General features: G+C 37.8%; 4 protein-coding genes across 4 annotated transcripts; 2 read left to right on the top strand and 2 right to left on the bottom strand.

Moving 5' to 3' along the window:
- Positions 1 to 14728: 14728 nt before the first annotated feature.
- Positions 14729 to 32487, bottom strand: mtnr1al (melatonin receptor type 1A like). The gene is made up of 3 exons (XM_066716323.1): positions 32416 to 32487; positions 24112 to 24241; positions 14729 to 15526 (listed from the first exon to the last, which is right to left on the bottom strand). Exons 1-3 carry the CDS (start codon positions 32485 to 32487, stop codon positions 14757 to 14759), a joined length of 972 nt encoding a protein of 323 aa, XP_066572420.1. The 3' UTR covers positions 14729 to 14756.
- An 805-nt stretch (positions 32488 to 33292) lies between these two features.
- Positions 33293 to 81027, bottom strand: fat2 (FAT atypical cadherin 2). The gene is made up of 24 exons (XM_066716620.1): positions 80818 to 81027; positions 71688 to 74969; positions 70706 to 71017; positions 67935 to 67993; positions 66608 to 66919; positions 66018 to 66228; positions 63079 to 63218; positions 62244 to 62522; positions 61771 to 61981; positions 56642 to 60694; positions 56002 to 56198; positions 55594 to 55747; positions 54459 to 54692; positions 52092 to 52493; positions 48492 to 48706; positions 47929 to 48066; positions 47562 to 47705; positions 45909 to 46106; positions 43990 to 44788; positions 43514 to 43668; positions 39210 to 39657; positions 38347 to 38500; positions 37198 to 37733; positions 33293 to 36954 (listed from the first exon to the last, which is right to left on the bottom strand). Exons 2-24 carry the CDS (start codon positions 74938 to 74940, stop codon positions 36485 to 36487), a joined length of 13074 nt encoding a protein of 4357 aa, XP_066572717.1. The 5' UTR covers positions 74941 to 74969; positions 80818 to 81027; the 3' UTR covers positions 33293 to 36484.
- A 26975-nt stretch (positions 81028 to 108002) lies between these two features.
- Positions 108003 to 114628, top strand: gm2a (ganglioside GM2 activator). Its single transcript, XM_066716619.1, has 4 exons — positions 108003 to 108316; positions 108612 to 108764; positions 111486 to 111668; positions 112798 to 114628. The coding sequence occupies exons 1-4, from the start codon at positions 108209 to 108211 to the stop codon at positions 112951 to 112953; spliced, it is 600 nt and encodes a 199-aa protein (XP_066572716.1). The 5' UTR covers positions 108003 to 108208; the 3' UTR covers positions 112954 to 114628.
- A 7573-nt stretch (positions 114629 to 122201) lies between these two features.
- On the top strand, positions 122202 to 125192 carry LOC136762976 (ganglioside GM2 activator-like). Its single transcript, XM_066716618.1, has 4 exons — positions 122202 to 122322; positions 122497 to 122649; positions 124291 to 124470; positions 124879 to 125192. Exons 1-4 carry the CDS (start codon positions 122230 to 122232, stop codon positions 125026 to 125028), a joined length of 576 nt encoding a protein of 191 aa, XP_066572715.1. The 5' UTR covers positions 122202 to 122229; the 3' UTR covers positions 125029 to 125192.
- Positions 125193 to 130793: the final 5601 nt, after the last annotated feature.

The following is a 130793-nucleotide window of genomic DNA, read 5'->3' as shown; positions in this document are numbered from 1 at the left end:
TGCTGAACTGCTACATTCTTGTTGCTGTAATTCATATTTTAATCAGTATTTTCATAGTTATTTAGCACTACACAATCACCACCTTAATTATTAGTAGTAGAATAGTACATAACCACCTCAAAGGTAAAATAACTAAATGAAACAAGCTAGAAAACAAACAATACCCGGATAAACATTTGAAACCTTCATTCATCACCTCTCAACTCTCCGTAGGTAGTCCGAGTGAAGCCAGGGTTAATAAACATTGAGCTCAATGAATTGGATTGGATTGGATAGGACTGAATAGCATCCCAATCCAAAGGAAAGCATTTGTTATGGAGAGGATAGTGTGATCACTTCCCCGTGGTGTAACATGAACCAGCCTCTTCTGGGTCACAGTTTTCATGAGAGAGGGAGTCCTTACTCATAGATCTGACCATGTCAAGCACATCACAGCAATTGTTTTATAGAGACATTGGGATGCTAAGGATACCTCTCTAAAAGTTCAGTAGATTTAATAAGGGAATGCACAGCTGGATCATTCTGGGTCAGGCCCCTGAAACAACTGAATTATGGTTTAAAGAGAAGGGGGCTTTACTGAGGCAGTGAGGTGTATGAGAACTTAATAACGCCAACAAGCTCACATGTTGTTGTAGGAATACAAAACTGCCAGTGAAGAACTGTAGTATTTGATCAGTACCAGTAAATACCATAAAGTCAAAGCAAGCAGATCCAATAATCCATTGTCAATATAATAAGGAATGACTGCAATATAGATCACCAACATCTGTGCTTTTAAGAACACCAAAATATATATAATATATAGAGACTGATGCTTCCATTCAACTTGAAAACCAGGTAACTGTTCAAGATAGACCTTGATGCATTGCTTGAAAATCCATTTCATTTTCAGGACTGAGAATGGAGAACAGTCAAAAGATAAGGATCCCATTGGTCTAATTTGACAGCGGATCATTCCATAAAACGTAGGTAAGGCATATGTTATTAAGAACATTTGCGAGATAATGGAGCGACTAAAGAAGCAACGATGTCTCCGCAGGCTGCTCTGCTTCACGTTGTTTTCTGGGGAGGGTTAAGGTTCCACCAGGAGAAATACGCATGTATACATAAACACTGCCAATTCTGAAATAGCAATGATTGGTTTAATTCCTGAAGTATTCCTCTTGAAAAACTAATTTACTCTAACAAGTTGTGAAATTGGTGGGTGTTTTTGATATTATAAGTATCCAATGGATGCATTTTTTTTTTTTAACAGCTTGAATTCAGCACGCATCTCCAATACATTTTTGTAAGGTTTTTGTACATTTTCCAGAACTGAAACCCCCAAGGTCTATGCAAAGAAGAGCAGTGGCACAAATCAATTTCTTTAGTACCGCAAGCACTCTGTATGTGGAACCAATTCAAGTAAAACTTGAATTATATCACCTTCCACACACTGCCACCTGCAAATGTCACTCTATTGACCATAGAGGAATTAAATCTTCAGCCTTCTATGGCGGAAACATCCAGACCCAGCTAAGAAGCCCTCTGGGATAAAATAATTGGGGTTTTTGAAGGAGGAGAGGAATATAGAACTGTTGCTGACAACAGTGTTACCTTCCTCAATTTCAAAGCACCTAAGAAATCAAGACTCTGCTGAAGACCTTTTTCATTATGTAGCAATGCAGCCGCTTGTGTTGCATTACAAAGACTCATAGCACTTTCATGTTGTTCAGCTGGAGCACTATTGAACGACTAACTTGCAAAGCAATGAACAAATTACTAATAGTAGGGAACACCATGAAAAACAAAGCAGCTCATTAAATATATTGCAGAATGGGCATTTTGTGCAAAGGATTTTTTATTATATAACTTTATTTTTGTACAAATTTAGTATCTTCAGCATATATTGCTTACATTGATCAAGGCAGACACCCGGCCTTCAAAAAAAAGCCCCCAGGGGCCACTGCAGAGTCACCAGGGTGCGTTAAATCTGTTCAATCTCATACTTCAGTTGGAAAGAATATGACTTACTCATGAGGATACCTAACTCCTACAAAGTTGTCACCTACTCGGGAAGATGAGACCGAGAGTTTATTTTATATTATGATTAATAATTTCTCAGAAAAGAAAGAGCGGGAATAGATGAGACTTAAGTCTATGTTGCCATAATTTATGTTAGAAACATATATGATTAAACCACAATGGGTTGTATGAAGTAAACGTACAAATAAATCAAACAGTCCAAAAGTAATTGTAGAAGTCAACCAGGCAGTCCCCTTTTCTTCTGATGTGTCAGGTATTTCTAAATATGATTTTTACAGTTGTTTGGGCTTGCCTGAGTTATCATGTGCAGTTGGGATGTGCTGACTGGTTGAGGTCTGAATCAAAATGATAGAATAAGGTCACACTAGTGAGAGGGATTAAACTAAGTTATACAAATAATTTTAAAAGCTAATAAATAACAAGGCTAGATGTTAATTTGATTCCCAGGTGTAACATATTGTTAGGAGGGAAAAAAATGTCTAAGTAAGTAAGTATACTACAGTGTTTTATCCAAAGGCATAATATGAAGGGACACAGTGATAGCTACATTCTGTATATACATAATATAAGACTTATTTTACACCATAGCTGAAGTATTGCAAATATATAGAGAAAAAATATGTAACAATTATTTAACAGGTGTTCTGGACATAATATAGAAATATTTCCCCAGATGTTAAGTAAAGTCTATATATAGTATGTAGTCAACTGAACAGCTTATATAATTCCAAAGTCGAGAAATGGACACAGCTGTCTTTATTTCTTATAGATTTGTTAAAAAATATATATTTTAAAAGCATTTCCCCTCCTTATTTATATTTATGTGGAAGGAAAACTAAGCTGCTATTTAGCTATAAACTTACATAGTATTTACTTGGTATTGGATACCATTCAATACTGTTGTGAAAGGGTACCGTTAAAAAAGAAGAGCAAAATGCTGACAATGTCAGAAAATTGTGTTTGACTGTCAGGATAGTAACCTTGAGGTTTTTCATTTCATTAGTGCTGATCTGAGCATTACACTGTCATCAAAAAAAACAAAGTAAATTTGTAAACTTGTGTTGAAAATATTCTGCAGCATTCAAAATATGACATTATGTCATGAAAATAAAACTACATTTAAAGAACAATTGTTTCTATATGTTAAATGTGCAAAACTCCACTATGGTCTACATGAGAAAGCATAAACATTTAACAAAACCTGAAAAGTATATGTACAATGAGAATGAACACTATTAAGAAACACAAATAAATTAAAACATGTGTGCGTTTTAAATGTGAAAATACACGTTTGCTTTAAAGCATTCAGAATCATATATATATGCATGCATTGGATGTTTATCGCAGTATTTGTTTAAAATCAGCATGTATATAAGCTCACTCCTATTAATTCTACACATTCCAGAAGATTGCATGTAATTTTCTCAAAAAGCATGCAGCGCACAAGTAGTGATGAAATAGCTCGTCTTCCAAAATGAACGAATGCCTCATATCTGTTTAATAACTAATTGCTTTTCTCAAATAAACCTGGTTCTGAATTTGGTTAATTAATTAAAGTAAAACATTAGAAAACCTATTTCCTTAACAGCAAAATTCAAGGAGTCAAACAGCCTTGAATGGGGTTAAAAGGCATTTTAGATTTTCTACAAACACTGCTACTATAAAACACATAACCCAAAGGTAGAATATTTGATTAAAGGAGCTTATTACTTTTTTCCTTACTTATTGAACTTTGCATTTCTTTGTCCTGTACAAATTAATGTTAATTATGTTAACCAAATTGCCTAAGAATTAAATGGAAACAAAGTAAAATATAATTGAAATGTAAAAAGATTGTGTTCCAGAAATAAAAAAATAAAAAAAACATAAGAAATCATTAAACTATGCTTAACATTAAGGCTTTTGCAATTTATAATTTCAACAATAGGAAGTCATTAGAATTAGTCCAAGAAAAAAAAAACAGTTAATGTTATCAGAGCATAATGATCTACTTATAAGGTATATCAGGCTTATGCTCGGTATGTTCAGGAATTGCTTGTCCTTGCAACAGGGATACATATGGGGTGCGGGAAATGCTTAATAAAATGTGAACAATAAATACACCTACTTTCAATTTCTAATTGAAATTTTTCAGTACTCAGGTTTTTATAATGTTACAGTCCTACACATCAATTTAATGCAACAATATGTGTTGGTAAACAGCCTAAACGGCACATTCCGCACCCTGTTTGGTAAGATGGAGGTCTCCGAGATTCATTTATCTTGGTTGTTGCAACATAATTTAACAAATGCATGATGAAAATAACCCTGGTGTTGCTAGTGTTGTGGGTGGAAAATGTGGCTCAATTAATATGACTGCTCAGAAGCTCAACCTAAGGAAGAAAGTGTTGCTAATTGTTGCCAACAGTGTTTGAGCAGAGCCACTCCAACATCCACAGGAGGTATCTTTCATTTCCCTGCAATGTCACAAGGTTTTAAAAGTTGCCCATGTAAATCTGCTATTACTGATGGCACGGCACTTTCACAAACAGGATTTAACAGGAATTGTAAGGACAGTTCAGACATATGCATGTGTATTGCTCTTTGCTCATACATATTCTCTAAAGAAATATATTTTATGTCTCAATAAAATGCATTTGAAAGAACACCCTGAAGATCTGTTTATTCATTTTTGCAGGCTTGGGGGGGGGGGGGGCGAAACACAGCTCTCATTATTTAAAATAAAATCTAGGGCATGATTGATGATGTATATATTGCACACTGACCTTACCTACTCTGTCAGCAAAGAAGAGGTGGTGGTGTCTTTTAAAATACGTAAGTAGGTAATCTTTTAACTGCCTGCAGGCAATGTTTTAGTAATCATCTGGATGTATGTGTGCTAATAGTAAAGTAGCCATTAATCAGTCATTTGTGCATTAAATTAATTTCTGTAGGATGAATCTGGAAAGCTGCCTTTCACTAATGTGTTCTCAGACATGACTGTACCAGTCTTCGTGTCTTCCCATACCTCCTGTTTTTGCAAAGGGAGGCTACTGCATCCTTTTCCAGAAGACATGTATTATGCCAAGCTAGCAACAGTGATCTGCAGGAGGAAGATGCTTCCGGAAGTGATCAAGAAGAGACTAAGATTTGCGTGAAGAAAGTCACTGCGGGTTCAGGACAGTGTCTGATGCGTGAAGAAACTCACTGCGGGTTCAGGACAGTGTCTGATGCGTGAAGAAACTCACTGCGGGTTCAGGACAGTGTCTGATGCGTGAAGAAACTCACTGCGGGTTCAGGACAGTGTCTGATGTTGAGAAACCAGCCGCCGTGTTTCCTCCGGCGTGTATAGCGCTGCGCTGACGTCATCACTGCGAGTCCCTCACCGCCTGATTGAGCTCACTGCGCCTGCGCTGCTGTGCGCCATGGCTTCATGTAGAGGCCGATGAGGGAGAGCTCGACACAGGACTCGCAGATAGAGCCCCAGTCCCTGTGGCCCCTGAGCCCCTCCATGAGGGCCCACATCGAGGCCCAGGCGGGGATCGGTGGCGGTCATTTCTCTACCACGTCGGCTGATTTTGGGCGATCGCTGTTTTTAGTCGGTTCCCCAGAAGCTGGACTTCAAATGGGTTTTCAAAAGTGGGTTCAACAAAATCTGATGAATTGTAAAAACGGGCGCTTGTATGACTAGGAGTGGATGGCCCGTGTGAGAGAAAAGAGACATGTGTGTAATATGAATAGCGGCAATATGAAGTGCCTCTAGTGATCATGGATACATGTGACAGCACAGTTCATTAATAACCAGAGAGATGAGATGTAATTGTACTGTTATAATAGCATTAGACTGAAAGCCCTTCCTGCTGTCGGGGCTGAGAGCCGAGCCGATGCTCTTCTAGGCGCCGCTGCGCTCACACTGAAGAGCGGCCAGACCCGCAGCGCCGCCGGCAGAGCTGGAGCAGGAGCTGAGCCGCGCTGTTCAAGGGCCAGGGGACATAAAGGCACTATAAAGTCTGATCGAATTATTTAACATAACGACATGAAGTAAATAATATGAATTCAATTGAAATGAAAAAGCTCAATTACAGAGCTGCGCACTAAGTTGCGCAGTAGCAAGTATGTACTACCTCGGGATCATCCCCAGGTGCGCACTTAGGAGCACAACTGGACCAGTTGATCCCCAGCTTTAGTCAGGATTAAGATCAAGCATTACTCAAGTCTCTGGTATCTAAGCCATAAATGAATCAGCGAAGGTGATATATGGGACATTTGTAATGCTGAACATTATGAAAATTATTTGTCATCATGTTTTAAACTTAAAAAAAAAACTGCACTTTTTACAACTTTATATTAAGGGCTTTGTAATAATGAAAATGGTCAAATAAAGCATATTATTTATGTATATGAGCATGAAAAAAAAATTATATATATATATATCATACCCACTGAATTAATGTAATTGTTTTTATATAGGCATATGTTTCTATTTTGGACTACTTGCATTGTCCCTTTAAGCCTTTCAGACAGAAATGGGTCATGCAATGGATGCATGAAACTGCATGAATGTATGAATTCAAATTAGGTTAGTTTTTAAGTTTAAGACGTGTAAAACATTCAAAAAGTGTTTACAGTATATCAAGCAGCACTTTTAAATTATGTATCATGTTATAGCAAATTAGACTCATCAGAAAACTTGGATTGTTTTCAGGGGAGTCTTGGAGATAAATAATCTAGCAGAGAAATTGGGGCTACTTTTAAATTCATACCAGTTTATAAATCATTTGAGAATGGTGCTTCTAAGTTTCTTCATGCATAACATGCATTTTTATGTTGACTTCAGCAACAATCCCCCCAAGAGTATAATGCAAGTAACTGGTGACATTAATGAAGTTCAAAAAGTGACTGGCATCTTCATAGGTATTTTTTAAGTTATTTATCTCAATACTACTTCATGAAGGAAACAGAAATTGAATGATAACAGGAAGGCTTGTGTCTCTCTTTATAATATATTATTGTTTCTTCTTCTTAATTATTTTTTAAGTAGATGCCCTTTTCCACCTGTATCAAAATGGCCACAAAATATGTCAATTTTAAAAACATATTTCTTACTCCTGATGGAATTCATCCTGCTGTTTGCAATTGGGCGCCAAGCTGTAACTGGCAGTTTTCATTGCATAATTGGCACAACTTTGAAAGCATCTGCTCGTAGTCCAAAAATACTAGCAAGATTTCTCAAAAAGATTCACTGTTGCTATCCATTATCATAAGATAGTTCCCTTTTGATGCAAAATTGCCATGTGTCTACACATTTAGACACATTTAGTAGGCCTGCTGCGCTGTCAAAAAATAAAACAATTTATTTCCTTCTATTTCTTTGCTTAATTTTAATGTTCAATAATTGCTCCAGGGCTTTCATATTCTGTCAGCACGTCTAGTTTGAATCCACTAAAAACATTTGTATTTCCCTTAAAAAAAAAAATGAAAAATGAAAATAAGGCACTTACGTTGCAAACAATAATTATTAAAACAAATGTGGAATCACACACGTGGTGTTATGGATTTTACTTACCAGCACAAAAGTAAGTGCAGTTACTGTCAATGTAGTTCCTTTCTATTGTTTCTATTACTGAAAATATGACTTAGTGAAATTAGGGATGAAGACCAGGAAACAGAAACAAGAATATTTAATTTTGTTAGAAGTCCTTTTAAGATGCTTCTAACATTGAATTAAGCCTTTTGAAGACCATTTAACTGTAACGATAACAATATATGTATCTAAATATCTAATCATCTAAGGTGCGTCTTGTCGTCACATTCATCTGCACGGTGTGTGTTATTTTATGCCTGGAGGAAGAACACAGTGTTGAAATAGTCAGAAGAAGGAGTATATTTTGGGGATTTCAGTTTGCACCAACATAGTTACACAACAAAACCATGCTTTGTGTAATGCAGGCTCATCAGCAGACATCCAAGGAGTTCTGTTTAGTTCAGTTATGTAAAGTGCATAATAATAAGCACTCTGCAGTGCTTCCTGGGGTTTTCCTGGGTATATTAAGGTTTTCTCTTGCAGAAATAAAAAACAAATATTTTCTGAAATTCTTAACTGATTAAAAGATTTTCCAGTCCACCCACCGTCTTCAGCAATGCATGTAACCCAAACTATCTTGTACAAATGAGAAATTGTCATGTTTGTGTTGTTTTTTTCTTTCAACCATGGTTCATGGCTTCTGTGTGAAGGCTGCAAAAAGATTGGCAACTGAAACTTTTATTTACTTTGAATACTGCCCCAGTGCAAGTGAAACAGTTTAAGGTGCAGAGGTGTTGAGGTAAAACTCTATTACAGGTATTCCAGATCACAATGGTTGATAGGATGCGCAGGAGTATGTCTGGAGAGGGAACACAATATATTTTGCCTTTTTTTTAGAAGGTTGAACCTCCAAACAGATGTTGATGTCAAAGTTAATGTGACTCCCTTTTCAAATTGATCTGTGTGCAAGTTTGCTTATTCAGTAACATTGTTAGAGTTACTCTTGGGGTATTTTAACTTTTTCCCAAATCACCAACTTAATTTTGGTACTTCAAGAATACAAAATCCATGAATCTCAATCCATTCATCTAAGAGATGGAAACATCAGTACAGAAGTGCAAGTTTGAAAGTGCCACACCCAGAAATGCCATTGAATAGTGACAATGGTCCACTCAGGCACATAGCCTCAACTTAAAGTCACTCCAGCATCCCATTCTGCTTTCACTTCAACTGGTTTTCTATCCATGTTATCTGCGGGTTTGGTTACATATTCAGCACTTGACAAGTGCAAGAAGCAAATATTTTATGTTGGCGTTCATCCTCATTTCAGAACTTTTTTTTACCCTCTGATCATCAAGGGCATCAGCTCGCTATTTGTGTTTCAAAATTGCCTTTGAGAGGCTCAGGGTTAAGGCAGGTTGTGTCAGCATTCATCTCGAGTTCAATATTATGTTTCTTCTGGCTTCAGCTTAACTATAACTTTAGGCAAGATTTAGCGCTTTTACACCAGGATCACAATGAACCTAGACTTTTTTGGCTACCTGCTACTCTTGGCATGTCTGAGAGACTTTCTCATGTCTAACTGATGCAGTTATTTCTTGAAGCTTCCCTCTCTTCCAAGGGCTTTAATAAATGCTTGTTTCTGTGACCCCAAAGTGCCGCATGTCACAGGTTTGCTCTCTAATATGCTGAAGCAGATCTCGCTCGGCTCTGCTTACGTGAATTGACAGTTGTGCCCCAGGCAGTTTAGGTCTGCTGTTCCTGTTGACGTGTCTAAGTCATCCATCCCTTTCAACATGACTTAAAAAACAAGCTTTTTTCACTGGTATCTGGAAGCTCGTGCTACTATATTTAGAAAGACTGGAAGTCAATGTTAAAGTTGAGCAAGTGGACAATCACTGATTTACAGTGAGGAATATTTAAATATTATAAATAATATTTAATTTTCTATCTCTCTTTTATGTGACATCATTTAAATACTTAAGTGGCTTTAAAATAAACTACAGCATTTCAGTCTGAAACTTTGATGTTTAATGTTATGGTTAATTTCTGGTTTAATATTCCATTTATCAGTTGAATATTTACATTTTCAAGAAAATGTATACATGAAAATGTACAATGTAAACATTAAACTGATACTGCATTGAAATATGTTACCGCATAGTAAACTGTGATGCTGGTAAATATATGCATTGTTTCATATATGTCTTAGTTTTAATGGATTTTATTGAAAGTGATTCAAACTAAATGTTAATTTCCTTTGGATTTATTGTATTGGTACAATCATGTGATGCATTTAAATCTATATTAAACTACTTGAAACGTCTGATTAAAATTAAACCCAACTTTAAAGCCAGAAGATGTGAGCTTCTAATTCCAATGTTGAAGAGGCCTTTTTCCAATACACTATTTCATTTAGCAATTTTGACAAGCATCAGTTTTCACTAGAAATAAATATGATCTATGGTCAGCAACATAATTAACAACTAATTATTATTATTATTATTATTATTATTATTATTATTATTATTATTATTATTATTAATAATAATAATAATAATAATAATAATAATAATAATAATAACAATATTATTATTATACTATGACACATTTAATATTTAATTTTTATTTGATTCTGCTTCTTTGTGTCTCTAAGTACAGTGAAGGCTTTCAGTTCTATCCATGCAGGAAGACATTAGCATGTTTATACATTTTTTAGAAACCCAGACATAACAATATAAGATTAAGGCTGAGAATTCAATAGAAGTTTGGAATTTGCAGCTTCCAAATATGACTGTTGATGGTATCTTACTGTTAAGAATTTTCAATTGGCTTTTATCAATGGCGGAATGGTGGATGGCATTAATTGAGTTTAATTAATCCAAGTTCAGAAATCAGTGTTAAGTGGTCTTTTATTTTTTTCCAGAGCTGTATAGGTATGTTTCAAAGCAACAATAAAGTTGGTAGCTACATACAAAAAAATACATTTAAGGAGGAAGTAGTACAGTTCCTAAAATTGTGTCATACCTCCCTGGATTGTGGAAGCACCGGATTTGAGTGGTGCTTTAGTATTAGCATCTTGCACATTGATAATAATCATAATTATAACAACAGTCAATTTTCCACACTGTGTAAAAAGAAAATGTACATAAAAAAACAATATCCTAATTAGGTCACAAAGACTAATCAATTTAGCTTTTAAATTATAGTACTATTGTTCAATGAACCAAAATGATATATCATATATATATATATATATATATATATATATATATATATATATATATATATATATATATATATATATGTAAAATCATGTGACACACCACAATTGCACAGAGGTGGACTCCATTCAATTAATTACGTGGCTTTTGGTTTCACCACAGCATAATCAGGTGTGTCTTAGCTAAGGGGGTGATTACTTATGCATTCAATTATTGTCTGTTTTGTATTAGTAATTAAAACAATTTGCAGATTGTATTTTTATAATTAAATTAAGGGTTCACTTAAGTAGTTGAGAGCTCAGTTGGAACAAGAACCAGCAGGGTAGGGGGGACCAGGGCTGAGAAAAAAATACAACTTTACTGTTATACACAGTGAACATTCTTTATTTTGACTTTTATCTGGGTGCAGGTTTCACACATGAAATGTTCTGGTTTGATTATCATATAATTTAATTTAAAACAATATGTTATCTGAAAATGAGAATACTACCCAAAGTGGAATGGGACATTGCACATTACCATGGGAATCTCATGAACGATGTTTCTAACAATGCAGCCAATAGGCTTTTGATAGATAGTTTTGTCCTGTTCCACATCTTCAAAAATAATGCAAGAAGACTTATTAATATATTTTTTTACCAGGTATTTTTGGAAAACCAACACTTATGAACTTGTCCATTATAAGTCAGATTCCCCTTGATGTCTACAAATAAATCACATTGGAGTCCATAGTCCCACAGCATAGTCAAACATATGTAAAGTATTACAATTGCACTGTACCTGTTAGAAAACTGCAGGGTTCTGGCTGGCTGGTGGACTGACCAATAAACATTGTGTTTATATTGTAAATACTATTCAGTGTAGAGTTTTAATTGTATTCTGAGCAGCTAATTTTGGATTGTTATCCTGAAGGGCTTTTACTGTTAGTGAAAGTGTGGAGAAGCTAGAATAATAAAGTTTCCCCTTTTCAGTGGCACTGGAACTGTTCAGTGGACAGAAACAAGAGCATATAATTGCACTTTTTTCTATATTTTTTGTACAAAAGGGGAATGTTAAGCACTTGCATGTTATTGTTGCAGCTACTTTTGATGCTTACATGTTGTTACAATATATTAAACATCTTAAACAGACAAATGTATAATATACCAATTAGGAGAAAGAGGTATAGCCCTTTTAATTTATTTTGTATTTCATGTAACTTGCTTTTTCATGAGGAGCTCTAAAGACATTACCGACGGAGGTGTACTTCCCACATAAAAGATAATTCCTGGGATGTTCTTTGGATTGCACTGCTATGAAGCAAATCAAAATTAATTTTGTAATCCAAACAAATGCATTTTGTGTACTGGATTAGTCTACATCCTGGAAAAAAATATTGCATGCAGCTTCTTGCAGTGAAGGATTTGTTGTAGAAACTATCATATTTAAGCATTTTCACACTTGACTTTCCAGATATATGTGTGTGTGATAGTCCAAAGATATTTGAATGGAGTGGAAGATATTTGAGTCAGAGTGGAACCTAGACATCGCTGATCACAAACTGATGACAATCACCCAAGAGATCAACGACTCCACAGAAGTGTAATGCACACATGTATCCACTTTATGTAAGTCATATTATGTACACAGATTGCATTGTAGGGCAGCCACTGGCAAGCCAATTATCACACATGTGATTGCACAGACTACTGTGATCAACAGTAGTTGGAAGTGGAAGTGAGTTGCAGAAGGAATGGTGCACTATTCCTCTTTCCATCTCTCTCTCAAAAGGTGGTGTAGCAGACAGTAAGGTGTCCCAAAGCCTTCTAAGACAGAAGGCTGGATTAAGGCCTCCCCAAGAGGTTTCCACTTGCTTTGATCTACCGTTTCTCTTTTCCATGTCATGTCTGCAAAGTTTATTATTTAATCTTCCCATCTTTTATGTGGTTGTCTCCTAGGACTCTTTTCATCTCTAGGTATCCATGTTCAAAGGAAGCTACTGAATGCCTACAAAGAGATTAATGCATATAATAATATATAGTTAGGTCCATAAATATTTGGACAGTGACACAATTGTCATCATTTTGGCTCTGTACACCACCACAAAGGATTTGAAAGGAAGCAAGATGTGCTTTAAGTCTCAAAAAACATCTAAAGAACCTTGTACAGTTCTGGAACAACATCCTATGGACAGATGAAACAAAGATCAACTTGTACCAGAATGATGGGAAGGGAAGAGTATGGAGAAGGGAAGGAACTGCTCATGAAGCATACCACCTCATCTGTGAAGCATGTTATGGCATGGGCATGTATGGCTGCCAAGGGAACTGATTCCTTGTATTTACTGATGATGTGACTACTGACAAAAGCAGCAGGATGAATTCTGAAGTGTTTAGGTCAATATTATCTGCTCAGATTCAGCCAAATGCTTAAAAACTCATTGGACGGCGCTTCACAGTGCAGATGGACAATGACCCGAAGCATACTGTAAAAGCAACCCAAGACTTTTTAAGGTGAAGAAGTGTAATGTTCTGCAATGGACAAGTCAATCACCTGACCTGAATCCAACTGAGCAGCATTTCACTTGCTGAAGGGAAAACTGAAGCCAAAATGCCCCAAGAACAAGCAGGAACTAAAGGCAGCTGCAGTGCAGGCCTGGCAGAGCATCACCAGGGAAGAAACCCAGCATCTGGTGATGTCTATGTGTGCCAGACTTCAGGCAGTCATTGACTGCAAAGGATTTGCAACCAAGTATTAAAACTCACAATTTAGTTCATGATTATGTTAGTTTGTCCAAATGCTTTTGAGAAAACTAAAATTGGGGGGAAAACATATATAAATGGGTGTAATTCCTATACTGTTTTGGATGTAACTACCCTCAAATTAAAGATGAAAGTCTAACTTAAAGCACATCTTTGTGGTGGCGTACAGAGCCAAAATGACAATTGTGTCACTGTCCAAATACTTATGGACCTAACTGTATCACTATCACATTACCATCAGCCTAAATTGATCCACTACTGGATGAAGGCCTCCCCAAGATGTTTCCACATAGGGAGAAAAGGCAAAATAACACCAAAAATTTAATTTTTGGAATTTTGGAATTTCTGCTCATTTAAAAAAAGACAATGCCAAGGCAGTGACTTGCCAAAACATGGACAGTACAGTGGGAATTTGTGAATACGGAAATTGCTATGTTCAATCCAATGCATTAGTGCTATAAACAGCTTAGAGTATGTATGACTTTACCCTTACAAATCTGAGGTGCTAAGCCTCAAATCGAAATGAACTATATCCCTATTACGTATTCTAGTCTGTCTTGCTGCATATGATATGATAACCAGGCAGTCTGCAAAAACGTGGCTAATGCATGTGTAATAGTGTGCTAGGATAAAGATTGTGAAGGGATTTAGCGTTCAAAAGAAAGTTAATCACATCAGAATCCTTGATTGCAGCTCTTGATTTCATTGACTTTGGGAGATCTCCCATTTTCTTGTAGGACCCTAAGGCCATGCTGCAGCCGATACCTCTGCTAAAGAGGAAATAAGAAAGAAAGAGAGGGAATGGGTTATATGTTGAGAATAAGTTTATATTGAGGTCCTGCAGTGTAAGACATTCATACCACTTCATTTGGTTTATTGTTTTATCTCTGAGGTTTCTTTGGAATAGGGGGTTGGTTACAACCTTAAACATCTTTCTTTGGAAGGAAAAGGAAATTTGATCATTCATTTGCAGTGCCAGCACAGCAGTGGATACTTGTTTAAAGCAGCACCAATGAGAATATTTTAGGGGTAATGTTTGTAATGTTGGGGGTACTGCATCTTTCTTTGCAAAAGCCATCTCTAACAGAATAATGTGTATGTAATGGAGTATGACATTAATACTGCATTCTTATTTACATTCATTGTATTTCATATTTGTATCAACATGCTCTTAAATGTGATTGGTTAATGTCTGTAGTTTACACTTAACACAATGTTAGTTTGTTTGTCACAGTGTCCAGGTTAGGCTCTTTGTTAAATGTTTCAACAAGGTAGTTTAAAAATGGCCACTACAATCCGTCTGTATTCCTTCCTGAAGTTGTGGTTTAGAACGCCATAAATCACAGCATTCAGACAACTGTTGAAATAGGCCATAAAGTAGCTAGCAGTGAACAACCACTCGGGAATGGCAAGGCCAAGTCTCGGGTTCACAGCGACTGCAAGCCCGATTAAATTGAGTGGAGCCCAGCACACAGCGAAAAGCACAAACACCACAAACATAGTGAGGAAGTTTCGGAAGTCATGGGGCTTCATTTTGGGCCGATTGTCTGGCTTCACTCTTCTCCGGACCTGAATGACCAGGATCCATATCCGGAGGTAGCAATAAGTCACGATGCTGATGGGAAGAATGAAGTGGACAACCACCACAGTGATGGTGTAGAGAGAGCTGACTGACTGAGCGAAAGTGCAGGAGTAGACCCGTGGGTCATACTGCAAGGACTCCACAAACCAGTTGGGGATGATGGCTAGAATGGTGAGGACCCAAACCAAGATGACATAGCAAATGGTGTTCTTGTTGGAGAAGAGCTTATCATATTTAAGGCTGTGGCAGATGTAGCAATAACGATTGATCGCAATGCCAGTGATGTTGAAGATGGATCCAATAACGCTGAGCCCCATTAGGAAGCCGCTGATCTGGCAGTGTATGTAGCCCAGACTCCAGCCGTCATGGAAAATAGCCATGAGAACCAGTGGGTAGGGATAGATGGCCACCAACAGGTCGGCTACAGCCAGACTGACCACAAAGGCATTTCCTGTGAAGAAAAAAAATAAAGAAATATATTTAAGATTATGTTGGATTATTTAGTAGAATAGTTTATGATTAACTAATGAACCGAGGGAATTCTGATCATTCTTAAAATGCAGCAAGAATGGGCCGACACCTTGATTTTACAGAACACTGGCAATCTGTGTTATTTACAGATTGTATTGGAATTGTATTATGCAGTGGATGTAGAGACATAGAATACAGACACAAAGACACATTTAAAGGCACACATATAATCAGGATATCCATCACAATCATGACATTTTCCCTTTACCTGCATACAGGGTATAGGATACAGTAACGTATCATGCTAGTTAAAGAAAGGCACTGCAGTTTACTAGATGTTTGAGAAAGAAAATAGAAAGAATACAATGGTTGTATATCCCTGTTGAAAATTCCTCATCCTCTACGTGTATGTGAAACTGGCAAACACTGCTTGAATGATCTGATTAAACCGCCATTTCCCATGAGTATCATCCATGTGACAGAGTGCAACCAGGTTCATTTACTGTAAAGTTTCTTGACCCTAAAATAAATAATTCCCTGGTGTATGTGTGCTTGTGTGAATGCCTGTTTCTTTACTTCTTCCTTAGATCGAATTAAACATACTCTTAAAGCATGTAACAATAAAGGACAAGAATCCTTTTTAATTATTATTCAAAATGGGGCAGTATTGCAGCTTAAAAGAATACAAAACACATTATTTTCTGCAACATAGTTATTTTAAAATACACAGTAAGCTCTGGTTTAAAGAATTCCCTAAACACATCTGATGGATAAGCAAGCAGCTGCTCTTTTATTCCAATACTTCTGAAATCATGTTCTTGGCAACTGTACTCAGAACATAAAACTAAGCAGCAAGAGGGAGCTAAAGGGTCAGTAGACATTATCCCAACAGTAGTAAATTGAAAATAATTCAGAAAGTGATTGACAGTGTGAAGACAACTGAAACTGAACTTTCATATTCCCCTAAAAAGTTTGTGTTGCTGTGAAATTTTTTCAAATCAATAAAAAAAAACACGCACATACATGTCCTAATAGATGACTGATTATGTATCTGTGTGCAGCTTTGCATCTAAACATCCATTACCTGAAAGCACAATTATCCTCTTTCAAAAATATTGCTGATTTGTGCCTCAAATGGACCACTGGACTTGAAGGTCTGAATTTATAATGTGATTGACAACCAGACAAGAACAGATAGCTTTTACCAACAGTCTCTGAAAATCTGTAGTGATCACTGACTTAGGTAATTTTAATAATTCAAGCAGAGTCTAAAGTGAGTGGATTTTAATTATAGTTCTTATATTCTCACTTGACTGCCTTTGACAGTTTTACCTGAGGGAATCACCTGGATAGTGTTGCAAGAACTTTGTTTTCATTATAGATGAATGTGGCTTGCATGTCCGAATGCCTTTTTTTTTCCTTCAAGGATTTTGTTGTTTCCGTTGGAGACATCTTGAGAAAGCATGTCTTTTGATATCATTGATATCATCCACATTTTCTGTACCAGTTTTGCATTTAGTGACCAGGTTTCATATCCATAAGTGAGCACTGGTAGTATGCATTGATCAAATACTTTTCTCTTCAGGCAAATAGATAGATTTCCTTTCAGCAGTGTGCTGCTTCTTCCAAATGCACTCCATCCCATTTATCCTATTCTTTTGGTTACTTCAATAATATCTCCTTCTAGCTGATTTGTTGTCCAAAGTAGACATAACTTTTGACGTTAAGTATGCAATGATCTAGTTACTTTTTTTCTACATTTTACTAAGTTGTTATACATTTTTCTCAAGTTCATTTTATATCCAGTTTTCTTGCTTGCATCTGAGAATTCTTGAATTTGAAGCTGCAAATCTTCAGGTATTTTTGCAAATTATAAGTTGTTCAACTAAGCTCAATGTAACTTGATTCCTTTTTCTTCCTACTTCAAAGTCTTTAACACTTCTGTAAGACGTTTAGAGAGATTGTGTCTCCTTGCAAATATTGATCTTGTTAGTGTCTTGGTGAAGTCAAATTGTTGATGTGTCATTGCTGTGGGTATATTTAAAAGAGTTATATAGGTTTGAAGGAAGGCTGGGTAAAAGGGGGAATTAAAAGTATTTAAAAGTGTTTCTATAAAAAGAGGAATTATCAATGAGAAATGCCTTATGGAGTTGTTTTTCCTAAAGTGTATGTGTGCCACGAGGTCTGCAGCTAAATAGGAACCGAAAGATTGTATACACCATAATTATATATATATGTGTGTCTGGCCTCGTGTATTGCCAACGTGAGTCAAGTCTGCCTAAACTGTCTATACCCCAGCAACAGAGGTGGAGCAGACCCTCTGAACATCTAAAACTGCCATCTGTGCCTCTTCAGAAGTGGACAGAAGTCCGTCGCGTCACAAGCATTTATGTATAACTATGCCTGACTGTGGAATGAAACTTTTGAGAAACTACACTAAGACTGACTCTGTGTGAGATTCTCCCAAGTCGACTTGTGTTTGAATAAACTTCTCTGATCAATGCACTCTACCTCTTCAGTCTGAGTTATTGAAGGGAATCTCCCGGCTGGGCTATTGCTGCCATTTCTTCAGGTTTAATCAAATGTTTTCTCGTAATCAATAAAGCCCAGGCACTGAGGAAGCTCATATTCTATATGAAGTATGTATGTGTGTGTGTCTATATGTAGATATAAGTACTGTATTGTACTGTTGTACTTGTTCAGTAAGGTATTGACATACTCTGGGGCAGCAATGAGCAAAACTATTAGATCAGCTAGACAGCAGTATCAAGTGTATCTCACTAGCTGTGTTTCCTGACCCGAGACACATGGCTTCATCAGTGATGTGCTGCTGTTGTGAGAAACATCTCTATCTGCAGTCAAATAAAAGCATAGCCTCTGTTGAGTGTCATTCAGTCTGGTGTTGAAAAAGTGGCTTTCTAGTGAACTTGCATCACATTAAATAATGGAAAACAAAAAAGGAAATTGCTCCAGAGGTGTTCTTTTGATTGGGTCCAGGTATCATTAGTTTAGTTTCCCATAAAGTCCACTGAATAAACACCACTGCGAAGGAGCAATATGTTTAATTTCTTTGGGTGAACCACAAGTGCATCATGTAGTCAAACAATAATGTACATCTTCCTCAGAGCAGGCTTTTTAATAAAAGCCCCAGTTCCATGCAATATCACCAACAACCCCCTGGCTCTTTTGCCCCCTAAAGCAAGCAGATGCAAGGGATTGCTATGCCTGGGAGAATGTAATTTTTGTATTAAAATTTAAACCACTTTCCATGCTTCTGCAAGAGTCCTGGAGATTAGTCAAAATGATCCTACCTTGACAGGGTTGAGTTCTAGGTTAATAGTAACAGAACATATAGTTCTTTCACGGTGGTTTAAGAGTGCAGTCTCTGGGATTAGCACGTTGGAGACAGATCGGAGCTAAGCTGAGATGTTCCTGTCATTCGCTGAACACCACAGGCACAAATGGCTGGTAGTGTGATAAAGTTATTTTAAATTGCTACGTTTTTAGACATTTGACAGATTGTGAAAAATCTCACAATGTCATTTACTGTAGATATTTCACTTGCAGAATTACATTTATTAAGAAGGAAAATCTAAGGGAAGAAAACAAAAGTTATGCTAAAATCAGACTTTCTGTCTGCTATTTTCAGATGTAGTTACTTAACATCCACAATTGTGGTTTGAGGGACAACTTCAGTTGTGTCCTGGTTGCAACTTTGTTGTTGAATCCCTATGTGGATTTGTGTCAACTCCTTCTTCGTGTTTACAAACTTTGTAGGTAAATATCACACCTATCAATGTTGTGTGGAGAAAGTGCGATTTAAATACACGTTGCTGTGATCCTTGGCGACTGGGCTGTAACTCTGTGCTTAGAGTTTTGCCAGAGATCATGCACATTGTGAGTCTCTCTTTCCATGTTCCTATATCCCAGCATGCAGTTCACTCACTTCCTTCCTCTCATTGCCCTTATGTAGGCTTTTTATTATTTTCATGTAAACCCTGGCTTTACTCGCTTACAGAGCCATATGCTACAGAAGTAATGTGCATTTGTTATGCCAATCCCTCATAAACACTGAGGATAATTATTTCAATAAAAGTTCCAGCTTATCTCCCTGATTGACACATGGAACAAGCTCATAGTGTCTATTGTTTAGTGGGATGCTTGGTAGACACACACTGAAGACAGATAAAATGGAGATCCCTTTCCAATTTAAAAATGTGCAGACATTTCCGATTTGTCCAATAAAAAGGAGACATGATTGTGGTTGACAGAATGTCATTCAGAGTAAGTTAATTAGTTCTGACAAGGCAAGGGTATAGGGCAGGGAGCAGTTCTCTGTTGATCTCAAACAAGAAAAAGGGCATTGTATGAGTGGCAGTACTTAGTGGCTTCAAATACACAGCCTGGGTAACCCCTTTATCTGCAGATATGACAGTCCATTCCAGTTTGAACCTCGCTGTCAGTTCTTAATCACTTACCAGCATATATTTCATAGAAAGAGGTCAATTTCTCCAAAGCAATGAACATTTTTTATTTTTTACGGTGTAATTCTTGGTGCATTTTTAAGTTAAGCTCAGCCATTTTTACCATTTATTTCTTTGCTTATCCACTGAAGAATTATTTCCAAAGGAGACAAGTCTCATTTCTTCTTTGTTTGGTCTTTGAAGCCCAGCTAAGTACCTTTCTAAGAGTTAATAGCATGAAAGGGCATATACACATATACAATTGTGGTTCCATTCTTCCAAAGGACAGAATCAGAACCAAATTAAACCACTGCATCTAATGATATCTTATTCTTATCTGAAAGCTAAATGTATTTATTTTTATTAACCCCCATTCATTCGCCTTAAGAGTTCAGACCTGTTCTGCCCTTGATTCTTTCAAGAGTGTATTGGTATCCATGGTAATCATGCTCTTCCTGGAACTGACCCGGTTATTTTGACTCAGCTGAGCAAAAGAAACACAATCTTGAGACCCCCAAAATAATATTTCAAACAAATTATTTATTTTCAAGTCTTTGTATAGTAGCCTATTATGACAAATTTGATTTAATTGATTAGGCATAATTAGTTCATATCTTTTTTAATTAATCTTTTTGCAGGTATTTCATATTTCCTTCAGAAACTTAATTGCAGAGTAATTCTTAATTCTCATTGAAACTCCAACAGAAATTTTAAAATTTTGTTTGTTTGGGTAATATTAGCCTCATAGTCATAATAATAATAATAAATAAATATCATAGTTTTTCAGCAGGAAATATATATGAAAAGGCATTTCCATTAAGTCTCTTCTATGCAGAATATTCAAAGTGGACTAATTGAGGAATTATACATATTTTGATCCAATATACAAAATGTAATACAACTGATATAAATATATAATAAGGTATTTGAACATTTACATTTGAAAAGTATACTTTTCCAAACTACTATGAATTGCTTTGTTGCAGAAATGCACGGATGACATTAACTCCTGTTTCAAAGTGTCTGACCATGTGTATTTTATATACACTATATTGCTGAAAGAAGCAATACATCTCAGTATCCAGGGGTTCCCAAACCTTTCCACATTACGGTCCAGCTATTTTGTGGTATTAGAGTATTGCTGACCGCCACAATATGGATTCTACAACCAATATACATTGAACTTGTATTGCATTTTAAACCTACACACACGCACTGAAAACTGTTCTCAAAGTTTTTTCCTTGAAGCAGTGTTACACTCACAATATTGTGTCATGGTGTGAGTTTAGGCCCCATCCATAAAATTACATCAATGCCGACAGATCTCACAATGAGGGCTCTTTGACCGCTGTTAGTCCACAAGACACAAGAGATTTATTGCTATGAGAACTTGGATCATTTGTGTCTTTAGTCAAGTCTGACATTATCTGGTTTAAATGGGAAATTGTTATAGAATATTAGTGGTAATGGTACTATTTCTGAAATACATGCTTTTCATAGCAACTGACCTCTGCTACACATATTGAACAGTGCTGTGAAGCTTGTCCAATCATTTCTTTGCAGTGTATAATACACATGTAATTGTTTGCAAGGTTGTGTATGTTTTGTTGCTGTGTTAAATTGAAATGGACTTTTCTAAGCAAATCCATAGAAAGATAAAAAATACACACTTTTTGGAGGTCAGATACAATTCAGTTTATTATTCATAATACTAAAGACTTGACGTTCACAAGACGTTGCTTTACTAAACAAATCAGTTATATTCACACTTGTGCAACTAGCTCTTCCTTCTGTATGGTAATTGCAAATGTAATTTTAATGTATACATGCTAGTCCACTCTTACAATACTCTCAACCTAATTCTCCATGAAAAGATGCTGATTTAAACATGTACTTCAGACAATACTATAGATAAAGCTCAAAGACCATTTCAAGAGGGGCTGGAGTGGAACCTGACCTTTTCATCTCCTGAGACTGCTGGTTGAACTCCAGTTTACAACTCAACCTTATTGAAGATTTCAGAAATGAATGAAGCTTGTCTGAGCATTCCATTACCATAACTATGATATAAAGGCCTGTACATATTTCCTTTAATGTTCAAATGCTAAGTGACATTAATAATGTTCAGTTAAAAACAAATCTTACATGTGAAAGATGCTACTGAAAGACATACTTTCTACATAATAAGCAATAAGTGCCAACAGAATTATCTAATTATAGACAACTAAAGAAGCAGTGTCTTGCACTTGCTCTTGCACTGCAGAAAATAAAATAAGATTGCTTTAACACTTTGTAAGCACTAAGGGAATGCATTCCCCCTTATAAAATGGGAAGTGTGGATTTTAGCCTTATATATTTTACCTCTTTTGTCAATGGTTGCAATTCAATCCGTTGTTGTTTTCATAAACTTTTTATATGTAATGCCATATAGAGAAAATTAAAGAGTGGGGCTTGGATGATACGAGTTCGCTAAATAGATGACGGTTACATCACAAACTGATGTAACAAACTGATTTTCTCAGGACATTGGGTCTATCCTCTTTTATGCCTGGATGCTTCCTGAGTAACCACTAAGCTGGAAGAGGATGGAAAGGTGGAGATGTTGTACACCTCCCTCCTGCCCAGGGGCAAGACTCCCCTGCCTCATGGTCATGCCCGCGTCTCAAGCTTGTATGGAGCAGCAGATCAGACTGACAGTAACAGGTGTGCATGATGCAATATGTATAGTAAACTTGCAGGGGAAAGATATGGTAGGGCATTGGATACTTTGAAGAACCAGAAGAGCTATTGCAAAACAATGTTGTGTATTAAAGTTGTGTGGTTTGTGTCTGTTTGTTTCAGTTTCTACAAATCATATGATTTACATTCGTACAAGGACATCACATTGGAGGTGATTCAACTGCTCTGCTTGCAATAACAAAAGAGAGAGAATGTTTAATTGCTGTAAGGTTGTCCATGCTCCATGCTACCTATACTACTGATGACGAGGCAGGTGTGATGACTGCATGACACATTTGACCTTCAATATGAAGGATAAATGTTGACCCTTACCTTTATTGTTTTTGCTGTAAATAAGTAACCTCTCATTCAAAGATATGCACATCCAAGGTAAAGACAAGTAAAGACTGTAAATTAACAAACATAAACTGAAGAGGTAAGGGACTTTATAACAACATACAATTGTAATTTCTCTAAAAGAAAAAAACATGATGTAGATGAAAAAATTATGATGTAGGGTAGGGACTCTATTAGTTAAAGAACATCCTCGAACATATTTATTTAAAATAAAAGAAAGAGTATTATTTATTTATTAGACTCATTTGTTACACTCAACCCCCAACTCAGGTGTAATTTTATAATATTAACTTCCCTTTCACCAAATTCTAAGAAATAGTCCTCTGCAATAGAGAAAATAGGTGTGAAAAGCACCAGCTTGCCTCAAGCAAGTAAAATACAGATATAGGAACATAAAAAAAAAAGTACTGTATTTGACCTACAGAAAGTTTCCTTTTCCAGTGATCACTGAACATCGCTGATCACTTCCTACTCTGCAGTGTATTGGGAGAAGTCAACTGGTTTGGGATATTGAAATTCTTCCAGATACGATGGAATTATCTTACAGCAAACAACCTTAGAATTCAAAAGAAATCAATGCAGAAAAGCATTAACACTTTTATATGAATTGCTATATACACTGACTCCTTACACATCAATCGAAATCTCATGTTGCTTTACATTTAACGTTAGTGAGAGCAAAATTAATAACTAACTTTATAGTACAGACTTGACTTCATGCAGGGTTCCTGGATAACCGAGGTATGCTGGACAATCACGACGAACTAATGGATTTAATATTGATTTATAACCACTTGCCTGGTGCCCTCAATACCACACAATGACAATGTTTAGATTTGGAATAAAATGAAGTGTCAATTTATACAACACTCACAAATATTGTTATTATTATTATTATTATTATTATTATTAACAACAACAGCAATAATGTCCAGCATCTACATCTGCCCGACGCGCGCCTTTAACTTGTTCTCCACAGGTTATTGTTTCAATTAACAAGAACATGTAATGAAATCATGATTTTTACCTGCTTTCCTGAGTTTCTTGTTTCTGAAGACGGAGATAACCACCAAAAGGTTGCCTAAGATATCAACAACTATAGTGGTGACAAGGACGGTGGCCAACAAAGTGACCACCCAGGGAAACCGGAGTCCATCCTCGCCCTCCCCGCCGGAGGAGAGGTTTGTCATAGGGCTGCTTCCCCCATCCATGCTCAGTTCATCATTGTGTGCCTGGGACAGACGAGTGTGGCCACATCCACAGACCACAAAACATCTACTGTACCATATTTCAGTGAGCCATCTGCTTGAAGACTGCACAATCGGTTACAGTAACTAATTGATCAGGCGTGTCCAACTCCCGCACTTTAACTTTGCTATCCAGCTGAGGCACGTTTCAAATCGCGAGTTGAACCTGGAGATGTATAAATAAAGACATCCGAAAAAACAAATCTGAGTTCGTGAAAAGCGTGTCCTATTCAACAGGTGTGATTTGACTCCCACACGAAAGGCTTCATTCGAAATGGCACCAATCTCAATGAAGGTGATGGTTACTTGCTCAATTTAAAATGGCATTTCTTCTTAAATATATTGATTCATGAAAGAAGCTCGGCTTGTGGTCGTCTACATATTTAACATGGGAAATTGGGTGTCTTCCTCATGTCTTTACATTTACTTTACATAACACTTCCTACTGCATGTGCTATCAGAAGTCATATAACTTCTCCTTTGGCTTCCATTCTTGCAGTCAAATCAAGTAAAAAATACATACATTACACTATTTGTAGATGTTATTTTTTATAAGGATTCGCCAAGCCGTCTATTATCCATTTTATTCTTCTGGTGCCTTTTCTTTCTCTTTCTTTTTTTAGGACTGTCAGGACTATTTGTCATGGTATGGTCCCCTTCCCTGTGCGCTTGCCGGAGAAACGGTGCGCTTGGTGCTGCGCGCTACCCAGGCACTAGTCTGATCCTTATCCGTCATCTCTTCATTCATCTTTCCCCTCTAATCCGTTCATTCATTGTTTTCATCATTTCGCTCAATGCTCTGGTTCTGGTTTGAATGGTGTCCAAGTTTTATGTACTTGAGAAAGCAGAAGTAGCATTTGGTGTGAAGTGGTCATCACAGTCCGTTTTGCTGTGCGTAATTGTGCCAATTAGTGACTCCGTTGCTTTCCTACTTTAAATGATCAAAATAGCCGTATTCTGGTTACTTGGTTTCATGATCTGTCTAGTGCTGATGTTTTCCCCTTCTTTTTTTCTATGTAGAGTGTTTCCCCCCCTTCTGTAATGCAACCATTTTCTCTGTCTCTCTCTCTCTCCCTCTCTCTCTCCTGAGTGAGTGTGTCAGACTATTGCACTTTCACACTAACTGGACCATCGTGTCTGTCATCTGGTCACCTGAATCCATCACTGAGGCTCATGTGCTGCCTGCTTCTCACCAGCCGTCGTTTATACTGTCCATGGAGCCATCAGGTTAACTCTTTCATTGCCACGAGTAGTTGTGTGTGTATATAAACCACGATGCGATAGTTTCCTGTGGACCTGCCAGGTGATCATCTTGAATGTGAAGGTTTCTCTTGCAATTCTTCCGATGCTTTTTATGATACAGGAATAAGCAGGATGTCTTGCCAAAACTAAAACGCAGGACATGGAAAGGATGTTTTCCACCCACACTACTCTATTCTCTGAGGTAATCGGGTTTAACGTTAGTGTGACATTGATCTAATTTGAGGGGATGATATTTGAATGCATAGTACAAACAAATGTACCTTTAACGGGGACGCAATACTGGACTTTAAACTTGTTTCTCTACACAAAGAAAATAAAAGGAGGCAAACGTGATATAAAGTTGACAGAGGTCATTGCATCCAATTTCAGACTCTTATCCTTGTTTATAGCTGTCTCCATCGCCGTTAATCTCCAATATCTCCTCTCAACGTATATCCCATCTCCTTTCCACCAGATTCTTCTAGCCACTATATAACGTTCATTGTCACTTTGTGGTCACTCTAAAATTACTACTACTATTTGATGTTAAATGTATTTGTATTGAATATAAATGTTTTACAGCTATCTAACTTATAAAGTCCTCCTTCACAAAATTAGGTTAAATGTTGCATGTGTAGTTCCATAATAATGCCATTATTATTTTCTGATTTATATGTGCAATTACATCAATGGTCTTGGAATCTTTTAAATTGAGAATTTCACTGTTGTCCACTTATCCCTCAAATTTGAATTAATCTGAGTATCTGCTCAATTGGATATACTTAACATTTGTGCCGGGTCTAAAACAATGCTGATGCTGTACAATAACTGTGTGTGTGTGTGTGTGTGTGTGTGTGTGTGTGTGTGTGTGCAATATGTTAGATTGATTTATTTTATTTATTGAATCAGTCAATATGTCCACAAACAAATAATGGATTTGTAAACAAGACTTTGAAATGCACACACATCTCCCAGTTTTTATCAGTCATGTAAATCCGTGATTTACTTACCTTTAGTTTTATCAGTTCCCAAAGGAGGATGAACTGTTCTTTGCCTGTCTTGATGTACATTTCCCATTTAGGTACAAATCGGGATTTGACTTCTGGCATTTCGCTGTCAATCTGTTAATCATACTTTTTCAAATGCAAGATTTACTGACATTATCAGTCTCAGCTTTGCTCCCTTCTGTCCATCAAGTTTCCCCCTCATCCTCCAGCATGGCATAAATATTTGAACTTTGATCTCATCCTTCTAAATAATGTGTTGGAGCTTCACATACCTAAACATTGACTTTCATATACACCAGAAAACACTTTTCAACAAGAAGGAGTGTGGAGTTGCAGACAGGTGTTCTCCTCAGACCTTATTGCATTTTTCTTCTTTAAAGTTTTTTTTTTTTAACTAAGTTATTTGAAGAACTTTGTTTTTGGTAGTTTTGGAGAATAAATGTTGCTGTAGTGTTGAGAAATTGGGAAATAGTTATGCCATAAACCACTCTGGGTTTGGATTAGAAATGGATGAAAGGGGGGAACTAAAACATTATTTTAGTATTACTAAATAGAGAGAGATACATGATTTGTAAAAATAGAACTGTAAAATAAAGCATGTTATCATTTTAATTTTCCAAGGAGAAATTAGTAGATAGATGGATAGATAAATAGATATAGATGTGTGTGTGTGTGTGTGTGTTAATTAAACAGACTTTGCTGGAGGGATCATTGTTCTTTCTTTAAAGTGTTGAGAGAAAAAGGTATCATGCACCCCATGAAAAGGATTCCTGTATTTATTTTTATGTGAAGGCTTCTTAGTGTAAGAGCACTGTAATTATTTTTATCAAAGGAAGAGTTTACAGATTAAACAAAGGGATCCCTGTAAGGACATATTGCCTTCAGTGCTTTGCTCAGGGTGTTGGACACATGGCTGTCATCACATGAGAATAACATCACTTTGGTTTACACCCTGAAAAAACACAGCTGAGGGCAGGGTTCTAATTTGTCTGATAAACTCAGTTCTTACCCATATTTCCTGACCTTGAGTTTTATATATATATCCTACCCCATAATTGTGAAGTGAACAAAATATTATAGAGATTTGTAGAAAATGTGTTAAAACTAAAAACTGAAAATGCATTGGCTGGATAAGTGTCCACCCCCAGTGTAATAGCAATCCTACATTATTATATATTTCTTAGCAGACACCATTATCACATAATTATCCATTGATACAGCTGTTTTTTTTTGTTTTTTTTTTCTGGAACAATATAGGTACAGTCCCTAGGGTACAACAGCAGCATCCTCCACCTGGGACTGAGTCCAGTGTCCTAACCCCTACTCCACACTGCTGAGAAAAGTAGAATGTAATATAGGAGCAGGTCCCTGCAATAATGAATGATGAAACTGAAACCCTTACATAAGAGTTAGGGTTATGATCACATTGATTTGCTAGAAAAATAAATGAAAACATACAAATCTTTTGGTTGTTAATTTTGACCTCTAGTAAAGAATATATATATATATATATATATGTCTTTGAAAATATTGCTTTAGAAAGCTTCACTTTCAGCCTGGTGTGATATCCCAAAACATGCCAGCAGACAACAAAATGAATTGTTTGTATCAGTTCTTAGAAATGGCAGTACACACAAGGAAAATCACATGCTGTAAAAATGACAAAGTTGGTATTGAAATTAGGTAATAGTTGTGGAAATGAATACACATTTAAATTAATATTGATATATCTCAAAAATAGGTTTGGAGATAATGTAGAGCATGTATTGGAAGTCTTTAGCAGTGGTATCAACCACAGAGCTGCACAGCTAGTCAATGCCAGTCTGTGTATGCAGTTCTTTTTACTTCAGTTTAATATATTAATATTGCACTAAAGAAAAAAAAAAACTATAAAAAGTTTACTGTTGCAGAATAAATGTTTTCATAATTGGCAGGGATTAGAAAATCAGCCATCTGTCAATGTATTTATTGTCAGACTGGGAAAATATATAAAAAATACTACTAAGAATAATCAAATAAAAAAAAATACTAATTAAATATTTTCCTGATAGTACTTTGGTAGTATGTCTTCAAGAGATTTCCTCAGGCTTTTCTGTGATTATCGTAGTTGTCTTGTCTTAGTTATTGTAAGGAAATTGGTAAAAAGGCACAGGATCTATATAATTGTATTCGAATAAAAGGGAGCTCATCTAAATCACCTGCAGGACATCCAAATCCTTCAGGCAACAGAAATAGATTTAAACAAAAATGTAATCCAGTCTTCATCTAAACATAGACTGCCCTGCTGTTGTCTGGGTTCTGTTTCTGAGACTCCCCGAGACAGATGCTGAAATATCCCTAACAAAGTGTAGCCTGTATATAATATGTAAATTGTACTGAATATATTTTATGTTACACGTTCCCCTTGTCTATCCTTTAGTAGCCAATGTAACAATGCCTAGAGGATTGATTTGTTTTCCTGAGCTAAGGATGGTTTTAATAATGTATCTTTAATTCATCAAAAATATCTTGAATGATGCAGATTGAGTAACAAGAACAAGGAGTCCACTGTGCATACATTTATGTCATATTATGAACAATTCCATGTAGTTTTTTGTGTTTTTGCTATTTTTTCTCTTTCCTAAGGCAAATTATTCATGTGACTTACAGTTAGGTCCATAAATATTTGGGCAGTGACACAATTGTCATAATTTTGGCTCTGTACGCCACCACAATGGATTGGAAAGGAAACAATCAAGATGTGCTTTAAGTGTAAACTATGGTAGTATTATCCAAATTGGGTGAACAGTATAGGAATTACACCCATTTTTATATGTGGTCCCCTCAATTTTATGTGCTCAAAAGTATTTGGACAAACTAACATAATCATTAATTAAATTGTGAGTTTCAATACTTCAATGACTGCCCATAGACATCACCAGATGATTTGGCCATTGCAGAACATTCCACTTCTTCACCTTAAAAAAGTCTTGGATTGCTTTTGCAGTATGCTTCGGGTCATTGACCATCTGCAATGTGAAGTGCCATCCAATGAGTTTTGAAGCATTTAGCTGAATCTGAGCAGATAATATAGACCTAAACACTTCAGAATTCATCCTGCTGCTTTTGTCAGCATCAATAAACCAATATTTATTGATTCTGACATCAATATTCTATTTTCCTCTTCTTTTGTCTCATCTGTCCATAGGATGTTGTTTACTCTGGTGAAGTCTTCTCTTGAGTATTGACTTTGACACAGATATGCTTACCTCCTGGAGGGTGTTCTTGATCTGGCCAACTGTTGTGAAGGGGTTTTTCTTCACCAGTGAAAGATTTCTTCTGTCATCCACCACAGGTGTTTTCTGTGGTCTTCCAGGCCTTTTGATGTTCCTGAGCTCACCAGTGCGTTCTTTTTAAGAATGTACCCAATAGTTGATTTGGCTACACCTAATGTTTTTGCTATCTCTCTGATTGCTTTGTTTTGATTTCTAAGCTAAAACTGAATGCAAAACGCCCCAAGAACAAGCAGGAACTAAAGACAGCTGCAGTGCAGGTCTGGCAGAGCATCACCAGGGAAGAAACCCAGCATCTGGTGATGTCTGTGGGTTCCAGACTTCAGGCAGTCATTGACTGAAAAGGATTTGCAACCAAGTATTGAAACTCACAACTTAATTCATGATTATGTTAGTTTGTCCAAATACTTTTGAGCCCCTAAAATGGGGGGACGACCTATAAAAATGGGTGTAATTCCTACACCGTTCACCCAATTTGGATGTAACTACCCTCAAATTAAAGATGAAAGTCTACACTTAAAGCACATCTTGATTGTTTCCTTTCATATCCATTGTGGTGACATACAGAGCCAAAATGATGACAATTGTGTCACTGCCCAAATATTTATGGACCTAACTGTATGAGCTGTTAAATGACCTAAATACACAACTCAGTCAGTGAGATTGTACTGAAAGTACATAGTAAGTAATCAACTCCAATAGTTCAATGGCTTACTGTCCATTTCAAGTACTATGCTGTATAGCATTTCAACATTGCTTATATTTAATTTCATTAACAGTTGAGTGCATTGAACCATTCATACTACACTGAACAAAAAAATGTTTTGACTGAATTAAGTAAATGAATTAAGATGTCTCAATTCAAAAATAACAACTTGTTGAAATTAATATCTTAAGTTAGTGGAACCTGTTTTTGTAATTGTTACAAAACTAATTATTTACTGTCCAATAACTTGCCATACACATGACAAAAATGAGAATTTCAAACCACTGTCATTGAAACATTGTTTTGGGAAAAGACCCATAAAGATGTCACCCACAGCAAACATGCCAATTAATACAGCAGCATAAACAGACTGGGAATGCCTTACTAAGTCATTTAGCCAGACAACATGCCAGGGGACATACGTGCACTGCCACTTCCTTTTCAAATAATTCAAGTCAGTTCTCCCCTTTCTCTCTTTCTCAAATGAACTAAACTGAAATTAAACTTTTTATCCATGAAATGAAAACTCTTTTGCCTTTCATGGAAGATATTAAATAGTTTTTGTTTATTGTAGACAAAACGGCGGCCCACTGCTGAAAACAAATGACACAATAGGACTGAGTTTTTGTCACTGGCAAAGTCAACGGAATAAAAAATCACCCCAGAATGGTTGCCTTCACTCGTTTTTAGCTTTGCCTTTTTGTATAATATTTTTGTACCAATTTATTAATTAAATACGTATTTAACTTAGCTCATGCTCCAAGCTTACTACCTAGCTATAGGTAACCAAGGATTGTTTGCACACATTACAAAAATGTCGAAATGTAATACAAATTCAAATATTTTACTGGCATCGTTCACTAGTTTAAAGTATTAATTGAATAACACGCAAACATGAATGGATGATTATTGAATATCTTACCTTGCACATGAAAACGAAAAGAGCAATGGCGCCTCGGATCTTTCCCCTCCTGATTTGTCCCCTTGTGTATTTTGACGTTGCGTGCATCACTGACGTCAGAGTGGTATGTAATGCGCATGCCCAAAGATATACTTAGGCCGTTATTGCTTATACTCAAGTATTGGGCTCTACATTAGGCATAATGATCACTGACAGCTCCTAAAATGATGCTCTTCCGGGTGTAAGATGGTCACACTCTAATTCCCCTAGAGATGCAAATTGAAAAGGGCTTGAACTCTGGTCTGGCATTCAATGGTCATACATTTGTTTAGCTTTCTGCATACATTTAAATTAATTGAAAGTGAAATGAAGGTGCACAGTTTAACAACAAATATTCTGTGAACAAGAATGCAATTGTTTTAATAATATTAACCACAAGGGAATTGGAGTTACACAAAGCCGTCTGTGGTAGCAAGAAAACAAACAAACGTGTTGCCAATAGAAAATGCAACTCATGAGCTGACCCTCCTGAAGAGATAGTGGGAAAAGCCACTGCAAAGAAAGGGAGCTTCAGTTCTGTTCACTGGATTGTGAGAAGTTTGGCTCAACATTATGGCTGAAAAGCATGAGATAAATCATAAGATAGATAAGACAGAGACAGAACTAGTTCTGTATCTCTGATCATGCCTATTAAAATGTTTTGGTTAAAATGTATTCTAACATTGTTTTAACCCAGTCAGATTAACCACTGTTTTAGTTTTGTGTATTAGGCAATACATTAACAAATAACTCAATAATAAAGGTACAATCTGTAGGTAAAGGTCAGTGCGTTTCATTCATGATTACACGATATATCAGTCTTAATAAAAAAACACTAGTCTTAGCCTTCAAATAGGGCACATATTCAGGTGACCTTTAAAGTCTCTGTGTTGCCCTCTGCTGGTGCAATGAGAAACGACAGATGTTTTCCAATCTATAGATAACATCTTGGTAGTGCTGCACATTATATTATTTGTATTTATTTGCATCCTTTGTATTATTTTGTTTGTTTAATTTAACTTTTATACTACAATGAAGTATAACACACATATGGATACAGATGTAAGGAATAGGCATTTATTGACAATTAATATACTTAAAATGAAGTGCCTGCTTTTTAGATTTAATCAATCAAAATCATTTTATAAAGTCACCAAAATGAAAATACACAATGTAAGATGGCCAGAACAGACTGACATCAGTTGACTTAAAGTGCAGAAAGCACACAAATGTGCTTCCTCATCTTACCCAAAAATGTATGTCCTCATCCTCTTTTAATTGCCTGCACCGCACTTGTTTCGAAGCTCTAATTGCTTGGGAAATCATGAAATCCCAAATATGGCTGCTTTAGTTTACTCTTTTTACACGGTGGTATTCTACAGCAGATCTTACTTTTCGTCTAGTCATGATGGATTCTAGGAAACCCCAGAACAGCGGAAGTGATGATACCCTACTTCTCGAACTTCCGGTTTTGTGAACAGAGCTCATTGCAGTTTGGTTTAGAACTGTTGTAGACGCGTACAGTAGTGACACAGTGGAAGAAAATACATTTACAAACACCCTTTGCTTTTGTTCGAAAGTTAGTATGAAAAAGTTCAAAACGCAAAAATAAATCCATGATCATGGAATCAGACTATTATATCAATTGATCGCAGTCTGGTCCTATAATCGTGATTATACAATCACAACACCTCTACTCCAGACACTAAGGCAAAACATCAAAAAGCTATAATATTTACAAGGTCAAGATTGAAAGTCACAAACTGGTTTTATTAAATAGTCTCAATTCTTTCATGTAGTAAAATAAAACATGATTTTATTATTATTTTTTTAACAAACAACAAAAAAGACAACACCAAAACAATTACAATTATCTGATACATCTTTTTTTTTTTCCTTTTCTTTTTTTGAGAGAGGAAACCTATACAAATACATTTTGGACAAGTTACATTCAGAACAACTCACTGCACAGTCACTAATTATATATATATATATATATATATATATATATATAATGATACCTGGTTCAGGAAATGTTCTCGTATGCTGTATAACAGGGAAAAACTGCAAACCACTGTCACCTGCATTTCCTGCTATATACCCTCATTAAGCTTATAAAAGGCCAGAACTGCTCAGAAAATCATTCAGCTGCCCCAACCCTGTGCATCTTCTAAGTATCAAGCAGAAAACTGCACAGTCTGTGTGTGTGTGTGTGTATTATATATATATATATATATTATATATATATATATATATATATATATATATATATATATATATATATATATATATATATAGCTCTGGAAAAAATTAAGAGGCCACTCCAAGTTCAGAAATCAATGTTAAGTGGTCTCTTAATTTTTTCCAGAGCTGTAAATACACACACACACACACTTTTAACAAGACTGAAGACTAAATTTATGTAACAGTGTTTAGCATCATCCCACTACACAATTTTCATTTTGCAGTAATCTAACCTGACATCTATCAACTGTAAACAGCAGTATGGAGTTGTTACTATTAACACTGAAGATTAAAGACTGGAAGAGAAAGGGTAAAGCAAAAGGTGGAGACGCAACAAAGTGCTGGATTTCTGATTTTCAAACCTTTGCATATCACACACTAGACCTGGCATGTCACTAAACATCTTTCATTCCATAAGTATTTTTCACCTTATTCAACTTTTAATCTATATTGTCAATTTTGCTGGCTCCGCTACTAACATTTAGATAATTTGATTAACGAGCGTAAAACACATTCCTGCCATAAATCACTGTAGATAATGACTGTAATGAAATGCCTTGTCTACTCCTTAATTAAATGTTTTCAAATATTATTAATCCCTACTATTTCTGCCACTGAAAATTTACGCAAAGTAAAAGTTAACTGAATTTTGAAAGAAAACACAGAAGTACAAAAAAAAAACTAACAAGCAAACAAACAAATACTTTTTGATTGTCATGAATGACTCTTGTTTTGTTAGAATTGAGAGGGCAATAGCACATCATTACAAAAAATACATTGCCTTTCACATTATATATAGAAAGAAAATACACTCTTTAAAAAAGACGTACACTATATTGACCAGAGACGGCTATTTTTTTTATCACTACTCTAAGTAATGTTATAAAGGTGTTGTTTTGTTTGTTTTTTCCATAGAGAGGTACCAGCCTCCCTCCTTGTATTTCTTTATTTTTCACATATGGATCTCTTCCCAGAATGACATCAACAATATTTAGAAATATACATGTTAACAACAACTAGCATTCATATTTGTTTTACAAATGTAAAAACATTTAGAAAAACAAATAAACAGTACATCATCTTTTTTAATTTGTACATCTCGTCTAATCTATGTACCATGCTAAATATTATTGTGAAATGAAGAAACATCTTCAGCATGCATGTGTAGTATGGTTTGCTGCAGTCACCTACTCATGACCGAATAATTTGCCTCATTTTCTAATGACTGTGGTGGAATGGTTTCAAGGTTTTCAAACAGTGTGGATACTATGTGTTGGTAATTCCAGAAACAAGACAGGATTACAGTATATAAGGGATATAAACTGCAGATTTTGTTGAGGACATTCATCGTATATGACTGGAGAGTAATGGTAAACCCTATCAAGTAAATCAATGGTGATATGTTGTTCTTTTTATATGACACTAATCAAAACTGAGTGGCACGCCTACTATATTTAGATTCTATATATCAAAATGCAGACTACCTTCAGGAAGTTTCTGAGTGGTATAAATGTAAAAAAAAAAAAGAGGAAATGCTTCGCAAAATTTAGTTAAAATGCTAGAGTGTTTTGAATATATACAAAGGATTTTAGTAAACATTGTGGCTATGGGTGTGAAGTAATATCTGTGTTCACAATGTACAAAACCAGAAATCCATTAAGTATATATCATTTTTTTCTATGAAAAACAAAGTAAAACTAAACAACCCCCCCCCCCAAAAAAATTAAATAAAAAAAATAACCATTAATCAGTCAAGCTATAGCTACCTGGGACAATTGGAACATTTCAGTGCGTCTTTTATTTATCCACAATTCACATCATCAGGATAGAAGACAGCAATACATCTATAGCCATTTGAGGCCACACAGAAATAAGTGCATTATATAACAAAACCTACACAGAAAAATAGGGAGAGCATACGGCTGATGTTTTTATTTTTGTTTTGTACCATAGATACCTGCTTACCAAATGCTCTAGGAATATGTTAATATATTTCACTGGTATATTAAAACATTATACTCTTCATATTAAATATTTGATTAAGCATTTGGATTGTATCTTTATCTTAATCTCTGCTACACCTTAAATATTAAAACAAAGGAAAGGGCACTTCTGAGAAGAAATGATGAATAAACACCTAAACGGTTTGAAACAGTCGGCAAGTACAAGTTTTCTTTCCTTTGTTTTTCCACGCCCTTGCTGTGAAATTCAAAGCATAAGTACATTTGTTTGAAAAAATCCTGACTTCTCTCTCACATACTCAGTATTTGTGGTGGGAAAGAGAAGAATTGAATGATCTGTACATGGCAAAGGTAGACATGGTGTACGTAAGGCGACATCTGGGGGAAGATTTTTCCCTTATGGTAACAACAAACAGGATATGCAAAGATTAGGCAGTGTATGTACACCTCGTATGCTAAGTTTCACCCCATTTCATCTTAGCAGTTCACTTGTAAAACTCATAAGACTCCTTGAGATACTGATCAAATCCTCCATTGCCAAGTAGATACCAGGAGCACTTGCACTAATTTATCTGCAGCAGCCAGTGCGTCACTCCTTGGCTAAGCATTTGCAGTAGACAACAATATGGGTCAGACTTCCCATTCTTGCAAAGTCATTTTGGTGTCTTTACAGTGTCTCAAGGCAAATATATATACTGTGGGTGTCAAGCAGCTGGGGGAAGGAGGCTTTTGCTTCCATACTACTTCTGCTTTCAGACAAAGTCCAATGAGATGCTGGCCGTTAAAACATGACCTCCTCACTGCTGCCATAGTCGCTCTCGACCATATCTGATCCCTCGTAGCTTCTGGGGGTGCGCACAGACTGCCCAGTCTGAGGCAAGGTGTTACAGTCTGCGTAGGAGGGCTGAGCCACGCTGAGACGCATGTTCAGTCTGCGGTAGCCACTTCCAGATACGCTGTCAAGACCCTGAGCGTGCTCAGTTGGGTAGTAGCTGATGGCAGTGTACTCGTTCGGGCACTGGGAGCTAGGAAGGGGTAGTCCATCAGGCCCTAGGAAGTCATCCAGGTTCTGGTTGCTGTAACACGGTGGCAGTGGAGCCCGGCGGTCATATCGCTCAAGGGGGAAAGGGAAGCCACCAAAGCGGCCATTGCGCCGGGGATCCCCCGCTGGCACGGGAGGGTAGGTATTCTCCACAATGTCAAACTCTCTGACAGACGGGGGGCAGTAGTACTCAGTGTCCCCAGGGTACACTGCAATTGAAAAATAATACATTATGATGATGAAAACTTTTGAACCAAGCTTCGTCATTTTTACCCATCCGTGTCCTACCTGCTTCCTGCTTTAAAGCTGTGATATTAAAGTTGATACTGATGGTTTACATATCTTACAGATTATATCGGTGTAACATGGCTTACATACAATACATTACATATTTAATTTTAGCACTGAGAAATTATAATAGTAACAGATTTAGATACATTGACAATGCTTACCATCGTAGTCCAGCTCCCAGTTGTTTTTCAGGATGGATTCATTATCAGAGCTGGAAGAAGGTGGTGGGGGAAGGTTTGGGGCCACACTGCAGACCACTGTCCCCCTCGGCTTCTGATTCTGGCCCCCGCCCAGTGGGGTGAATTCAGGCTGGCCACGTGTCTTCAGTTCCAGGAAGCTGTCTTGGTCCAGGTTATTTCTGGGCTCAGCCATTATGTTCATTTCAATGGGGGCCACATCCCGGGTGTCGCACGCCAGGCTCTTGGCGACGTTGGGCTGGTAGAAGCCATTGGAGTCATGGGTGCTCACAGGCTTGTGCTTTCTCCTCTGGAGGAAACGCTTGCGAGCAAAGACGAAAATTCCAACCAGCACGAGGACCCCCATGATGGCAGCACAGATCTCGATGATCTCCCGCACCCCAAAGTGGCTGGATATTTGGGGCAATGCTTCAATGCATTGATGGGATCCCTCAGATGCCATACATTCAAAACCCATCAGACAAGGGTTGGGTGAGCATACATCCACACTGTTCTCACACCTGCACAACACAGAAGGGGTGGGGTTAATGATGATTTTGATTACACTTGAAAATTGTTATGGTGTTTTTAATCATCTTGAGAATCAGGTTGTTTCAGCTGTAATTCATTTAAATTAAACCTTTAATCTAAATTTCACTTTAAATGAAATGGGGACAATACGCAAAAGTTTAGCTTAAGCGCATCAAGAACGCTTCATACATTTAGTTGTTTACCTATTTGGCATTTTTCTGCCTTCAATCATCTTCCTTTGTATTGGACCACTGGCTTGAATGCTTCTGAAGCACTTAATGCACTTACAAACCAATGTAAAATCAAGAAATGTCTGCCGTTGACTGCTTATAACCAATATGCGAATTTACCCAGTCAAAAACAACAGGCTTATTAAACAATATTAACCCCACTATATTCAATGACAATGGTATTGAAACTTTTATAGTTCATAAAAACACCCTCATCCTCAAGAAAAATGCATGAAGAAGTCAACTTATACACATAACTAGGGTTTTCTCCCATAAATGCCTTATAAAGGTTATGCATAGAGATGGAATGCTGTATAATTAGGAGTACAAGGGTAGATTTGTTTGCAGATGTGTGCTTTGCAGTGGGTCCCACCTGTTTCCAGTGTTTTGCTGTGGGCAGTTGCAGATGTAACCTTGAATCTTTGGTTCACACACACCCCCATGTAAGCAAGGCTGAGACAGACAGGGATTATTATCCACTTCACAACGGGAGCCTAAGTACTGAAGAGGGCAGCTACACAGGAACTCTGAAAGAGGGGAAACAAATTGAAACTTCAAAGTTGTCCTTTCAGTTTTCTCTGTACAAAGCTGTTTAGAAATGATGTCAGTTGTCGTCTTTTCCTAATTGATGTAGGCCCCATCCATATCACAAACCTGAAGCGATTTAACAGTTATTAACATTGTTGGGTTTTTCGCATGTCATTTTGCATTCCGGAACAAGTCCTGACAGCGTGCAGTGAAAATTAATTTGCTACTGGTGAACAGCAATTTTTATTTAACAAGAAACAAATTATATGTTAGAGCACTTAACTGCATAACTTGCTGAGGCAACAGAGAACTAGAAGAATAAACCATTTGTGTTTATGAACATATACTGAACAGATATTTCTTCAATTGACAGAACAGATGCTGACGGAACAAAACAGTTCACATACTTCAGTGAAATATCCCATTTAAAACAGCTAGCCCTGGATTAACTTGAATCTTCAACTCAGATGTTTTTGTGGATGTCTACTAGGTATAAATAAGCCTCTTGCTAACAGAAAATTACTATATTGAACTTACTGTTTTAAAACTACATTTATTTATTTTACTCACCCGTCCTTGTTTTGGCCTTATCCAAGAGCAAAAACAGGCAAAAAAACATCTATCATGAATATTAACTAGCAGAACATAAGTAAGAGTCATGCTGTCTGACCAATCGTATAATAAAAGTTCATAGAGAGGGTGACTGACCTCCTCTGGAATTCTCCTCACAGGTCCCTCCGTTCTGACATGGTTTGGTGGAGCAGCTTTCCGGCTGGGAGCAGCACTGGTATACACCGAAGACCTGTCTTTCCCCAGGTCCCTGTACGTCTCCGGTCCTCGTGGTCCTTATAGCTTCTCCGTTGAATTCTAGGGAGTCAAGACAGCCCTTGAACCCGGGCTGGAATACGTCCTCTGGGACTGTTTGCACCAGGCCTCCAAAGAGCAGAGTGCCCCGAGATTGCAGCAAGCGGCAGGGCTCGGCGAGGGTGATCGCGGCCGAGTGCAACTTGTCGAGAGTGAGCCGCAGCATGGTGCCGTTCACCTCCAGCACGATGTGATGCCACTGGCCATCTGAAACAGACTCATTCCTCACGGCCAGGATCCCAGGCAGCCCATTCCCACAGCTGTACTTAAACTTCAGTTTATCATTGACAATCTGTAACAGACCAGATCAAAAATAAAGGTTTAAATTTGTTGTTATATTTAGCTCACTGCTTGTTGAAAATATTATGTTATAACCTAATAGGTTCTTTCCTGGTCACAGATTCATACAGTATTCAGTATTTCAGACAATCCTCTGTAGAAGTAGCAACTGAAGTAATTGAGTGATTTTGGCCTTAACTGGGCTGAGGGAATTATAGCCTGGCCAGGAAGATGAGGCCCTCTGAACCCCCCAACATGGTGGATGGAGCAAAAAAGATCTGCTGCAAAAGGTGGAGACTGGGGAGGCAAGGGGATGCTGTTCTTGAGTTTGCGCAAACGGTAGCGTAGTTGCGGCACTATGGAAGCAAGCAACTGACACAGGGGAAAGGAACTTGTCACATGGTTTTTATGATAGTGTGTGCATGTGAGGGTGTATCTCATTGGTTGTGCTTGGCGCAGAGTGACATGTGATTGAGGGTTGTCTTCCTCCCAAACTTTAGTTTTAAACTCCATATAATGATTTGTTAACAATGGCAGTTATGATACAGTTTCAATAATTTAAGGTTTTAGTTTGTTTTGATGTGAAGGAAGACAAAAAGAAACTAGTGCAAACGAAGACAAGGGCTTAAAAATCGATACGTGTAAATATTGATTCAATGGTTTTGTGGGGTCTGCTTTATTAAATAGTTTGCTACTTTTCACTACACGACTGGCATGTGAACTGAATCATTTAAAATGATTACATTTTTAAAAGTATGTCAGGGTTAATATTCTTCTTCCTTTGACACGACTCCCTTTTCTTTTAAGATTTATATACAAACACAGACACGTAATCTTCTATTAAAATTCAACACTGACAATATATTCAGCCCAGAGGCATGTGTTGCCTTCAAATCAACTTCAATTAAAACAAAATTTCATTAAAATTTGAAAACTTCTTTACAGAAGTTTGTAATTTACTGGATTTTTCAGTTTTTGCTTGCTTTATTTATTAGTCATTTTGGCTGTGTGATGCAGATTTAGTTATAATATTACCTTACCATTATTGTTGTTTTAACTGTAATTCTGTCATATACTTGCTGCAAAATTATTTAAACCAAAGTGCCACAGTGTTAGTAATTAATTAACTATGGGTGTCTTTTATACAATATTTGTTACAAAAACTATACAAAATTGGAAAATAAATCAATCGGATGGATCAGGTATATCATTAGTGCAGGTGTCAGAATCCCTGGATCTGAATACATTTAATTACAACCTAGGAGGTTCGGAAAACTGCGACAATAATTTGTTGGTATTCTAACATTGATGAAAAAAAAATGAGGGCCAAGGAGTCTCAGGCATCAAAACACAAAACTGATCATGTCAAGAAAAAGTCTGACAGACAGATTAATACAAAATATAATTCAGGAAGCTCAAGGTTATGAATATATATCCTCACCTCTAATTACAACAATCTCTGGGAAGGAACCCATTTGAAAGCCTTTGGAGACCTTTTAAATCAGATAAACTGAAAATACAGCTACAAGATGTACTGAAGTGTTATTTTTGTTTGTCTGTTTTTACTGCTTTAATTCTTAGTTTGAATGGGCTTTGAATCAATTTTTCAAGTTGTACAGGAAGGTGATAGCACAGATTAAGATGAATGTCTGCCTTACAATTTGGTAATGTATTATTAATTTATGTATTTATTTGTATTTATCAGTAGACACCCCTAAAGCATTACAAAAGTGCAGTAATACAATGTGTAGAGAATATTAAATACATGTATTAGATATATATTAAAGTATATAAGAAGAGAATATACGTCTATAGATAAGCCAAGCTAAATGGATATGCCCAACAGTTATAGACAATGCAATGTTGTAACTTGTTTTGGATGCAGATATCCTTAAAGCAGCATTCTTTTAGATCGTGACTGGGAGCAGTCACCTGTATCAAGTACTTTGTTGAGATAGGTCTGATTTTAAGGTTGCATGAATCTCCATCTGATATGTAAGATATGACAAATATGTAAGCAATTCCTCAATTAAAAGGTTTCAATCCCATCTACACTTTTTGATGCGTCTTCTTCTGAATCTTTATTTCATTAATTTCTTTACATTTCAATCCAGGATTAATGAAAAGTGGTTTCTGAATGCATATAGTTCAATCTGAAGACAGAAACAAATATATATATATATATTCTGATATAATCACAACTCTGATATCCAACCATACATTTAAATGATGTACCTATGCAGTAAATGGTTTTCAAGTTTACAAAAACCTTGAAGGCCCCTGCGTTCTTAGTTGACAATTCTGCAAAGCCATTAACATCTCCTTGTGCCAGTTATGATTCAAGAGTATTGGCTGTACCACAGATATATTTAACCTCTTTCAAGATGGCATAGATTTAAAGTCAGATATAAACAACTGTAGATAAGTCCCAGAATAAATTATAATGGATTTTCAAAGCAATTATATATATTTGCTTGCTTTCACACAGCAGCTAAACTATTATGTTAATGCTATATGTTGGGATATCAATTCCATGTTTAAAGATATATATCTTTTATTATTGGATCTTGCTTAAATTGCAGGGGCTTTTGGTGATAAGTAACAGAAGAGTGTGTGTTATAACATAACAATCAAAGATTACAGAAGAGGTGTTCAAAAGTGAACAATGTACAACATAAAGCAATCACCAAGACTCAATTTAGTCTACTGAATGAAAACTATATAAGTCAAATCTATGATAAAAGCTGTACTTTTCCAAATCCATAAAAAACAATACTGTGAAATGTAGCTGTTGGTAACATTACAACCAATTGCATAGGTTTATATGCAGTTGCCTAGAAAACGACAATTTGTATGAATAGATCATACACATTGGGATAATAAATATATATATTTATACAAATATCAAATTAATACAATTCAGTGCACTGTGTTGTTAGAAATCTATGTCCTGAATTGTAACTCATGACTTATATAAAAATATATTTAATAAGAGTTTTTTTTTTTTTTTTTAAATCAGGTTTTGCAAGTTGAAAGCACGTCCTTCTACCTAAAGTGATGCTGGCAGTGGTGGAAATACGTTACTGTAGTGAACAATTTGATAAGATAAGCTAAGTTCTTAGCAGATAGTGGCTTTATGGGGCACCCTCACACAATATTTCTAGGCATTAGCACTGATGCAAAGATAACACTGGGTCTCAAGGAGCTATGCAGAATAATAAGGGCTTTTTGCAGAGAAAGTATCAGACTTGAACAAGTTGATTCAGGTAAGCGTTCAAGCTGCCAAAATCGTTTAGGTGGGAAACAAGAAATATTAGAGGGGGTGGCACACATTTGCAAATTAATGACACATGCAGCGAAGTGTCTAGGCTCCAGAATGTCTCTGGGCTCTTCACGTTAAGACATTCATAATTTCCTTTTTTAAATTTCCTTTGAATGAAATGCTGATACACAAATGTATACCGGTATATATAGAGAAAGTATTAGATTGTTCACGGAGCAAAAGGAAAGGGAGAAAGCAAAAATGAGCTGTCATTTTGTAGTTTGTCTGAAATGACAAGATATAAAAAATATATAAAAAAATCACCGACCAGAGGAATGAAATTCAAAATGTTGAAAGTCAAGAAAAAGCCCAGTGATAAACAACGGCACTGATGAAACAGGCTCCACTGGGAAGCCAGGCAATTCTGTTATTTAGGCATAGCAGTATATTCATATCAATATTAAAAAATGAAAACAGCAAGAAGAGCATAAAGTTTCAAGGGAAGAATACAAGTTTAAGAAATTTCTGAAAACCTCAGAAATAAAATAGAAAATCCCTCATGCTTTCATTCAGTAAAAATATTTCAATGATCACGAAAGGTGCTTACCTCCAGAGCTCCCGAGTCCGACCCATTGGCAGTCATCACCAGGCCCTGCTTCTGGTAGGTTTTAAAGCGAAGAGCCAGCTTCAGGCTGCCAGTGCCCGAGGCCTGCTGGTAGTGGTACTTGAGGTAGCTGTTCTCATTGAATCGAATCGCTGATTCTGAAACATGAGACATGGCAATGGTTTTAACGCTCATTAGAAGTGTGAATGTACCTATGAATAAATAAATCTAATTATAAATAAACATTTCTGTACATGATTAAATTATTATTAGTATGCAATTGTTGTTGGTGGATCTTTGTTAACACTGAACACTTTGAAAATATGACTTAAACATGACATTCATAGTCTTAGAGAATAATGCATGTAAAATCTATATACAATTGCATATATCCTGTTCACCTCTGTCTTTTCTCTTTCATTTCTGGTAGCACTCTAGTGGCACAAAAACGTATAACATAAATAGAGATTTTCCCGTACCATTACAGAAACACACCATCTCCCACGTGTGCTGAGGGGTTACGAAGCTCGTTCTTGCCGTTGTGTAGATGGAGCTGCTCTCCCCAGCCATACGAACAGTGGATTTACAGCCTCGCAGTGGGCATCCAGCTCCCATGCAAGAGCTTCGGTGGACCTGCACGATATTGATGCCCACCGAGTCCTCGATATCCGAGAGCATGGTCGAGATCCTTCTGCTGGACAAGGGGGACAAGCCGCTGTGCTTGTTTGAAACCAGCAGCACCTCCAGCGTGTGAGACGTGCGATCCTGCTGCAGACTGGCGATGTGGATGCCCTGCTTTGGGATGCCGAGCATGTTTCCAAGGAAGTGCTGCAGGTTGCGCCAGTGATCCTGGAGAAAGTCCTCTGGCGTGGCCCCCAAGAGCCTGAGTGTGATCCCCTGATCGAGGACCTGCTGCGTTGCCCCCCAGACGTGAACTTGAATGGCGGTCGGGGTCGTGAACGTTCCATCAGATATGGTGACATTCAACAGGTACTGTCCAGGTTCCAGGACGTCGGTGGCCACGACCTTCCCATCCGCGCTGTCGACGGAGAAACGAGAACTCACTGCGTGTTCCGACACCAGCTTGTAGGACAGAACGTCGTGAAGGTCTTGATCTATTGCGTGGATTTTCCCAATAATGCTGCCTGAGAACACCTTGTCTGTGGTGGTTATGAAGATCTCCAGGGGTACAACAGCGGGAGGGTACTTGCTCTTTTCCGTGACTACAATTTTTATGAAGCACATGGAGGAAAGTGAAGGGTACCCACTGTCTTTTACCTTGGGAGGAAAAAATAGACGCATTTTAAGGCCATGTTATTTTATCTACCCCCACTGCCAGCTAAATGTATTAAGTGGCATTACTCTCAAATTGCAGTCTCGATTTGTAAAAACAATTCTGTCCGAGATGGAAATTATGACAGAAATAATTTGATAGAAGGCGATTGTTTTGTTTAAATAAAAAGCAGGGTGCTAAAATTTGAAATAATAGTGCCAATTATGAGTTCTAACACCACATTAGGGTGTCACAATTTAAATTAATATTTACTTTACTCTGCAAAAAACAAAAGATGAAATTCACAGTGAGCAGAAAACATTTCAGTGTAAAGTAGTAACTGTAGTGGGCAATACAATATTGAAAGACATGCCAGTTTAGAACAGTGTTATGTTTCTTGTCAATTAAAATGTATTTTTGTTATTACTGATAAGGATTGCTCTTGGGAAACACACATCTCAGATGAAATTGAAAACTGCAGATTTGCTTTATTTCTATGCAACATTTTAAAGCAATTTTCTATTCTAATTTCTATTTCTAAACAATCTGCTTATTTATTCATTGCTTCTCTCTTCTCCAGCACTGCAACATAATGTAGGAAAAGTATAAGAGAAAGTAGCAAAATAATAGTTTGACGTGTTGCATTGGTTTACTTGGATTTCATGGGGAAATGTCATGTTCTGGCTGAAAATGTAAATTCTTAAAGCTAGATTAATTCTTATTTTGAATTGTGCAATTAATAATTCATACTACTTCCAGTGGTTAAATGGGAATTATAGATTATTTTTTATTTACAACATGCTAAAATATGCTAAAGGCATTGCAAAGTGAGAGATAGCATTTAATTAACCAATTACAGGAATACAGAGTTAAAAGGTAGACTATTATGCAATTATAATTTTAAGGGAAATTTCAGTTGGACCCTAGTGATTTAGGGAAAATCCCAAAAGTACAATTATACCCATATTATGCTTTTTATAACTATCAGGAAAGCAAATTATATGGCAGAAATCAATCACATGATTCACATGATATAGACTGGGGCATACATTCTCTACACTTTAATAGGTGTATTACCAGTCTGGCAGTACAAAAAAGCATGTTTTAATTTCTGCAGATTCTTACTTGAACTTGCAGGAGATACTGCTTCCCCAATATCTTCCTCAACACAAGTGCATTCGAGACCAGTCCTCCTTGGTCAATCTGAAAATGCTTGCCCTCATTCCCAGATACAATGTGGAAGGAGAACGGAGGTCCATTTTGAGGTGTGTCTCTGTCAGTCACCACTAGCTGTATAATGCTGCTGCCAACAGGATCACCTTCCTGTCAGGGAACAGTTAAGAAGATAAAACATGAATGGCTCACTCCCCTAACTGATAGACTTTTGCAAATAATTGCTATTTTTGTAGTTAACCTTTATCTTTGCATGCATATGTTGCAGAATGGCCGTCTTTCATTATTAGGTAGCATTTTGTTATTTACATCTAGCTTATTACTTACTTACTTATTACTAATGTTTTACCAGTTCAGTGTAGTGGCTTGATTGACATTTTGAGGTTTCTGCCTGCAAACCAAGTGAGTCAGGATAATACTATTCACCTGTGAATATCACCACACCCTTTCTACTGTATATTGCAGAAAACATACATCAAAATTAAGTCAAAACCTGAGCTACATATAAACTACTTTGTCTGAAACAAACAGAAAGCCTTATCCTCAGTCCACTCTATCTGATTTTCAGCTATTTGCCAACAGTTTATTTCAGAAGAAAACAATATTGAGGCCTCAGTGCAAGCCAAATGATCTCTCTTATTGTTAGGGAAAGAGATGTATGTCTGATAATGCCTGCGATCATTCTCCCATAATGAGAGTGGCCTGAGTAGTTTCATGAACTGCATGTGAATAAGATTGATTGTGTGTGTGTATGTGCATGTGTATTTAAATCTGGTTTCTCTGAAAGCAGTGAATACACATTCAGAGCATTAGCATGCTATCCATTAAGAAATCAAACAGATTTTTCTTAGCAGCAGTATTTCATTAACTATTTATGAACTCTTCTAAACCTGAAGCCAATTAACCTGAAGAACAGATTCATCACAAGAAGATGGACAAAATTATTAAACCAGAACAATACGACCCTTCAGTCGAAGAAGACCTGAACTATTGAACTTTTTATGCATCCCTGATATATACATACCGTTATGTTAATAAGAAGCTGATACATCCTTGTATGATTGAAGCTGCTCTCTCCAAATATTTAATCAGTTTTATGTCATTACTTTAGGTAATTATTTAGTTCACCATCTGGACTGAGAAAAGTGGAATAGGAGGTTGGAGACTAATTCAAGTGGGGCATTTGTCTGGACAGATAAGGCTGATTGTAACGAACAACCACCATCTTGTTAAAATGTCTTTCTACATCCAAGCTCGCCGAGGTCTCTGGTATGAATGATTCAGAAAGCCTTCCCAGTAAGCAATGTATTCCCCAGACAGCAAAAAGGTAACACTGCTGAGCTCGGAGGCTAAATGCCAAGCAAAACCTTAACATCCAGAGAAAACAGGTGTCCAATCCTTTCTTCTATCTGTATTTTGAGATCTGGGGTTAAAGAAGTCCGTCTCAGACTGCAAGCAGGATAACTATTTTTTTGTGATTTTGTGAGCACAATATTTGAATGGTAGAGTGCAGCAGCAGTTTGCCACTGAGGTAGATATGTGCATGACATTTGTAAATGAGGCATAAACCCTCATTCATTAGATCTGGAGAAAATGCTTCCATACCTGAACAACAAGGCTCTGATTGAGTTGGGAGAACACAGGCGGGTTGTCGTTGACATCAGAAACTTTAACTGTCACTTGGACAGCACTAGACAAAGGGGGGTCCCCACTATCGGCAGCCTGGACTGTCAATGAGTAGTGGGTGATCTGTGGGGGAGGGGGGAAGAAAAATCTTGTCATGCACAGAAAATGTACATAAGGTCCAAAAACGCTTTATCATGCTTCACAAGGGAACATGGATCCTGCACTTTTACTGGTTTGATTTTAACAGATTTAAAAGTTATAGCCTGAAAGCAGATATTTTCAAGGCCTCATTTTTTTTTAAATGTGATTTTCCTTGTCCCCAATGCACCGTTGTTTTTAACCTCACCTCCTCCCGATCTAAGCGCTGCCTGACCCGAATTTCCCCGCTGGCCCGATCAATCTCGAACTGCTGACGCGGATCGCCGCTCACGATGGAATAGTGGATTTGGTTGTTCAGTGGTCCATCAAGGTCGACAGCTGAAACCTTGAAGAATAGCACATAACTGATAGATGAGCAAGTACATTAAAGTTGTTGAATTCCCTAGAAGACTGGCTCCTCTTAATAACTAAAATGTCAAAATCAGTCTTTCTGTACCTCAATAAAACTTGAAAACAGCCTATCCTATATATTTTTTAGCTACACAGGGATGTTTTACTCAAAACAAATGTAAGATTACGAATCAAGGGATACATATAACCTAGTATGAGCTATTAGTGCACTTCTATAGCTAATGTTTCTAAACCACTATCCTTGGTAATAATGACAATCTTACATGCTTTTCTAGTTATTCATTTATTTATTTTTGTTTGTTTGTTTGTTTTATCATTTGTGTGCAGATTAGATCGGATTCCATCTGTAGAATTGCAGCAGATTCATCTGAGAAACTCCGATTACTTCCACAATCTCACCTCCATGATGGCCTCTCCAACCGCAGTGTCTTCAGGAACCTCAACGCTGTAGTCTCCGTGGCTGAAGACTGGTGGGTTGTCATTGATATCAGTGATATTAATTATTGCCATGGTGATATCATTTAGAGAGGAAGACTTTCCTCTCACACCTTCAACTGAGAGGTAATACTCGTGACACTGTTCAAAATCCAAGGAGCCATTCACATATAGAACACCTGCATTCATGAAAGACAAGAAAAAGTACATTACTCTCACTCACAATCGCACTGCAAAAACGGGTCGATGTACAAACTGTAGAAATGTATACACATTTTTCCAAAACTTTATTTATATATATTTTAAAGTTTTTGTTTTCAGAAACAGAAGTGGGAATTCTCATGTTAGTCTATAATTCAACAACAACTAAAATCCTCTTTTGCTTGCAGATCTTATCAATATTTATCCATTTCTCCTTGAACCTTGGCATGTCTGTGAAGTTGCCCCTTTAACATTGTTCTTATCTTGGATTGCAAAGCTAGTCAATCCACTGCACTGGCAATGATCTCCTGCCTCGGGTACTTATAGGGTTAGGGATATTCCGAGTCCTTACAAAGTTAGTTTAAGATACAAGGATGAATGACATCCATAGCTAGGATGTGCCAAAACACTCATCACTTGTTTATACAAACGAACTGTGTTTAACAAATGCAGCATATTATTTAGTGCCAGGATAGAGAGATTAAATTATGTAAATAATGCAAACAATAGTAGAATTGTTGTAGATGTATTCTTACATCATACATGCTCAATGTACAACTTGTCTATTTTCCTATAGCTTGAATGATGCTGAAATTACATTCTCAAATCTGTATATCCCAAAGTCTCAAATATTAATATCTGAAACATGAATAACTGCAGAACACATACTCAAAATGGTAATATGCACATCACATGTATGAAAGCCCACATCACAAACAGGGTGCACTCTCTCATAGAGGTGCAGCTTATCATGTTAAGTTGTATAGTATTTTAGTTAGCGGTATTTCTGCAAAACAGAGTTTCATGCCAGCACTGACACACAATCTGTCTGAAAACCAACATCGTGAAAATGTAGGTGTGTAGCATGTAGGTATTGTTTGCCATTTTCAGTAGGTGCTTTCCTCTGCTGCTGAAAACCCTGTGTACAAGAGTTTTGAGCAACTTTCTGGGCCAGCAGCCAGTCTCCTGTGTTCACTTCATTAAAATCAAACAAGGTAATGCGTAATAAACATAACCTACTGCATTCCTATACAACACTCTAGGCTATAATGGGTACAAAGTACAAGTAAAGGAGAGGATGCAAAAATAACAGGTTCATGTTTGTGTTTTTTACTGCCAGTAAATACAATTTTCCTTTTTAACATTAGTCTTTTCCTTTGCCATTGTCTTCAATAAGCCAAAACTTTTTACTCTCTCATCAAATCTGCCTGACATATAATACGCAGTCGTTGCCTTTTAATAAAGAAGGGTGCACTAGAAAGAACTTAAAATTGTCCCATCTCCAGGTGCTAAATGGATTTGTTTTTCCTGGGTTGATCTCATCTTACACCAAACAACTCACCCACTTGACCAAATGACTCTGGCAGCGACTTACTTTAATCCAGTAATTAACATCCATATATCAGGAAATCTAGACTGGAGGCTTATACTTGTTACAGTCCTATAACTCCTCATGAAAATAACCTCATTTGACTGATCATGCTTCGAATGGTCGTAATTAAGTATTTTCAAAGCTTCTGAATGGTTTATCCTCGATAAAGCCCAAATTAAGTTGTTATTATGTAATCTAAAGATTAACAATCTAGAGCCCAACATTTTATTGTTTGGTACCCAGAGCAGGATATCCCAACTTTATACTCGGTGAGGCCCAATTTAAACATTGTCAAATTTGTCTCTGACACCAATAATGCTTCTGAATGTCTTTTTAACATAAATACTGCATTACTATGCACTTTAATGTGGTTTATACTTTATATTTAAAATGTTTAAATATACAACTATAATTTTACATTTTATATTTACAAAACAAACAGGGGGGGTGAAACATTAAAACAAAAATCATCCTGACTTTGTGACCCCATTTCTTTATGCTGTGACCCCATGACCCAGGGTTGGGAACTACTGACCTACAGAATGATTGCAGATCAAAGCAAAGGACTCTCAGTATTGATTGAATACCCATGAAAAACAATTGCCCATGAAAACAGTTTGAAATCAACCAAAATGGTCAGGATCAAATGCCATATAAGCAAGTTATACTCTGTACGATCTCTACCTCAAAGTATGTATTTAATATCAGGTGCTACCTTTGGATACATAAAATTCAGAAGTTTACATAGTCAAAGCAATACAGGTAAGGCTTGAACTGATAACATGTTAAAGTGTGACACCTACTGGAAGAAGCAGAAATAGTTAAATTAGGTCTAAAATAACCTAAAACCTTTCACAAAGGTCTTAATCTATTTTATTTTTCTTTCCCTTTTCTGTCTTACATTTATTTTTTATCTTGCTTATATCTGCAATTTGACACCTATTACCAGTATTATGCTTGCTACTGCGAATCAAAACAAAAATATTGTGCAATATTCAACCGTTAACATGCTGATATTATGTATATGATATTATTCATCAGCTCTTTAATGACTGCAGAATTCTGCATCTCAAAGCTGGAATTAGTACAAATAAAAACCAAATGAAAGATCAAAACAGCAGTAAGGGCATCTGCTAATAAATAAATAAATAAATATAATATAATAATATTTTATTAATTTTAAAATGCATAATAGAGACATTGTTGCTATGTTATTAGCTCAACCTTCCTGAAAAGGGACATTTTCCCCGTCTCCTAAAGAAGACAAATGTGTTTTTGGTACGTGCTGCATAGTATAAACTCCAAAATGACTAGTCTCACAGAAAGTAACAATAAAAAATGCACAGAGGTGGCGGCTATGATAACAATGAATACATTTGTTCATTTATTCTAATAATACTTTCAAATTAATGCCCCTACATGTTTTCAGTGATTTTGAAATGTTTACATAATGGAGAGTCTAACAGTGCCTTGATTATTTCACACAATCCTAGCTAAAGCCTGCACTAATACATACTACAATGCAGCCCCTCACAAAATAGAGAAGGTATTGTTAGAGGGAAGAGCCTGTATTCAAAATAAAAACCAGCTACCGGATATAATATTTGCTTTCTTGGCACACAGAGACAAACATAGCAGGTGGCATGAGATTACTGCCTAATACCCGGTTCATTTGCAACAAAGTGTAAATCATGAAATTATCAAACGATGTTCAGCAAAATATACAACAAATACCACCACAGTTTCAAGTAAGTTTAGTTGTATAGTTAAAATCAATGATAGCTTTAGTAAATATGTTTGTGTCTGACTCTTGCCATATGATAGGGTCAAAATACTACCATGAACAATTTCTCAGAGAAGTTTAATATATAAAATATTTTCAGCAATGGACATATTTTAATATTATCTTAATAAAACTAGACAGGCAAGATCAAGTGTCTTAAATAAATACATACAATTCATAAAAGTGAATTTGCTGATATGCATCTTACCTGTTTTGGAATCAATAGAGAATTTGTTGTGCTCATTCCCTGAAATGATGCTATAAATAATCTCCACGGTCTGAGACCCATCTTTGGTCATGGCTGAGACACTGAGAACTTCCGAACCAAGAGCAGTGGATTCTGGGATTGCTGCAGCATACTCGCTGCTCAGGAAGACTGGCACATAATCGCTGAGGTCCACCACATTGACAGTGACCGAGGCGATGGAAAACAGGTGGTGAGGCAGTCCCCGGTCCGAGGCTTGGACATTTAGGTTAAACACAGACTTGGTTCTGACAGATGGTTCATCAGTCAGGGACTTCTCAAGACGAAGGATCCCAGAAAATTCATCCATTGAGAAGTAATGGCTGTCAGCGCCCAGCAAAGAGTATACCACTTCCGAATTAATACCTGGGAGATAAAAGGCAAGCAAGAAAGCCAAAAAAAGATAGATGAGAACTAATATTTTTACAATAAAAGGTCAATTAAAATCCAGTTACAGAGATGTTTGTGAACTCATCCAATGATAAATAAGTAATACCATCACAACAAGCTGAAGCAAGCATTTCCAATTCACAACAGGTCCTGGGGAGATTTAATTTCATGCTGTGATTAAAGAGTTAGGTTGGCAGTATGTATGATGTTGTAAAATATAGTGTTCAATTTAATTCATAATCTCTTTACATAAGAGGAATGCAACCTCTCAGGATGTTCAGTTCACGCATCTTTATGCCATTGCTGCTTAATCGAGTGTGATAGAGGGCAAGCCTAAATGTATATCTTGGAAACACATCAGATTAATTCCATGTACTGATACTTTAAAGATGAGACATCAGGTGCCACACCACCCCTTCACCACAGCTGGCAGAAAGGAGTACAATGTGGTTATCACTAGAACTAATTACAACCTGTAATCTGTCTAACAAAATGACAACAAGTTTTGAGTTGTCAAAAAGGATCCACAAACAATTTGCTTCATGCATAATGTATATAGTTGTAACAATTAGGAAGCATGATTAAAGAACATTTGTAACATTTTTGCAGTATTATCTAACGACTAAATTACTACATTATCTAATGTATGACAGCTTAGGATCATTCAGTTTAATGATTACTTGTGCAAAACCACTGCCCCTCCAATTAAAGCACAAGCAATACATTTTTTATGAATATGTCATATTCTGTTATCTGCATGGTCTTACAAATTACTACTCTTTTCTCCTTCCAAAAGAAGAAGAAAGTGGTGAATTTAGTACTTAATAGATAATATTTTCAGTTGAACGGTGGACTGAAAATAATTTGTTTAAGTTGTTTAACCTTTTCGTGGCAATTTTTAACCCAAAGAAAGTTCTCTACATAGGATATCAGTCTACAATATGTATAAAAAAAACTTTTTTTATTCAATTGTGTATATTAAAGGTTTGCTATTTAACGTGCTTTGAACACGTAATTCTCAACACTGCCAAAAGCATTGCCAAGAGCAATAAAATAAAGAAATGTAACTGTGTGAAAATAACTAAGGCCTTACATGTTAAAAGTTACAATGTGAAAGGAAACTACAGAATGTCAACCACACTGAGGTGCAATAGTGAAATGCAACATGTTGTAGCACATTTGTGGGTGCAGCTGTACTCCTCCTTAATAACTTAAAAAAAAAAAAGCAGCTCTTGTGCTTTGATGATTTAACACATGACGCCTACGCATGAACCATGAAACAGCAGCAAAAATATTGACCAGTTTCAGAAAACTGAAAATTCTCAGATTGAAAACAATGTCAGTCTGTCACTAGACCTTCCCAGCTGGTGAACTTTAGCTCAGCTGTAATGATACTAGAAAATATTCACTTTCCATGCGTGTGTATGACAAGATTGTATTGAATTTAAGGTTTTGGATTGAGAACTGCGTATTTCTGTTTAAACTATATCAAAGCAGAATACAGAGCAACTAAAACTCGACCAAAGGCAGAGGCCCACAAAAAGACATGCATAAGTATTCCCAGGACTTTTAACACCAGTATAAAGCTTCACAGGTACAGAAGGTAGTCTGGGCCAGATCATTGGTACTACAGATAACCATATTTCCATAAGGACCAGTTAAATTAAACAAATTAAACAGTCCCCATTTTTGTATAGTTTAGTACATTTTTGACACATGGTTTCCAGATGGAAAACGTTTCCCAGACTTTGCTTCCTCCAATGATTGGAATTAATTTGTAATTCTGTCATGATGTATTACTTATTTATATAATATTTATGATTTATCATGAAGAGCTTATTTCTTTTTTTTTTTTTTTCAGTGGAATACTTATTTTATACTTATTTTATGCCGACCATAATTCAAGTCAACTTCAACACGAAATAATACAAAAAGACTCACCTGTGTCAGGGTCTTTAGCATAGACAACAGCAATGGGGGTTTTCACAGTTGTGTTATCAAACACAGTTACTGCATAGTGATTGCTGGAGAATTTAGGGGCATTGTCATTCATGTCTTGGATCATCAGCATAATGTCCGCCTGACAAGACCGCCCACCCCCGTCAGTTGCTTTAACAACCAAATGATGCTCCATTTCCTGTTCACGGTCCAAGATTTCCAGTGTGAACAGTTCTCCTGTGACAAAAATACATGGATCTCATTAAACACTCAGTATGTTTAAATCAAAGTCTCTTCTGCACCTTTTAATTAAACCAAAAGATGAGATTTTACTTCTAAACACAAGAAAATCTCAAGCAAAAGGTACGAGCACATTAAATAGTTAAAACTACGTATCTATTTATTCAAATATATTGAGGAGGGAAGCATTATAGATTTTAATCATTTTCTACATTTAATTTGAATTCCCATGTATTTCTTGAAATCAGTGTTACAGTTTCTCTCCAGTTACCAGAATTATGCCAAACAAATGCATGTTTAAACATGTCATTGCTTAGTAAAGCTTATCGGTGGTTTAACTTATGCATGTTGGTATCTATTGTTGAATAAATAAAAAATAATTGCATGTGGGATTTAGAAATGTAACCCTCTGTATTTGACATGAATGCGTGTGGCCACATTCAGTCTTTGGAAAATTACAATAAGGTGGATTCGAAATGGAATCTGAAAACGCTTTTACTTTTGGTTTAATAATACAATTATTCTCAGTGCTGGCGTACATTACATTACCTTCCGTTAAAACCATGCATTTTTCAAAAGGAACCTTCCTGGTTGTGAAAGAAAAAGATCACACATCAACCACCTCCACAATAAATGGAGAAGAGCCATTAAAGCATTTAGAGATGTCAGAATTAGATATGATCTACATTAATAAAACATGATTGATGGGAGAGGAAATGCTGGCTAAAAAGGTCAAAACAAGCGGAGAACTCTGAACGAGAGTTTTGTTTTTTTGCATGACACAACCTTGCTCTTGTTATGGTTATCCATTGGCTCCATCATAAACTAGCAGGAAGACAGATGTTATCTTCCACTCCACTAAATGGGGAGTAGCTCAAAACAAATAAATGTTTCTCACCTGTTTTGGGGTCAAGATGGAACTTGTCTGCACTGGGACCGTGGAGTGTGAACGCAACTTGTCCATTGGTACCAAGATCTGGATCCTTCGCAGAAGCTTTTAGTATGAACAAACCTGACTGCGAATTTTCTGGTATAACTTCAGTATATAACAGCTGTAGTGCAGTAGAGCAAATAGGAACAAATAGAGTAGTTAGTTGGTTATGAATCTAATATAGAGGTTTCCAGATACTTAAAATGTCATATCTTAGCAAAGCAACATTGGGGTGGGGGTGAATAAACTATTAAATCATTATTAAATCTTACAAAAATCAGGTTTTCTTCTTGTTTATAAAAGAATGGGGAGACAATATAATTTGACCAGGTTGTCTAATTTCCTTTTATTCAGTAGGAGGACTGTAGGTTTTACCTGCTCACACTGAGGGCTGTTGTCATTGATGTCAAGGACATGCACCTCCACTGTGGAAGAGGCCTGAAACCTTCCATCAGTTGCAATGACCTTCAGAGTGTACTTTTCCTCCACTTCTCTGTCAACTGTGCCTTTAAGAGTGACCTTCCAGTCCGATTCCACTTGCTCAATAGAGAACTGTCCCAGTGGGTCTCCATCTAAATGCATACAGACATTTGTTCAATCATGAATCACTAGGATCTTTACATTCCCTTTTTTAAAGTTGTGGTTTTTAGGTAATTAACGGTAATTATATGTTAAATGTTTTCCCCTGACAGGATACAAATCTTTTGCTTAATTAGCAGGGTTTCAGAGGGAACAGCTTAGTTAGAGAAATGCATAATTAAAACACTGTGTACATAGTTGCATCATATCATAAGGCTTTGCTTAACATGGATATGTAGTACACAATAGATACTAAATAATTTTCAATCATTCAATTAGCTTTGAAGTTAGGTTTCAAAATTAAATGATAAATGACAGTCACTGAGAGCATTTAAACACTTAGGCATTGTGTTTTCAACAGATACTCCATATTTTAATCTTTTACTTTGCTTCTCGTGTGATTTAAGGAAAGGATAAATGTAGTGTAAAGACTCACCTGTAATATAACATGTAATCTGCCTGTTCTCCTCTGATATGTCTGCATCTATTGTGTTCACTGTGGCTATGACTTCACCAGGTGAACTATTTTCAACAATAGATCCTTGGTACATCTCTTCAGTGAACACTGGAGGGCTGTCATTCTCATCAGTAATCAGGACTTCCACCAGGACTGAAGAGGACAGCTTCACCTTCCCCCCATGATCTGTTGCAACAACATGGAACCTGTAGAGTGCCTTGCTCTCACAGTCTGCTTCTTTCAGGGTGGTGATCCATCCACTTTCGCTATCAATGGTGAACACATCACTAATGTTGTCCGACTCAGGCTCAACCCTGTAGGAAACCTCGCCGTTCCCTTCAGTATCTGGATCATTGGCTGTGACCTGAATGACTGTGGTTCCTGCAGGCAGATTTTCGGCAAGGAAAGCTCTGTAATGGTCAGTTTCAAATACGGGTTGGTTGTCATTTACATCCTGTACTTGGATTTTTACAGAAACTAATGAAGCAACATCAGTGCCATTGTGATTACAGTGGGCCATGACGTCAATTTGGTACCACTTGGTCTTTTCATGGTCAATATTCTTCTGTATCAGCAGAGTCCCGCTCTCTTGGTCCACAGCAAAGATTTGTTCCTTATTACTTTCCACTGTATTGCCTTCCACCAAGCTGTATATCACAGGGTCATCTGCATCTGCCTTTACAGTCCCAATTTCTGTACCGGTGGGCAGATCTTCTAATGCTGAGAAGGTGTATAAAGGCTCAGAAAACCTGGGCAGAGGCACTTCAGATGGAATAACCTTGAGTTGGACAGGCACACTGGAGTTATAATAAGGAGTCCCTCCATCCCGGGCTTTGACTTTGAAATTAAAGATCTTGTTTTCCAGACCAACAAGACTTTCCTTGATACTAAGAACTCCTGTGAAAGGATTAATTTCAATGATCTCCTCTGTGACCTCCTCAGCTTCATCAACAGTGTAAGTGACATCTGCATTCTTGCCTTCGTCAGCATCATAAGCCATGATTTGAATGACAGGTGAGCCTTTGTTTAAGCTTGACTGAATGGAGACTTGATATTCTGAGGCTTTGAACTGGGGAGCATTGTCATTCTCATCAGTCAGTATAATTTTAACAGTACAAAAGGCTACTTTACCTCCACCATCTTTTGCCATAACCTTGATAGCAATGACTCTTTGAGTTGGGTTCTCTCTATCAAGTGCCTGAGATGTCACTATTTGTCCATTGTTATCTATTGAAAATGTTTCATCTGCAAGTTTGTTAATAATTGTGTAGTCAACACTGCCGTAAGGACCATCATCTGGATCTATAGCAGCTAGTCGAATTACCTGTGTGCCTGCCTTTGCATTCTCAGCCAGCTCGGCTTCATAGATGTTTTTCTCAAAATGAGGGCTGTATTTATTGAGGTTCATCATATCAATGTTAACTGGGGCGGTTTTCTTAAAAACCCCATCTGACACAGCAACTGTGAGGTTATAAAAAGGATCTAAGCTTCTCTTGCAGACATTGGAAAAGGAGATAATACCTGAGGTTTTATTGATAGCAAAATTCCTGTCATCATTACCGGACAATATCATGTACTCTAGATGGTTGAGATCTATGCTATCGGGGTCTGAAGCCTGGACTTTGATTACAATATGACCACAAGTAGCCATTTCATTGAGGGTGGCATCATACTGTGGCTGGTTGAAAGTTGGAGGGTTATCGTTAACATCAGAAATGTTCACAATCACAGAAACGTCACTGCTCATGGGAGGTAATCCATTATCTACTGCCTTGATTTTTAAATGAAATTGTTGTTTGGTTTCAAAATCTAGTTCTTTAGTTGTCACAATAAGGCCACTTAGAGCATCGATATCGAAGAAATCAATATCATCCTTTCCAGTCTCTATTATTTGATATGTTATTTCTTTATTCCTTCCAGAATCCTTATCTGAGGCAGAAACCTGTAATACTGAAGAGCCAATGGATGAGCCCTCTGATACTTGCGCACTGTAAATCAACCGGTGGAATACTGGAGGGTTATCATTCATATCTTCAACATCTATTTCAACTATGGCTTCCGAGAAGGTCCCAGTCACTGAATCAGTGGCCCTCACTGTTAAAATGTGTTTAATTTGTGTCTCATAGTCCAAGATGTCTGTGACACTTAAGACACCAGTTTTAAAGTCGATGTGGAATGCTTTCGAGGAATTGTCTTCAACTAGATTGTAAATCAGGCGATACCCTTCGGGATTCCTAGCCTGTACATGCAAGACTGTAGTAAAGGGGGAAATGTTTTCTGGTATTTTCAAGGGATAGTGAAGACTCTGAAATATTGGGTTGGACCGGTTTTTCACTTGAATAAGAAGCTCTGCCTCAGAACTTAAACTTGGCTCACCTTCATCAGTAGCTATTATGGTAAGAACATACTTATTCATAGAATCAAAGTCCAGTGGTCGTTGAAGGGACACATCCCCAAGATATGGATCAATCCGGAAGAGAGCAAATTCATCTCCAAGTGAGAAACTGATAACACCACTTTCTCCAAGATCTTTGTCTGTTGCAGTCACCTGAAAGAGCACATCCCCTGGGTCTGCATCATCCTGCACCGTTATAGAATAAGGTAAGTTCAAGAACTCAGGTGCGTTATCATTGATGTCATCTACGTATACCTTCACGTGGGTGAAGGCTATCCTGGGGGGATTTCTGGCATCTCTTACTTCAATAGCCAAATCATACACATCCTGCTCCTCCCTGTCAAAGGGAATACCTGTTGATTCCAGAACCCCAGAGGTCTGGATGATGAAAAACATCTCATTTGGGTTAAGGATGGAGTAAAACAAAGGTTCATTCAGGTAGATCCCCGAGACCCTCACTACAGCTAAAGTTGTAACAGACGTACTGTTCTCTGAAACCATGGCTGCATAGAATGCCTGCTGGAATCTGAGACCACTTGCTGTAATATTGGTGAAGTTTACTTTAACCAGAGCTGTGTCTTTATACAACCCATCCGATGCTTTGATGAAGAGTTGGTAATTGTGATTGAGCTGGTCAGCATTGTTAATGGAAATGAGACCACTTGTGGGATGAATAGTGAAAGCACCATGGGAGTTGCCTTCATTAATACTGTAAGATACATCTGAATCTGCATCTTTCGCCATTACTTTAAGAACTTCCGTTCCTTGGAAAACAGGTAATATGACTGAGGATTCATACACTTGCTGCGTAAATTTTGGCGGACAGTCATTTATATCAAGCACACGTACAGTCACCTTTGCTGGTGTAGCTGCATATAATGAGGGCTCTCCCAAGTCATGGACTTGCACACTGAATACAAATTCTGGGGTCTCTTCAAAATCCACACCAGACACAATAGAGACAGTTCCCATACCAGGTTCTATTCTGAATACCTTCTGGGCTTCTGGCTCAAGGATTTGGTAGACCAAAAGAGCATTAGAGTCTTTGTCGGCATCAGTAGCATGAATAACTAAAGGTGTATTCTTCTCACCCATCACCATGCTGCTCAAGTGAGCAGACTCACTGATTTGCCCAATGAACTCTTTCTGAAGAAAAGTGGGTGAGTTGTCATTCTCATCTATCACGTACACAAAAACAACAGCATCAGAGAAAGCACCAGTCACGGTAGAAGCCCTAATTTGAAGCCCATAAGAAACAGTCTTCTCAAAATCCAGTGGCTTTTGGACAGATAGGACTCCGGTGAAGCAGTTTAAATGAAAAGTTCCAGTTGGATCTCCATCTTTAATTTTGTAGTGTACAGCTGAGGGGCTCAAGGCTGACACCGTGAGGAATGGTGATCCCACAGGAGCCGCTTCACTGACTTCTGTAAAATACTCACTGGAGCTGAATTTAGGTGGTGTTCTATCAGAAAGTTTGATATGAATATTTACAGTGCTGAGGTCACTGCGTTGTGGAAAGCCCTGGTCAGTTGCTTTCACCGTCAGGTGGTAATGCTCTTGTGTAAGATTATCTAATCGCTTGGCCACTGTTATACTTCCACTCTTTGGGTCAATACTGAAAGCGTCATCTGTGTTTCCTAAAAAAAAAAAAAAGTACAAATCAATGTTGCGAGTTATAGGACATAATCAGTTCTATAAAGAACTGAATGTGTATTTGTGAAGTTTTTTATCCAAAACAAACATCTGTAATTACTGTGTGTTTGTTGTTCTTGTAAAAATAAAATGTAAAAACACATACATATACATCTCTTCTAAAGAAGGAGTTGAATGCTCTAGCTCCCATGATGATACAGACTGATGTTTTTTGGAAGATTTTTAATGCCATCTGTTGAGTAACACTCTCTTTGATGAGATGGATATAATCCTAACTGACCTTCAGTTTTATTTTTGGTGGTGCAAAGAGGTAATCATAACTGCACACAGTGATAAAGGGAGATTTTAAATGAAGAATTTAAAATAAGGACATTTATTCCAAGTGCTCACTAACACAAAAATGTGATGGTGCTCAGATGGTGCAGGTTATTTGATCCAGTATTAATGATCTCTATTCAAGGCCATTTCAGCCTGTTGCAAAAATTGGAACAATTGTACATCATTAAGCCAAATACAGGGGCAAGTTCAGTAATCCTGTAGAACAACAGTTTGGAATAGAAAGTCTACAGATTTCCTTTGTTTATTCATTTATTTTATGTGAAAAACAATAAACTTAAGTATTTAAAGGATAGAAAATTTCTGTTTGTAGGTGTGTATATATTAAATAGAGAATTATGCAACAATCCATTTGTACTGACAAACAATACATTTACACGTAGAAATACGTGAGTTGCCACAGGGCAAACTGTGAAGCATTTAAATATAATCCCTTAATACAATATCACTGTCACAATAAGTATTTATCTGAGTATTGGTATAAAAACTGTCATACAAATTCCCATAGAAGTCTGTCTAGTCATTTCCACACATTTTAACAGCAGCCTTTGTATGCCTGTAGCTTTTCTTTGGGTAAAAATACAAAGAACGCCAATAATGATTAATTCCAGTAATTTGTGTCGGCAGCTCCCAACTTTCATCTTGTGAGTGTCGTTCTGTATATACGGAATAATATAGCTACATAATAAATATTAGTAGTAAGATATTTATAAGTTTTCCTTACCAGAGTAAAATGCGTAGCTGATTTCTGCATTACTCCCCTTATCTTTGTCCAGGGCCTTGACTTGTAATACCTCTGTTCCAGCAGCAGCCAGGTTCAATACATTTCCTTCATAACGTGAATTCATAAAGGCGGGCGCATGGTCGTTGCAATCTTCCACGTGAACAATGGCTTTAACAAAATTCCTTTTCACTGGGATCTCTTGATCTCGTACCTGAAAAACAGTAATGAAACATTTTTCATTTTACAATTCCAGCATTACAAATCAGCTTTGATAACAATCCAATGTGGAACCTTTGTGTGGCTCCTGCAGAACACTTGGAACTCCTGAAGATTGGAGGGGAATTCTGTAACTTTTGACTTGCCAAAATCTAATTTGATTTTATATCAAATAGGGAGCTTTTGCTGAAATTCAGATGTATTTGAATGATAAACTATGTAAAAAAAAAAAAAAATGTATTGAAGAGCTAACCTACCATTACTGTCAGCTTATGCACAGGTAGAGTCTCAAAGTCCAACTTTTCCATCATAACAAGTATTCCACTCTTGGGGTCCAAGTGAAAATAGTTGACACTGTCTGGATTCACACTGCTGTGGATGGTGTAGATGAGTCTGTTGTTGTTTCCATCTTCGTCATTTGCACTGAACTGCAAAATGTCTTTCCAAGGAGCTGTGTCTTCTGGAACTCTAACTTCATATAGGCTCTTTAAGAATGTAGGCCGGTGTTCATTGATGTCCAATACACGTATATAAGCCTAACAAGAAAAAGTACATCTAACTTGCACAGATCAAGATATTAACCTCAAAGATTTGTAATGATTATTCAAATATGTATAATAACTTCATTAGCCCACTCCACTGATTCCATCTGTCAGCATATTAAATAACTGAAAAAATAGATTTGGGAGTTTTATTCTGGTTGTCACATTATTGTAATGGATAATTAGAGCCAGTAACACCCCCCCCCCAAAAAAATGCACTCACTAAAAAAATACTTTATGAGACTTTAGCCTTCTGGGAAAATGCTTGGTAATTTAACATTCATAAGAATTACTGTCATGAAGTGGTAAAGCAGGTTATAAAGCAGAAGAGATGAGAGAAGAGATGAGACAGATGAATGAAGGAACGTTATTTTACCTGGCATTGTTACATGTGTAACAAGTAGTTAATTGTGTTATCCTGTAACATGCATTCCTTAGATAGATAGACAGATGGACAGATGGACAGATGGACAGATGGACAGATGGACAGATGGACAGATGGACAGATATAGGTAGAAAGAAAGATGCATGCATAACAAAGTGCATTTACCTGTGTTTTAATAGTTTGGGTTCCATCTGTGACTCTCACAGTCAGATTGTAGTTTGACCTTTTTCCCGCATCCAATGGCCTGGCAATTACAATGCTCCCACTGTTTTTCTCTATATCAAACTCCTGCTCACTGTCACCACCTACAAAACATGGAGTGTGTTTAAAACCATCACCCTCATGATGGATTTCCATGGATCTTACACTTCCTCTTGCCTCAGCCGCCACTGGCAGTGCAGCTGTCAACAGGAACTCCGCAGGCCCCGCGGTGTGTGGCTGGACTGAGACCCACAGGTATGTTCAGTGCATGTTTTGTGAAGGTTGAATAAGTGACATGAAATATTGTGACACTTAAATGAAAGCATTCACATGGCAAATTATCAAAATAGAGAGAAAGGGGGTACATTGAGGGTTTTGAAACGGTAAAGCACATTCTTCCAACTTCAAACCTGAAAAGCGTAATTACGATGATTTCAAGACTTTCTGGCTTTTATGTTTGGTTACTTCCAAGAGTTATCCATGTCTGGAAGCTGAATGCAAAACAAGCGATTCCCTTTGTCAATTGAGGCATATACTCCTTTTGAAGTAGTGTTCACTATGGGATTGTAAAGCCGCACTTCAATGCACTTTGTTTTAATGGAAATGTTACATAAAACTTTAAACAAACTCACCATCATAGCGTAAATCCTATAAATATTATACATGATTATATTACACAATAACTTTGCTAAAGCAGTTTGTAGAATACAAAACCTAAAACATATGTGTTCAGGATGCTTGAAATATATTTTTTCAAGACAATAGGGGTATCACTTTACATGAAACATTGCTTTACATTAAATGTATTGCTTTTACTTAGTACACAGAAATTACATTTGAGTGCCAGTTTCACAAGAGGAACCCCTATGAATGCTACCTGTGGGATTTGGTTGACTCAATGGCAACAAAAACCTCAACAAGGTGGTAAAACTTTAATGTGTTTAGCAATTCACAAGCTATGATCTTGAAAGAAAGTGATTGTCATAATTTAACCAACTAAATCTGGTCTCCCAACTGTCGAAAATAAGAATTGTCAACTGTCTTCACACAAAAGCCTGTAATACACATCAGACATTGATCAAGATTCAATGAGGCATCCTTCATTGCAGCCTGCCCTACATATGTTAATGAAATGCACAAGGTCATAGCTAAGGGACTCCCTGCTTGTAAATAAACCACAGGAAAACACAATCGTTTCAGGGGAAACATTTGGCTGCACAGTAACCAGAACAGACGCTGCTCCCTATAGGGGAAATGTCATGCTTGCTCCCCCAGATGGTGTTTATTAAGAAACCCAGCTCTTGAAGTCAGCAGTTTTGTTTTAAAGAACCCTTTTAAAAGACTGGTGAGAAGAGCAAAACTGGGACATTTTATAGAGGGCAAAAATCCACCCCCCCCCCACCCACACACACATTTTTCTATTATTTATTTCCCCCAAGAGATGGGAAAGACCTAGAAGACAACCACATAAAAGATGGGAAGATGAAAGAATTAACTTTGTAGGCTGGTGATGATTTTATATATTATATGTGTGTGTGTGTGTGTGTGTTGCATACATCCATTTCATACAAAGACAAAGGTAAATACTTTTTAAACTTTGGATTTTTAAAAGTCAGCTTCTGATCAATACAAACTGTGTCTCATGGCAAGGGATTTCATTAAAAATGTTTGTTTTTTGTTTTTTTAGGGAAAGTAAAGAGTTATAATACTCAAAGCATCTAACTTGACTGCTGCAACAGGACACAAATTATTTAACCAAACAACTGATTATTCTGCAGTTTCACAAAAATAACTTCTGCAAAAAATGTTTTAAGGTCAATTTCCATGTATAAACTCAAAATTCCTGATTGCATTGTCTTAAGAAAATCAGTGTTTCCATTCATCTGCAATTGTTAGAAATATCTATGTGAATGTAGCTTCAGGATGTGGTTAGAAAGGTAAAAAAAAATAAGTTTTACATTTTAAACTGAAAAGGTTACATTTTTTTGACCCAATTAAGAGTTTTAATACTGAAAAAAATTAGATATCCAAATATCTTGGCTACGTTGAATAACAAAATGGGAGTATTTTGTAATGTGGTAAACTTATTTTTCTATTATCGTCTTGTGGCCTTTTTTTCTATTTTTGTTAGTCAAATAAATAAAATTAATATTTGTTTATATTCTGACACTTTGAAGACACTATTAACACTGAGAGGAAGAACTAACAAACCTCAATATCTTTTCCTTGGTGATCTGGAATTTCTAATCCTAAACTTAACAAAGCGGATTGTGGAGTTGTCACAATCAGAGACAACTGAGTGCAAGTTTAGAGTGGGGGTCAGGTAGGCGCAGGCTGTAAAACTAACCCCCACCCTATTGTTTGATCTTTAAATAGCCACATAAAACACCACCTCAGTCTCAGGCATTAAGTGAACGATGGCACTTCATTCAACACAGAGCATTGTACACCAAGCTGTCTTATCACCAGGTGAAACATGTTGAGACTATCTTTTGCCAAAAGCCATGCCCTCTAGCCAAGATGATATCAGTATTGATCCAGCTCTGTCCCATGACCTATAAACCAAGCTACGTTTGGAAGGTGCAGATGGATTAGCATCTGTGAAATTATAATGCGCTTTTGGTTAAGTTTAGATTATAAGAAAACAAAAAAATATATATATATCTTCCTATGTGGCAGTAAATAATAAGTTGATAATAAGCAACAAATATGTATAGAGGAAGATGAGATAGTAACACATTGCTAGCATACCAGTGAAGCAGTATATTTGCTACTGGGATTCACTGGAAATATCATATACGTGCCCAGAATATTCCTATGAGAAGAGGAAACGAGCATTGGACCAATCATTTCCTTACAGATGATTATTTAATACACACAATTATAGTAGAGGAATTCCTTACCTACAATATCGAACCAAAGCAAGCTTTGTACGATATCTGTGCTGATTATGCCAACCATGTGAGATACAGGGTCTGTCTCCATGACTGCGAAGTTGAAGTGGGGCTCGTCAAAGGCCAATGTCTCCGAGGTCGGGGCGGGAGTGGGAATCCATTCGATATCAAGACGAGCTGTGGAGCTCCTTACAGGGCTTCCATTGTCTGTCGCTTGGATCTGTAGAAGTGAACGATAAAGATAAAATGTGCATGCACTAGATTTATTTTACTCACGACTGCTATAGCCAGAGTAACCTTTGCTTCGCATATAAACAACCTCACAAAAGGTGACTAGGACATAGAACATGATTCATAACTGGGGGAATATTGTGAATAAATATCTGGATAGACAAGATGGCCCTGAGATATGCAGTATTTATCCTTGGTGTGTAAAATGAAATAAGATTCTAATAGTAAACTATCTTTCTGCACAGCTACACCGAACCGGTTATGCTGGTAAAGGAAAAAGCTGTGAAGTAGTAAGGTTTACTACAATATATTTTTAATTCAGTGCAGAGCAAGTTTATCATACAGGACTGTAGTGAACATGACTATACCGTAAGGATGCTGTAATTTCCTGCTGCAAAATCGCTGCCTGAGGACACAACCCCGGTGGTGGGATTGATGTGGAATTTGTTTTCGCCATCTTCCTTCAGGCTGTAGGTGACCTCAGCGTTTGGCCCCTCGTCATCGTCGTGAGCAATCATCCTGTACACCTGCTCTGCTTGCTTCACACCCTGGCGCTCTGGCAGCCGCACATAAAACAGCTTGTGGCTGAAACGGGGGCCATTGTCGTTCTCATCCATCACTCGAATGACCACACTGGCAGTAGACCGCATAGGAGGCTTTCCGTTGTCAGAGATTGTAACCTGCAAAAGCACACAGCAAATCCAGCCTTTTAAAATCTCCTTGACATAGGACAGACTGCTGTAAAGTAAGTGTAAGGAAGTGGACAGACTTTTATTACATGCAATTCAATATAAACTACACACAAGATTAGGCATGTTGGTTGCTGTGCCCCCTCATTCTTTGAATATATATATTTTTTGCTATTATTCAAAGGCTTTTTCTTTTTCACCTTCTCATTCTTGTAAAATGAAAGCAACTGTGCAAATAGTTTATTTGATCTTCTAGGGTGTTTGGCTATATTTATATATGCATAAATATTTTACAGGAAAGCTCTGAATACGTTTAAGGTATTTTAAAATCTTTTATCTTTAATTAAAACACAGTTGTTTTCTTAAGCTATCACAAACTATCCTTCATTCATGTATTAAAGCCCTGAACTGTGCATAAATAGTGAATGATCTAATTCAACACGGTGACGGGACAATTATGAGATATTTCAATGTTGCTGTACCTGAAGCATTAAATATTAACAAACGTTACATTGAACTTCACAAGTGACAACAAAAATCCCAAACGTTCAATAACAATTCAATAAAACACAAAACACTATGCAAAAAAAAGATTAGATAGGAAAAGGTTATCCAAGTACATGTACCCATGATTTCCTCCAAGAGAATAATGGCATTTAATCTGTAAACTAATATCCCTGAAGTATCCTTTCACTACCTTTCCTACAGACCTCCATAAGCACTAGAGATCTGCACCATTTACATTTTTGATGGAGACTGTTTAAGGCTTGAGGGTAAGGTTTTACATTTATCCAATTAACCAATGTGTACAGAACAAAAATGCTCTATCAGAAAATCGGATCGAATTTTTTAGTAATTTGGTGTGTCTGTGATTATTATGCATGTGTTTTTAAGGAAGGCGTGATATTATGCAGGGCTGTTTGTACATGTAAATCGCAATTATGAGGCGAGACCTATTCATTTCCAGTTTCGGTGTAAAGGCAAAAAAAAGTGCTTATGCGCTCACCTCGAGGATGTGCTCAGCTTTCTGTTCCCGATCCAGCGGTACCAGTGTGCTGATCACACCTACATCAAATGAAAAACAGAAGAGAAAGAAACATGCAGGCTGATCAATATTGGGGTCCTGTGACTGGGCGGTGCGATCAGTCTTTCTACACTCAGAAACCCATCCATCTTCTCCTGCACTGTTATCGTAGAAATGTTTGTTTACTCTTTTCGGATGCCAATGAGTGTTTTTTACTTGGGAAGAATTACGGGATTTCTTGTAATAGCAGTTGAGAAACCCATGCTAACTTTACAATCAAAACAGGATTTCTCAACATCTTGGCTAAACATAAAATAAAACAAGTTAACCTTTTATTTACAAAGCATGGGGAAATGATCTGGTGTAAAGATTACACCTGATTGCCAAAGTGATTATATCTAAACTCTCAACCTCTCAGCTAAGGTGGCAGATCTAGACTTATTAGGATACTATTCTTTGCACGTGACCTTGACATTACATGAAAGTTAACTCAAGCATCACAGAAAATCACTGCATAAAAAACACGAATCAAGCTCCTGCCGATACATCTGGGTGCATTCAAGTTTTGCCGAGTAAAAGCAATATTGATCAGTGTAAAGGTAGTTTGTTGACGTTTAGTTTATGGATTTATTTCGGCAAGATCTGTGTTGTTGTAAATTGCAAGCATTAACAGAGAGGAAAAGAGGTGGCATTATGGCAATAAAATCCATAATTGTACAGAACAAAAGGGTGTAGAATATGACAAGACTATTCTGTTTTAATAATACTGAAAATAAATCACGGAGAATGTATGATCACTTGCATTTAACTGCAAGTAGGTGCTTGTGTTCACAGAAGAAGTGTTGTATGTTTTCATCTTTAACTTGGCAAGTCTGAGAACATTGCTTTTCAACCATCTTTGCAACTTATTTTCAACCATTAGATATATGTCGTTATCTGTTTTGTGTTTCACAGTAAGCAACTCACAATAGTCCCTGGAGGCCTTCTCACTCTTAGAGTGCTGGTCATAAAACCCATGTCAAAACAATTAGGCACCCCTGACAGGATTCTGACTAAACCACTTTTGAGTGCCTGAAAATTGGTCTCACCTGTGTGGGCTTCTCCACTTATCTTTAGAATATATTAAACCGGAAGCCAACTTTCCTACCTGCTTTTAAGTATTATATCAAGTCAATTTACTCAAATATACTGATCTCTAAACAGGGTTTTCAAATATGTTTTTTTTTTTTTTTTTTTAATTTATATACATATAAACACACATTCATATTTTATTTTAATTTGTTTTTATTAAGCACTTCATCCTTGTACAACGTTTGACACGTTTTGAAAGTGTTAATTTGAATTTCTAAACTCTTGTGGGATTATTCAGACAGGATAGTCAGTTACTATCCATTAGTGAATGTAAATTGTACACCATTCATTTATCTTTATTTTTATGCATTTATTAATTTTGTTTAGTTTTTTCTAAAAAGATTTAAGAAGAACTTTCACACATTATGAACATTCAATTCCACATTCTTGTTTGACCTTTTCAGACAAATTGTGTACAAGATGAAGTTTCGAGTTTTAGTCAGAGTTCTCGGTTCCTTCCCTAGCAGAATGAGTCATTGCAGGTCTTGCTGAGACACGAAGAGAAGCAAACCCTATTTTACCAGTCGGCCAAGAATCATTCCTCACAGAGCGACACGACATTGTGAAACTTGTGCCAGTGCTCCCCGGTACCAGAGAGGTTGTGCATTGTTTATACACATAGGTTTCTATTACTTGTTTGACAACTTTTTAAACTCCCCATATTGTTCTTATAAGCAAATGGTTTTGTTACCATTACATGGAATTATAATGGTGGTCCATTTAAACTTTCGAGTTACTGTTAGAGAAAAAGCTGCTCCTATATACTTGCAAACTCTGAAATGTATAAATGTCACTTTTGTTACATACAGTAATTATTAAGCATACTATTAATATCCTATAGACTTGAATGTTGCTGTGGAAAATGCAATGTTACTTTTTCTGCGTAGAATATTTCTCATTTTAAAATGAGAGTTAGTATTGGGTTTGACACTGCACTGTTTAGATCTACAAGGTGTGCACAAATTAATGCAATAAAATGAAAGGAAGTCCTGTGTACTACCTTCCATGTAGATCCCCACCCCTTACTTTAGCATTATTGTGCTGTTTGCTCTGAATAATCCTTAAGTGTCGGCTTGCGGGGTGGGGCTGTTAGAGTAACCCAAAGATTAGGAGTTTGGGATAACAAGTAGAGACTTGTGATACAGGTTAATGCTGTTACAAGTTGCTGGTGGTAAAAGACTCAACAGCTGCCCAAACCTAGATGGTTAGAGTTCAAAAGTGTCTTTGTACTAAAAAGGGATAATTTCTGGCTTTAGTTCTCGTATTTGCTTCCAAGTGATTTATAGGCCTGATATTCTGAGTTTTGTTTTGTTTTAATCTCCTTTTGTCTTGTAAGAATAGGAGTGCTACTGTATAACACTGAAAAGATTCATACTTTCAAGGTATACCTGTATGTGCAGACACACCTTCAGGACACCCTTACTTCTCCTTTGCACAAGAAATGTAATAATGGATATTATTATGATGCAAAGTCCTTATTTTTCAATGTGGACAGATAGAAGACATATGGGAAGTTTGGCCAGATCCAGCCCCAAAATATGTCTTGTGAGAATTATGGAGCATGCAGTTGCTGTGTTGTTCCCCCCATTTAAATCTCCCTAAAGTTTAAATACCAATCTTACCTGTCTTGGAGTTGATTGTGAAGAATGTGCGCTGCGTGTCCAGGATTTGGAAGGTGAGTTTTCCCTGAGAGACAGAGTCAGGATCACTGGCAACCACCTTCAGGATTGATTTGTTCTTGGGAGAATTCTCTAACACTGACCCAAAATAAACGGGCTGCGAGAGCTCTGGAGGGTTGTCATTAATGTCCATCACTTCAATAAAAACTTCAGTCTTTGAAACCAGGGGAACGGCACCCAAATCTGTAGCGTAAACAGTGAGCCAGTAGTGGGGGATAGACTCACAATCCAAGGCGTCAGCAGTTCTTATTATTCCTACAAATAATTAACATAAAGAACACATAATTAAATGTCAAAAATGTATATTTCCAGTTCTACTTTTGTCCTTTACTTTGAAAAGTAAATATTTTTTAGCTTTGACTATTATTTTCCAACATTATTTCTGAATAAACAATAGTTCAGCTAGAAGGAAACAAAAGAGATCAAACATACACATAATTTTTAGTACCTCAAAGTAATTTGAGGCCTTATTATAATTTAGACGTGGTACAAATCTATGCCAATATATGCCAAACATACACATTGATTTATACACTGCAGTGATGATGTATGCATTGTAAAGGGTCTGTATTAAAGAACTGAACCAATATTTTTTAAAACAAGTTGTGCGACAAAGGATTCTCTGACCCAGTACTAATAAGTGAAAAGTATACTCCTAGAAAGGAGATAAATGAATACAAACAAAATTGGCCACCTGGAGTTTTCCCAGCCCTGAGGTATTCACCCATAAACATCCAGTTGATATAACTTTCAGTCCAGTGCATCAGGTCATGAATTGATGGAATGTGCATCTCTAGGCTACTTTTAAACGCACAACCTTCTGACCCGATTATTACCTCTCTTACCAATAGATCATCTCAAATGTACTTTCTGTGTCAGGACATCTGCTGTCATTCCTTTTTAATGTATTTTCTGAATGGCTTACCGGTTTCCTCTTCAATGCTGAAGACTCCCAGACCAGTGCCATCTCTGATGTGGTATCTCACCACGCCATCTCTCCCAAGATCCTTGTCCACTGCAGTGAGTGAAATAACAGATGTGCCCACAGATGCATCTTCTGCCACAACTCCCTTATAAACGAATGATGAGAAGAATGGAGCATTCAAGTTTTCATTTACATCCAAAACCTCCACCTCAATGAAACAGGAGGAGGACAGGGACCGTGGCTGTCCATGGTCGACTGCCCGAACTGTAAGATTATAAAAATGCCTCTTTTCAAAGTCCAGCTCTTTCTCCAAAGACAGAGACCCTGTTGAGGTTTCCAAACGAAAAATTCCATTCTCATCATCCACCAGATTGTAACTGATCTGTCCTCCTGCTCCAGTATCTGGGTCATATGTTTCAACCCACAGAATCACTGTTCCCATGGGCACATCCTCGGGTACACGAACCTTGTAGATTTTTGGCACAAATGTGGGAGAGTTATCATTGACATCTTCTAAAATCACCACAAGACTGGTTATTGAAAACAGCTGGGGGTCTACTTTAGCCTGATCTCTGGCTTCAATTTTGAGTTCGTATCTTGGCCACGTTTCTCTATCCAAAGCCATGGTCACCTTCACCACACCAGTAATGCCATTGATTGCAAAGTTATCAGTTTCGGTCAGGAGGGAATATATTATCCGTCCACTGTCTTCCAGGTCTAAATCGATAGCTTTTACTTGAGCAATACTTTTTCCCAACCCTGTGTTCTCCGGTATTCTCACAATGTACCTAGACTGCTCAAACGTTGGTGGGTTGTCATTGACATCTAAGACACTAACAGCCAAGAACTTCCATGATGATGTCTGTGGAGTCCCTAAATCATAGACTGTTATATTTAGTATGTAGAATCCTGTGGTTTCCCTGTCTAATGGAGAAAGTAACTTAAGTTCTCCAGATGCCATGTCAATAGTAAAGCAACCATCTTCATTCCCGTCAGAAATGACATACGCCAACATGCCATTAAAACCACTGTCATCATCGGTAGCTTTGAAGTGCAGGATAGTCGTATTAATTGGAATATCTTCTCTAATATCAATGGAGCTTGGAAGACCCGCATCAAACTTTGGTGAGTGTTGATTAATGATATGGATGTCTGAAAAGGAGTCCTCCTCTTGGGCAGTCCTTTCAGGTTTGATTGATTGGATCAGTCTTTCCGTCAGCTTCTTGAAAACCCCAATGTCCTCACATTGCATGGTGTCCTGCTTCCCATTGTTAGTGACACTGATGTTAACAATTGCCGGCAGAGCATAATGCTTTCCATCTGTGGCAGTTATTTTAAGACTATATGAAGGCATACTACTAGCAAGGTAGATCACTGGGATCATTTTCTTCAGCGAGATCCTGCCAGTCACTGGATTGATGTCAAAAAGTTCAAGCTCATTGCCAGACTCTATCTCATATCTCACTTGATGCAGCTCATCCAGATCCACAGCAGACATAACACCAATGCTCTTTCCAACCTCAAGGTCTTGAGGGATACTTACATTGCATCCCACCTTTTCAAACAACGGGATGTTATCATTAATATTTGTCATTGTGAGTGTGACCGCGCATTCTGCCACGTGACTAAATGGAGTGCCACTGTCTGATGCCCAAACCCTAAGATGGTACCACCTCTGCATCATTTCATAATCAAGTTCTTCAGAGGTCAAGATGACACCTGTAAGTGGGTCAATTGTAAATGGTAGTGGACCATTATTGGCAATGGAGTACGTTATAAAGCCATTTTTCTCTGTATCACTATCCACAGCAGCAACAGTTAAAATGCTACTGCCGACAGGTATATTTTCAGGAACCGAACCTTTATAAAGAGGTTTAGTGAATTTTGGTGAATTATCATTTTCATCAATTATATCAATAATGACACGAGCTTCTGCCTCCCCTGGGGTAGTCATTACATCAAATTCATAATGAGACTTCTTTTCATAGTCCATATGTTCTGTGGTTACAATTAAGCCACTCTTGGTATTTATCTTAAACTTACTATGATCTTGGTTCTTTTTGATATTGTAGGTTATATTTTTGTGATTTGTGTTCACCCTCACTTTGACAACAGGACTTCTTGGTGGAGAAAACTCACTTAAAGTGACATGGTAGAGGGCTTTTTCAAATTTCAAGGGAGCAAGCTTTGGAGAAAGAATGTGTATTTCCTTCATCTGAGAAAGCAGAGGTGGGTTACTTTTATCTTTTGCCTGAAGGGAAAGATTAAAACCAAAGGGATACTGTTGCCAGTTCACTTTTTTCATGGACACTACCTGGAAGTCCTGACTTTTCAAATCAGAGGAGATTACTGTGAAGTACTTTTGAGGGTCTCCTGATAGAATGTTTAAAGAATCCACCTCTTGACCTGCAGCTTCCACCGCAACTGTTGCATATACCTGCTCGCCGTCTTCTGAAGGTGGCTGTACTGTTACTGATTTAATAAGAGGGGACTTTGGGGTGACCTCTTCTACATTGATGACTACCCTCGCCACATTCCCAAACCCTTTGACTCCAGCAATTTTCTTGGTTCTGTCCTCAGCTAGAACTCTCAGGTCGTAGTTGGAGGTGCGGCTTTGGGAGAGTTTCTGAGCAAGACTTATCATTCCTGTGGCAGGATCAATCACAAAGGGATGGGATCGGCCAGTGAAGGTGTAGTAGAACTCGGCATTGCTGCCCACATCAGCATCTGTTGCGCTAACCGTGACAATACTGGATCTCACAGGGGTGTCTTCCCCGATGGTAACACTGTAGGAAGCAGGGTAGAACAGGGGTTTCAGGTCATTCGCATCTAATATGCTGACCACAACCTTGGTCCTGGCTTCATAATTATAGGTGCTCTCTGTGCTCTGAATAGTCAACGTGTAGCTGTCTCGAACCTCCCTATTTAGGAGAGCAGCATTACTGCTACGAGTCCTTATCCTCAGGAAACAGAAATCGCCTACTGTGTACTCCTCGGTTTTGAAAAGGCCGTCATCGTCTCCAGACACAAGTTTGTATTTTATGTTCCAGAACGCATCTGTCACAACAATGCCCATTCGGACATTGCTCTCAACATAGGTCTTTGGGGCAGAGTTCTCGTAGATGGTGACATTATAAAGGTGATGGGTGAAGTGCAAGGGTGAATAGCCTTTCTCCAGATTCCCTTTACAACTCACTACCTGCAATAATATTGCAACGACAGCAAGCAATTTGCCTGCTGCCATGAAACCCATCTTCAGTGGTTCTTCATGGATCTTCAGCCCTGTATAAATGAAGATATAAAAGCATTTATTATGTAAGTAACATAATATATATATATATATATATTCTACTATCTATTAGGTCTAGTATTATTCTCTTTTATACTCTAAAACCACTTAATCAAGATATGAAACAGACATTTGCAGGTTATTGGAAACCTAAGCAAAGTATTGTGTCATATGCAAATTTCCCCTGCAGATTGTATTATGATTTCTGAAAAGATTCCTTATTAGCTGACAATAACAACATGGGAATAAGATTCAAAGAGTCAAAGTGTACAACATGTTGAATGAAAGCCAGTGCAACACTAATATACATCCCAACTTCATTCCCTCACATTTTGACAGGATTAGTTTAACAGAGATTCATTTATTCCTGTAAGTTAGAATAGCAGAGAGAAATAACAAACTGTAATAATGCAAGTAGGCAACAAAGGATCCCACACATTATGCCCGGATTTCGATCAATTCATATTAAATATCTGGCAAAATACTAACTACAATATGAACGGACATTGCTTTAAGCTTCTGCAAGTCAAAGCCAGTCTGAGTGTGTTTAAAAAAACGTACTGTTTTATCAGACGTAACATTATACTCTTGTCACACATTTTTTGTTCCATTATTTTAGCACTAGGGATATGTTCTGTGTACACTGCATTGTTTTTATAACCTTCACCTCTGAAACTAAAGAACACAGCCTACCCACGGCATGTATATCATAAACCCATGTTAAAGCTTTTTGCCTCTTGTACCAACACGTTTAGACAAAGGCAATTAATACATTAAGTCAGAAAGGCCTCAAAGCCATGATGTACAGGTGGTGCATATTCACTCACTTTCTTTCTTTTTTGCATTTATAACCACAGATTGTTGTTTATTTTTTTCAATGCTCTGCCTGGTTTTACTATAATAAAAAACAGATTAGGCCAATTGTGTCATTTACATATGCTTTTACACATCTGAAGGGAGTAAATTTGTATTCTTTACTGTTATATTGTGTCTGTTTATACTACAGGGTTACTTAAATACTTTTGATTTAACAATACAGTTAAATGGATTCCTGATTTTCTCATATGTTTTCAAGGTAGACAGACATGCAGGTGGGCAGATGGGCAGGTGGATAGATGCATACATTGAGAGAGATTTATATTTGAAGTTATCATCATGAAACTATTTTCTAAGATCAGGTCCTTCGAATCTTCAGGTGCAGTTCTCACTTGAGGGTACAATAATGACTTTTTAGTATTATAAAGTGAACAGTTTATAAATACCTTACAGGGGTCATTCTCATTAACTAATCCAATACTTCCAAGTATCTTAGTAGCCATCACCACGCGTTAGTCAAGCTATCCCTTTGGTACAACTCTTTGGTCACATATCACAGGTTATAACAAGAAGTGCACTGAAGAACATCCTATAATTTATACTAAAATACAGAAATGGGCAATTAAAAAAAAGACTTCTGGTTTTAAATGTAACTACTAACATTACTAATTTTAAAATAAGAATATACATGTATTGGTATAAATATGAGGTGTACATGTATAAGTCAATTTCTGAATCCTACACATTCCCCATGAAAGTACTAGTAACACACCCTGCTTGAAATGAAACCATCCACAATAATCCTGATCACTAATGTCTATTCTCCAAAGTGTTCAAAGCAGAGATTAAATGTAAAATGTGGCCGAAAAAAGACACATAAGCCGCACCTTTCGAGAATTGCAGTTTTTTTTTGCAGTGTGCAGTATTACACAAGTTACTATTAACTTTAAAACATGAATCATACAAAGAGGTAGCTTTTATCTTCACACACACACAAACCTCTGCTGGCCCCAGAGATTACGAGTTGAATGGTACATTGTACTTTCTGGCCTAGACTTGCAACCTGGAGCCCCCTTGGTGGCCTACAGCTGGCACTGGTGTGGCACCCACATTGGTATTGGTGGAATTGAAAGGAGGATCTTGGCTCATCCGTGCGTGGGTTTGGGCCTTGGCGCTAGCGAGACAATTCAGCGTGTGAGTTACCAGTCCCTGTCCTCTGACTGGCCTTGGCACACAAGCTGGCACACGTTGTGCTGGTCTGGCCAAACGTGTGTGGTGAACACCGGTGTGTGACCGAGTCTCCAGTTCAAGACGTTTTTTGATGTTGTTTATATTTTACTTCTGTTTCCCTAACAGGATTGAATGTTTTAATCATTTGCATATCTCAGTTAAATACACATAAAATAATAGACGTAATGTATTGCTTTACACATCCCTACGTCTTAGTATTAGTAAGCAGGAATTAGGTTTTTGACTTTTTCTTTTTTAATTTCGGTATTTTATACACTACTTATTTTATTATGTGCATTTATGGGTCAAATAGTAAATGATTTTCCCCAAGATAAATAGATGTTTAACAATTCACAGCAAATGACATGGGTCTGTGCTTTCAAGGCTACACAGGGCAGTGTGAAATTAGCTGGATTAGTATCTGTAAAGTAAGACCTTTTCAAGGGAACCAATGTTCACTTAACACCTGACAATAGCTTTAGAAGCCCCGGCTTCCAGAAGTCAATAGAGGGTGACATGTACACTTGCTTTTTCATTAGGAGGCTCTGTGTTAGTAATAATCTGTCAATGCTAGCCTCTTGCTCTGGGATTTGGGATTAGCAAGAAACAAATGATTTCAGTTTTCAGTTCTTTACAAAAAAGATAGGAATAGGGTTTTAATCCAAATTAGTATCTCATTATCTCCAGACCAATTCAGATACTGCTGTAAAAAAAGTTATGCAAGTTACTGATCTGCATTTAGAGGTCGAAATAATGGAAAGATACCACAGTTAGCTCTGAGCATGATTTAAGTGACAATAATACACATAACAGCTCCATCGAAACTCTCTTTTAAACTGACACGTAATTTACAACAACAACAACAAAAAGAGGTGATGGAAAATATTGGTATTTCTTTCATTTTTTTTTTGGGGGGGGGGTCATTAGTATTTATTGATTTGGCAGGTGCCTTCAGCTATATGGTATCACACTGAATAGCAAAATTGCATTAAAAACTGCTACAGGATGTATAATAATTTGAAACAGTTAAAACATTATATTTTATGTACAGATATGTACTGTATAATATGTTGAACCCCTCATATACATTTTATTTTTTACTTTTTATTAATGCAGGAGGGATTGAAGGTTACGAAGCTCCTGGCAACTCAGGAAGTCTAGTCTCCCATTTTCTGCTTCTACTTGAAAATGTCAAGGTATCTATTGAAATCTACGGTGGTTCAGACCTGCAAGTACATGTCCAGCCAGGCTGCAGAATGCCATTTCAGTTCAAATTACAAAATCACCTCTTACCTTTGCCTGTATTTTAATATTATTGCAGCATTCAGGGGGATTTAAAGAACTCAACATACTGTATGCTTATTTTAAAACTACGGCAGGAAAACATAGGGGCTTTAGGCACTGAACCCACAGAGCAAAACATGCCTGTATGTACTGCAAAATTGCAAGTGCTGTTGCAAATCCAAATTCCCCTCATAAATGGAAATATTGTGAGTAGCTCTGTGTCAGACAGTAGTTCTTTCTGTATTTGGGGTCAGATCAGCCTGTGTTCCTCCTGCTCCAGATTTACAGATTGTACATCTATTCTTTCAAAAGACGTTAACATGACAAAGCCAGCCTGGAGGTACTATCAATAAGGAAAAGTTTACTGGTTTAGCACTGCAGATGGGAATTTTTGAGTTTAGTTTTTCTTTGATGTTGATTATGCAAATCTGACCACAAAATATGTTTCTTTGAAAAGGTTTCTGCAAAGGGTAGGGAGCAATGGCTTCAGTTCCAGCATGTATGCTTTGAATCAAGAGACACCCATTCAAAAGGTAAATGTTTGAAGCAAGTTTTTCTGAAAACTGACAAAAATGTCATTCAACCCAAGCCTAGCTTGAATCATAAATTCACATCAGCTGTATATCACCATTGCAAAAATGCCTGTTGTGTGCAACAAGAATGCAAACAATAAACTGACAGCAAATTTATAATTTGCTTTGATTAATTTTGTAGTTGTTTTGGCACCTTGTTTTAAATGCAGGATACGCAAATAAGGTATATTTTGACTTTGTTCTTCTTAGTGTTTAATATTTTCTCAATATTTTATATTAATGGGGTTCCACAGATTTGTATTTTTCCTTTCTACCCAGCTGAATTAAATTTAGCTGATGTACTGAAACATATTAAGCGAGATACTCTTTTACAAACCCAGGCTCTGCAACTTGACGCGAGCACAATAAATTAAGAGATAATAGGAACTGTAAATTTCAACTTTATGATCAGTCAGTAATAAAGTTGCAAGTAGTTATATACAAAAGGCACATTTATCAGTTCCTTTTTTTTTTTTTTTTTTTTAAACAAAGATACTGGTTGGACATGGTCTTTCACTGACAGCATGCAGCTCGGTTGTTAAGAGAGATTGATTAACTTTTTTCAGTAATGCTTTAGATTGCCTGGCCTAATTTTATATTAAAATGTTCAACCAGTTCAATCAACTACTTCAAGTTCAATAAAACGTTAATGTATGATTCTATTTATTCCAAACATTGTCAAAGTGAAAAAACACCAATTTACAAAATGGCACAGCCATCAAATTGGGAATATCTGCTTATCTCGGCCTTGGAAATCCTTTTTGTTAACTCTTACGGAAGTTTAAAACTGCAAAAGCAGTAATGTATGTATGAGGTACGTAAACATAGGAGCACATTGCATTTATAATATAATGCTTAACTCTCGTTTTAGAGCAGATTTTGGAACCAAATAAGTTTAGAATAATACACCCCATGAATGGGTTTGTAAATCATAGTTGTAAAACTATTGAACAGATGAATGTGTTATACACATCTAAAAGTAAGCTTTGCATGTAAACTTTGTTAACTACTTAACTTTATTTTAATTAAATTTGTGTGAGCAAACATTTGTTTTAATGCTTTCCTGTCACATTGAAAGATTTGGTATGATTATACATTTTTTGTTTTAGTTCAGAACAAAATAAACTATTTCAAAAGTAATAAGGAATTGTAATGTAATTGTTAAACTGAATTCAGTTTTTTTTATGCTCGCATAGATAAGTGTATTTTTAATTAGATACTTAAGACTTATTAAGAAATAGAAGTTGTGTATAACAGGAACTGACAGTGACTTAGCGATTCATTAAAAGTCATCTTTGTGGAGATCTAGCACTTGTTCATTTAGCATTCGATTTGAGACTCCTTACACAATGTGTTGTCTACAAGTGTTACCTGTAAGGAACTTACCCTGTTCTTAAACTAAGTTTCTAATGCAAAATACACTATAGAATCTGTAAATTGTACACCAAATTATGTCATTAATGTTGTCATTGAACACTTTAATCTTATACTTTGGTAGCTAATAATCAAACAAAGACATTCTTACCTCAAAACTAAAGCATGTGCACACATGGCTGATAAATGTTATGCTCTACTTAGCTGTCAGGTTAATTTATTAATTATACCCGACATAATCGTGTCTCTGAGGAAATGTCTTAAAACAGGAATTTACACACACACATATATACATGTCTAAGCAAATAACTTACACAATGAACATTAAATCAAAATATGCCATCTTTCAAAAAGCTGCACACTTCTTTCTTTTTTTTTTCAGATCATGATACCCTCACACCAATGTTAGAATATGTTGGCAATACAATCACTGTTTATCCTAAATATTTAGGAATCGCAATCAGTGAGAAGTGAAGAAAACCAAACAAACAGCAAAAAAACAGCAAACAAACAAAAAGCAGTAGCCAAAAACCCAACACCAAACTGCTATTGCCAATGAACCTACCTTATCAGCGGACACACCAGAAAAGCTTGGTAAAACTCTTTATCCTCACAGCGCTCTCAGTAGTACATTCCAACCAGCGTGTACTGGCACCTTCTGTGGTTCCATACTTCACTGATATCCTGTGCTGAATGGCAGACTGGGACTAACTTCTCACAACTGACATAGGAGTGGTGAGTTTCTGCTCAAGGGAGTGCAGCAGACACCTCATACCCTCAGGAGATACATCCCCTCCCTGATCTTCCTGAAATTCTCCCCTCCTCCCTTCTCTCTGGAGGTGGAAAGCACTACCACAGACTGAAGGCTTCACATTTGGGCTGAGGCCAGAGAGGTGCTCTGTCAGGCAGTGTTGCAACAAGAATTGCAATTCACTTTTATTCGTTAAAGGAAAGGGAAAAGGCCAGGGAACCTGTGTGTGGTATGCGCTGTGCTCCACTGTTCCTGCAACAAAAGAAGACACTCAAAGCTCAGCATTCACAGGAGATTTCCTTCTAGTTTTGGGACCCAAATGTTCTGCTTTAAATAAATACTTAACAACTTTCAGACATTTAAAAAACAAAATGTGCAGAAATGTACTCATATGTATGCACACATACACAATATTATGTATTTACCCGATTACCTGGTCCATTTCTTAGCATCCTCTGTATTTATAACCCAAAAGCTGCAAATAAATGTTTCCAATGTTTCCTCTACAAAGAATACAAAACACATAATAAGTCTCTACAAATAGAATACTATATATACATTCATAAGTCTAATTAAATAAGCTATATGTAATGAATAACTTGGCAATAACTCATTATCTAACTTCCCATGTAATGCATGAGGTATTCAAAATCTTCAAACAAGAGTTTTACACTCTTGTTATTGCACAAACAAATATCTATAGAAATGTTCAAAACTCAAAGCATTTTATCTTGGGGATATGTACTCCATTAAGAAACTGAACCAAGAAAAAATAGTTAAATACAAATATCTAAATATTTTATAGTGTCACAATCATGAAATTGGTCATTTCTGAACTTAACAAGCTATATAGTGTGGTCAAAAGTGATCAAACTAATTTGGCAGTCAGGCTGTTTGAAACCCGTGAGAATTTCGAAATTCATGACTTTCATATCCAGTAACATTCGGTCACCCTAATATGTACAGACAATCATAAAACGCGCTTAAAATACCAAAATAACCCCTAATAACTAATGCAGCATGATATACAGATAATACGAGCCAATATTAATTGGTAACCATCAATTGACATAAATAACCTTTGCAAATAGCAGGAAACTCTACTAAGTTTGTTCCTTCCTTTTTTAGATCAATCGTGGCATCCCTGGCATTACATCTTTGCCATAGTTAGTATAGAAGAAGCACTGTGAGGAGAATCATAGTCAGCAAAATTATTAAAGATTCCATTGTGATCAAATGCAACGCACCGATTCAACTGAACCCACTATAGCGCAGTTTCAAGTGATTGTACAGCCAGCAGACTCTTACTGTACGTTTCTGAATATGACATGGAGGGGTAGAGGTTCACCATTGGCTTCTATGAGGCAGTTCGAAATTTAGAGATTTAGAAAACCTTCTAAACTGCACTGTATTTTTAAAATCTTCCACAATTCTTTCCCCATTCTCTAAAGACAACAAATTAAATTAATTCCTCTGTAATGAGAAATAAAAGTGATAGGACTGGCACCTGTCAGGAGATTGACCGGTTTTACTTTAAACCTTGGGTCAAAAAGACAATTTGATACAGCTTAGAGAACCTCAGAATGTCTCCGCCTGAAAGTAATTGACAAATGTATTAAATAGACATTAATGGAAACGATTCAAGACACCTGCAGTGGCGATAATCTACATCATTTAAGGAATCAAGATTGTGAAAGCATGGGTCACTGTGACTAATACAGGTTATGCATGCAATAATTAGATGCAGCAGTTCTCTTAGGATCTAGTCACCAAATGTCCATCTTGTAAAACATATACAAAGTGCTGCAAATGTTGACAGGTGGACGCTGTACAAAATAAAAAGGTTTCTGTTAATAAAAAAGGGTTGAACAACATATAAAACAATTGTGATACAAGTCAATAATGTTCCTATTAATTGTTCTGATAGTAGAGTTGAAAACATGATTACTAACATTCAGGAATGAACCGTAAATAAGGAAACTTTTGCTATGTTTTCTCAGGATGACAAGAGCAATCTATTCACACAGCCTGAAATGATGCAATAATATACAAATGATACAGAAGTCATAACATTTAAAGAAGGAATTCCATTCATTGATGGACAAAGGCAGGTCAAAACAGGTCAACCCTGTTCCTGGAGGGTCACAATCCTGCAGGTATTCCAGGTCTCTCTAAATCACCAATCAATAGATACCTTGACATTTTCAATTATTAAGGCCCACAATTGGCTCAATTAAACAGTTAACGATATATAAAAACAAAATCCTGGCCCTTCAGGACCAGAGTCAGCCACCCCTGGAATAAGGAATTATCACTGAGGGAAAACACTTGAAAAGCATTGTTGCAAAAAATGTAAAATTCAAAGATTGGTATTGAAACAAACTGCAAGTGAAGGTCTATCAGCAAAACATGACATTTTGACAAAGAGCTTGATTAGAGACTGATATTTGTCTGGTGATAGTTCTGTTTCTTCTTCAAGAATAACTACTTCCTCTCTCCCTCCTCAAACGGATTGGCTTGAAGCTTTAGCAAATGTCACAATTTGCTATTAATTTTCCACAATATAATCATTAGAAACATTTAGCAGCTTAAGAGTGTAATTTTCTTTTGGTCTCTGAAAGGATCACACCACATTTTAGTGGGCATGAGCATGAAAAGCGATTGTCTCTTTCCATTGGTATACCTATGGCAAAGCTGAAGTCATTTTGTTGGTTCTGCTGTGGGCTTAGTTATACTCTTGGGCTTAGTTATACTCTGGAGCCAATATTCAGAGGCGCCAGCTGTCCCCCATTAGGAAGAACTGACCCAGATTGTGACCTCCTGTCCCTCATCGGTGGTAATGGCTCAAGTCAATGGGAGAGAGGAATGTCCCTCATGTTTGGCCCTCAGTGCACTGTATGGGAAATGAACGCCTTGTACGCCTTGTACGTCTTTTATGTCTATCAGTTTTTCAGGGGCTGATCACTTCTGTTTGCAGATCACTGCTGAGACGAGTGACGTTTGTCTGAGACTTTCCTTGCAGTATAAACAAAATCAGAAAACCAGTTAGTGAATGACATACAAGTGTCCAGGCAGAAAGCAGAAGCAAATGCAAGGAAAGATCTAAGATTTAAAAACAATTCAAAGGGACCTGAACACAGTGACAGCAGATAACAATAATTGCCAAATGCAAACCAGTAAAGCTGACCTTTAAGTTTAAGTCCCAGGAATCACTAAGCTAAAGCAATGCAGTCATCAAGGTTACTGCTCCAATTAACATTATTTTGTTTTGTTTGTGCATATAGGTATATTTGCATGTATAGATGCCTCACTTTGTACAAGAGACGGGTTCCTGAACAATTTGTGCAAAATGGGGTCATAAATATAGTTAAGATACATTTCTAAAATGCCAAAACGAACAAGTTTAATACTCATAAGTGAGCTGTTAATCATTCATTTTGATACATTAACAGTAATACAAATAATAATAATAATAATTACTACTACTATTTGTATTATAATACACTCACCATATTTTATTTTTTAATATGCTAAAGTTTCTGGCTCCTGACTGAGGCTCCTTTACTTAATTTTACATTCTCCCTCAAAACTATCACTTCCAGCATGATTATTTATACTATAATTATTTTCTGTTCCTTTTTAAAGTATTTTTTTCTTCTTTCTTTTATTTTTAGAAAATATCAAGCTAAACAGATCTAGTGTTGCCAGCACTTTATTCAAGGGGAGGGGGGTTGGTGTGACTGTAAATTTTTGAAATTTTTTGTGAATTTGAATCATTTTGTTTTTAAATCACTTAACAGAACTGAAAAAAAAACTGCTGTCATCTATCTATCTATGCAAAATGAATCTTGTATTCCAGTTTTGCTAACATTTTATATTCAAATTATTTTTAAAATGTCATTTAAAAAACAATTTAATAAATTCACGCTGTAATGAATCTGTGCTTAGCGGGGTATACCTGTGTCTGTATTCTATACACACACACACACACACACACACACACACACACGCACACGGAAGCACACGCACACCGAGTATATCATCATCATGCTATATACATAGGCTATATATACATATATACAGCATTGACTAGTGGGTAGCAGAACATGTTAAAGCTGGTCAGTCAGGCAAGCCAGCAGAGGAGTCACCTACTTCACCCCAGTTAAGTATCGTTTTTTGCTAGTTTAAAGAGATGCATCGATTGTTTACATGATTACTCGTTTAGCGAAGAGTTATATATATTTTGCACCTGTATTGTAGTAACGGCAGCGACTGTTTGTTAGTGAATTAGCAACTTACGTAGCACACTAGACATGCACTTTCTGTAAATCAGAAGCGGTTACATTGTAGGCTGTTATTATTTAGCATCGTTGTGAGCTATTGATCAGTGCAACTGTGTGTGTCTGGCACAGTCTTGTCTGTATTCAGATTTAAAGCAGCCATTAATTGTGGTATTAGCAGTCCTGCCTGGGAGGGATTTCCATCCTGACAGCCTTGTGTCATTCAACGCAACACAGGTGTGTACCATCCTAATTAGCTACAGTTGTAGTATTTAACAGCCCCCTAGACCTCTGCACCAGCAGCCTCAGTGCCCTAATTCCAAAGGGCAGGGACTCTAGTGGGCGGCAGCAGCAGCAGCAGCAGCAGCAGCAGCAGCAGCAGCAGCAGCAGCAGCAGCAGCAGCAGCAGCAGCCAGTCATGACTATCTCTCCAAATCCTGTCCTGCTCTTTCCTTCCTCTCGACCTGCACCTGCACGCCTTTGCCTCCCTAATCCCTCTAACCTCATCTCCCTGCCTCTCCCCTCTCTGGAGGCCTGTGGAACTGCCACTCAGCTTCCAACAAGGCAGACATTATCTGCGCCTTCACCTCCCTCCACTCTCTGGATTTCCTCGCTCTCACCAAGACATGGATCTCCCCCAAGAATTCAACCACCCCTGCTGCCCTGTCCTCTCTGTTTGTCCAGGGCTCCTGCTCTCCCCTTCTCTCCTCTTTCATGACTAACAGCTTTGAATTCCATGCAATTCAATTCACCTCTCCCCCTCACCTCTTCCTTCTAGTTCTCTACCGCTCTCCAAGTCCTCCTTCCTGGAAGATCTCGACTTTATTCTCTCCTCCCTCCCCTCGCTGTCCTCACCTACCATCCCCTTGGGAGACTTCAACATCCACCTCTCCAACCCCTCCCACTCTGCTGGATTTCTTCCTCTCCTTCACTCCACTCGCTCTCTGTAACATCCCTGGACATCTCAGACCACCACTTAATCTCCTTCTCCCTTTCTCTCCCCTTCCTCCCCACCCACTCCCTCTGTCACCTTCTGCCATAATCTCTGCTCCATCTCCCCCTCCACCCTTGCTTCCACTGCTCTCACTCTCTTACCTTCCATTGACTGTTTTTCCCATCTTTCCGTCAACTGCGCTACCTCCTCTTTGTTCTCCTCCCTCACCTCCTCCCTTGATTCTCTGTCCTCTCCCGTCTCGTCCTGTCTGTCCCTCCCCTTCTCAGCCTTGGATCTATTCCATTCTCTGCTCAACCCGATCCAGTTTGCATGCTGCTGAACAGAAGTGGAAAAGGTCCAAACTCCCAGCTGCCCTCAAACTCTACCGCTCTCTACGGTCTACATTCTCCTCCTCACTCACCTCAGCCAAGAAATCTTACTTCCAATCACTCTTTGAATCCACTGTCAACAACTCCCGCAAACTCTACTCCACCTTCTTCTCCCTCTTCCCCCCCTCGTTTCTCACTGCAGATTATTTGGCTTCCTTCTCCTCCAAGATCACAGACATCCACAAGCTCTTCGACAGTCCCCCATCCTCTCCCATCACACCCAAGTCTCCCACCGATCAAGCTTCCTTTTCTTCATTCTCACCTCTCTTGGACTCTGAACTTTTCCCTCTCCTCCTAGGTCACAAACCCACGTGTGCCCAGGACCCTCTCCCTACTCGCCTCCTCCAAGCGACTGCTCCCGATCTACTCCCCTTCATCTCCTCCCTCCTCAACTTATCACTCCTCTCTGGCTGTTTCCCCTCTACATTTAAACAAGATGCTGTCATCCCACTGTTCAAGAAACCTACCTACCTACCAGAATTCCCTACTCCCCTTCCTCTCAAAGACTCTCAAGTAGGCAGTCCACCGTCAGCTCTCTGCATTTCTTTCCCATCACTCACTTCTTGATCCTCTGCAATCCGGGTTCCGCACAGCTAACTCCACTTTGACTGCTCTCCTGGCTGTCACCGACTCCCTCAGCCGTGCTCGAGCGGCCTCCCTCTCCTCAGTCCTCATCCTCCTTGATCTCTCCACAGCATTGGACACCATCGATCACTCCATCCTCCTCTCCTGCCTCGCTGATCTTGGAATCTCTGGGACTGCTCCCACTTTGTTCTCCTCCTACCAAGTGACATGGCGAGGCTCCTCATCCACCCCCCAACCTCCCCTCACAGGCGTACCCCAAGGCTCTGTCCTGTGCCCCCTCCTGTTCTGTCTCTACACTCGCTCCCTGGGACCCCTCATCACATCCCATTGGTTTCTCTTACCATTTTTATGAAGATGATGCCCAGATCTTCCCGTCTTTCCCCTCCTCTGACCCTCTCATCCCCTCGCATCTCTTCCTACTTGACTATCTCTGCCTGTATTCACTCGCACCACCTCAAGCTCTACCTCTCCAAATCGGATCTCCCGTTTTTTCCCCCACTCTTCCTCACCTTCTGCTGACCTCTCCATCTCAATCCCCTTGGAATCCACCACACTCTCTCCTTCTTCTTCCGCTAAGAACCTAGGAGTCACCCTCGACCCTGCGCTCTCCTTCTCCCAGCACATCACCACGCTGACACGCACCTGTAGATTCTTCCTGAGCAACATATGCCGAATCCGTCCCTTCCTCACCGACTACTCGACTCAGCTGCTCATCCAGTCCCTGGTCCTCTCCCGCCTGGACTACTGCAACTCCCTCCTGGCCGGCCTGCCGGCGACTACTACCCGCCCGCTCCAGCTCATCAGAACCAGGTACCCACCCGCTCATCTGATATTCTCTCTGCCCCGATTCGCACACGCTACTCCACTGCTGCGCTCCCACCACTGGCTCCCGATACCGGCACGCATTCAGTTCAAGACATTGACCCTCACCTACCGCTGTCTTGACCACACTGCACCAAGCTACCTTCAATCCTTCATCTCTCCATATGTCTCCTCCAGACCATTGCGGGCTTCCAGTGCCAGAAGACTAACTCTGCCTCCTCTCCACTCTCCTTCCTCCAGAGCCACGCCTTCTCATCCCTGGCCCCTAAGTGGTAGAACGACCTTCCCACTGTCAAAACAGAAGAGTCTCTGATGTCCTTCCGGTGATTACTCCAGACACTTTTTTTAGACTCTACTTGTAATTTAGTCTTTCATTCTCCTGTAAGATTGAACTTATACAACGTTTTGTCATACTCTTGCCTTTGCATTAATAGCACTTGCATTGTTTATTTTGATTTCCCCTATGCCCCCTCTCCCTTTGACTTAACATCTTGTCTGCACTTATCAGCTTTTACAATCTAGGATGTAAGACCTTTATATAGTGCTTACTGTATGTCCTATACACTTGTGTGAATTCTAAATTTGTAAAATGTATTATGCCTGAACTGCACTGGATTATTGCACTTTGTATTGCTCTGATGTTTTGTAAGTCACCCTGGACAAGGGCGTCTGTTAAGAAATAAATAATTAAAAAACATTATATATATGAATCACTAAGAACAGTGTATTTAATTTAATTTATAAGCCAAACAAAGTTTGAAGTGTGAACCATCAAATAATCTTCAAAGACAAACAAATCCACAGTCTCTAAGAGTTTTCAGCACCTGGCAAATCTTAAAACTATGTTTTAATTAAATTCAGATGTTTAACAGCTAATCTGACAAAGGAAAACTTGTTTTTAGAACTTTTGGAGGAATAAGAAAAAAAAGGAAATGATAATCTGTTGTGAGCTTGAACTGAATCAAGGGTGGAGATGAACATTTGTGATAATAAAATACAAAATAGCAATACAACTTCTGGCAGGGTTTTCACTTGGAGGAATGATGCGAGTTATACATTTTAATTCTCCTGGTTAACCTGAGAGGTTCAGCACCTCTATATAAAAAAATAAAATGTAAACAGCACTTTGTATGCCTCTGACAATTTGCAAGAGACCTTCAAAGAGAAAGCCTTTCAAAATCCTGACAATCAATTGATAATTACAGGTTACTCTGGCGTTTTGTCCCTTGAGGAAAAACATGTCCGCAGTCTTCTGTTCTGTGAAAACAAGCCAACCGTTATGAATCATATTAAAGGGATCACATTTTCAGTTGCCTGTTGACAGTTTAAATAAGCAAATGAAGTATAAATAAGTAAATGAGAAAGCGCTTCTCCATAACCTCTCTCCAGGTGTTACTGTGGGGTTTGTCACTGTTTATGTAAATAAAGCCCATCTAAACATATTTGTGTTCATATTTATTTATTATATTTACTATATAATTTTGTTGACCTAATTTTGTTCGGTGTTATAGCCTTGGGCCATTTTAACAGGCACAGATCCTAGAGATATTGAAACATTGCCTTAGGAGACCAGAAGAAATCGTTACAGACTGGTGTTCCAGAAGTTGCTTTGCAGCAGCATTAGTAAACGATGCATTTCAGTGGTCCTGGAGTTAAATTATTTTCATCATGATTTTCAGATATACATCTTTCCGTTTATGTAACAACTATTACCGATTTAAGTATTTTCTCATTTGATAACAAAATTACGTTTTGGGCTCCGATTCAAGATTTCGCTCCACTTGTAGGATCTCATTCCCTAACGTTTTCACAAAACCTGTGAAAGGCCTGATATCGTGAATGTGAAGCAGAAAAATCTGGATTATTTACCAAGTCTGAATGTAAATCAAAACTGAACCCCACTTGGAAAATAGCAAACTGCAAATAAGCGAGAAAGTTTAAAACTTTGACCCATCCAACAATGGCAAATTACAACTGCAATATTTGACAAAGGTATCTTGTTTGGCAAAGGATCCTTCAGTAATGCAAGCCTGCCATAAAATAGTATTTTTAATGAAGGCAAACCAGAGTTTCTATTTGAAAGAGGCCAATGTATGATAAGCTGACAGGTGTAAATCTAAGCAAATATTTTTGAAATCTTGCCAGATGTTTTTCCCTCCATTGTACAAGGTGATTAATGTATGTATATTATGTCTCCATGTTCACTGCGCAAACCAAAAGCACATCTTTAAGGGACTTAAAGGTATTGGTGCATATATTTGTTGCAATGATAACATTAAAAGTGATAGGCAGGAATTTCCCCAAAAGGTTTGGTTCCGGGCCATATTTTAGTTCAAATAGTGAAGCACGACACATCACTGTAGCTGCCACATGCTGCAGACCGGATGTAGTGACCACTTTACAAAACCTCCATTCAAAGCACTGATTGCAAAGGGCAGAGGCAGTTGTTTCTGTTGTTGTTTTGGGGATTTCCTTTTGCCATCCATAATCAAATATTTGAAGTCTAGGCAAAGGTCCATCTTACTCCACATCTTGAAGAGAGGCACTGTGAAACCTGAAGTCTGCATCCATCAGCAACTTTATTTTATGATGTTATTTTAGGGGCTTCAACAATATCCTTCAGGAGTCCTCACTGAGTAATTACTTCACGGCACCTAAAGCAGCCCTAACAACAGATCTTTAAGCTCATCATTACCCACATCAAACCTCGAATGTCTGCAAAAGGTGGCTGTTTACAATACACAGAGATTAGATTGGGTGGCACAAATACACAATCAAGTTCTCGAAAGCTACTTGATAGTATGTTTTTGAAGAATGCCATAGGAGACATCTGTTTGGCCCCAATGAAAAATCCAAATGAAAGATGAAAAAGTAAATCTTGATATAAAAAAAGTAAATTCTGATTTTCTGTTATACCTTCTATTCACTATAATGTGAATAATAATAATAATAATAATAATAATAATAATAATAATAATAATAATAATAATAATATTTTGTATTAGCTGTTGTTACTCTAGTGATAGTGTGTATATGTAGAAAATGTATGTTTGTTAAAATAATTATGTTGTATTAAGTATTAACCACATTCAGTTACTTTTGTGGAGAAATTGGTGGTTAGCTTTATCTACACCCATAACTGTCAGCAGGTCCTGTTTTGTTATTATTATTATTATTATTATTATTATTAGGTACACTGATTGCATATAAAAGCTATTTGAATTGTGTATTTTAAACAAGGCTTTGTTTGTTTGAGAGGTTTGTGTGGTTTCTGTGTCATTTAAGTGGTTGAATGCAGACACACATCTACATGCAAACACACAGTATATCCCTCTTAGTTTTAGCAGGAGTAAAATATAATCTGTTATTTAAAATCATGTTAAACCTTTCATTAGAGGTTTATACAGTATTGTTGTTGTAATTTTAAACTTCATCAGGCAGATCTGTAGCAATATAAACATTAAACATCACAGATGTAAATAGAAATATGGAAATAAGACAATATCTGTAATAAATATACTCACAGTAAATTCATATCCCCCTAACCTTGCAGAACAGGTTCTTCTGTGGAGTATAAATACATACATATGTAGAGGTTACATTAGCACCAGTAATTAAAATAAAGCCTTCCTGGCTCTAATACCTACATACAGTAAGCATATAGCAAACTAAACAATACAAGGATAAAGGAGACCTGGAAGATTGTACACCACCAAGAAGGGAAAGAATAAAAGCAACTGTCAATTATCACACAGGTTTCAAAATCAGTCTGGTATTGTGTGTAGACAAATAAGGTGTGCAAACAAAACTGATATATTACACAATAGTTTAACAAAGAACAATGGCATGAATTCATATACTGTTAGATGTAATTTAATGAATTCATCTCAGAATTCTGTAGTGCTGAGCATCACTCCATTTAGATACACATTCAGCAGGGAAGCCTATAATCCTCAGATTATCCATTCCTATGCCATCACTCAGCACAACATGTCTTTCTTAAGAAATATCCATTTTATTTTCCACTATGCGGGATTAGCATCCATTGGTTGAAAACCACCACTGCATCCTATCTCATTGCAACTGGTACATAAAATACAACGGTTATTCCTCACAAAAAACACACAAAGGAAGCTTTGTACATTGTTTAGCATGAATTAATATACTGTACTGGCTCAAAAGCTAGTTTATCTTCTCCAAAATAGTTTTAACTCTTGTGATGCTGGGCACAGGTTATGCATGAATCATAGACTTTCAGCAGCAGTAATCCAGGATAAAGGGGACTTTCTTCATGCAGAGACAGGAGCTGCAGATCATATCTGTGTACCTGCACTTGGACCACACCAAAAAAAAAAAAAAAAACTTTACAATGTCACTAGTTTGTACTAATACAAATAAATAACAAAACCTCCATCTGCAATCACTTCATATTAATATCATGTACATTTCTCTCAATGGAGCCAAACAGTTGAGCTGCAGTAGATGCCACTGAGGACAGCGCCTGCTTGTTACAAAAAGGAGAGTGAGGTGAAAGCAGATGGAGGAGTGGGGGGGGTTCTCAGCGCAGGAATTCAGCAGAACACAGGACACACCGGAAACTTAATCAAGCACCCAGCAGTCATGTTGCTATTTACATGCCGGGCATAAGGACACCTCTATTTGGCCCTACACTATGGATAATGGTGTACAAAGGTAAATTAAAATAGACATATAAGTCTAATATCCTTCCATGCAGTTCCAGACAGCAAACAAGTGACACTTAGAGCCCAGACCACAAGTCCACACAAAAGTGAAGAGGCCCATTTTGAAGAAACCATTGACATTGATTATTAAAACTCCTACTAAAAATGCTGCTTGTGTAAAAGTACGAGAAACATTTAACATTATGTTAAATGTAAAAACACATTTGGCTCTCATTAAGATAAAATATGAATGATCTGTGAGAATAGAATTCAGACAATATTTTATCGTTTGCTAACAAACTCAGTACTAGAAAGTCACAGGGTTGTACATAAAAGTCTCCTAATGATGAAAAAAAAATAAAGTCAGAGATTACTGATCTTGCATATTTTGCAGGCTTTACAGACAAATTCCAGGAAGGATGAGGATTCAAGAACTATGATAGGAACATTGCCAGATATTATGATACACACAAATAGTAAACATTTTTTTCCTTTTCAAGATTAACATATTGGCAGTCTTCATTTGTATATATCTTTTATAATAGTTTCGCAATGACAAAACAAGATATCAGATATGGCATGCACACCTACTAGAAAGTCTGTACAGATGCACAATAAAATGAATGCTATAGCATTTTTCTGTATAAGGGGGAAAAACAAAGTAAACATCTTTAGAGAATATTTTAGATCTGAAGGTTTTCTTCAAAATACAAGAATGACTGAATCTCAGTCTGTGAGATTGGTATTCATTCATATGGGAACTTACAAATCAGGGGAGGTTTTGTTTTTATTATTAACACTCATGTTTTACATTTGATCATAAATGTGTGTGTACACACAAACGCACACAAACTGTATAAATGATAGATAGATATAGATATCATAAACTGCAAAATATTAGACTACCATGTTAATAAGAAAATAGTCTCTCTTTCTCATAGTCACATGCTCTAGTATCTCTAATCTCTAGCAGAATTTGCCTAAAGTTGCAAAATTCCAGACGACGATTTAGCGGTTGTGTTAATTTCAAATGGCTTTAGTTATCAGTTCTGTGGCAAGGTCAGGGATATTGGTGAACAAGTGGTTCATGAATTACAACAGCACATCATTTAAAACAGTTGCCTCTTGTTAAGAGCCCAATTTGTTTGACATTCTTGGTTAACTGTTATCCTTCACATTTAAGACCAATCAATCAATTTTCTAAGGGTTAAATAAAATATATATATATATTTTGGAACATAAATCTTTGAAGAAAATATTTTTTAAATCATACAAAATTAAAGATGACTTTATATTTTTGCAGTAAAACAGAATCAATCGAAATCCTACATTTCTAAATGCTTTATTTTCCATTTAACTTAACAGGCACATTTATCTCCAACAAATTATATAAAACTAGCTGTAAATCTTTTTTGTGGGAGTCAGTGACTGAAAACTCTTGAAGCTGAACAACGGAAGCAGAGGAGCCAAATGTGTTTTTCCAAAGAGTAAGATAAGATAAAGCATGTGTGTTCCTTTCTGGATGAAATGTGGATTGTTTAGGGGCCACAAGAGCAAACATTTTCATTGATAATGCAGAAAAGAAAGTCTTTGTATTCAGCAATATGCCCAGCACAGCAAAGATAAGAAAGAATGCAGATTAAAACTTTGAATAATTCATCCTTGTCTGCTGTAGCACCAAGTGTCTATGAACTGAAAGTAGCCTTACACAGTCAATTGAGACCATAGAATATAGGTCAGACCCTGATCACCTTCAGGCGATGACTCCAAATACATCTATCAGACTACCTGTAATACGATGGCCAAATCTCCTAGGCTGCTCGGCACTCTTGCGGTGATTCACTTTCTTAAACTACGCTTACTTATGTATTGTTAGCACTTCTGTCATTGTACAGCAACTTAAATGCTCTCCTTAATTGTATTATGTCTGCACTTGTTAGCTCATTGTACTAGGATGCATACGTATTGTATTTTGTACCGATTGTATTACTGCACTTTGTAATGCTTTGAAATGTTTCTTGTAAACTGTAAATCGCCTTGGATAAGGGTGTCTGCTAAGAAATAGTAATAATAATATAGTAGTCTCCAAAAGTATTCATCCCAATGAGTACGATGACTTTTTTGTAGCCTTTTAATAGGTCCATCAACTTTAAATGAAGGATATTCGGCCACTCCTCTGCAGAAATAAATCTAATTTAAGTGATCGGTGCACTGCTTTGAGGCTATCGATTGATTTGGTAGCAACTGGATATAGACATACACTTTCCAATTATAGTATTGTGTGTTAATATGTAATATTCTATGTGATATGGAGAGCTGAATGGAAAACATTTCAGGGGGAATCCTTTCCCCGCCTTTCCGAAAATCCATTGCCGAGATTTCTATTGAATACTGATAATCAGTGTTACAATAATCACTGTTATAGAGAAGAGTCTATTTGTTTATTTTTTAATGGAGGGAACCATTCTGCTCTCTGTGTTAGGACATGTTTATATTCAGATGAGGAGTAGTTGTAGTTATACTTTGTCATTCGTCATGCAATACAATTTCCTACTTCTAAATGCTTAATCTTTTAAAGGACCTGACATCACATCTTCTTATAATTTTAACTAGATTACTTTTGTTTCTGATATATAGCCACCCTAGATAATAAAGGTCATGGTGACCTTTACACATGGCAGAGCAGTTATTTAATTAAGTATATTCCAGTCAGTTAACATTAATTATCTGGGTACCATGATGGCATAAAGTATAGTAGTCACACTATCTTATGATATGAGGATGTTGGAGTGCATAATTATTATTATTTTTTGACAACTGTTAATTGGGGTCAGTTGCTTTCTTTGACCCCTACAGAAGCCAGCCCTCACACCACAATGCATATATCACTTGAGAGCAAGTTTATACATGCAGCAGCATACCACACTAATTCACTTGGGCGAGTATGTGATATATGATTTTAAAAAACAGTTTTGCCCCTACAAGTTTCAATACCTATCTGCACAGATATTTCACACATGACTGAAAAACAATTATTGCACAATGAAAATGTGAGCACCACAATGCTTGGTATGCAAAGGAAATCATATGAAAGTGGATGTGAAGAATGGAATTTACAATGAAGAACAGCACTTTGCATGCTCAGCTTCCTTACCGCTGTCCCACAGAACATCTCTGGGATCAACCGGAACAGTGAACCAAGACGACACTGTAGAAAGCAACTGATAATAACAGAGCAGCTTACCTTCAGTTTGTAGCACAATACTTTATTGTTTGCTTATTTTTTATTTACAGATCTGTAAAAAAAAAAGAATTTAATCAGGACTTAAATCAGTTAATAGTAAAATAACAACTACAGTAATTTGCCATTAAATAAACAGCAGTTAAATTACATCTATTGCTGAACAAATTCCCAAATCTCTTTTGATTCAAAACAAATAATTACTTTATCTTCCTATGTAATTCATGTAAATTAATATACAGTGTTCTATAATGTTATGTAATCAAAGCCTTCTGCTTTCTAATTGTAGTTAAAACATTAAATAAGGAATTTACTATAATTGTTCTATAATCCACAGATTAGAATAATAATCACCATGTCCACAGAGAAAGGGATTAACCTGTTTCCAGGAATAGTTCCTTGTAAATAAATACCCATGATTAAGTGTTGATACAAGCAAAATTCCTTTGGAATTGATCACTTATGTTCGATATAAAATGGGCGATTCATGAGACCTTCCTGCTATGTGAGTCAGAGTCAGTGTCATGGGCAACACGGTTCAAAATCTCTTATACCCTAAAACCAAACCAGTTTAAGCCCTTGGTGTTCAGACAAAACTCTGTAATTTCCTGTTGTGCTGGTTTCTCATTTGTTTTCCTTAAAAAAGGTATTGTACAGAAAGCCATATCATTAAGAGCTAATGGGCTGAATACACTTAAAAACAGGTTATTATTCCAGTAGTTTCTTTCTTATTAGAACGAAGAGACAAAATAAACACAGAGAATTGATTAATTCGAAAATAATGTGAAGGGATATACGCTGATGCATTATATCAGATATAACATTACTTGGTCAATGTTTTTAATATGTTTTTATCCTGTATTAAACATATTTGTAGGTGCACATTCAGGACATTTGGTGCTATTGTGATTTATTGATTAGTGCGTTTGCTTTGAGGCCTTAGTGAATAATCAAGCTAAGTGTTTGTTTTCAGTCGTAGGCTCTGTCTGGTAAGAATGTGTTTTAAAACATTATGCCAATCCCTGTAATGAAGTTTATCACAGTGGTAGAATGACATCTCTGAGCTATGTCCTGCAGCAAAGGCTTTCATTAGAGAGTATCTAATCCCTCCTTCTTAACAAAAGAAGTGGATTTGCTGAAGTGCCTTCAGCTACTGACTGCATTTGAAAACAAAAAACAAACCCCGAAACATAAATACATCTTTTAAGCTGGAGACCAACATTCCATGCTTGGAAAAGACTGGGTTAACATTTCTCTTTTACATTTTGGTGAAGTACAAAGTCTTGACAAGGTAGTTTGAGCTGTGATCTTACCTAGACCATCAAAAGTTCACTATAAGACTTGTCTATGTGGAAATGTACTACAATATAACAGTGGTGGTTTCTGAAGAATTACGATGCGTGCATTGTAAACAGATACATGTACGAATTTGCCTTACACATATCATGTACAGTGAAGTGTAAAATCAGATTTGACATCTATGACCCAAAGGTTAAACACCTGAAATGGCAAAATCGTTAAACAGTATTTCTTTAAGACTTGATATGATTAAAGGCACAGGGCAATTATTATATTATTACATAATACAGCTATGAAAAAAATTAAGAGACCACTCCAAGTTCAGAAATCAATGTTAAATGGTCTCTTCATTTTTTCCAGAGCTGTATATGTTTCAGCTATACTGAGGGATTTTAACCAAGTTGACAGGTATAGGAATATAATATAATCTATTCTGATACAGATACACTATACTGGAATTATTCCCTTAGGTGAATTATCTTGAAAGAAAACGGAAATCCTGACTTCATTCCCGTGGACTACCTGGGATACATGGATAGACTGATTAAGGAATGGGCAGTAAGGACCAACTTCTTTCACTTTACTGAAAAAAATTGTTTGGGAACAGAAATGGCACAGTAAATCTCTGGGCATGTATCAAAAGGACTGCAGCAGCCATTAAAGACGAGGGAGGACATACACTCAATTAAATAATGTGAACAGCTGTCTTTCAATATTTATCTATTGTTCCTGCACAATTGGTAATACATTGTATGTGAATGACTTGGATCAGAATACACACATTAGGATGGCTTAACTAGGTTATACATTATCACGGAGAACAGCAGAACCTTTCCAGGCTTCCACGAAATGCTAAATGAATGTAGATGAATTCACCCAGTCAATTGCATTTTGTTTGCTTTTGTTTTGTAATGAAAAATGTGCTTCATTAACAACACACCATATACAATTTCATAAAACGTTTCTAAGCATTACATCAATGCTGTGAATTGCATTTGAAAGAAGAAGCTAATCAGTGCACAGCTCTAATGAAATTCAATGAGCATCCAAATTCTGATAGACACAGCCAACTGCATGTAATGCCAAAGGTAAGGAGGGGCATCACATTTTGCATCTACATTTACAATGACAGATTTGATTGTAAACAATGCAATGCCTCAAGCTATGGTAAGTAAACAAGCACTAAACATAAGCTTATACTTCTGCTGTAGAAGTAACTGAAAAGCTAAAAGAATTTCAATCTGAATTTAAGAATTATTTAAATATTTATTTGTCACTGCTTTCATTCATTATAGTGGACTGAATTGCCCGTTTCGACTGCAAACATCTTCAAATATCCACTTTCAATCTAATTTGTATTAGACAATAAAGCACGTTATATTTATACCCAATTCATCTCCAGGCTAACTGTCAACTGCCTGGTGATATTGGAGAGATTTCAATTTCCTACAAATAATGACATTTGTATTTGAATTTAAATATAACAAGGCTTTTACATAAAATCTGATTACACACAACACACAAACCTAATACTGACAAGAAAATAAAACATATCCACAAGGAATAAAAGTCTTCTGATGATATTTGGTGGAGGTGCAACATTCTGTGTGTTTTGTCCATGTTTTAGGATTTTTCCATGCCTCTGTTGAATTTCTGATTTACCAGTAATTATTCTATTTCTTTTGATATTGTAAAACTTACATCCTACTTCAATGGTACTCGGGTGGACATGAAGAAAATCTTAAAAATCAGTTAAACTCAACAATCATAGAAGGAAACAGATTTAACCCCAAAAAATAAAAAACAAGAAAAACAGTAAAGGGTATTCTGGCATCTCTTCTTTAGCAATGAGGACAGAAATACATGTGACATTTTAACAAAACCAAAATCACTGCTCTTCCATCCTTCTTTCTGGAGGCTATACTGATTGATTGAGTATTTTCTAAAGTGCTGAATGCCTGTGCTTAAAGTATGTATAAGTTACAGCATGCAGACAGACCGACAGACAAGTAGACAAATTAGTGGCTGGTATTCGGTCTCCCCAGGGCGGTAAACTTTGCTACTCCTTCGGATGTCACCGCGCTACTGCCAGCTGGTTACAACAACGTGACAATGCTGTGCGACAGAATCATGCCGAGATCCCATATTGATACAAGTGACACCTAACAGCAGAGAATGTGCAATGTGTCTTATCAATTACACCGATTTCAAGAAGGGTATCATCATAGAACTGACACACAAGAGTAGCAATCAATGTTCACTGGTGTGAAAGCATAGGAAGAAAGGAAAGCATAACAGGACAACAGAAGGGTAACAGCTACCCTCACAAGACAATTGTTCCCTTTCACATTGACATGAATTAAGGTTTAAAAAATGTTGAATGTTTAAAAAAATAAAAATAGATTTAAATCTGAGAGAGCCAATCAACAACTGGCTTATGTAATATTACTGCATGAAAGGTACAATCTATCGATACCGAAAATTACATACATATAACAAGTAACTATTTATTTTGATTATCCGCCTCTCATAGCTTTCCTTGGAAGGTGGTTTGATTTATGCATTTTTTATTGTTCCCCAAGTTTAGCAAAGACATCTCGGGTGAACAGTTAAGCAGTTCTCCTTATAGTTTGGCTATTATTTTACATGTAATTCGGTCCTTTAACTGATTGATTACTGGAAAATTTTACTATTTTGCAATACAAAGCAGGTATGTGTGTACATTACAACTGGATATCCGTATTTTAGAATACATGCGTTTCAAAAAAAAAAAAAAAAAAAGATAAACAATGACAACTTGCCAGAAAGAACATCCAAGACTTCTAAAGCTGATATCTGTCGCCAGATATTATCTCAGCTTTTTAAATTTGAACTGCTGGCAGTGTCTTCATTGCAATCAACTGTGATGCGTGACACCAACAAAGCATGCTTGGACAGGGAAGAGTATGCCTGTACTTTATTAAAACATGTATTATCAAAGCAATGGGAAATAGCATGTTCATCTCCCCCTTTCTACACATAATTTAAATGCTTCGCCTACAAAATACTACCTAACTGAAATAAATACCTAATAGTTTTTAAAAAGTCGTATTTTTTTTGCTGTAAACATAACAGTTTCTAAATGTTTGCAAAAAGGCAAAGTACAAAAGAAGTATATCTGACCAACATTTCCATTTAGAAAGGGCTATCATGTCCAACAATGTATTTATCGGTGTAAATCTTGCAAAGCTTTTTTATGACCCTGGACATTGGTTACTACATTTTTCACACCAAATGCAATCTCATCTAATGGTTACAAAAGTATTTCTGCAAAGGAGGAAATGTATCGTGTGACTGGCTGTGTGGGTTTAGCACTACCAACAGTTAGGCAGCTTTATGGGAATGTTGAGTGTATTCTACGGTTTCAAAATAAAATGTCTTATTCCTAGAAAAACAATTAAAGGAATATACACATTTTACTTTACCACTAATAGTATTGTATCATTATTTGTATGAATAGGGCAATACAATTTTATATATATATAAAAAAGTCACATTTTGAAATGATTTTGACTCCTGTTCTTTCCGCTAATTCAATGTACTTTGTGACAAAAAAAAAAAAAAATTATATATATTACACACACATACATGCAATAAATCTTCATTATTCCATGTACCACACCCAGCCTTCATTTTAATTTTGCCTTTCCATCAGACCCAGTGCATTAATCCACTCTGAGGTGTGGTTAATCCACTCTTTGCAAGCTACTTCGGCTTTATTCAAAATATAACTGTTTGAATCTGATGCCTTTTTGTCATTATTGCTGCAAAGGATGTTGAAATAGAAGGGATCAGGACACTGCTGACAACTAAAAGACAAAAAGCTGCAGAAGATAGACGTCAGGACATTTAATTCTCCAAATTGCATGAATGAGTGCTAGACGACACCCAACGTTTTCATTGTTCTAACTTTAATTGTCAAAGGCACAGCGGTTTAGGTTTAGTATGGATATGTTGACATGCAAAGGAGGGGACTGGACTGGAGCGTATATTGTAAAGCCCTGAATGAGACACACTGAAATACCTGAAAAAGAAGAAGCAAGCATGCAAAGGGCTTCAAGCTAAACATGCCATAATAAGTCAAGCTTAAAAGAGGTCACACATCAGAAAGAGACAATAAAGCATCTGTACTGAAGAAAAATTAAAGGAAAGCTTTTAGAAACAAAGGTCATAAAATACAAATACAAAAATAAAAAGGGGAAAAACACTGTAACAGGGAAATGAAAGGCTAAAGTATTTTAAAAATACATACACATAAATATATACATATACATTATGTAAATGACTACATTCTTTAACCATCCTGTACGTCATCCACAGGACCACTGTCACCAGGAAACAATTCAAATCAATCAACTGACTTGTTTACCACTACCATGCTCCGTTTTGCCTTGTTGCAATTATACGTACACTTCTGTAGAGTTACACCTTTTCATGATTTCACCTTGGTACACCACAAAGAAACTTCATGGGGAAGTAAGATACGTAGTGTTCTAGTGAATTCCCCTCATTCCAGTCCAATTGGTGATTTTGATTGCATGCATATAGCGACACATACAGATCTTTTAAAATGCAGGTTTACCGTCATGGTTCAACAAATGCAGTATAGCAGCAACGATGTTACCTAATGGCACACAGCCAGACAAGGTTAGGCAATGCACTTGGCAGGACATTATGCCGTTGAAACACTGCATTTCAACTTCTGCTGGCGATGAACCCCAGCACTACACTGTACACATACTGTGATCTGTATCATAACCCACATTATACTGGATAAGCTGCAACTCAAATATTTATTTGGCAGGTCATGTAGTGTTGGTATTCAGTAAAAAAGCAAGACATTAAAACATTAAAAGTCGGCATCACCTAAACAAAAACTTGTGTTAATGCACTTAAAAATAACAATGCTTTCCATTTCTCTAATAATCAGTGATGCTTATATTGACTGAAAACATGCTTGGGGAAAAAGAAGATCGCTGATATGTCACCGAAGTACTTTAGGTCACAATGATGTATCCCATCTTCTCCTCACAGAACACCTTTCTTCATTTTCTCAGCTCCCTTTCTCAGAGACAACTGAAGCAAATGCGGAAATGGCAAGCCCTGTCTTGTCAAGCCTTTTGTTGCTCCAGGGCAGAGTGTGCACTTTTTTTTTTTTTTTCATAAAAGTGAAAAATAAGTGCCAGTGGTGCACTATGGTGCAATTTGAACAAAAGAGACAAGGAACATCTGCTTTGTTCCCTTTTGTAGAATGATACCATAGGAGGTCAAACTAACAACCCTAAATGTAGCCCCTTGAACAATGTAAAAACTATGAACCACAGAAAATGAACTGCATTGCTGTGATCAGCGAAACAGTGCAGTGGAGAGGTTGTACCACCAGTATTTCAAGTTTAGTTCTGCGATAATGACCAAGTTTTTTGATGTAATTTGAATGAATTTTATTACAAAGACTCTGTCAAATTCTATTATATGTTGATAATTTTGGAAAGACCTATGGATGTCTATGTCTCAAACATTTGTCTGATCTTTACATTTGAAGGGATAAGAAAGTGGTGTCATACATCCTCAGAAAAAAAAAAAATGTATATATGAAAAATGACCTAGACGAAGACCACATAAAATATGTGTATATTAAATAATAAACCTTGAAGGTGTAGCGTGGAAAAGGGAAGCTGTAGATCAGAGAAAGTGGAAACATCTTGGGGAGGCCTTCATCCAGCAGTTGATCAATACACTGATAGAGAGATAGATCTTCCACAAACATAAATATGTAAATAACAAATACTATTTAATTAATTTAATTAAGTATCATATATAATTAAGAGCAATTAAATGTGATTAGGCATTTCTTGTTTGCAAATTTGCATAAGGTGAAGAGAGAACTAAAATTATACCTTTTCTGCTAAATGTCTGTTTAGGAGTACAGGCCCATTAACAGGGCTTGTACCCACATGTTGTGTTGTTGATCATATAGACAAGCATTTATAATGCTGGTGTGCTAAGAACAAATATTCCTGCATAATATAACTATACTCCGGGGCTTACTGAATCTCTGTAGAGATTACATCCACAAATTAAATCCCTTCCTAACCATGTGTGTAAAATGTATGCATCTTCAATTGCTCCCATCTTAATTCACATTTCTCTGTGATATGCAATGAGTCATGTCCCTACAAAAAAATATTTTGAAAAGACAAAACTAAATTTAAGATGTTTAAAGGGAAGAAAATAACTTCCCTGAACACATTGCCTTCTCTCTATGCCAGTAGTACACAGCAATCCCCTGAATGCCAATGTCTCCAATCTCATAGTCTTCTTAACATGTTTTCCTTCCCCGCCCCTACAAAAGACGTGTTGAGTTAAAGACCTTTCACAATCCTGGAACGTCTTTGATGGCTGGACCTTATCCCAGCTTGTTTCACAAAGCAAACCGAGCACAAGATCCCCCCCTGGAGGGGATGCTGGTATATCACAGACTAACTCCCATTGTACAGGTAACTAGACTGAAGCAGAGGAAATAGTTTATAGCTTAAAGTATTGGTTAACTAGAAGTTATGTCCACTACAGTCTGGCACACTTCAAGGAAAGTTGCATTTGAGCTATGCAGATACTAAAATGTCACCCATTACATATCTACACATATCCCAACACATCATACAATCACCTATAAAAAACATACACCGCTTGTAATAAGGAATGGGAAAAGGCACAAAGGTTTTTTGGAAAAACACTGTGTGTGTAATGCTAGGATTGAGAAACTTCACCAAAATGTTGATAAGCCACCAAATGCAATATCTTCAAGAGGGTGACTTCAAAGAGATGTTTTGAAGCACTTGGCGCTTAAGCTTGTATCCCACTTACCGTACTGCCCCGTGTAATTTCCTCCTCATCAGCTTAAGAAAGGTTTTCCAAAGTAGTTTTTGTTGGGATGGATGGTTGTCATGGCAAGTCACTGTCTAAAGAGAAACAAACATTCACCCTGAACAGAATGGCCTATTATAAGGGGCTTAAACATTGGTACAACAGGATTTGTACAAAACAGAGTAATTAAACTTCCCAAATTATGCAGTGAATTTACACAGGTTAGATTAACTACATTAGTAGCCTACATGTACCTCATGCAGGTTACACTGATCTTACCATTGGGTCATTAAAGGATTTGTGGGGACTACCCAAGGAGACTAGGTTGTCAAGAGTATTAAGATGCAAGAGGTCTAAGAGGTTTCTTGTAAAAAGCACTAGCTCTGCCACAACCTCCACACATCCTACATTGACAATGTTACTGAAGCTCACTGAAATAAGATGTATAACCTATACAGTGAGGGAAAAAAGTATTTGATCCCCTGCTGATTTTGTACATTTGCCCACTGACAAAGAAATTATCAGTCTATAAATTTTAATGGTAGGTGTATTTTAGCAGTGAGAGACAGAATAACAACAACAAAAAATCCAGAAAAATGCATTTCAAAAAAGTTATAAATTGATTTGCATGTTATTGAGGGAAATACGTATTTGATCCCTTCGACTTAGTACTTGGTGGCAAAACCCTTGTTGGCAATCACAGAGGTCAGACGTTTCTTGTAGTTGGCCACCAGGTTTGCACACATCTCAGGAGGGATTTTGTCCCACTCCTCTTTGCAGATCCACTCCAAGTCATTAAGGTTTCGAGGCTGACGTTTGGCAACTCGAACCTTCAGCTCCCTCCACAGATTTTCTATGGGATTAAGGTCTGGAGACTGGCTAGGCCACTCCAGGACCTTAATGTGCTTCTTCTTGAGCCACTCCTTTGTTGCCTTGGCTGTGTGTTTTGGGTTATTGTCATGCTGGAATACCCATGCACGACCCATTTTCAATGCCCTGGCTGAGGGAAGGAGGTTCTCACCCAAGATTTGACGGTACATGGCCCCATCCATCGTTCCTTTGATGCGGTGCAGTTGTCCTGTCCCCTTAGCAGAAAAACACCCCCAAAGCATAATGTTTCCACCTCCATGTTTGACGGTGGGGATGGTGTTCTTGGGGTCATTCCTCCTCCTCCAAACACGGGGAGTTGAATTGATGCCAAAGAGCTTGATTTTGGTCTCATCTGACCACAACACTTTCACCCAGTTCTCCTCTGAATCATTCAGATGTTGGCAAACTTCAGACGGGCCTGTACATGTGCTTTCTTGAGCAGGGGGACCTTGTGGGCGCTGCAGGATTTCAGTCCTTCACGGCGTAGTGTGTTACCAATTGTTTTCTTGGTGACTATGGTCCCAGCTGCCTTGAGATCATTAACAAGATCCTCCCATGTAGTTCTGGGCTGATTCCTCACCATTCTCACGATCATTGAAACTCCACGAGGTGAGATCTTGCATGGAGCCCCAGACCAAGGGAGACTGACAGTTATTTTGTGTTTCTTCCATTTGCGAATAATCGTTGTCACCTTCTCACCAAGCTGCTTGGCGATGGTCTTGTAGCCCATTCCAGCCTTGTGTAGGTCTACAGTCTTGTCCCTGACATCCTTGGACAGCTCTTTGGTCTTGGCCATGGTGGAGAGTTTGGAATCTGATTGATTGATTGCTTCTGTGGACAGGTGTCTTTTATACAGGTAACGAGCTGAGATTAGGAGCACTCCCTTTAAGAGAGTGCTCCTAATATCAGCTCGTTACCTGTATAAAAGACACCTGAGAGCCAGAAATCTTGCTTATTGATAGGGGATCAAATACTTATTTCCCTCATTAACATGCAAATCAATTTATAATTTTTTTTAAATGCGTTTTTCTGGATTTTTTTGTTGTTATTCTGCCTCTCACAGCTAAAATACACCTACCATTAAAATGATAGACTGATCATTTCTTTGTCAGTGGGCAAACGTACAAAATCAGCAGGGAATCAAATACTTTTTTCCCCTCACTGTATCTTGTTGTAAGTAACTCATACATAGTCACAGTCACAGTAAGATCTGCTAATGGGCTCCAGTTGTTGATGCATCTCACCCCATTGCAAGACATTCTAGGTCACTCAAGTGCCAACTATTTCATTAATAAACTTATTATTATAATTATCACTGTCAGGTGATAATTATATCAGGATATAATCACCATTCCTTCGAAAAAGAAGTACAGAAATAAACATTTGTTTCAGGAAGTTTGATAGATAGATAAAGGTTGACATTTAATAGCATACAAATACCATCATGTATTTACATTTCTCATTAGTTGTTTGCTGAAATCATTCCCTTAGCTACCTTTCATCCACTGCCGACAACACATAGGAGGCTTGGTTGGAACAAAACACTGTGTTCAAACTGTTCTCTGGTAATTAGTACTCATGATGTACGTTTTTGACATTTCTCTAAAGAGGAACAGATAAACACCAGGGAAGAGACAGACAGGAGAAAATGAACCAGTTTACACATTTCTATCAACAGTAAGCGAAACAGCATAAACAGATTCTGAATTACTACTGGTATATTCGGTAGGAGCAACTGCACCCACATTCATTATCGATAAACGTTCTACTGTAACACACAATACAACAATATCACTAAATAGCATTTTCTCATGTCTGAACCCATTAGGCCCTATTGCACAAAAGCTTGCTGTCAACACCTTAGACTTGCACCACTGCCTATAAAAGGACAATAAGAATAGTTAAAACATACCATAACAAAATGAAGTGTTGTAAAAAATAAGAAAGACATTAATTTGAATGCATTCATGTAATTAGTAGCATTATTTAAAAAAAAATAGGTGGGTCCCATTTCATTATCATTACTACTGCTACTAAAAACTGTCTTGGTAATCCTTCACATATGGGTTTCAATGAGTTACTTTAAAATTTAATATGAATGAAATGAGAGGATTAACTGTCACATTTTGAAAAAAAAACACTACATAAGGTGGAAGAGTTTAGACACATCAGTGATTAGGAAGAACATTTTCCAGGAGTAGAAATCTTATTTATTGACAGATATTATGAAAATGAATTTTAAAATTACGCCAATGTTTAAAGGAATGTAACAAAGGGCAGCTGAAGCTGTTCTGAAAAAAAATAAGGAAATTAAAAAGGTGGGAAACTCTAGAAGGTGGAAATAATAAACCAGTTTTACCAACTGTGACAGTAAATGAAAGATATCTAAGCTATATAGGAAGATAAGGTGACCAAAAAAAACATGCATTTGTTTTAATAGTGTATCCTAGATGACGTAGCAGCATTTTTTAGATGTTAAAACACTTCATCACACACGCATGCCACCGTGCGGCAGCTGGCCTTATTGGCACATTTCTGGAAAAGCCATACAAAAAGTGTAGACAGATTTTAATTTCTGTGGAGCAGTGAACATCAGGATTGAAATCCAAAACCACAGCTTAATGCCTTAATGCCAGCGTTTGAACTTTAAGGAAAGGAATTGCTTCGGTTATATATATACGCCTAAAGTACACCGAACTTGTAGTGTCTAATAATAATATAACTACATAATGCAGACATCCGAGGTAAAAAATAATAATAATAATAATAATAATATTAAAAAAAACATCACACCAGTGACGATTTTAACTGTTACGATAAGAAAAAAAAAAACATGTGGTTTTGAAGTTTGCAGCAATCCAGGTGTCTCGCTGTACTGGGGAAGACTGGCCACCAGCGCGCCCATAATAAACCACATTCCTATATAGTCCTCCATCCTTTAGAGGTCTCTCTAATAGTCAGTCATGCGTTTAAAAAGAGAGGGAGAGAAAGAAAGAAAGAGAGAGAAGAAATGAGCAACCCTTGCGTTTCACAACAAAGCCACTTCCTCTTCAAAAAAAATAAAAAAAATAACCACAACTGCAACAATAACAGCGAGTCCCAATGCCTGGCGCCGCCGCACTAAGAGATCTGCGCAGTTTTGCGTCGCTGTAGCGCAGCGCCTTCACTCCTGCGCCGCAACACTGTCCACAGTATCCACAATGAATACGGCGCCGGCCATTGCGATATCCCTGTGCGCGGTGTGCCTTTTCCTGCAACCGGGAGGATGTGAAATCGTCGTGAACAGATACGCTTCCAGATCTACTATGGTAAGACAGCCTGATCTTATTGAAAGTACATTGCGTGGTGAATCGCTTGGTTTCATGTGTTGGATTGAGATGTATAGGTTTTTTGTTTTGTTTTTCCCACCCCCCTAATTGGACGAGGTCTCGTAACGTTAATACGGTTAACCAAGTGACACACGACGTTTCCGCAACCTGTAAACAACGTCGCTGCGGCGTCACATTGTTACCTGCGACAGCATGGGAGTGGGATTGGTGTCATGTATGAAACGGATCACCTGCCAAGCACATGAGAGCAGATGTAACTATCCACATGTTGTAGATCCTCGGCTTCTCCTGGGAGAACTGCGATGGAGCTGGACAGCCGGCCGTGCTGAAGAGTCTGGCTCTGTCCCCAGACCCTATAACCATCCCCGGGGACCTGAAAGCCAGTGCAGCCGGCTCTACTACTGTGGCCTTCACATCGCCGCTGGCGGTGAGTATGTGGCAATTAAAACACACTTATGTCAATTAAGGTCTTGATTAGAAATGTGTTCTCAATACTACCAATCGGTGACCGACAGCACACCGACACATTATGATCACGGATCTCATATTGTAAGGCAGCTCTACTTCATGCACCATAATAAAAGGAGCAGATACCAGCAGGTGCTGAAAATATAATGAATTTGCAAGAGCCATTGTGTGTTATTCTACAAACAACACAAAAAACACGCCTCTACTAGAATTACCGGTTCTAGAACGTCTCGGTTCGGAAAGGTCGTTTTGTCTGGAGCTCTCAGATCACACCCAGGCATTGTAGGGGTTTTGTGTGATTTATACATATGCACGTTTTGTATGATTGCTTTTACAATGTGTGCACACAACGTTATCTGGTGGGAGCAGGACTACTGGCACTCTTTTATTACAACACGCAGCAGTATTGGTGACTAATTGAGTGAGATTGATATTGTAAAGTGCATATGCAAAACACGTGCCTAATCTGTGATTCCTAATATTATTTTTGGTTTAGTTTTCCAGGAATTGTAAGAAAAGGAACTGTTTATGAGCTCAAGCGTGCTTTGTCACTGTGTAATGAAGAGATCTGATAAGTGTTCACCTTCACCCTTAACTTAAGTTATTGAGCACTGGAGAAAACAATCAATTCATTAAACCTCTAATAGCTGCAAAACATGTAAAGGCCTGAAAAGTGAATAGTGTATGTATGTATGTATTCATGCTGTTGCTAAGCAGCTATCAGTTTGAATGTACAGACAGTATGTACTTTTCGAAATCTAAAGTTTGACAGCCACTTCATAATACTGAATAAAAGCAATACTTTCTCTTCACCTCTGCGGCAGTGGATTAGAATAATGTCACTTGAAGGTGAGAAATGACAATTGAAAACAGCCTGCACTCGCAAAAGATTAATAATTGTTTTGTATAGGTTCATTGCAAATCATTAAATTGTAGTAAACCTTGAACCCCCCCCCCCCACACACACACACACACACACACACACAGTCACAACTGAACTGTCAATCAAATCATAAATTCATTTAAACATCCAAAACTAGAATGTCAGATGGCATACAAAAGTCATTGAGGAAGAATGCTGACATTTTATAACTTTCATAAATTAATTGTTTTTGTTGCAAGGTAACAAAGTCCTTATACAGAAATGCTTATGCTTTAGTGTAGTGTGTGCAAATTCCAAAGCGGTAAAAGTGGCATACAGTTGCAAGTGTCAAGTTAGACTAAATAAGTGTGTGTGTGTATGTATGTATGTATATATATATAGACATATGAGAGAGAAAGAGAAAAAAAGACAGACAGCCTTGTAAAACTCTTGAGATAATGGAAAACCTAATATCACCAACATTACAGTTCAACATTTCCTGTTAATTGAGGAACTTCTGTACTTCTGTGTTGCAACATTCTCTCAGCTGATTTTACACAGCACTAGGGTCGGATAAGGATTTCACAGTTCTATCTAGACCAGTATTTGTATTATTTAGATTTTTACAAAAGAACTAGTATAAGTACTGAAACTTTTAACTATCTTAAGGGTAATTGTCTTTTCATCCTGTGATATTCTCTGAAGGATCATGTGTTTGACACATCAAAGAACTTTTATTTTAGTGTTGCTGAAATAGTACATGGGTGGCTGTTTAGCAGGGCTCAGCCTGTGGTTTTGAAGTGAGATATACATCTAAACTCACATGAAGTTTTTTTTTTTTTTTTTTTCCTTAACCTCTGTTTAATGTCCCTATTCCAGAACATCAGATATGTGTCAATTTATTTTCTATCTGAATTAACCAAGCCTTCAAGGCTGTAGATAATCAATTGTCAAAATTCTTTTTACATGAAAAATAGTCCGATGACTTAATGAAATAGATTTTATGAAATTATTAAATATATTTGTAGGTTTTCATGACAAGTTACATCACATTTCTCTGTCCATCAAAACAGGACTGTTTCATTCATTATCTGCATTATTTCTTGCAGACATGACTTTTTTTATGTAGGCCTATGCTATTTTCTAATTTCAAACCAAATGTTGTTAAATGATTTGTGTTGTAGGTGGTTGTACATTGTATTGTCATGTCTTGACTAACACTTTTGCTATGGCTAACATTGTCAGGTTTCAGAAATTACACATTTATTTTTCACGTTATTGTGGGCACAGTGCTTTTTTCTGTGAAAGACTACTATAGTACAGACTATTTGCTTATCTGGTTCTCTAAGCAGAAAATCAAAATGGGAGAACTAAGCATCACATTGTGCCTTGAGGTTAAGTAACAAATATCAATGCAAGTTAGAGAAATGTATTTTTCCACCATGTGAACACTTAGGTCATGCCCACATCATGTTACATTCCTTATTTGGCATTTGGCTTGAAATTTGTGCTTAGGCAGAAGTTGAAAGTGTATTGACTAAACAAGAAGGTTACTACAGTGCATTATACTTGTTTTGAAGTACTTTTATTTACTAAGTTTAATATCTACAATTCCTTTTAACTTGTATTACATTTCTTTTGAATGGGTAGCACTGCTTACTGGAGTAAATGTGACAGGAATATGGTTTAAATAAGGGTATGTGTTGATTATAATAAAGGACAGCTTCAATGCAATTAAGTCACGCCAGTGTGTTGGAAAAAGCTTTTTCGGTCACATTTTGTTTTGTATTACCTTCTTGTGTTTTTTTTCACCCGCAGGTCAACCTGACCCTTGAAAAAGAGGTGGCTGGCTTCTGGGTAAAGGTGCCCTGTATGGATAACATTGGGAGCTGTGACTATGCAGATGCCTGCCTTCTTCTGGACACAGCGATTCCCCCTGGACAGGACTGCCCCGAGCCCCTGCACACCTATGGCATTCCCTGCCACTGTCCCTTCAAGGCTGTGAGTCCTGCAGACAGGGCACTGACATAACAATTATGCCACATTGCCTTATATATCCCCCTCTCCTTTTAATAGCATCCAGAAAGGTGTAGGTCTCATAGTATGCATTATTCATATAGTATGAAATGTTAGTTGGGATAGGTGTCTATCAAATTTGCAGACCTACATTTGGCAATATTTGACCATTCTACTTTATAAAACTGTTCAATCTCTTCAGAAGCTCTCCAGCTTCTGCATTTTAGTTTCGTAAGACCTCAGATCTTTTTGCCACATGGCTACAGAATCTCCTGAGTGTTTTTGTGCATACTTCAAATAGGATTCATGGTGCGCTTTATTGAGTACCATACAGGACAGATTTATGGAGTGCTTGGGACATTGTCACATGCACACTTTAACCAGTCTTGGTCAATAAACGTCTTGACCGTGCTGCAAAGGATATTCAAGGCATATGAATATGGGTATATTTTTTGAATACCCATCCACTGATTCGTGCCTTTCAACAACTTAGTCCCAGATTTCTAATGAAAGCTCCTTGGTGCTCATGCTTGAGTCTTTGCTTTGAAATGCATGACCCTGCAGAGGGATCCTACGGGAACTGCTGAATTTATCCTGAAATCATATGAACCACTACAGTTTAATACAGATGGAGGCCACTTAACTTGGTGTGTGATTTTGAAGGGGGTTGGTTACACCTGAGCTAATTTAGGATTGCTATTACAAGGAACACTTATCTAACCAAGCTATTTTACTTTTTATTTTCAATACATTTTTCTACAGTATTTTTCCACTTGGAAGTTGTGGCATAGAATGCATAGATAAATGAAAAAAACAACAACCTCATATTGCATTTTAATTAAGGCAACAAAAGAAGAACATTTTGAAAGGGGGTGTAGACTTTCTGGTAGTGTATACTGTTTATGAATTTCAGACATTAAATCATAATCAAAATAAATCTATAGGGAAGTGAACCCTTTTTTTTTTTTTTTTAAAGTCCATAGTTCCTGAATCTCAACCAGGAACTTCACTGGAACTGTTCTCAACCTGTAGTTTTGAGTTTTGAAATTAGACACAATGTTGCATAAGTTGGGATAGCATGTCTTGATATGACTAATTTGTTGTCTCTTCGCAGGGAGATTACACGTTGCCTGAGACAGATTTCTACTTGCCTAACGTGGACCTGCCCTACTGGCTGACAAACGGGAACTACAGAATTAAGGGAGTTCTTGGAATCAATGGGAAGGAACTCGGCTGCCTTAAAGTGACACTGTCTCTTCATTCTAACTAATGTTACAGGCAATGTGGTAGCAAAAACCATTCCTTGACATCCACCGACCAGAAAGATTTTTTTTTTTTTGTATCTTTAAATCACTAAACGATTAAAATGTTAGTTTAGATCAATCAAGCAAGTATTTTGCTCACTCAAGTGATCAAGAGCTCAACTGGAATACATTTTTTGAGGACTGCAGCCCAGAGGCCAAAAATTACATTCTGGTGCACTTGCAGTTAAATACTTAATTTTGTGTATTGAACGCTCATAATTAAGTGTTGGTCCTTACAATGCCGCTCTCTTGCAGATAAGTGGCCACCACAATATCTCATACCGCCAACAGAGTCTGCAGGTATGGAGGTTTGTGCAGTCGTAAACCTCTGTGTGAAGGGTCGTAGCAAACCCCACTTTTATACATCTGCCTCCCACTAATCAACTAATTGAGTTCTTATGTCTAGCGTGTGTGGTTTTGTCAGTAAATAGTCGCCTTGTTTTTGAAAATGCAAATGTACCCCCTGCAAACTAGATATTAGCTAGCACTTGTTCCTTGCCTAGATGGACCCACAATCTGAGACAATTTCAGCCATGAGTCAGCTTGTCTTTTACGTTCTGCACTCTGTGCTCCAGGACCAAATGCTGCTGATCGTGTTTGAACTGTACACTGGAGCCCCTGTTCTCTGGGCACCTGTGTACCCATAATGCACTGCTGTGATATGTGGTGGTGGCCACTTTTCTCCTTCATTCCATGACCTAATGATTTTCGACTTGGTGAAATACTTTAATGGTACATTGAGATGTTGCTTGGGATGCCGTTTTGGGTTTATTTTGTATTCACTTAGGCTATGTTTTAAAACTTTTTATTTTTTATTACTTGAATGTAGCAGCTTTTAATTAGTAAATTAATAATTTTTATATATTAACTTAGTTCTAAAATGACTATAGAAATGGGGTTAATGTTGGATTACAATGGTACCATACAGTTAAGTATTTTTGATTTGCTTATCGTTGAGCACTGAATGTATATACTGTAAATTGGTTGTACATGAGTTTTAAGTAAATGACCTACAGCATTCTGAGGATTGTTCAGTTTTAGCCTGACTTGCCTGTAAAGTAAACTGAGTTTCACAGTTCAAAATATTTTATTTTAAATATTGTTGTAATTTGTGAAAACAAAGAGTACATTAAAGTGTAACTTGCCAAATGTTTCACTTGAACTTGGTTTGCTGTACAATTTCCTTACTAGTCAGTACATACCCACTCACATTTTGAACATCATACTGCTGGATAATAAGTGTTTCCATTTCTTACAATCAAAATTATTTCATACTTTCCTTAAACAGGGTAGGAAATATGCTCAGGTTTTTAAATTGCACCTACAAATATACTTATAACTAATTTCCAACAATGTGTTCTACTTCAAGAACATTGTCCAACATTTTTTACATCTTTAATGTATCCCTTTGTGGGAAATAACAATTTTTAATTTGATTTTATTCACCCTAAATTCAGATCCTCTCTTAATTTGGAGGATTTATTTTGAAGTTTCCTTTTCTTTTGTGCTTTGTCTTCTGAGATTTATACAAATACACTAATGTAATCTGATTAAATCCAGTGGCACTGTTTGCCTTGTTTTATGAATAATGAATTTGACTGCTAATATGTAAAGCCTAATGCAATAAAACTTTGTCCCTGATTATTTTGTACATTGCATTATTTGATATAAATGTCCATTTATTTCATATCAACATGATTGTTACATACTGTTAGTCCAATAGCAAAGTAGCATAGTATACCCCCCTCCTACTTCTTGTTAATAAAACAAGACGATTTAGTATATTGAGTACTGTAAAAAGTGTTTGTCAGAAAGCCTATATTGGGTTGTATAAAAAGAGAATATGGGTAATCTAACATAGTGAATAATATCCCACAACCTGTGAAACATGTGAACCCTTAAGCCATTGCTAGTACTGGTTGATTAGCTTGATATACATCACAATCTACCTGTAAATAATATGCAGATGTAATTTGTGCTGATGTTAATATTTTAAAAATACAAAATTTTAACATCCCCTCACTATTCATATCCCACAGCAGTTCATAAGAATCTGGGATTCCCAACTGTGATTCTTTTATTTCACAAATAGTTTTATTTGAAATAAGATTGCGATCAACATTCTGGGTTCATGGATTTTACTCGTTCACCTGCTGGAACCGGCAGTCGGCAGTTCTAATCAGAATTTGTTACGTGCATGGGGAAAAAAACAGCAACAGAAAATATTAATCAAGTATAATGCTGTTTTTCCAAACTTTTCAAGGAAGTACAAAGCTTATGTATCCATTCTGTGACATACTCTCAAGGGGTTTGACATTTTACAAACAGTGTCTGATTGGTCATCGAAATAACTATGACAGTGATTTAATTGGCATTCCAAAATACGCCTATCCATCTCATCACTATTATTACAAGTATTACTCATAAATAATACTTATTATAATTATAATTAATTGGAAATAATGCAGGCAAATTAATAGTTACTTGATAGAAACCTCCAGGGTCATAGCACACAAAGCACAGAAGCACAAAATTATTTCTATTTTCTTTTGTCACGTGACAACTATCTCCTATTTCCCATAAAAAGGAAAATGTACAGTCCAAGCACCTTGTGAACCAAAGAGAGATTTCAGCCATGAGAACATGTTCCATCTGGCCCAGTCGCCAGATACATGGTGTTCATTAATTCTATTCTGTTAACTGCACTGTACCAGGGGAAGTGCCTGCCCCAAATGTCATGCCTACAGTGAATCGGTGGAATTCAATAGGAACCTCTTGGGGTTTCTGCTCCCTTTTTGTCCTATGGACAGAATGGGTCTGGGATGCTTCAGGGGAGTGAGGAGACTGGGTTATGATAGTCATAGATGCATTTAAAGTCACCAGAACAGAACAACCATGCCAGTTCCGGGGCAAGTAAGTATAAGCTTGGTCTCTGCACAACCTGTAATGGTCATAAGGAGTTGAAGCGCCAAGGGGTAGTCGTTTCGGAGGTTATTTTGCAGTTTCCAACAGTAATAGTATAACTTGTGTTAACATGGATATCATAGTGGTGATTCAACAGGCAGTGATTAAATCCTAAATATGGACCAGTAGAGTTGGAGCAGAAACAATCATTGGGAGTGTCTGTGAGTGTCATTATCTGGAGGTTGATGCTGATATCAGCTGCTTCTAGACTGCTTTCCTCAGTCAGCGATGGCTGAGCACCGAAGACATCCTCTTCCCAGGCTTCTATGGTCCTGCAGGCAGTGAGGAAGAGGATCCAGGTGAAAAGGAGAGCATCCCTCTGGTCTCCACCAGTGTCATTTTCCTTTGGCACTTCATGGCTGTGTGGGTGGTCAGGAGCACTTAGTAGGGCTCTGTCCACCTGGGCTGCAGGGAGAACTTTCCCTTGTGTGCTTTGACGTACACTTAGTCAGCTGGATGAAATGGGTGACAATCCTGCTGGCCTGGTTCAGTTTTTGCTACTGTACTGCATCAGCTTTCATACAGGGATAGGCTTCAACCCATTTTAGAAAACATATACATTATTACAAGTATATATTAATATATATATATATATATATATATATATATATATATATATACTATAGTTGGTGTGAACTGTTACTATGAAACCTGGGGCACACTAATTTAAAGAGACTGCTACCCTCCGCCCCCCAACAACCCAACAACATGCGCCAGATGGACAAGCCAGGGAAGGAGTGTCTGTGGGGCAACTGTGCCTTAGCAAATATTTGAGCTCTCTTATGGAAGGTGCAGTGGCCAGTTGCAATTTCCTGGAGCTTTTTTTTTTTTTTTTTTTTTATCCTGCCCTAGGTCATAAGGGTCAAATATCAGTTTCATCCAGATATGATTCACAATTTGCATATCAGATATATTTATAAGCTCTTATTAATATTATAGTAGTCATTATAGAAGCTCTTTAGACAATATAGTTTATAATTATTAGGTTAATAATTGCAGTTATTAATCAATTATTATTGTTTCAGTTTGTTTTAAAACAAACTCTCATAAACATACATTTGTAATTATTTTCATAGTTTTAGGAAAAATTTCCAATAGAATTTAAATAGTTATTTTTCCTTATTCATCTGTATCAACAACAGTGTTATTATTAATAATGTAACCATTACTATCTCTCTCTCTCACAGTCCTCTCAGGCTGCTCTCGAGCAGGGGGAGCTGAGGTCGCAGACAATGTCACTGCAAAATAAATTCAGATACCAGTTATGTTGGGCATGTTTTGTTGACCTGCAGTGTCTCAAACTACCCTTATTTATTATTATTTATCTATTAATTTCCCACAGTATCTTGAGGGCTTTCACTAATACTGAAGACTTATTTTTAATTTGTCTTTGGGGCATTTGGCTTAAACTAGATTGTATTTTATTTTTCTAATGAATGTTTTAAACTAGCTAGCTTTGGATTCTCATTTCTTAATTTGCATTCATCGTTCCATATCATAAACACATTCCAGTTTACTTTTCCTGGCTCTGTAGCTCTATTTTGCAAACTACACCCCCCCTCCTTTATTTGTATGTATGTATTTATTTATTTATTTATTACATTTTCTCCCAAGACAACCTGGCCTTGAAAAGAACACAGAGGGTAGTGTGCAAACGCAGACCTCAACTTTGCCAGGAGACAACCTGACTCCCTGCTTATCAGCAGTACTGGTTATCATTCAAGTATCACTTTTTCTCTCTCGTGTTTCTTAGTTTAGTTAAAAGTTACATTGATTGTTTACGTGGTTACTTGTTTAGCTAAGAATTATATATCTTGTATTGTATTGTAGTAAGAGCAGCGACTGTTTGTAAGTTAATTTAGCAACTTATGTAGCACACTCGACACACACTTTCTGTAAATCAGAAGCGTTACATTGTAGGCTGTGATTATTTAGCATTTATTTAGCATTACTACGCACTATTGTTCAGTATAACTGCGTGTGTCCGGTTCGGTCTTTGTCTGTATTCAGATATAAAGCGGCCATTAATTGTGCTATTAGCAGTCCTGCGTGGGAGGGAGGGCCATCCTCACAGCCTTGTGTCATTCAATGCAACAGAGGTGTGCACTGTCCTAATTAGTTACAGGTGAAGTATTTAACAGCCCCCTGGACCCCTGCGCCAGCAGTCAACGCCAGCAGCCTTCAGTGCCCCCCGTTCCGAAGGGCCCCATCTCCAAAGGGCAGGGACTCTAGCTGTGGGACTCACAAGGGCCCTATCTCCAAAGGGCAGGGACTCTAGCTGTGGGACTCACAAGGGCCCCATCTCCAAAGGGCAGGGACTCTAGCTGTGGGACTCCAGCAAGGAGAGGACTGCGAGGAGACGCCACACAAGCAACAGCAAGAAGCCATGACGATCTCTCCGATTCCTGTCCTGCTCTCTCCGTATTTCTCGGTGTGCACCTGCATGCCATTGCTTCCCTAATCCCTCTAACCTCATCTCCCTGCCTCTCCCCTCCTCCTCCCTCCCCTCCTCTCCCCTCTCTGGAGGCCTGTGGAACTGCCACTCAGTTTCCAACAAGGCCGACTTCACTCTCCACTCTCTGGATTTCCTCGCTCTCACCGAGACATGGATCTCCCCTGAGAACTCAACCACCCCTGCTGCCTTATCCTCTATATTTGTCCTGTCCCACTCCCCTCGTCTTACCAGGTGGGGAGGAGGAACAGGGCTCCTGCTCTCCCCTTCTCTCCTCTTCTCTGTCCCCCCCCCCTCTCCTCTATCACGACTAAAAGCTTTGAATTCCACGCAGTGGAACTCACCTCCCCTCTCACCTCCTTCTACTTCTCTACCGTCCCCCCGTTCCACTCACCTCCTTCCTGGATGAACTCAACTTTCTTCTCTCCTCCCTCCCCTCGCTTTCCTCTCCTACCATCCTCCTGGGAGACTTTAACATCTACCTCTCCAACCCCTCCCACTGTGCCGGATTTCTTCCTCTCCTTCACTCCTTTAAATTCTTACTCTCCCCATCTGCCCCCAATCACAGAGCAGGCCACCAGCTAGACTTCATCTTCTCTATAGGCTGCTCCCCTTCAACACTCTCCATGACACCCATGGACATCTCAGACCACCACTTAATCTCCTTCTCCCTATCCCTCCCCTCCCTCCCCACTCCCTCTGTCACCTTCTGCCGTAATCTCTGCTCTGTCTCCCCCTCCACTCTTGCTTCCACTGCTCTCACTCTCTTACCTTCCATTGACTGTTTTTCCCATCTATCTGTCAACTGTGCTACCTCCTCTTTGTTCTCCTCCCTCACCTCCTCCCTTGACTCTCTCTGTCCTCTCACGTCTCATCCTGCCCATCCCTCCCCTCCTCAGCCTTGGATCTCTGCTGTTGTCCGCTCAACCTGAACTAGTCTGCATGCCGCTGAACAGAAGTGGAAAAGGACCAAACTCCCAGCTGCCCTCGAAGTCTACCGCTCTCTACTGTCTACATTCTCCTCCTCTCTCACCTCAGCCAAGAAGTCTTACTTCCAATCACTCTTCGAATCCACTGTCAACAACCCCCGTAAACTCTACTCCACGTTCTCCTCCCTCTTTGCCCCCCCTCCCCCTCCTCTGTCTTCATATCTCACTTCTGATGACATTGCCTCCTTCTTCTTATCCAAAACTGCAGACATCCGCAAGCTCTTCAACAGTCCCCCCTCCTCTCCCATCACACCCAAACCTCCCACCGACCAAGCTTCCTTTTCTTCATTCTCACCTCTCTTGGACTCTGAACTTTCCCCTCTCCTCCTATGTCACAAACCTACAACGTGTGCCCTGGACCCCCTCCCTTCTCGCCTCCTCCAAGCGACTGCACCTGATCTACTCCCCTTCATCTCCTCCCTCCTCAAATCCTCCCTCCTCTCTGGCTGTTTCCCCTCTGCATTTAAACAAGCTGCTGTCATCCCACTCCTCAAGAAACCTACCCTTGACCCCATCTCTCCTCAGAACTACCGCCCTGTCTCCCTACTCCCTTTCCTCTCTAAGACCCTCAAGCGTGCTGTCCACCATCAGCTTTCTGCATTTCTTTCCCATCACTCACTTCTTGATCCTCTGCAATCCGGGTTCTGCACAGCTAACTCCACTGTGACTGCTCTCCTGGCTGTCACTGACTCCCTCAGCCATGCTCGAGCGGCCTCCCTCTCCTCAGTCCTCATCCTCCTTGATCTCTCTGCAGCATTTTACATAGTCGATCACTCCATCCTCCTCTCCTGCCTCGCTGACCTTGGAATCTCTGGGACTGCTCTCACCTGGTTCTCCTCCTACCTCAGTGACCGGACCTACCAAGTGACATGGAGAGGTTTCTCATCCACTGCCCAACCTCTCCTCACATGCGTGCCCCAATGCTCCGTCCTGGGCCCCCTCCTGTTCTCCCTCTACACTCGTTCCCTGGGCTCCCTCATCGCATCCCATGGTTTCTCCTACCACTTCTATGCTGATGATGCCCAGATCTTCCTGTCTTTTCCCTCTTCTGACCGTCTCATCCCCTCACGCATCTCTTCCTGTTTGTCTGCTATCTCCGCCTGGATGCACTCACACCACCTCATTCTCAACCTCTCCAAATCGGATCTTCCTCACCTTCTGCTGATCTCTCCATCTCGATCCCCTTGGAATCCACCACACTTTCTTTCTTCCTTCTTCCGCAAAAAATCTAGGAGTCACCCTCGACCCTGCGCTCTCCTACATCCAGCACATCACCATGCTGACACGCACCTGTAGATTCTTCCCGAGCAACATACGCCGGATCCGTCCCTTCCTTACCGACTACTCGACTCAGCTGCTCGTCCAGTCACTGGTCCTCTCCCGCCTGGACTACTGTAACTCCCTCCTGGCCTGCAACTACTACCCGCCGCTCCAGCTCATCCAGAACTCTGCGGCTCGTCTGGTATTCTCTCTACCCCGATTCGCACACGCTACTCCACTGCTGCGCTCCCACCACTGGCTCCCGATACTGGCACGCATTCAGTTCAAGACATTGACCTTCACCTACCGCTGTCTCAACCACACTGCACCAAGCTACCTTCAGCCCCTCGTATCCCCATACATCCCCTCCAGACGATTGCGTTCTTCCGGTGCCAGAAGACTAACTCTACCTCCTCTCCACTCTCCTTCCTCCTGAGCTGCTCCTTCTCATCCCTGGCCCCTAAATGGTGGAACGACCTGCCCACCAAAGTCACAACAGCAGAGTCCTTGACCTCATTCCGGCGCTTACTCAAGACACATCTTTTCAGACAGTACTTGTAATATTAGTCCTTTTAATCCCTGTTAGATAGCACTTGACTGTGACCCTACATCTTGACAGCACTTAGCTTTTACTTTCCAGGATGTATGACCTCACTTACTGTACTTACCTGTGTAAATTGGAAGTTGTAAAATGTATTATATTTTGAATTGCTCTGTTTAAAGTAAATTTGAATTTGTAATGTTTGACACCCTGGATTGGCATCTGCTAAAAAAAAAAAAAAAAAAAAAAAAAAAAAAAAATAATAATAATAATAATAATAATAATAATAAATCAGCACAGATGTTTCACCAAGGTCTTGCTTTTACAACTAATTTACTTTTAAAATTGCATTTTTAAAACATACATGCTGGGTAAAATGAATGAATGAGAAGCAGTGTCTGATTGGTCATCGAAATAACTGACAGTAATTTAATTGGCATTCTAAAATAAGCCCACCCATCTCATCAATATTATTACAATTATTACTCATGAATAATAATAATTATCCTCTAAATTGCCAGCTACATTTGGAAGGTCATTTGCCGATAACAAAGTAAGGTTTGAAACAATTAAACTTTAATAAGAAACAAGTAGAGAATGTAAGTTGCTGATCAACTAAAAGGAGTAATTCAGAAGTAAGAAAAGAACAGGTTCTCATAATTCATTGGAAAGAATACAGGCAAATTAATAGTTACTTGCTAGAAACCTCCAGGGTCACAGCACAAAAAGCACAGAAGCACAAAATGATTTCTATTTCCCTCCACAAACCTCTTCCTGCTGGATAAGATTTCAATTTCTTATAGTATATACAAAACTATACATATTGCAATAACTTATCAAAGCAGGGTGGAAGCGTTATCGGGGCCAACATAAACGGCAATGATAAAATAACTTTGTAAAAAGTCCTTTGTTTCATACAATAATTTAGTTGGGAAAAAATGGAAATCTGCATTTGAGATACCCAAGTGTAAACAAGGTTCTGGTATATAAAGGTTGCTGGAGTCCTCATTGTGTTAGTCTCAGTTCCAGAACTAAAATGGCTCTGCTGAAGTTCACTGCTGTCCTGAGTGCGTTCTGCTGTTTTCTCCCATGGGGAAATGCATTTGGGTGGTTTGGCGGAGGGTCAAAGGTAAGTAGCTATTAACCTGAGAAACAATGCAAGTGTGAAGTAAATATTAAACAATTGGATGGATGGATGAAGATTTTTCTGGGTAGTTGAACATTATGTATGCTATATAATGTGTACTCTACCCATATTTTAAACTTCATTCAGATTGTGAGACTTTTCCTATTTGTTTTTCAGGTTCAGATGACTATCTCTGATTTGGAGAACTGTGATCCCGGAGATGCCTTTGAGCTGACAAATTTTAGCTTCCCAGGAAAAATTAATATCCCAGGACCCCTCCCTTTGTCATTCACAGGTGAACTGAAGGAACCCCTCAATGGTCCTCTGTCGGTAAGATTTATTTACCATTATTTACAGGTCCTGGTAGCATGCACACATACACTAATACATACATATATGCACTGTGAAATACTCTTAAAATGTGACTTCAGACATTAGTCTTATCTTTTAATATATTCAGGAAGTCCTTTTAAAGTCACCCTTATAATACATGTATACATGCTTTATAACATTTCATTAAAACAACCTGGATTTAAAATAGAAAGAGAGAAAAAATGTAAAACACAAATGTACTATATAGACTAGCCTGCACTGCAAAGCTAATCTTACAGATATGTATATGCAGGTGTTTGTGCATGTATACACTCACCTAAAGGATTATTAGGAACACCTGTTCAATTTCTCATTAATGCAATTATCTAACCAACCAATCACATGGCAGTTGCTTCAATGCATTTAGGGGTGTGGTCCTGGTCAAGACAATCTCCTGAACTCCAAACTGAATGTCTGAATGGGAAAGAAAGGTGATTTAAGCAATTTTGAGCGTGGCATGGTTGTTGGTGCCAGACGGGCCGGTCTGAGTATTTCACAATCTGCTCAGTTACTGGGATTTTCACGCACAACCATTTCTAGGGTTTACAAAGAATGGTGTGAAAAGGGAAAAACATCCAGTATGCGGCAGTCCTGTGGGCGAAAATGCCTTGTTGATGCTAGAGGTCAGAGGAGAATGTGCCGACTGATTCAAGCTGATAGAAGAGCAACTTTGACTGAAATAACCACTCGTTACAACCGAGGTATGCAGCAAAGCATTTGTGAAGCCACAACACGTACAACCTTGAGGCGGATGGGCTACAACAGCAGAAGACTCCACCGGGTACCACTCATCTCCACTACAAATAGGAAAAAGAGGCTACAATTTGCACAAGCTCACCAAAATTGGACAGTTGAAGACTGGAAAAATGTTGCCTGGTCTGATGAGTCTCGGTTTCTGTTGAGACATTCAGATGGTAGAGTCAGAATTTGGCGTAAACAGAATGAGAACATGGATCCATCATGCCTTGTTACCACTGTGCAGGTTGGTGGTCGTGGTGTAATGGTGTGGGGGATGTTTTCTTGGCACACTTTAGGCCCCTTAGTGCCAATTGGGCATCATTTAAATGCCACGGCCTACCTGAGCATTGTTTCTGACCATGTCCATCCCTTTATGACCACCATGTACCCATCCTCTGATGGCTACTTCCAGCAGGATAATGCACCATGTCACAAAGGTCGAATCATTTCAAATTGGTTTCTTGAACATGACAATGAGTTCACTGTACTAAACTGGCCCCCACAGTCACCAGATCTCAACCCAATAGAGCATCTTTGGGATGTGGTGGAACGGGAGCTTCGTGCCCTGGATGAGCATCCCACAAATCTCCATCAACTGCAAGATGCTATCCTATCAATATGGGCCAACATTTCTAAAGAATGCTTTCAGCACCTTGTTGAATCAATGCCACGTAGAATTAAGGCAGTTCTGAAGGCGAAAGGGGGTCAAACATAGTATTAGTATGGTGTTCCTAATAATCCTTTAGGTGAGTGTATACTAGACATACCCCAATTCAAGGCACATCCAATCTATGACTAATAAGGATATTGGACCCAATGGTGATTTCATGTGATTCGATTTCTGTTTTTCTTTCTTGCCAGATTTCTGTTGACTTGAAGAAAAAGATTTTGGGCTTTTTTGTAGAAGTGCCTTGCATCGATCATGTAGGCAGCTGTGTTTATGATAACATCTGTGAAAAACTGGATCAGATCTTCCCAGGAGATAGCTGCCCCTCAGACATTCTCTCCATGGGCGGCTCCTGCCATTGTCCAATCCTACCGGTAAATATCAAAATGCATGTACCTGTATAGAACCCAGGGGGTGTCATTTATAACTGGACAAAAGTGTGTCTCTTATTCTATTAATTTCATATAATTTTTTAACCTGTGCAATTTAACTGTGAATATATTGGGATTTTCCAAAAGATCAAAAAAGTCAGTATTGTTTTAGATTGAAGTTACACTGGTTTGGATGCATCAAGTGGATGATCTATTTCATAATATAGAAAGGTAAATATTTGACAGGAGTCAAATTAAATCAGCTTTGCAATATAATAATACAAATATCAATAATAATATACCAAATACCCAGCAGCAGAAAATCCCAACTGGTTTAAAAATAAAAAAATAAAAACTGCATCTGGAACTTTTGTAACTTGAAAGGATCTTATTTTTCTTCTTCTCCTTTAGGGTGTATTGCATATTCCTCAAACTACTGTCCACATCCCCGAAACCAAGCTTCCTTCCTTTCTCACCGATGGCGAATTCCATCTCCATGTCACCGCCAACAGCGGAAAAAAACAAGTTGCCTGTTTCCAGACCACTGTTACCTTGACATAGGAGAGGGGTTAAAGCCAGATCCCTTCCATAGCATTAGGGAATGATATCCTGTGGAAGGGGACTCCACCTCCTGATCAGAAAAATATACAGATGGAGTCCTGATGATTAAAATCATTATATTGATTGTAGGAATGGAGAAAATAAAGAATCATAATTCAGCATGACCAATGGCTTCTTGTCTCTTTCACTTACATCCTTCTTCACAAAAAATCTAACACAAATGAATCATTCAAGGTTTTTGAAAAGGTGAACTAGTCTGGACTATTCACATGATAAGGTATGCAGTTTAGATCCTTGTCACATGACTAGAAAGAGTCCAGGTGGATAAACAACACTGTCTGAAAGTGTAAAAAGTAGGAATCACACCAATGAAGTTAACCTATTTATTCTGTAACCACACATAATACTAGCCTCCGAGACATGAGTATGGTGCACTATGATGACCATGTATGTTGATGGATAGAGGAGACCAGCCATCTTGATCTGTGAGATTGCAGCCCATTCCTTGCACAGAATCTGCAGGCAGGCATTCTGGGAAATTAGTTTAGTGAGAGACGTTCATAGAAATCTGTCAAGAATAGCTCTGAAGTACTCAGTGGGGTAGATATCCTGTCAAAGGCTTGACCAAGGCACGTGGTCTGTGATAAAACAACACTTTCTGCCTGATACTTCAAGATTCTCCAGGAGGGAACAAGAAGGAATTATTTTCCCCAGGACTGTATGTTATTGTTGAAAGAGCATTGTGTGCATAATAGATAAAACATTTGCAGCAGGTAGCCTGTACAGGGTTGCATATATATATATATATATATATATATATATATATATATATATATATATATATATATATATACACACTCACCTAAAGGATTATTAGGAACACCATACTAATACTGTGTTTGACCCCCTTTCACCTTCAGAACTGCCTTAATTCTACGTGGCATTGATTCAACAAGGTGCTGAAAGCATTCTTTAGAAATGTTGGCCCATATTGATAGGATAGCATCTTGCAGTTGATGGAGATTTGTGGGATGCTCATCCAGGGCACGAAGCTTCCGTTCCACCACATCCCAAAGATGCTCTATTGGGTTGAGATCTGGTGACTGTGGGGGCCAGTTTAGTACAGTGTACAGTGTCATTGTCATGTTCAAGAAACCAATTTGAAATGATTCGACCTTTGTGACATGGTGCATTATCCTGCTGGAAGTAGTCATCAGAGGATGGGTACATGATGGTCATAAAGGGATGGACATGGTCAGAAACAATGCTCAGGTAGGCCGTGGCATTTAAACGATGCCCAATTGGCACTAAGGGGCCTAAAGTGTGCCAAGAAAACATCCCCCACACCATTACACCACGACCACCAACCTGCACAGTGGTAACAAGGCATGATGGATCCATGTTCTCATTCTGTTTACGCCAAATTCTGACTCTACCATCTGAATGTCTCAACAGAAATCGAGACTCATCAGACCAGGCAACATTTTTCCAGTCTTCAACTGTCCAATTTTGGTGAGCTTGTGCAAATTATAGCCTCTTTTTCCTATTTGTAGTGGAGATGAGTGGTACCCGGTGGAGTCTTCTGCTGTTGTAGCCCATCCGCCTCAAGGTTGCACGTGTTGTGGCTTCACAAATGCTTTGCTGCATACCTCGGTTGTAACGAGTGGTTATTTCAGTCAAAGTTGCTCTTCTATCAGCTTGAATCAGTCGGCCCATTCTCCTCTGACCTCTAGCATCAACAAGGCATTTTCGCCCACAGGACTGCCGCATACTGGCTGTTTTTCCATTTTCACACCATTCTTTGTAAACCCTAGAAATGGTTGTGCGTGAAAATCCCAGTAACTGAGCAGATTGTGAAATACTCAGACCGGCCCGTCTGGCACCAACAACCATGCCACGCACAAAATTGCTTAAATCACCTTTCTTTCCCATTCAGACATTCAGTTTGGAGTTCAGGAGATTGTCTTGACCAGGACCACACCCCTAAATGCATTGAAGCAACTGCCATGTGATTGGTTGGTTAGATAATTGCATTAATGAGAAATTGAACAGGTGTTCCTAATAATCCTTTAGGTGAGTGTATATACATATATATATATATATATATATATATATATATATATATATATATATAATGTCAGGCTAGGCTAAACAGAGACTGTCAGAGTCTCTAGTCTGAGGACCCAAGTACAGTATGCAAAGCGAGGTCAACAAGCAGGGGTGGAGGTCAGAGATTAGGCGAACAGAATTTCATAGACAAGGCAAAAAGAATGGTGGAGGTCACAGGCATTAGGTCAGACGATCAGGTGAACTTGGTTCAGATGAAGGTATATTGATTGATGAATTACCCAGGGAAGACTATGGAGTTCTGTCCTAACAGAGTTCTTTTCCAAAACATCTCTTCATTGATCGGGTAATTTAGTTCTGCTTGAAGATGGGACTAAGCAGAATGACAGTCCAGAGAGCCGTTGACAGGTTGGAAGTATTATAAAGAAAAAATGTGAGAAAATAAATCCAAAGTTTGGAAATGTTGTCGAAGCAATGATCGCGTTTAAGATCTTCATCGGGAAGTCGTGAAATATGAGTTAAAATGCAGATCAAGGGTCCGAATCCACACCATTCGAGCAGGCTGATTGGTCTTGATTTTGTCCCATCAAAGAATGCTCTGATGCCTGTCAGATCGAGTGCACCAATTCAAGTGGTGTGTGCAGCTTTTCAAAACTACAGCTGATTAAGCTTTCACTTTGCACTTTGCTTTGCACTTCACTTTGGGCCAACAGCACACAACTGTAGGGAATCGGTGGGTGGATGGTACTATTTGTACTACCAGCCAGCCGAAAAACGCAATTTCTGTTTTTTATTCAAAAAAACAGAAGCTCTCACCTGTCTTCACAAACCAAGGCGAAGGGCAAAAAGAGGAAGTCTTTGTGCAGACGTCACCTTTTATACAAACAGGAAGCGGAAGGGTCCATCAGTGCCATCAGCTCAGAATTGGCAGAAAACAGTGGGACCCTGGTACACCCATCTACTGTCCGGAGAAGTCTGGTCCGAAGTGGCCTTCATGGAAGACTTGCGGCCAAAAAGTCATACCTCCAACGTGGCAACAAGGCCAAGCCACTCAACTATGCACGAAAACACAGGAAATGGGGTGCAGAAAAATGGCAGCAGGTGCTCTGGACTGATGAGTCAAAATTTGAAATTTGGCAGTTTGTTCACCAAAGGGCTGGAGAGAATGAGTGTCTGCAGGCAACAGTGTAGCATGGTGGAGGTTCCTTGCAAGTTTGGGGCTGCATTTCTGCAAATGGAGTTGGGGATTTGGTCAAAATGAATGGTCTCCTCAATGCTGAGAAGTACAGGCAGATACTTAACCATCATGAAATACCATCAGGGAGGCATCTGATTGGCACCAAATTTATTCTGCAGCATGACAATGACCCCAAACATACAGCAACAGTCATTAGGAACTATCTTCAGCGTAAAGAACAACAAGGAGTCCTGAAAGTGATGGTTTCGCCCCCACAGAGCCCTGATCTCAGTCTGTGATTTCATGAAGAGAGAGAAGCAACTGAGGCTGCCTAAATCCACAGAAGAGCTGGTTAGTTTTCCAAGATTTTTGGGCCAACCTACCTGTCGAGCACGCTAAAAAAAACATGTCATTTACTAGAGTTTCTGACAAAATGTTAATTGCTGCAGTCTATTTAAGAATATTTCATTAATTTGAATTATTTTTTAATCGGTTTGAATGAATGATTCAATGACTCTCTCATAAAGACTTCTGGTTTCGTTACTGGATAAATCAGTGTTTTTGAACAAATCCCTTGAATGAATAATTCAATGACAAATACATTTTTTAACAGTCACTTGTTTAACAGTTACTGGTATAACAATGTAATTGATACAATTGTTATTTGAATCATCAAGTTACTTCCAACAGGATATTTACTCTATTTTGATCACTACTGTAGACATCGGTGTTTATATCCGAACTATAAACTATTATCCCTGTACTTCTGTGATAATTTGAATTATTGTAACACAGACATAATGATATTGTGTGGTTGAAAAGACTATTTGTGAAACTATTTCACATGACAACTGCTCTCTCTGGATCAGCGGCAGCGCCAACGCAGATTTGAATGTTCACTGTGATCGTAATCGTACTTTTTTTTAGATTTTTTTAAAGATTTGTTTTAGATATTAGTTTTTTTTTCATTTTATAGATTATAATTTTTTTGGTGCTACAGAAGCATGCGTCCCACATAACGCTGTATTCAAGGACGCGAATGGTACCATCCAGCATTTAACAACCATAATATGGACCCAACTGCACGTTTGGGGGAGCTATTTAATATTGGCTGGGATGGTGCATTTAAATTTAGGGCCAGTTTTTCACTACCACCGGCATCATGATTTTGGGAGGCTGAGGTGGAGGGAGACGGATTTATTTCTGAAGCAGGAGCTGGGGAAGATGGAGTTTGTGATACAACAGTGGCCGCTAACTGACTTCCTTACAGGCACCAACAATCTCTGCAAATACTCCTGTTTTTAATGTTATCGCCCATGTCGCTACTGAAGTTGAGTCGTGAGTCTGGAGTGCAGTTGCTTTCAGCCAATAAAAACATAGAAACATACTGCAATTTTCTGGTGCTATTTTTTGATTGGTTGGGGCAGTCTACAGCCCTCCCTCAAACTTCTCAACACACAGCCCACCTCAGATTGCTTTTAACCAATACACACATCATACAAAATAAAAGATTAATGCTGTCTTTGCCTAAATTCTGATTGGGTGGGCAAGACAGATGTTTTGGTGGGCTCTGCCCACCCCTGCCCATGCCTAGATCCGGACCTGCTGCCGAGTTCCTTCAAAAACTGTGTGCAAGTGAACCTAGAAGAATTGATGCGGTTTTGAAGGCAAAGGGTGGTCACACCAAATATTGATTTGATGTAGATGTTTCTTCTGTTCTCTCACTTTGCATTTTGTTAATTGATAAATATAATCGATTACCATTTGTATATTTCAAAGCATTCTTACTTTACAGCATTTTTTCACACCTGCCTAAAACTTTTGCACAGTACTGTATGTCAGAAATGACATTGAGGCAGAGGAACTCAAATTAGATCCTAGTAACAAAACTGAATCTTTGAGGTTTAAGCTTTTGAATAAAGGATCCGGAGGATTGGTGGTAGGAGTGTTACAGACCACCAATTCAGATATTCAGAAAGATATTGCATTGTACAATGTAATCAGGATGCATGTAGCAGGGATGTGGCTGTTATAATGGTGCATTTCAATTTCCCAAACGTAGACTGGGAAAGCCCAGTTGGGACTACAGAAGCAGAAATAGAAATGGTTGAGATGGTAAATGACTGCTTTCTAACTCAATTTGTCAGGGAACCAACCAGATAGAGCACATGCATTCACTTGATATTTTCAAATGACCAAGATAGAGTCAGAGGGACACTAGTTAGAGAACCAATAGCAAACTGTGATCACAATATTATTAGTATTATTATTTTTATTTCTTGGCAGACACCATTATCCAGGGCGACTTACAACGTAAGTGCAATAAAAAGTGCAAGAATACAGTTAAGTACAAGACATCAAACATTACACATTCAAATTTACATTATGCAAAGCAATTCAAAGTATAATACATTTTACAACTTCCAATTTACACAGGTAAGTACAGTGAGTGAGGTCATACATCCTGGAAAGAAAAACTAAGTGCTTTTCTAATATGATTAATAGAGGCATGCTTTCAAAA

The sequence above is a fragment of the Amia ocellicauda genome, chromosome 11 (assembly GCF_036373705.1).
Source record: "Amia ocellicauda isolate fAmiCal2 chromosome 11, fAmiCal2.hap1, whole genome shotgun sequence".
NCBI classification, from domain to species: Eukaryota; Metazoa; Chordata; class Actinopteri; order Amiiformes; family Amiidae; genus Amia; species Amia ocellicauda.
The sequence above is the reverse complement of the archived record's forward strand: the minus strand, read 5'-3'. Positions and strand labels throughout refer to the sequence as shown.

Bases quoted from the DNA above. Each gene is read 5' to 3' on its own strand.
- LOC136762976 (XM_066716618.1), top strand. From the start codon at position 122,230: ATGGCTCTGCTGAAGTTCACTGCTGTCCTGAGTGCGTTCTGCTGTTTT. The intron at 122,323-122,496 runs GTAAGTAGCTAT...TTTGTTTTTCAG, and splicing joins GGTTTGGCGGAGGGTCAAAG to GTTCAGATGACTATCTCTGA. The intron at 124,471-124,878 runs GTAAATATCAAA...CTTCTCCTTTAG, and splicing joins GCCATTGTCCAATCCTACCG to GGTGTATTGCATATTCCTCA.
- fat2 (XM_066716620.1), bottom strand. From the start codon at position 74,940: ATGGGTTTCATGGCAGCAGGCAAATTGCTTGCTGTCGTTGCAATATTA. The intron at 48,707-52,091 runs GTAAGATGCATA...TCATGAATGCAG, and splicing joins CTCTATTGATTCCAAAACAG to GTGTTCTATATGTGAATGGC. The intron at 44,789-45,908 runs GTAAGAATCTGC...TTTCCTCCCAAG, and splicing joins AGTATCTCCTGCAAGTTCAA to GTAAAAGACAGTGGGTACCC.
- mtnr1al (XM_066716323.1), bottom strand. From the start codon at position 32,487: ATGCAAATAAATACAAATAATATAATGTGCAGCACTACCAAGATGTTA. The intron at 24,242-32,415 runs GTTTCTCATTGC...GGGGAGGGCGAG, and splicing joins TAGATTGGAAAACATCTGTC to GATGGACTCCGGTTTCCCTG. The intron at 15,527-24,111 runs GTAAAAATCATG...TTTTCTTCACAG, and splicing joins CAAGAAACTCAGGAAAGCAG to GAAATGCCTTTGTGGTCAGT.
- gm2a (XM_066716619.1), top strand. From the start codon at position 108,209: ATGAATACGGCGCCGGCCATTGCGATATCCCTGTGCGCGGTGTGCCTT. The intron at 108,317-108,611 runs GTAAGACAGCCT...CACATGTTGTAG, and splicing joins ACGCTTCCAGATCTACTATG to ATCCTCGGCTTCTCCTGGGA. The intron at 108,765-111,485 runs GTGAGTATGTGG...TTTCACCCGCAG, and splicing joins CCTTCACATCGCCGCTGGCG to GTCAACCTGACCCTTGAAAA.